General features: G+C 34.7%; 2 protein-coding genes across 2 annotated transcripts; one reads left to right on the top strand and one right to left on the bottom strand.

The window, feature by feature from the left end:
- Window positions 1–12,116: 12,116 nt before the first annotated feature.
- On the bottom strand, window positions 12,117–91,555 carry MICU3 (mitochondrial calcium uptake family member 3). Its single transcript, XM_033104675.1, has 15 exons — window positions 90,933–91,555; window positions 63,870–64,023; window positions 60,904–60,935; window positions 55,462–55,540; window positions 51,905–51,952; window positions 49,215–49,297; window positions 46,518–46,589; window positions 45,151–45,189; window positions 35,454–35,549; window positions 30,302–30,402; window positions 29,641–29,812; window positions 18,142–18,250; window positions 15,968–16,125; window positions 14,830–14,898; window positions 12,117–13,109 (listed from the first exon to the last, which is right to left on the bottom strand). The coding sequence occupies exons 1-14, from the start codon at window positions 91,338–91,340 to the stop codon at window positions 14,830–14,832; spliced, it is 1,620 nt and encodes a 539-aa protein (XP_032960566.1). The 5' UTR covers window positions 91,341–91,555; the 3' UTR covers window positions 12,117–13,109.
- A 21,794-nt stretch (window positions 91,556–113,349) lies between these two features.
- FGF20 (fibroblast growth factor 20) lies at window positions 113,350–122,629 on the top strand. Its single transcript, XM_033104681.1, has 3 exons — window positions 113,350–114,325; window positions 119,683–119,786; window positions 121,502–122,629. Exons 1-3 carry the CDS (start codon window positions 114,040–114,042, stop codon window positions 121,745–121,747), a joined length of 636 nt encoding a protein of 211 aa, XP_032960572.1. The 5' UTR covers window positions 113,350–114,039; the 3' UTR covers window positions 121,748–122,629.
- The last annotated feature ends 10,121 nt before the right edge of the window (window positions 122,630–132,750 follow it).

Genomic DNA, 132,750 nt, shown 5'->3' with positions numbered 1-132,750 from the left:
ACTCAGCTGTTATCATTATCTCATCTTACGCATGAAAAAGCTGAGGCATGGACAATGTAAGAACCTTGCTTAATTATGAAGGTAGGGAGTGACACAGTGAGGGTTTGAACTCAGGAAGTGTGACTCGAGAGCCTATGCTTAACCATGCTATCTAAATGGATGGGACAAGTGTATTTCACCTGTTATGCGTATTTCCCAATTTGTCCTTTTAAAAATCGTTGTCTTCTTGGATTCTGCTTTTCGTCCTTGCCATTTTCTCAGTTCTATCCAAGGAACATTTAACTTTATAATTATGCACGTCCACACCTGTCTGAAGGATACACTCACTCATTTATGTAGTTGAAAGGTAGAAACCAAATTGATTTTTAAAAATACCATAGGAATCTAATTGAAAATTTTCATGAATTACTTTAATTAGAAATTGTATCAGGATCTCAAGTACAGAGAACCTCAGACAATTGCTTTTTCAAAAGTGCTAGTCAACTATATAGTCATCTTGAACAAAAATGCCTCTAGTAAGATATTGTATGACAGCAACAATCATTAAAGTTTAAGATATGAATACTATTGTAGTAGTTTTTAAAGAATTGTTCCTCATTCTTCTGTGTTTGATGATGATCTGTCTATTTATTACTGCAATATGAGGTGACCAGTATTCTTTCTAGCATTGGGTAAGTTAAAGACAAAATTGGTATCATTACTTGCTAATTCTTGCGTTTTTTCGTTGCAGTTGTTATTCGTCATTTCCTTGCCTAATCTGTCCCAAGACTGGGTTCTCTGTCACCGTCCTTTGCCCAACTTCCTCAGCTGTGCTGTAGCAGTTGAGGGTATGTTCTGTGTGTCCTTTAAATCCCCATTTTCGTCCAAATAGCTTCTCCCTCATGTAAAATAAAAAATGTTATAACATCTTGCTAGTATTCTTCATAAATTTACATTATACTGGAGTTCTGAGGTTAACTTTGTACCTTTTTTAAAGTGAATACATCTGGAATTTTTTAAGTAAAGCTCCTAAACCATACTGATGAAACTTCAGCAGTCAGTTTAGACAGTTCACCATAAATACTCTCCAGACATCATACTTTGGGTGGTATGAGCAGCATTCTTACCATCTTAATATTCTTTTCTCTTGGTTTTCTAATACAAAAACTATTTTCTCCATTGTAATTTTGAGAAAATCCATATCCACTTCCAAATAGCTGGCCTAAATTTCCTTATCCCAGGGAAAGACTGGCGACATAATTTTTGGAACCTGGTGCAAAATGGAAACACAGGGCTCTTTGTTCAAAAAGAGCAGGAAAAAGTGCTAAGATATTAAAATATTAATTTTTTTCTTCTTTCCGTGGTCTCCTTCTCAACTTGCCTTGACGTTTTTTTCTATTTAATGTCATTTTAAATAAAAATTTTAAATTATTAGCATAACTTTTACCATTTGTTATATTGTGCGAACCAGTTTTAAATGCAAATATCAGACCCTTTAACTCCTATGTGGCATCACTAAAAATTACAAAATTCATATGTCATGGGCACAGCTTCTAAGAGTGCTTCCAGTTGGTCAGAAGACTCTACACAAGTCAGAATCCTGAACGTTGGGAGGAGGAAGAGAATTCATCCAGCACAAAGGAAGCCAGGTACATTCCTTTGGCCATGGGGATACTTGCAAGGTGAGTGTGGACCGTCCCAGGTGCCTCGGGACCCCATCCCGTGACAGGATGCATTTGCTCAGGCCAGACAGCTGCCAGGTTGCCTCTTGTGCCAGCTGCTGAAATGATGCGCCATGCTCCAGCTAGGGGAACACCCTGGGGAAGTCATCTCTGCTTTCCACAGGCCTGATACCCCAACTCACAGTGGATGGGCAACTCCTTAGGGTATTGCAACATCTGTGGTAGAAAGCCCTAAGTACTTGGATCAGGAGTGGGTGGAAGGCTCATCTCCACCAAGCTGTGGCCTCTGGCTGGCTGCCAGCTGATGCAGCATAGCATTGCCAGTCTAGGGCAAGATGACCTCCCCTACGCTCTGCCTCAAAACTCTGTGGGTTGTGGGTACTCGGCCCCATTCCTATCAATAACTGCACCCAGGCCCCTGTAAGGGGTTGGTGTGTGGAGGTGGTCGCTGTGCAGGGGTGGGGAAGGTGAGACCGGGCAAGGCAAAAGGTAGCCAAGAACTCGTCCAAGGGAATGGCAAGAACTGCGTGTGAGTAGAGACTCCAAGCCCTCATACAAGCTCCATTGTCCCACTGACTTCATTTACAATACTTCAAAGATAATATTATTAAGAATTTCAAGATGGCGACTGCAGAACACACGTGGGGACCTTCTGTTGTGGGACTTTGTGCAACTGTACTGGTCAGATAACCACGAAGCCAGCCCTTCCCAGTAATGTTTTGAGGGAGTTAGTATTTGACCTTGAAGGGGGTAGGTGTAAACACACAACATGGTTTTAAAATGAGAGAATAACTATTTTTATTGTTCCTTCCCATGATTCATACATAAAAGTTTTAAAATGCTTATTTTCTTTCTTAAAGAAAATATTTTCTTTAATATTGCACTCATGAATACAAAAAAATCCTAAGAGAAATACAACCTTCCCCATTCAACCATATTCAAGTCTCTTGGTTAATAACAATAATGGTACTGTTTGCTGAAATACCCTGTAGGCCAGACATTGTGCTAGGCACTTGATTCATATATAAATGTACTTTATGTGAATCATCTGATCCCTATAACATGGTAAAGATACAATTTTTTAGCCCCAATTTAGAGATAAGGAACCTGAAGTAAAGAAGACAACTTGTCTAAAACTAGGAAATGAAAAGAATGTGCTGCCATGATCAGCCTTTATTATAATAATGTAGAGTCATTTAATATTGGGAAGTCTATAAAAAAGATATATCACATCTGGGGGTCAAATTGGAAAAATGGTATAATCATGTCAGTGGAAGCTGAAAAGGCATTTGAGATGATTCAACACTCATTTCGTTTTCCAGACTTCCAAATGCAGGAAACAAAGGAATCTCTCTTAACAAGATAAAATATTTATCTCAAATCAACAGCAAAATAGTAAGATTAATTTGAAACATTACAGATAATCCTATTACAACAGGAAACCAAAATATTCCTGCTTTTGGTATTAATATTTCACATTGTTCTGGAAGCTATGATTAATGCAATAATACAGGCAATAGAAATAAGAGCAATAATGTAGGAATGGCACGGACACATTTACCATCATTTGCATGTAATATAATTGTCCACCAGAAAACTCAAGAAAATCAATTGAAAAAATATTAGAACAACTAAGAGTTCAGTTAAGTGGCTGAATATACCAACTGCTCTTCTATATACCAATGGTAATCAGATAGAAAATCTAATGGGAAAAATTCTGACTCTTAAAAGCAACGATATGCACGTAGGATCTAGAAAAGGCCTTATGAGAAGTAGTATGACCTCGATGATGACAGCCATAAGTCTTGAGAATAACTGGAATAATTGTTCCTGGATAGGATGAAAATATCACAAAGGTAATAATGATGGTTAATTTTTGTGTTATCTTGACTGGACCATGGAGTACCCAGATATTTGGTCAAGCATTACTCTGGGTGTTTCTGTGAGGGTGTTTTGGATGAGATTAACATTTAAATCAGTAGACTGAGTAAAGCAAATTGCTCTCTCTAATGTGGGTGGGCCTCATCCAATCAGTTGAAGGCCTGAATAGAACAATAAGGCTGATTCTTCCCTAAGTTAAAAAAAAAAAGAAAAAAAGCACACAAAAATAAATGTTCCTCCTGCCTGACTGCCTTTGAACTGAAACATCAGTTCTTCCCGGTGTTGAGCCTGCCAGCCTTCAGACTGGAAGTACACCATTGGTTCTCCTGAGTCTCCAGCTTGCTGACTCCCCCTGCAGATCTTGGGACTTGTCAGCCTCTATAATCTTGTGAGCCAATTAATGATAATCAATCTCTTTCTCTCTATGTATACATCCTATTGATTTTGTTTCTGTGGCTAGCCCTAACATGTGTCACTTCTTTCCAGATTAATTCACACTTTTAAAGTGGTTCTAATAAAAACCCTATTTGGAGGAGCTATGATAAAACAATTCTAGAGTTCATCAGGAAGGATAAATAAGAAGAGTTAAGAAAAAGTCTAAAAACAAGAGGAATCTAAGTGTGACTATTGAGGAGGGAGACAGACTATAATGAAATATGAACACATATTATAAAGCTAAAATAATTAAAACAATGTGGTTACAAGGATAACCAGAAAGTCCAAGGGAAGAGAATAATATCTTAAAAACAGATTAAAGTTTGTAAAATATTTAAAATACAATTTGCATTATATTAGGTAGCAAAAAGGAAGAATTATTCTGTAAATAGTGCTGGATAAATTGGTTAGAAATGTGCAGGGAAATTTAGAATTAGGCCCTCATTTTTCTTTTCTTTTTTTTACCATGTAACAAATGTAACAAAATTAATTCTAGGTGAGTTTTTTTTTTTCATTTAAATGCAAAGAAAACATAAACTATAAAAACATATGATAGACTATCAAATTGAGAGAAGAATTTCTAAGTGTAAAAGCAATGGAGAAAATGGCACATAAAAAATCATTTAAATACATTAAAATTAAAACCGTTGATATATAGATATATACATATCCTATATAACTCAAACAACACATTGAAAGAATATTTGACATTTATATGACAGTCAAATGACCCATATATTTAATATGCAAAGAGACTGGATGAATAGATTTTAAAAAGCTAAAGACCTTATTACATGTGACAAAGGATAGGAACAATCTACAAACGATGCATTGTTGCCCTTACTCTAGAGTAGCTTTATTAAGGCATGTCCTTAATTTAATTCTGGGACTGTTCAGGGAGGCCTTACACTCTGGCTGATCTGAATTCCGAATCTCCCAGCTCTGTGTCACCTCCAGTAGCTGTTTCCTGCCAGGCCTCCTGAAGCCTCACCCTGCTTATGTGCAGTTTAGTATTTAGCCAAAGACTTAAGAGTATTCTTATGCAGATTTCTGGTGCCCCTTTTCTGCATAGCTCCGTCTTCTCTGGTACTCTGTCCACAGATTCCAGCCACCGGAGCTATGCTTAACTCTTCTCTCATTTCTTCCGTCTCATGGAACTTTTTTTTTCCCCCCGTTTGGGCTTCACTTCCCTCTGCTGCAGTTTGCAAAGTGCTGCCAGGCAGAAAGCCAGACTGAATGTAGAGGTCACCACATCAATTTCCTTTCTCTCAAGGATCAAAGCCCTGAAGTGTTTGTTGTATAATGTAGTTGTTTATGATAAAAGGACAAGTCAGTTACTCAGACATGGCTGTGTCCCAAACTCTCCATTGAGGTTTTGATTTTAGCAATTACATTTTTTTTATTTCTAGAAATTCTGTCTGGTAAATGTATCTGTTCAGACTCTGTAATTTTTTTGAAGTTCATTTTTGTAATTTCATAGTTCATTTCATATGCATTCTGTATTCAGTTCCAACATCTTCATTCTTTGGGGTCTCAATTTATTGTCTCTGTTGATTCTCACTCACAGTGGCTGGCCTTAACTGGATTTGGTAGTCTTTATTTAAGAGGTTATGCTTGATTGTTACCTGAGTCTTGTGGGGTGATTTCTTCTGTTTCAGCCAGTCCTGTGTGTGTGTGTGTGTGTGTATGTACACACTTGTCTTAGCACCCTTCGGGATCTCCTTGAAGATTTTAGCTCAGAGGAGAGGGTCTTGGATTCAATGTACTAACATTTCTAACAGTAGAGAACTCTGGCCTCGGCCATCCTGCCCGTCCACACCCTGTAGGCTCCCTGTCCTTCTAATTTCAAGGACCTTTGAACTCTGGTGTTCTGGCCTGAGATCCTCACCTATGTTCCTTGTTATTTCCTGCAAGACCAATTCAGGTTCCAAGCTACCTAGTCTTCACCCCTGGCTACTTGGGGCTCAGCTCTTGGGTATTTTAAACTTGATTTTACCCTTTCTTCTTTCATTTTGATGGGAGAAATCCCTGGAGACTAGAAATGTTCCAATGCATGTTGTATTTGAGGGTCTAGCTGTTGTGGAGAAGTTAACCTCTGAGCTTTCAAAACCTCAAGTATCAAGGAGTGAAAGCACATATATTAATTGTATAATCAGAAAAATAACAAAAAAGGCAACAAATATCTGTATCTGAATTACTGATGCACATATTTATGTGGTCATTAATCACTATGAGAAACTGATTAGTATAATCTATTTAGCATTTTCATGTTGCTTAATTTATTTCTCAAGTCCAAATACTGTACTAGCTAAAGGATACTTTCCATAGACTTAATCTGTATAAATTTTAGAAAAATATTTAAGCTGACAAATGAAGGCTAACAACTGGTTATGCCTTAATAGGCTGAACACCAAGCAAATCCTAGTCTTTTATTTGTTCATTTTGTAATAAGTCTTGACATCATCTTCTCCTCTTTCTTAAATTTGCTTATTTAGCAGGGCACAATGCAGTTTTGATGTGCAATCTGGTTTCAAAAGACTCTTTGAGACAGCTAATCTTCTGTACACTCACTGTAATTAAATATTACAGCACAACGGGTATATAAGATATGCACTTTCTTGAGAACCTCTTAGCACTGAAGAGCAATGACATAAAAAAGTATAGATTTTCAGAGTGTTTTGCAGATTTTTCAGCTTGAACTTTTAACTCTTATAGCACCTAGAGCTTTCAGAAAGCAAAGCATTATATACCATAGACTGGAAATATCTTTATTAATTGTCTTTCATTCTGTCCTAAACTCTCGTTTCACTTCAGTTTAAAACCTGCTAGTAGACTTACCTTCACACTTGCTTCATCCTAGAAAATGCCGTATGCAGCAGGAAATGTTGTACTGCATTAGACTAATAGTCACGTTCAGTTCTTTGTGTCTTAGAGTAAATGCCACCAAAATATAAGAGAGTTTTGTAAGAGAGTATGACTGCTATCTTTGACTGTTAAATCTAGTAAGTGATTTCCACTGATGTTCCTTTATCAATTAATCCCCTTCCCATGATAGTTCCATAAATTCACAATCACCATTACACTTTTATTTTTCTTAAAACCATCGTTATCTGCTTCAAGAAGATGTGACCTAACTCTGGATTTGGTGAGTAAGTCCACCCAACACATGACCTTCAAGATTTAGTCCCACTTTTTCCAGACTGAGATCCTAAGTTTTAAAAACGTGCTTTTCTTAAAAAAGTAAACAAAGACGTGGGATAAACAGTCAAACAGTTCAATAATAGCTCATTAAATATATCAGCTTATAGCCCCCTTCATTAAATATACCTGTGGCCCCATCTTTAAAGGGCATTCTGAACAAAATCGCAGCTAGGCTTTGAATTACCAGGCAGGAGAAATCTGACCAAAGAGAAAAGTCCTATCAATACCGATAGTCAAGATCTCTCCTGTGAAATGGCCCAGCCAGAACAGGAATGAGTGAAACCCATCAGTCAAAAGCTCATTCCAGGCACATGGAGCTTCCACTTTTTTAAAGATATAAACATACAGTGAAAGATTACCAGACAGTTGAGAAAAGCCTCAACTAATGTGAGACACCCAAAATACAAATAGAAGAAAGGAATGAGGCAATGAAGGGAGCAGAAGAAAACTTTAAAGAAACTAAAATTAATAATCAGAGAGAGAATAAAAGCTGCTGAATACATGAAACAAAAACAGGAGACAACAAGAAAATAAAAATCAGAGAAAAATTCAGAAAAAAGAAACGTATGATGGAATAAATAAACTGAAGAGAATGGACAGAAGGTAAGAAAGTCCTCAACAAATTCATCAACATCTTTAAGAAAGGTACAATAAAAAGACAAAGAGATGAACACTAAGAAAGAAGAAAAGGAAAATTCCAGGATGAGTATAGAAGATTCGGTATCTGAATGCAGGTATCCCCACTTCTTGAGTTTGCATTTTGCTACTTCACTTTTACCAAAGACTTCTATTAGTACCATCACGGCTTTTGTCAAGAAAGCAAAAATCCTCTTTGGATTTATTTTGGTAACTGAAAACAGGTATTAATATAGGTCTTTCATAAAAGCGAAGTGATGTAATGTAAACTTTTGGAAAGCAGTGTGGGAAGGGGGGTACTCTTAGCAAAGCGGGAGAATCCTGTAATAGAAATTCGAGAAAAACAGGACTGAGTATACAAGAGGGAAGGAAGTTCTCAAAGAAATAATTACTTTTTTTTTTCTGGAACTAAATGCTGTAAGTTTTTAGATTGAAAGGACTATTGAATGCTTAGCAAAATCAATGAGTAAAAGATCTTTACCAAGTTATATTAATGTGAAATTTTAGAACAGTGGGGACTACAGAAGATTCTACTAAATTCCAGAAGGAGAAAAGAAAAACAGGTCAAGAATCAGACAACCGATTTCCTGAGAACAACATTAAAAGTTGGAAAACAGTGGTGCAATGCTTTCCAAGTTCTGAAGGAAAAGGTATCATTCTAAATTTGTACCCCTGGACAAATTGTTGCCCAAACATGAGGGAGAATAAAGGCATTTTTAGGCATACAAGATGAACATTTATTTACCACGTAGCCTTTCTCAGGAAACATGGAGGATTGTGCTCCACATGAAGAATGGAAAAGATAAGAAAGGGGAAGACCTGGGAGATGGAGAGGGTAAAATACAATCTTTGAGAGATGAAGAAGGGAGATAGATCCTATGACAGTTCTGCATCAGGACTAGGGAAGAAGCACTTTAGATGGGAAAGTAAGATTGAGAGCTCCAGGAGGCATTTCCAAAATTACAATAAAAATCGACATATTAGTTGATGTGTTAGAATGTATTAACAATATATGTTTAGTTCGGGAGATGAGTCTGGGGATGAATTAATGATAGGTAAATGAGTAGTACACAAAAATTAAGCTAACTGAAAGGGAGGAAATTGTTAATCTAGGGAAAGTAAGAGGATGTATAAGGAAGGAAACAATAATGATGTGATAACTGATTTAACAAATTATGTTCTAACTATACTGAAAGGATGGGAAAGTGTGTGTGTGTGTGTGTGTGTGTGTGTGTGTGTGTGTGTGTGTGTCTTGGAGGGGGTTTGTGTAATAGAGTCAAATCCTCATCTTCTATTATAGGAAGTCAACAGGTAATAATCTAAAAATTAAATTACTCAAGAAATATTGGTATAAGCATGTTTTCTTGAAACATGAAAGCAGGTACCAAAAGAAAGTGCTAAGAGATTTGAAAGGGATTGTCTCTGAGGAGCAGAAATGAGGCAAGAGGGATGCTGTATTTTATTTAAACCCTTTAGAGTTCTTTGACTTTTAACAAATTGTACACATAACTTTGATAAAGATATATTAAAATATAATTCTATGCAGTGAAAGTGTGTTTGGAACACAAACAGTAGCGTTTGATACACTCTTCTGTACCCTGCTGTGTTCTCATAAAAATACCTTGTAGATCGTCTCAGATCCTCATGATAAATGGACTTCATTCTTTTTCATAGTTACATACTGTTTCATTGATGACATAAACTTATAAATATATGGATTAGGGTATTACAATCCCAGAGGTAAAATCCTAGGTCAAAACTTTCTGTTTCCCTCCAAACACGTTACACCCAAATTTATAGCCTCCCCAGCAATTGCCTCATACATTTACCAACACCGTATACTACAGAACCATTCTATCTTTTCAATCTGGTATGTGAAAGGACGTACTGACAGTATTATCATTAAGAATTTAACTTACATTTCTTTAAATTTATTTTTTTAAAACTGTCTACTCAATCCCATTTTAAAAATGTCTTTATTCAGATCCTTTCTCCATTCTCTTCTTATTTTCTCTATTCTATTTCTGAAAAAACACTGCCTTCTCTTCCTTTACAATACTGCACAAAATTTATCTTTTTCAGAAAACTTTTATAATAATGGTTTTACTTCCTCTAAGCATCGTATATTTATATGAATACAGTTACAATTATAAACACGAGTATATTCCTTAGGTTAAGATGTGTGCCAAAAATACTGATTGTGATATAAAAAGAGAATTATAAATATATAAAGATGTAAAGAGAATTACATCTTTGCATTGATTTTCATCTTATGATATTTCACAGAATTTAAGATGTGATTGATTGCAAAATGTACCATTATTTCATGAGCTACTAAGAAAGTAAAAATACTGCCAATTAAAAGAAAAAAAACCTAATGCTTTTTTATCACTTAAAATTTTTATCTTATTTTATATTATATAATTCATATTTTCACATTCTTTGGAAGTAAAAGTAGCATGTAAAAATGTTAATTTATTGTATGGCTATAAAAAGTAGGATAATTACTGAATTTTGAAAACTGGTAAATTTCTAGCAGTTGCCATAGTAAGAGGATGCCTACAAAATAGCCAACATTAGTACAAAAGGGGCTGCTGTAGTGTTGGTTTAATTATTTTAAGCCATTTAAGCAATCAGTTCTGTAAAGCAAAACTGATATTCCATTAAGTCACATGTAAACTTTCTGAAAGCTTCCCAGTACCAACGACTATAATTGTACCAAGTATGAATTCCTATTATACACTGAGAGGCTTTATGGCTCTGTGATTTATTTACCTACAAAGGTGCTGATGAGATTAATTTCACTGGCATGTATTGTTATGGCATGTATAAAATCAATGGAGGTTTGGTAACCAAAAAACGAGTCCCAAAGTTTGGAGGTGACGTTTCAGAAAGACATTAGTCCACAGATATACATAAAAGCAAAGTTTCTTGATTCAGAGCAGGTATATTTATTTAAGATAATGTAAGAATGGTAGACAGGTTGCTTTATAATTATATTTTACAAAAAAGAACAATAAACTGGAATTTCGGTTAAACGAATTTCTTAATATGAAATGATTCTGAGAAGTATCACAAAACTTTTATCACGTAGACTCTGCAAAGAGTATGATACTAAAATTTTATGTATAGCTTTATCTTTCTAAAGAATAGCTTGTAGAAGAAAATACAAAGAGAATAATAGCATACATGTATATAGTACGTACATTATTATTTTAATGCATTTAACATTTTTTCAATTGATGTAAACACCAATCCAGTGCATTATTTTTACTTCTCACTTTATAGAGAGAAAGTTCAAGAGTGATAGTGTGTCGGGAATCATTGCAATTTAGTACTCTTTTCCATTTTTATTGACCACAATATTTTATTTATTACCATTTCAATATTATGCGCAGTCTTATAAACAGGTGACTATCCATTTATTCTGATAATAAGGAAAAAAGATTGCGCATGTAGTATTCCTTGAGAGAATAGCAGAATTATAAATAACTTGAATGAGCTAATTCAGTTTTTAATGTACATTTATAGGATTGTTCTAAATGGCAATTTTTCCATGTGTGCAAAATAATATAACTTATAGTCAAAGATAAAAGTACATTTCATTTTTTTCAAGTATTTTAGATAGCAAATAATATTGAGAACATTCAGTGTATGGTAAAATAGACCTGGGGTATGTTAAATGAGTTGGTGGGCATTTTCATTTAGTCAATCAATTGAATCAACCTTGAAAACAGGTGAAATTAAATTAGTATACTATGTGGGATCCCCAAATTATGAATCCTATATTCCTATATCAATGTAATAAATAATAATCAGATAAAGAATGTAAAAACATATAGTCAATGCTAATAAAAACATTTTCTTGGAAATAACATTACTTTTATAAATAGGCTGATGCACAGCCATCAATTTCACATTTAATAACTTACGAAAAACAAAGTCAGTATTTCCTATTTTCATATGCAAAAGCAAGGTAATAGTTGGAGTGTGTGCAATTTACATTAAATACATCTTGGAAAAGAAGATACATGAACATATCTTCCACATACAATACATTAATATGTTAAATTCACTGTTCTACTTTTGTACAGTATCCTTTTATACAGTAACTTTTTAAATTGAACAGACTTAACCATTAAGTACTAGTACATTATTTTCTCCATGTGAAAATCTAATTTTGTTTTTCAATAGAAAGTGTTTTTTTCCCTTTTTTAAGACATAATTATTTTGAAATACTAAATTATATTTAAATTATGATTACCGGCTGTTTGGCATCACTTTTGCATGTGGTCCTTTTGCAAGAAACAAAATATTAACTTCTACCTAATATTTACATCATTCTTATAAAGCATTTTCTATTAATCTGTTAGAGTACTCAGTTTGATGCTACAGACATTTACTAACAATATGAGTAAGGTACAGAGTGGTAAGATATTACTGTGACTAGTGTTATTAACATACACCACTTGCAATCAGGAGCAGCATCATGTTAAAACAAGGACGAGGACGACGACTACTGCTACAACCACCACTATTTTACTATCACTACGGGACCTTTTTTGAGAAAAACAAATCTATATTTTAAATTTCTTTGTTGTATACATAAAAGAATACCAGACATTCTGTTGACTTTGGTAAATGAACACAGACTTTTAAAAACCTTCATGTGATTCAAACAATGTATGTTAATTATGTATTTTTAAAAGTTAAAAGAATAATGTAAACCATCGTGTTGTATAGTAGCTTAATTCTATTTGTTTTTCAAAACAATTTCAATATAATTAAAAACCAGATAAGTAATAGAGATTTATCAACAATTCTAGGGCCCTAAGATAGATAAATCTTAGGGAATATTCATTTTCTTAAAGTAAGTTCACAGTCTAAAACCAAAGAAAATATGTTGTTCTTCATTTTTAAGTGATCTAGATTCCAGAAGCCATACATTAATTCGAAGTTAGGCAAATTTCTAATAAAATTTTTAAAATACTTAAAATACATTCTTATGTAGTCAGTGGAGGTATCTATATACTTCTGAAAGGAATGAAGAAGTGCAGAGTTCAGTAAATCAAGGCAAAAGCTCAAAGTGATAACACATAACTTTTGTAGTTAGTAAGAAGATGCATTTTATCTGTCTTACATTCAAGAATTCAGTTCAAGAAAAAAAATTTAGTGTTTCACCTTCTCCTTCATTTCTACAATTTCTGATCTCAAACCTGCTTCTGTTCTCTGAAATTTTTGCTTCTTGCATTTGTCATGTAGATAATAATCCTTTAAAGTTTGCTTTACAAGTACCTAGTCAAAAAAAATTTATATATAAAAAATATATACACACACACACACACACATACATACATACATACATATATGCAATATTTATTTAGGATGAAATACAGAGGTAATGGCACGTCAAATAATATTATGATAATAATATGAAACAGTAAGGTACATAATAGAAAAACCAACAGAAAATATAAGAATCAAAGACTTAATCATAAAACATTTCCTTTAAAGTTCAGTGTTTTGTTTGGTAACTTGGCTAATCCTTAGTCTTACAAAAGTTTAGAATAAATGTAGTCATTTTTATCTGTGGGTCTATGTACTACTACATAGAATCAAGTGTCAGTGTGACACCACTATATGACGAATTAGTTAGGAACACTACTTATATGGACATATTAAACAGTACGGTCCTACTTTTCAATGCTTAGTTTAAGTTCTTACAGGGTTGTATAAAGTTCTTTAAGAGATTAGGAAGACCTGACTTCTTTTGTTAGCTTAATCACAACTGTTACCACCTTAGATAAATAAATAAGCCTACTTGCTGCTGAACATTTTAGATCGACATTCCCCAAAATGGGTTCTGTAAAACATTCGGCCTCAAAGCTATTTTGGAAAATAATGAATACTACGCTTTTCTTTAAGAGAGACAAATAAATAGTGCCATATTAAGATCTCATAAGTTCTAAGAAACCTAATTTAACCACATTTATTATGATATTTTTCAAACTTATTTGACTAAGCAGTTTTGTTTTTTTGTTTTTAGAATAATATGCATTGATATCCATTGGGACTACTTTGGTAATACTGCTATAGACAGATATAAATGTTTCAAGCTTGAGAAAAACAGCAAGAAATATGTATTTGCAAACATGTATAAATGAATAAAACCTTCAAGTAGAGACTTATCTAATTGGAACCCATAATAAACCATAATTTCATAGTTCCAGTTGACTTTTTTTTAAATGAAAAGAGAAAAAATAAAACCCTCATTTTGGAGATCAGCAACAAGTTTGAGACATTTCTTTGGGTTGATACAAGTTGAATGGATCTCCTGTATCTTCCTCAACTACAGTGAGAGTTAATAAATAATATGGCTTTCCCATTAGACAGAATGAGGCTGGATCCTAGTTTGCGACTTACTAGCAAGCTATCTTGGGCAAATTATTCACTAAGCCTCTCTTTTCCCTGCTGTCAAATGGGATTTCTCTCTGTGAGGATTAAATGAGATACCGCATGTGGAAGAACACCTAATATAGTGCCAGGCACTTCAAATAACTGAAAAAATTAGCTGCTATTATTGTAGCAGATGTTTGGAATCATGATCCTAAAAAATAGTAGCAAATACTCCTTAGACATTAATAATCCTAGATTATAAAAATCCAATCTAGAGTCATTATTTTGTATCTGCTCAAGTACAAAGCTGCAAGTTAAACAAAAAAAAAAATTTTCAATCAAGGCACTCCAAGAGAATTTCAGTCGGATGACTATTTATTCCAGTTCATTTTTATATTACAACTTAATTACAACAAAGTAGTCCTTTGCTATAATGACTAATTCTTAAATTGAATTACTGGTCTAAAATAAAATCATTAAAAGAGTAATTCTTAAATCGAACTAGTGACCTAAAAATTAAAAATTAATTCTATTTCTTAAATGTCATAACAAAAAATAAATAAATTGTGACCCTTCCTTGACTGTTACTGAACAAATTTAGACAGCGAAGCTTACATACTTATCTGCTATGAAGTTCCTTCTTCAGACAGGATTTGAAAGTGGTATACTTCTGAATTGTTTTATAACCCTGTGGAACAGAGGATTAAAAATGCAAATGTAAATAAAATGTTATGGGGCCACAGGTATGCAATAAAGAAAGCAAAAATAGAAACACATAACACCCAAGAGAGAAATACAGTGTCAGAGGTTTATAGCATAGTTTATATTTTAATTTTATCTTGTTACTCTAGAATTTTGAGGAAGAATAAATGATTTTCAATATACGTATGCCCTTTCAGGTATTTGTGCCATCATCCCAAATGTTACCAATTAACCACTAGATGGCAGGTAAGTACACAGTATCTTATTCAGACAGCTTGGCTTTAAAAAAGTCATTACAAAATTCTTTAAAAACATTTTCTAACATGAATCTTGATTCTTTTGTATATGTAACTTTTTCTCTTTTTAAATGTACTATACTTAGGGGTATTCTTACCAAAGAGGGAAGATTGACTACTCCAGCTGTTATTAGCAATTTTTTTTCCTTTTTCCATTTGTGGTACCATCCACAAATGTTAGATGTGTAAACACTTACTGATTCATGTTATATTTCATTCTTTAAAATGTGCTTCTGAGGAAAAAAATCATTGAATTTCTCATAATTACTTTTCAGTGTAAGATGTTAACAGGAAAAACGGTTCAACATACGAAAAGTTTTTTATTTTATTTTCCATACAAAAAGTACTGAATATGCAGTGACTTAAGTGTCTCAAGTTGCCTTGTGGAAATCAGCATCATATAAAATGAGAAACAGTGATAGTTCTTTATATACTAACAAGTTTGGCACTCAGTGTGCAGACTGAATTAATCGAAAATATTTGGCATTTCCCCCCACAAATTGGGACGAAGACATTAAACTAATGGAGTATAAAAATAAGTTATTAAAATTCAAATTGATTTTATATTTTAAAAAAGCCTTATCTTTTATTACCTCAAATTGTTTTTGAAAGTATGTAGGGCCTTATATTTTTTCTTTTCAAATATAACATTTCATGTTTATAGCTGTAAAAATTTATATTATTTCTGAAACTTAGATGGATTTTTTTTCTTTCAGTTTTTGAAAAGGATAACAATAGGCTTGAAATTTATAGGTTTACCCGGAATCCTCTATGGAGTCTGTCTTTCATAATTCCAATAAATTCTTTATAACTTAATTGATCATCTTTGTCAACGTCAAAAATCTTGAAGACTGTGTTCACTAAATGTGGTGACAGTTTGAGGCCAGTAGCTACATAGACGGCACGCTTAAATTCATCTAGATAAATGTTACAGAAAAGGAGTAAACCATTAACATTATTTTTATAATATGTATTCATTACTAGCAAGGTTATAAAAGCTTTTTTCTAAACATGGGTCATTACCTTATGTAACATGACTTTCGATTAATCATGCTATCTTCTAGGGAACAAAATAATTTTGTAGTTTTAATTTAAAGGGCCAAGAATAACTGTATCTTAGTTTAACAATACATTCATATTCACTAAATGTTTAACAAGCACCTACTATCAAAGACAGATACTTTAGAGGTTATTAAGATGAGCAAGTTCTCAAGAAACCTGCAGTTCATATGGGAGATGAGACAACTGCCCAAATAACCCTTACACAGGACCATACAAAAAGTACCAACCAAGAGCTATGAGAATTTGGAAATGAGTGATGACTTCTCTGTAGTACGGACAAGGGAGGGAGAGGAGCAGTGATAGGAAAGGCTGTGACTTTGCATTTGAGCTGAGCTCTGAAGGTAGATGATGTCAGCTTGTAGAGATGAGAGAAATGGCAGATGACATGACATGAATGAACAAAGGCATGGAGGGAACAGGAAAGTATAAGGCACATTTTGAAAACAATGAGCCATCTGGACACATAGGAGCTGGGGCTCTGTACAGGGACTTTGAGGTGAGGAGCGTGTGTATTCTTCAACACGCAATTGGGGAACTGAAGAGTTTTCTGAAGCAGGTGTGTTGTAGATATTTAATCGGTGTTTTAGAAAGACTATCCTGTGAGTTTTCTAGGAAACATCGAAGAGGAAGGTGGGTACTGGCAGGAATACCACTGAGGTGGCTACTGCAATGGTCCTTTTGAGAGGTAATAGTAGTGGCAACAGAAAAGGAAGAGTTATATTCCTAGCATCTCCAAGAGTACACAACTGATTTTTTCAATTTCCCAGTTCCACAAAGTAAAAGAGCAACTGTCCATTCTGAACTAAGTAAACAGAGTAAACAGATATTGAGGGTTTTTTTCTTTTTCTTTTTTGTGGTTGATTAGATTTATCATAGTAGTAAACACTGGTCTGGGAAGGCAGGGTTCCCAAAGGTTCTAGTTTTAAAACACTAAAATGGGTTGAGTTGAGAAGATGGCTTATCTGGACACCTAGACTAGACAGAGGGTGAAATACGACACATTTTTGGGTTTCTCTTCCTCAATGAATGAATGAAGCCAGGAGGAAGTTGATCTCTATGTTTTTGGGAGAGATATAATTACTTAGATGCTGCAGATTGGCATCTCTTAGAATTTGGCAATAAAATAAAGACTGTCCTCTGAGATTATGTTTGGGAAATAACATGTAATAGATTATGACAGACACAGGTCAAATCACCTTAGAGACATGAACAGAAAGTCCTCATATGGCAAGAATACTTAAAAAGGACATGGCCACGAGGGAAGAAGGGATAGCAGTCATAGCCACAGAATCCTAAAAAAAGGACTTGACTTGTTAGTCTACCTACAGGGAAAGAAGGAGCTGGTCCTGAGGTCAACAGCATTCTGAGTTCTGTAACAGTTATACTGTTCTGTAAATTAAGCAAAATCGACACTCAGTTGTATTTATCGTTCCTAAAACTCAGTTAATGAAAGTCTATGGCTAAGAGGTCATTCTGTTGACACAATTCAGGTTGCTGAGCCAGCAGGGATTGTGGGTAAAATCAGTAATATAAATATCATTCTGTGATGATGTTTGAGGCATGACCAGCTGGTTCTTCTATAGGTAGACACACAGCCCTCAATGTTACCAAGAGGTTTCCTCCTCTTTGAACCTTTACAAACATCATTAGCTTTTACCCATAATATGAATGGAGATAATAAGTTTAATACAAAAATTTAGTATATTTCCCTAAACTTCCCTTAGGGAAAGCAGATTTCCCATTGAATTATATAACAAACTTTCAGGCCAGATGATGGCTAATATGCTATATCTAATTAATTTGCTGTCAAAGTCCCTAGAAACAATGTAGAATTATTTTTTGCTTTTAAGTTTTAAACGAGTATTACTTACCTTGCCCTATAGAACGACTCGCAAAGTTATACATATTCAAGGCTATTGCAAAGTCTTCTAGGTTGTTCAAAAACTGGAAAAATGACCTGAATTCATCAAATGTGATGCCCTATATTGGGAGAATATATGTAAATATATTTAGTAATGCCAAACTTATTAAAATAAGTATTTACACTTACTAGAAGTAAATAAATTAAGCATGTGTAATATATCTTGTAAGTAAACCTTTCAATGGTACATTCTGAAACCTTCTTTCTCCAAACGGAGTGTAAAATTCACTCACATTTTTTTCCACTGGGCAGTGTTGCTACCATTACAATGACAGGTGAAAATATTTTTAAAACACTCTCATATCAGCACAAAGTTTTTTAAAAAATGCTAAAATAAAAATGGACAAATAAGCTGCAATTTTATACTCTGTATTTCAGGCTGGAGTTTTTTAAATCTTGAAAGTAAATACAAGGATGAAGAAAAAAAAAAGATGAAAAACAAACAAAAACCCACCTAAAAAAATCATTCTCCTGTACATGTACTCCTTAAGTATAATTAAGCATTAGGTCATTAATGTCTTTATAATGACAACGTTAAATCACAATGTGGAATAAGGCAACACTAATGCATTTTCACTTATTTCTGCCATGATAACGTTGCTAGGACAGCAGGAGGAAGTACAATGACGGGGTGTGTCACTGTATTTCCAACACAGGGTCTGGTATGGAATCACTGGAAAGGACTCTGAAATGTCATTTACATAAACTGCAGTTATGATCACTGCTATTATTTTAGTTAAACAGGAAAGTTATTTAAACCAATAACAATTTAGCTCAGATAATACAAATTTGGATATGAAAAGCTGCATTTAATTACTGAGCTCTCCTCTGCAAAATAAATGTGATTGAAAAAAAAAGCAAACAGAAAAGAGCAGAGGGCCAAGAGCTTATGCTTAACAAGGCCCTAATGTAGTGTTAAAAAGGGAAAGGAAATTAACAAGGCAGCACTGGAAAGACAAGGAGAGAACCAAGAGTCTATTTTCATAAAAGTCAACTATTGATTGATTTATAATCAAAATAATATTAATTATCAATTTATTATCAAAGTAATAATATCCAATTTTGGTATACATTATTTCCACTTCAATTACAACCCTTCTTTCCTTGCAAGGAGAATCCTCACTGTCCTTTCTCGTCACATTTTTCTTTCTCTTTACTTTTATAGCTATTCCAACCCTGGATTCTGCTTTGGGACCCGATCCCACCTGCTATGGTATGTATCCTGGAGAGGACTGTTTGAATTAATTAGGGAGACCAAGCCAGAAGACAAACCTCTTCTGGTTTGTCTTGAGGTGAAGAGCTTGTTGCCAGGGAAACTGGTCACTGCTCTAGTTCTGTACCAGTTTATGCACGACCAGTTGCCACAGCAACAGTCTCTATCTTAGGGTGACAGGTTAATGCTGGTAAAAGTGAAAAACAGGAGGATGAGATATTTTTAAGCAAAGTGTAAACAAAATTGTCATTACTTTTACGGAGCATAAAGTTAAAAAGCAAATCAAAGAATGACAGGATACAATGTTCACCGACTGAACCTTTAGATTTTCAAAGCAGGGTTCTCATGTTTAGAAAGACAAATTAAAAACCATACAATAATTATCTTGTGTAGATTAAACTTTTTTGCGTCTGGAAATATAGAATTATAAGTTGAAAAACAGGACAAGCATATTGATGGAGATAATTTAAAGCAATCCATTCTTAACAGCAGTGAGGAAAAGGGTCTAGGGAAGTAGTGGAGAGAGGGAATATAGACATTTCTTCTTTTCACTCTCACCCCCAGATTCACTTCTGTAATGAACCACTGGGACTTGAATAAAATGTGTCCTAATTGTTAGAAGTGGAATGAAAAGAAGTAGGTTACATTTTAACAAAAATAAAATGATAATAACTGAAAATTTTAAAACATCAAAAATACATACATATTGAGAGTCCAGAAAGAAACCCAAATATCTATGGTCAACTGATATTTAGTAAGGGTGCCAAGATCATTTATTGGAGAAAGAAGAGTTTCTTTAACAAATGGTGCTGAGACAACTGGATATCCACATGTAAAAGAAAGAAGATTGACTCTTATTTCACTCCATATATAAAAATTAACTCAAAATGGCTCAAAGACCTAAGTTTAATAGCTAAAATTAAAAACCTGCATGCATTGAAGGATATTATCAAGAAAGTAAAAAGATAATTGACAGAATGGGATAAAATATTTACAAATTGTATATCTGATAAGAGTCTAGTATCTAGAATATATAAAGAACTTTTACAAATCAATAACAAAAAGACAACCCAATTAAATCATGGAGAAGGACTTGAATAGATATTTCTTCAAAGAAGATATACAAATGGCCAACAAACAAACACAGGAAAAGTATTCAACATTGCTATTCACTGGGGAAACGCAAATCGAAACCACAGTGATACCACTCCACATACACTAGGATGGCAACAATTAAAAAGGCAGACAATAGCAAGTGTTGGTGAGGATGCGGAGAAATTAGAAACAATACATTGTTAATGGGACTGCAAAATGCTGTAGCTACTTTGAAAAAGTTTGGCAGTTCTCCAAAATGTTAAACATTAAGGTAGCCATGTGACCGAGCTATATACTCTGAGGTATATATCTAATTCTTTGGAATTTAAAACGTGTTCACACAAAAAATTGTACACAAATATTATAAAAGCATTATTTAAATAGCCAAAATTGGAAACAACTCAATGTTCACCAACTAACAAATAGATAAAATGTGGTGTATCTATGAGGTGTTATCAAACAATATAGTGAATGTTTAAATTAAAAAACAATTAATATAGTAAAAGACACATTGCCATTAATCCCCCTCAAATTACTCCCTCTCACTTTGAACACACTTATCCCATCATTCTTGCCACTTTCTGAAGCAGTTCTGGAAGTCCTCTTTCATGAGTATCTTGAGTTGTGCTGTCCTGGCTGCCTCGATGTCCTGAATCATTTTGACTTTGGGGAAGAGCCAGAAGTCTCACAGTGCCAGATCTTATGAATAAGGTGGATGAGAACACCCCATAATGTTTTTATTTGACAGAAATTGCCATATACCAGGAGCAATGTGTGACAGGGAGCGTCGTCATGATGGAGGATGATTTACAGCATACTTTAAAACACACCTTCTCTCAACCGTAGCTCACACCCAACTGACTACACCAAACAAGTTGAAACTTGTCACATACTGTTACTAAGGTTTGAAGTGCTGCTTATCATATTGAAGATCCCTGCCTTTCTGTTGGATGGCACTTGGCAGCAGCATTCACAGTATTTTATGGTCATAACGGAAAGTCTCCATGTCACACATCGCTCTGGTATGGCAATTTTTGTCAAATAAAAACATTAAGGTGTGTACTCATCCACCTTATTCACTGGATCTGGCACCGTGCGACTTCTGAATCTTCCCCAAAGTCAAAATGAACATGAAAGGTAAAAGTTTTGAATTGATTCAGGACATCAAAGCAGCCAAGACAGTGCAACTAAAGACACTTGCGAAAGAAGACTTCCAGAACTGCTTTAGAAAGGAGCAAGAATGATGCGATAAGTGTGTTCGAAGTGAGGAGGAGTATTTTGAGGGGGATTAATGACAATGTGTCTTTACTGTAATAATTGTTTTTAAATTTAAACATTCACCATTTTTTGTGATCATATCTCATATATAATGCAGTATTATTGGCAATAAAAAGGAATGAAGTGGTGATATTTGTTACAACATGGATGAACCTTGAAAAAGTTATGTTTAGTTAAAGAAGCCAGACACAAAAAGTTACATATTATATAATTCCACTGATATAAAATGTCCAGAATAGACAAATCCACAGAGATAGAGGCAAACTAGTGGTTGCCAGGGGCTGAAGGGAGGGGAAATAGGGAGTGACTCTCTTTAATGTCTATGAGGTTTCTGTTTGGGATGATGAAAAAGTTCTGGAACTAGCTGTGCTGGTTACACAACACTGTGAAGAGGCTTAATGCCACCAAATTTTACTCTTTAAAATAGTTAAAATGGTAAACTATATGTTATGTGTATTTTACCACAATAAAAAAAATTACATATGCTTATTGAAATATGTCATTGAAGATGTGAACCTGCCTATATAGTTGCACTTGAATTGAACTGTGGCAAGACATAAATGGACAAAACTGAGATAGTTAATAAGACATAATTCAATAAAAAGACAAACCAGAAAATGTTGTGCATATCAACCTGCAACTATAATTACACTGGTTGTACGGGTTGGTAATGTGCTCCCTCTGTAGCCATGACAGTGCTCCCAATGTGTGCACTTGTTTAACTTTGGTTGAAGTACATAAGCCTGAAACAATTAGATTAGGAAGAGAATGTGGGAGTAATGTCATGGACAATGGTGGAGTAGGGTGCTTGAAAATTTAGTCCCTCCAGCAAAACAACTAAAAGCTGGGAAATACTGATAGAATCAACTTTGTGGAACTCTAGAATCTAATCCAAAGTTTACAGCAAGTAGGGACTGATTAATAAAGAGAAGCGTGCCTGAAATTCAGTGAGAGAGTATTGTGGTGTTTTAGTCTACTGAACTACCATTTTTATCTTTCAATGCTGTGGCAGCTTTTATGATGGTAGCTGGTGTTCCTGGTTTGGCTTCTTGGTGAAAGAGGGCTAATATGGGCCTATTCTTAAATGTTGTGGCGTGTGATTTGACTTGTCCAGGGGTTCCCTGAGGGATCAGCACAGAGGATGACTTTTGTTTCATGCCCTTCTCCTTGGACTGGAGTGGCTTTCCTGGTAACGGTGATATCTATCAAAAGATTGAAAGACATACACACTCTGTGCCAGTCTGAGGCAAGGAGTGACAGAAGGGACAAGCAGCAGACAAAATACAAAAGCCTGGCAGAGGCTAACAAGAATGGTTATTGAGAGAATAGGGGCTCAAAGGGTCACTACATATACCTGAGAAATTGGACATGCCCAGGAACTGAGGCATGCTTTGAAAAAACCTGAGAGGACACTAGCTCACCACCTCTGGCAGATCTATAGGCTCTGTGGAAGCAGGAGGTGAAAGCAAATGAAGAGGCTTAGGTAGCTTGGCTTAGTGTTAAAGGAGTGCTCCAGCAAGGAGCTGAGCTGCAAATACTGGGAGAGTACTGTATTTTTTTCTTTCTGGCTCTAGGCATTGAAGGAAATCTCTGTCAGTTATCTGTCTAACCACTAAGATAATGGAACAGAATATTTTGTGACTGTACACAACAAGGAATACAGTCTTTCCCATTTGTATAGTGACTTTTCCTAGCTACTTTGCAAACTAACAACTGTAGGGGAGAATCTGATTTCCAGAGTTACTACACTGTAATATTCAAAATGCTTAGTTTTTAGTAAAAAATTACAATGCTACAAAGAATTAGGAAAATATAGCCCATTCACTGGAAAAAATAAATCAACATAAACCATTCCTGAGGAAGCCTAGACACTGGACTAAAAAGACAAAGACTTTAAATCAACTGTCTTTATATATGCCCAAAGAACTAAAGGAAACCATGGATGAAAAACTAAAGGGAATCAGGAAAACTATGTGTGAATAAACTGAGAATATCAATAAAGAGACAGAAATTGTAAGAGGGAATAAAATACAAATTCTGGACCTGAAAAATATAATAACTGAAATGAAAAAACTAGCTAGAGTTTTCCTGGTTCAACAACAGATTTCAGCAGGTAGAACAAAGAAACAGTGAACTTAAAGATAAGATAATTGAAATTATTCAGTCTGAGGAGAAAGAAGAAAGAATGAAGAAAAGTGAACAGAGCCTAAGGGACCTGGGGACATCATAATGTGTATCAATATATACATTATAGGACTTCCGGAAATAAGAGAGAGAGAGAGAGAGAAATGAAGGAGCAGAGAGAAGTATTTAAAGAAATAATGATTGAACACCAACATCCCAAATTTGATGAGAGACATGAGACTATTCATCCAAGAAGCTCAATGAACTCCAAGTATGATAAACTGAAAAAGACCCACACCAACACGCATTATATTCAAACTGTCAAGAGACAAAGACAAAGATAATCTTGAAAGCAGCGGGAGAAAAGAAACTCTTCACATGAAAGATCCCCATAAAATTAACAGTTGATTTTTCATCAGAAACCATGGAGGCCAGAAATTAGTAGGATACAGTATTTCAAGTGCTGAGAGAAAAAAAATATCTGTCAACCAAGAATTCTATATGTGCAAAACTATCCTTGAAAAAGAAAGAAATTAAGACATTCTCAGATAAACAAAAGTTAAGTGAGTTTATTATTAGCAGATCTGTCCTACAAGAAATGCTAAAGAGAGTCCTTCAGGCTTAAAAGAAAGGAAACTAGACAGTAACTCAAAGCCATATGAAGAAATAAATAATTTTTGTTAAGGTAAAGGTAATTATAATGATACCACTTCACATTCACTATAATAGCTATAAAAAAGGGGTGGTGGTGGAATATATACACTATACATATCTCAGCAATTATACTCTAGGTATATACCCCAAAGGACTGAAAAATGGTACTGAAACAAATACATATACACACATATTCATAGAAGCACAATTCACAATAATCAAAGGGTGGAGAAAAGCTCAGATGTCCATGGCCAGATAAACAGATAAACAAATAGTGGTATATACATACAATGGAATGTTATGCAGCTATAACAAGGCATAATGTACTGATCCATGCTACGATGTAGATGAACCTCAAAAATATTATCAAAGAAGCTAAACATGAAAGGTCATATATTACATGACTATATTTATATAAAATAGCCATAATAGGTAAATCCACCAAGACAGAAAGCAGACTAATGGTTACCAGGGATTGTGAGGGCAGGGAACACTTATTAAGTATAGAGTTTACTTTGGTATAATGAAATGTTTTGGAAATAGGTAGAGATGGTGGTTTCACAACACTGAGTATATACTAAATGCCACAGATTTTTCAGTTTAAAATCGTTAATTTTATGTTACATGCATTTTACCTTAAAAAAATGATTAACTCAAAAAATCCAAATAAATCATTAGAACACATTATCATCCAAGTAAAAACAACCATTTGGAAACATGGTCTTATGAGCACCTCAAGTGTATAAACCATACTTGTTCTCAATTCAAAATTCATGCTCATCTCATAAATTAAGTATGTCACTATTTATACTGTTAAAGTTATATAGGTAACTGATCTAAATGGCAACTGTATATTAACTTTTAGAAATATAAACAACTTTAAAAGGCAGAGAGAAATGTACCATTCTGGAATAAACAGAAAATTCAAAGTGAAATTTACTGGCTGAATGAAGATAAGTCACTTAAATCTTTCTGAACATCAGTTTCCTCAAAGCTTAATAATGATAATTTTATTACTTTCTTGTTAATATTTACATTATGTGGTTACTCTGACAAGCCCTTTCCCTTCCCTTCTACAGTATCTATCTACATTCTCTCCTAGAAAAGTTCACCTGGTCCCATAGCCTTTAAAAAAATTAAATGATTTATTTTATATGGCAATGTATTCTACTCACCTGTTCAAGATTCAAAAGGCGCAAGAGTGGAAAACACAAATCTCCCTCTCTCCCCTCCTTGTTCCTTAGCCATGTAGTTCCCTTCTTTGGAGGAACCAATGTTTTTCTAGTTCTGTGGGTCCTTCCAGAACTAGCATAGGCTATCTTTGTAAATAAGTAGTAGTATACTATATACATAGTTCTAAATTGTGCTCTTTTTTACTTACTATATCTTAGAGGTTGTTGTATATTAGTACCTAAAGAATTTTCTTGGTCTTTTTTTCAGCTTCACCTTTTTCCATTCTATAGATATATTACAATTTATTTAACCAGTGACTTACTGAAAGACATTTAGTAGTTTACAACCTTTTGCTATTGCAAACAGCACTATTGATAACACATCACTTCGTAAATCTGCCATTTCATATAAGTGAATATATTTGTAGGTAAAATTCACAAAAACAGAAAAGCTTTAAGTTCTACATCTTTAAATAATATCTATCAATTCATTCAGTAGGGATTCCAGATACTGTGGATATAGCAGCAAGTAATAAAGATAAAAATACGAGTCTTCCTGGAGCTTTCATTATAGTTGGGGGAGACAGACAAAAAATAATAATAAAAATAAGTATATTCTATTGTTTACCGAGATAAAAAATAAAAATAAGCAAATTATATAGTGTGTTATAAGACGTAATGCTAAGGAAATAAAAATGGATTAAGGGAAGAAGGAATAGGGAATGCCAAGGGACAGGATTATAATTTACATAATAAGCTATTATATCATAGGTTATATATTATGTATATAATGGGTCATTATTTATATATTAGATTGGAAGGGTAGACATCATTGAGAAATTACAAAGTAAGCCATGTGATTATCTAAGAGAAGAGCATTCAGGGCAGAGAAAAGAACATATACTAAACCCCTGAGATTTAAGATTACCTGGTATTGAGAAACAGTAAAATGGCCTGTGTGCCTGGAGCAGAGTGAGCAAAAGGGAGAATGACAGGAAAAGAGGTCAAAGGTAAGGAGTGAACAGCCTCTGTAGGCCACTAGAAATGTTGGCTTTTACTTTGAGAAAAATGAGGAGATACTATGATAAAATCTGAATCATGGTATAAAGCATTTCCTTAAATGTGAAATGGAGAACAGGTTGTAAGAAAGCACAGTTGGAAGCAGAGAGATGATTTGGGAGGCAACTACAATGATCCAGGCAAGAGAGAATGATGACTTGGGTGGTAGCAATGGAGACGGCAAGAAGTGGTCAAATTCTGATAGAGACAGTGTCAAGAAGATTTGCTGATGGAGTGTATGTAGAATGTGAGGGGAAGGAGTCTGAAAATTTTGGTTAGAACAACTAGGAATATAGTTTCCAGTCATCGAAACAGGGAAGATGGTGTGTGGAGCAAGATTTGTTGGGATGATCAGGAGTTTAGTTTTGAAACTATTAAGCCTGAGGTTTCTATTACATACCCAAGTGGAGAGGCTCAGCAGGCTGTATGATGTAAAAGCTTGAAATTCAGGGGAGAAGTTTAAGCTGGAGACACAGCTTAAGCACTAATGATTACCAAAAGTAGTCCTGATTTGCACCCTTGATTGCGACAGTCAAACATCCGACTGCCTGCATAATTTCTTCACTTAGATACCTCACAGGAATCTCAAACTTAAACTTGTCCAAAATAGAAGTATTGATTCTTCCCTAACCCGAAACTTGTAGTCTTCTTAGCTCAGTAAATAGCACCACTCTTTTCACCTTGTGGTTCAGGCCAAAACCTAGGAGTTTTTGATTCCTCATTTTCCTTCATATTGAAGTCTAATCCAGCAACAAGTCCCATCAGCTCTAGTTTTTAAATGATCCAGTATCTGACCATGCATCTCTTTCCTGCTCTCCTATAACATCCAAATTTGTCCTTTTCTTTCAAATTGGGTCTAACTAAAGTCTATTCTGTACCAGCCAAGATGATCTTTTGAAATATGAATCAAATCATATCTGGCACATGAGTCAGATCACATTTGAACGTCACAGTGTACAGAAAACACTTGCTGAATAAATACTTGCTCAATGAACAAACATCACACCTATGCTCTAAAGCAAGGCTGGCAAACTTCGGTTTTTGCTGTCTGTTTGCTTTGCCTAGAATGCTCCTCATCCAGGTCTTTGCACAAGTCCCTCCTCACCGTCTTTCCTCAAAAGCTACTGCTTCAGAAAAGCTTTCCCTGATAGTGCATCTTCTTTCCCACTGCCCACAACTTTTGGTCCTCCTCAGAATATTTATCATTACCTGAAAATATGTCATTTATTTATCTTTTTGCTTACTTGTTTATTGTATCTCTCCACTAAGTAATTCAATGACAGGAATATTACTTATCTTGTCACTTGCTCCACAGTGGCTAGAATAAGGCCTAGTAAATAGTAGATGCTTAATATCTAGTAGACAAATGAGTGGAAATTAAAGTATTTTAGAAATGTAAAATGGAATCTATTGAAAGAGTAACAGTTGTTATTGTTTTGGAGAGAAGGGGATGAGAGGTGAAAGGAAGGGAAAGACATAAGCAGGGTGTGATAACAATATCACTGGCTTAGGGTCTTGGGTTTGAAACCCTGGGCAAGGGTCTAAGTATCTGAGAGCCTCAGCTTCCCCTTTTATAAAAGAAAGATGTCAATATCTGGAAGGTGTTTTAAGGATTGAAGAGACAGTGCAAAAAAAAAACAAAAAAAAAAACCAAAACACAAATCAATGAGAATCAATGCTGGTTCACTTGCTAAATTTTCACATTTTTTTTTATTGTAATAATTTGTAGTGCTTATGTTACTTCTATCAAGTTTTTAAAAGCTGAATTTAACTTAAAAGAAAACTTTCTATTTTGAAATTTTTGATGTGGAAAAAAGTTCCAAAAACAGTACAAAGAGATGCTCTTTACCCTGGAATTAAACTTTTTGAGTTACAGATTTCTATAAATTTCCATATGATGAAAGAATAAAAAAAAAAGATTCTTTAAGGCCCTAAAAATACCCAAGTAGTTTGACATAGTAAAATTATTATAACTAATATAATTTCCACTATTTTCCAATTTATGAATTGAAAAAATCCAGTTTAACATGTAAAACAGACAAAAACAGATTATGTAAACTAATGGCCAAATGCATCAAGTTCTTTTTTCTCATTCCATAGGGGATGTGGAAAATTGTTAGCACTGTCTGTGTATCCATCTTAAACAAAGTCAAACTATTTGCAAGTTTTTCTTGGATAGATTAACTTGATCCTTCTGCAAACACAAATAGAAGGCAATATATCCAAAACATCCCATGCCCGAAGGGGGTACTTTTAACACCAGTTCCATTTGGTTGCAATGATGCATTTAAATACCACTAGATAATGCACAACTGATCAGAATTGCTGACAAAACACTTAACTACTAAACAAACAGACAATCAGTTGTCCCAGGTTCTTAAACTCTCACACCATCCAAACTCAAAAAAAACTTCAACTGCTGATAAGATCACTCACTCATCAATTTGAAGGCCATCTTCAAATGACCTTTTATTAAGTATATTACAGAAATGAATAAAGTATAACTGAAATGATGTCAATATAAACTGCTTTATATCAGGTGATGCTAATATAGTAGTAAAAACACAGAGGTCAACAGAATTCTCTTGGAAAATGATATTCATAATCCAAGTAAAACAATTGCTCACAACCTTAACGTTTTTAGAATATCTCAGAAAAATATGGATATCTACCCAGAATATTAATCAATTTTAAAAATTTTGCCAGGGCACCTAGGATAGCTACATAGGAAAAAAGAATGAAATATATCCAAATATCTCTATTAATCCACAGAGCAAAAGAACTAACAAAACGACAAAATATTTTTTTGACCTACATAACATGTTAACAAAATAAATAATGGAGGATTAGATACCTTTTCTTCGGGTATACTGTAACGCACATTTTCCAAAAATACTGATGTATTTTCCACATTTGTATATCGTAAAAGAATATGAGCAAAATCTTCTTCACTGATAGTATTCATCCCATTCGAGTAGGAAAGGAATTCTATTTCTAGAACTTCTGTTTGGAGGTTATCCATGAATCTATGACAAAAATATATAAAGAATGAATAAGATAAATGAAGAGTGACGGTAACAGATGGTACTTAGCCTCTCAGGGTTTTGGCTTCCTCATCTGTAAAACGGGGATAATAAAAACACCCTAGTGATGAGATTTAAAGAAGTTAATGTGTAGTGTCTAGTGTTTCCTGTAGTAAATAGTATATACATGATTATTATTATTTATTACTTTGGCTTATTGAGGCTAAGAAATTGGTAATATACTTTCTTCTGAATGTATAGGAAATAACAATCCAGCTAGTCAGACATTTTATTTATCATTCAGTAATTTCCTATTACACTTATCAATATAAACACTGGTATACAGAACTGATAAAAATGAGTGTTATACATAGCACCTTCAGTTGAGATAAAAGCAGAAAAAGGTGTGTATCACCGCACTGGATAATTTTAAGGATATTTCTCACTTTAGCATGTTAACATTTTTCAATACAAATAAAAAAGTAAGCTCACCTATAAAAATCTTCAAAGTTGAGCTCAGCTTTTCCTTTTTTCCCAAAAAAGTGAACAAGAAGTGTAGTATCTGTTACTAAACTTGTAAAGTCATCAGCACGCTTAAAAAAAAAAGATCACAATTTAAGTTAGCAAGAAAACAAAATAGGGATACCCAATATCCCTCAAAGAATTTTATCAACACATAAATATCAAGAATGTAATATATTAACATTAGAATGAAAAGCATAAGGCTGTATTAATAAATGCCATTATAGTTAAAATGAAGTTCAAAATTAGAAAATAGAAATATGAATAAAATCTATCTTTATCTTCAAAAAACATTTAAAGATATTTTAGGAAGTTTTCAACCTCAAATTGTGCATTTAGAGTATCTATATTTAAATTATCTACAATAGTTGAACTCCTTTAGTAATCATGTAAATATTTTATTTTTATTTCAGTAATTTACAGTATACATTTTCCTAATCAACCTGAAAATTCCATTTTTTCAGGATGTTCAAAAGAGGTAAATTCTTCAGATGTATTGAACATATGGGGCTGACAAAGGAATGGTCTCAAGCTTTACAAAGTACCTTCTTTTAACCATGATACTTTTCTATTCTATTCCATATTTATGATACTTTAAATAGAAGATATTATATTTTGAAAGAGAAACTACAATGATATTACTTTGTAATTCACATCATCTAAACTTTTTTTCAAGGAAAAGTCTAACATTCTTTTTTGAATGGGTAAGAATTCATTCCAGAGGGTTTTTCCTTCCCCACTCAACTTGATAAACCAAGTTCCAACAAGTGTATTCTTAAAATAGCTTAATTATAGTCCTTTCAAAGTTCAACGACTATGGAAATCTTCCTTTCATGTAGCTTTAGAGATTTTTCCTGTCTTTCCCTCCCTCAATTCCCTTCATTTCCCTAATCTTTCTTTCCATCTTTTTTGAGTTGGCCATTAACTCATACCTATCTTATAAACTCGAGCACAATAACATTCACGTGATTATAATTCTCCCATATACTCCACAGAAAGCATCAGAAACAGAAAGCATATACTTCTCTACAAAGGATCAGTTGTCTTACCCCTCTTTTACACACTAAATTTTGGTAATCCTTTGATTCCTCATAGCCTCTTCCCAGTCTTTCATGAAGATAGCTATTTCATCCTTCCTAACTTTTATAGGATCTTTATGTCATTTTTTCCTAAACCAAATATTATTCTCTTCTAATGACTAATATGGGCTTATAGAGACTACGTCTTTTAATTGGTCTTTTTCCCTCCAACATGTGCTTTTTAAATTCATGACACTTTTTCTAAGGCAAGCTCTCTGCTACATTGACTAACTCATGTCTCTCTTAAGAACTCCAACGTGTAAGGTATCTTGTACTTTAAATATCTAAAACTGTTGAAATTCTTAGTTATCTTTAAATAGTCTATATTTAAGTAATTTAGCTTGGATTTTTCTAATAAACCTTTAGCATACAGCCTCCTTATAACTGGTTTAGAAGATCTCTACTATTTCTCAGTTTAGTTTGCTGACAAGTCCCAAGTATTCTCAGGAGTTGGAATAACCAAGAAGTTCTCTGTAATGTAACCAACTTCTTTGAAGATCTGATTGCTGGTCGGCGTGGGGGGTAATAACAGGGAGGAAGCCAGGTGTCATATTATCTTTTAAATATACCTTCTTGAACGAGCCTATTATGGATGTTGAGGAATATGGTGGTGCTAGCGTTTCATATGACAGTAGACTCATGTAATGTCAAGCCGTGCTCAAAAGGCACCACTACCTTTAGTAGTAGCTTAAGGTTGAGGAGGGAGGCTGCTGTAACAGAATCAGGGGAGGATTTAAAATCAGAAGACCTAAGTTCACTGACTTTTTTGACCTTCAGCTACCTTATCTGTAAAATGGGAATAACCCTATCTATAATAACAATTTTGAGGATAAGATTAGAATATGATGTAAATGAAGTATACAAATGTTCTTATTGGTAGTCATAAGATGCTTTGAAAAAAAGCATAAAACCTTTGGGGAGGGGTAAGATATTTCATTTTAATTACAGACATTCTTTTGTGATTGTATATAATTAAGTCTAATCAGTCTATCATGCATGGAACAGCTTCAATTAGTAGGGAAAGGAAATATTTGAGAAGGCGTGCCTAAATGGGGCATAAGGGTGGACACTCTAGACAATCAGAAGTCAGCATGAAGAACTGGGGTATCCATTTGGAAGCTCGAGGAATGGAATGTGCGGGAGGGACAAAATGGGTGAGAGGAGAGGGATGATGTTTCAGAAAAAGTTGCTTACTTTTTTAAGTAGTAGTGTGGTGAGCAAATAAGATGATGACCTTGATAGTCAGATTTCTGGCTTTGAATTCTAACTTTTTTCCTTATTAGTTAAGCGACTTTGGGGAAGTTAATTTCTCTGAGGATATTATTATCCTCAGGAATAACAACAGTACCTACTCTAAGTGGTTGTTGTAAGCATTAGGTAACACATTTGTAAATCACTTAGCACTATAACTGGCACATTTTAATGCCTAATAAATGTCACCTATTATTAGTTTTGCCGTATCAAAATATATCAGAAAGTTGAAAAAGGACCAGACAAGATAGAAAATAATGGTGAAGCTTATTGAAAAAAAAAAAAGATTTTTAAGTGGTACATTTTTACTTCTGTTTTGTTATTGAAACTACACATATGTTACCTGGATCTGAAAAAAAAAAAGCCTTAAAATGAGAGGTTACAGGACAACAAAATTTAGTGAACTCAGATACCGTAATTATGGCATGTTCTCTCTAATGCTGTGATGTCCTTTACCTCAAGACATACACGGAAATAAGATGCCTTTGTTTTACACAGGTTTTAAATAATGACCTCATTCAGCCAGTTTTTCTCATGCCCACTGAGCAGAGCAGATCTTCATTTAGTCTTTCATCATCAAAATCTTATTAGACTTAGGTTGCACTTATCCAGATAATCCAGACTCACAGAGGCATAAGCAACAGTTTGACATTAGAGAGAAAAAATTAGAAAATGGAAATGGTGAAAACTTCTCCCCCCATTCAGTGAAACACAGTACTGTTGGGAGTCATTGAAAACTATACCACTGTCCGTGGTATCCAAATAGTGTTATATAACTTAACTCACAGTACAATTGAGACAAAAATAGACTTTATCCCTTTGATTCTTACGCTCATTGTTAAAATAAAATGAATTCAGGTATTTTCATAACAAAGCCAGAAAAAGACACAAAAGAACCCCATGGGTCATTTACATGAAAGGCCATTATCTAACTTTGTTTTGATTAGAATTTACTTTAAATGATTTAATCAAAATTGAAATAAACAAATTAGTAAATTTGCACGAACTAAAAAGATGTCCAACTATTAAAATAAAAAGTTTTAAGGATATTATTTCAACATACTTTTATTGATTACTGTGTGGTAATTTTAGGAAGCTCTATTCAAGGGCTGGAGGAAATCTTCAAACTCTTGATTTGTTAGTGAAGGTTCTGAATAATTTATTGAAATTTAATAAGGACAGTAAAGTAGCAAGTAAAAAATTTTTAATTTGATCTATAAAACTCAAAACAGTTTCTATAATCTTATACTCAGACTGTATGCAACAGTTATATGAGAGGTTTATATTGTACTATGAATTTATTATCTATTATTTTAATTAGAAAGTGGTATCAGCTGTGGCATATTCAAATTTTCATTATAACATGGTTTTACCATAACTGAAAAAAAATCTATTGTTAGAAACAGCCTTGGAATAAGAATGAGAGGCTAATCTCAAGTTTACCTACAGTATTTAAACAGAAATGCTTTATCTCAATATTTACATTTTAAATGTATAAGAAACAAAGACATACAAATATATTTCCAAGCTTTCTTTCCTAACCAAGTTGAATCCTGAAATACTGATACTCTATAAACATTTCAGTTTTACACTGGCATCAGTAGTAACCTATAAGGAATTAGAATAAGTTGTAACTTAACTACAGTCAATTTTCCATTATTGAATTAAATTCCATTAATGAATTAATTCATTAATTAATTTAGCAGCTTATGATGATAGTGTGGATTGATTACAGCCAATGGTGTGCTAGTGAACTGGCAATCGGGGGTGGGAGGTGGGAGGGTGGGAGGGAGGGGAATAGCCTGATCTGTAGTGTTTGCCAATTTCTGTGGTATTAACACTCCTATCATAGCCACTTCCAAGGTACCAACGGGATGTTACAGAATGATGAGTTGAGAATAGATGTGCAGAACTAGCTCTGGGAAGCTATAAAAGCCAGCTCCAGCACACCTCCGACAGAGTGATAAACATGTTCAAAAGGTCTTATAATCATATGATATAAACTTTGAGTGTGAGAACTGACTTGTCTTCTGATATTAAACCTCCCAAGATTTAAATTAAATTCAACATCTAATTAGCAGATTGTGTCTTATTGTGAGAATTTCTAGCCGAGTTAAATGAGATTAAAGACAGGTTGGAGGCTAAAAAGTGGATGGGGAGAAACAAGTGACATGACTTAAATTGAAGCTAGGCCACGGTGGCTTACTGTGGAGACCTTAAAGGCCAGTGTCCTCAGTTATGCACTGGCAATTCTAAACAATGTCAAGATGAAATGTTCCTCCCTTCCTTGAAAAGGATACTGCTCCATACCCCACTCTTGGTAAGCGACTCACCATTAATATTAGGAAATGTAATGGTTTAAATCTACCATAACTGTAAAGCATTAGCTACCTTTTACCAAGTTAAAAGTTTCAGCATTTCATGTATCACTGAAAATTGTAAGGTTAAAAAAGTCAGTGAAACTGTATACTAAAACAGTATTTTCAAATTTTCTGAAAGTGATCTTTAAGTAAAAAATAACAATCTTTCCTTTTAATTAACTTGGAAAGGCGTGCTTTCTACAATAAGCAAGTTGATTTTATATAGACTATTATAGGTAACCCTGCAGCCCCTGCCAGCGCAGTTGACACATTCAAATACACCATTTATATATAGAAATTATTACTTTACTGGATTAAAAGGAAAACTATAAAATATATTTTTGGTTTCATCATTATGACTCTCAAATGAAATGAGGACTAGATTAACAATATGGCAAATAGTACAATGACCTGGTTGAGGTTTAATTATACCTCTGCGAGGTCTGAAAAGAGTGCTTGGCTTGTATTACGTCTCAGTGTATCCCAATAGCTTCTGGAGACAAGTTCCTCAGCATCTGTTTTAAGTACCTGTAGAAGTTTTAAGAAGCACAACTGAAATCTAAAGAATAGTCACAAAGAATGATAATTTATACACTTTAAATCTCTTCTAGCCAACCTTGAAAAGAAAACACATTAGCTTACCTTTTTTGTTTTCTGCCGCACACAACAGTATTATATTACATTGCTGGTAAACCCAGGGTATTTTCAAAGGTGTAATGGTATATAACCACTATTTCTAAGTACAATGTGGCTTTGTCAAAGAGAAGCATAGTCTTCACCCCCTCCCCCATGGCATTCTACTGAAACATGCGTAACTTCTAAGAATGTGTGAAATAAAAATTCTATTCACACCTTATGTGAATTCATTTGTAGAAGATTTTGGTGATTTTGTAGCAACCTAAAAAATCCTGCTTAATTTAAAAATGAATTATTGTTGGCTAGCATACATTGTGTTAGTGCATCCAAGAATCAAAATGATTATAGCCACACTAGAGAAAGAAAATTTAAATTAATCCAAAACTTGTCAAAAAGAAACATGCCAGTTTAAGTCACTCAAAACTACTCCTCGGGGATTCAACAGGTGTGTCCATTGTGAATAGATAAGGTATTTCTAATCTATTACCTGACAGCACACTAGTTTTAATCTCAGTATTGGCTAGTCTGAAAAATGTGGTATCAAGATTAAGAAGTGTAGTGTAATCTTGATATGAAAACATAGAACTACAAACTTAAGAGTTTATAGATAGTCTATAAACTTACAAGTTTATAAAGAGTTGGGTCTCTATAAACAAAAATAAGTAAATGCAGTTTCTGTCAGGATTTATCAGGGAAGATTTCATAGGTTCTCGGGCTTGGTGTTCTTATGGTTAACGTGAGAAGAAAACACTGCATAATATACTTAGCAATGAGTGGCTGATGATGAGAGAACTTTTATTTCTGTGTGTGTGTTAATTTTTTAAAAGTCCAATGCCACTAATAAAATTATAATGCATTTGAGAATTATTTTAAAGATTCTTAAATTCATTATTAATTAGAAAATTCTGCCTAATGCCCATATTTTAATAAAATCTTTTTAAAAAGTCAATAATATAGTAATTTAGCAGGAACCACTTGTATGACATAGACATATTTAATATCATAAATGTAAATGTAGCAATATGACAGAGAATCTGCTCATCACTTCCTTTAGTAATTAAGTAAGCTTTGACTAAACAGTTATAAACTAAATAAGTAAAATGAGCTGAGTATAGAATAAAGTTCATTTTCTTTTATACAGGAATGGTAGAACCTCAATAAATGGTAGCTAGATTATAAATACTTACTCTGCAAATATTATGTAAATATTTCGAATGTGGATATATTTTTAAATTATAATTTAGAAAGTTAGTATATGACAAGGAAAGGAATTATCAAACCTATCAAACTAGAAAATAAGGCTTACTATTCTAGTATTAGGAGGGTAACGACAATGATTTGTATGTGAAGCCATGCCTCCTGCCTACTTCCAAACACTGGTCACCATCTCTCTCTAATCTTTCTATTTCTCTCTCTCTCTCTCTCTCTCTCTCTCACACATACACACACACACACACACACACACACATTGATGACATTAGAAAAATATTTACAACATACTAAGGGATAAAATTAGTTTGACAAACTATATTGACATAGATCTCTACAGAAAAAATGTATTTTTTGAACATAGAAAAGAGGTAAGTATGCTCAAACATACTGATTATCTTTGAATGGTGGCATTAGAATGTTTTTTTTCTTCTTTTTACTCACCTATACTTGAAAATATTTTAAGAATGTATATTTATCACGATAATATACAACTTTTTAAATAAAAAAGTCTTATTTAGAACATAACAACTTACTAGTCCCCCCTAAAGAAAGTTATCCCACTCTTTATTTAGCTGCAAAGATGGAATTGTGATAGGATAAATAAATGAATTCCTGCAAGTGGCTATATTTGTTTTTGTTTTATCTTATACAGTCTTTTAAATTACAATTTTTCTGAGAGAAGGACATATCCTCACAGTAACTATGTCATGCCTTGTGTTAAATAAATACGTGATACATAATTAACAGGAAAAAATAGCCAATATATCAGAGATTTTCCTGGCAATGTCGTAGATTCCTATATGAGTAACTGCTAAGGAGCAAATATTTAATTTTTAATAATGACTTGGGATGATGAAATTAAGAGTAAATTTTCATAACATGCAAAGCTAGTAGAAAACTTTAACATCAGAAAAATAGGATATTTAAAATAAACGTAAGGTGGCCATAAAAATCAGAATAGACTGCAATAGCAAGAAATGCAAAGCAAATACAAAAACACAACATATGCATACAGGCTAAGGAAAGACTGATAGGGGAAAATGCCCAAATATAACTGAGCACTGTGATGGTTATGAAACAGGTATTAGAATGTTTTGTATATAAATAGTAAGAAAATTTGCGAAGACTTCTTGAATACTTCTTCGTGTCCTTGACTACCATATGAGCTTTAAGCCTCCTCATCAGAGTATAAATCAGGTGGAGACCTTCATTTAAAGAGGTAAAAGAAGAGATGGTCCAGAAGGACTTTAAAATAGGTGGCACAGGCAAAATGATGTCCCGAATGTACTGTCTCCTATAAGTCTGATATATTTTTAGCTTAAGTTTAGTCTGTTAATCTTAGAACTTCCCTAAACTTTGAAGTTTTGGTCAAGTATTCCCTATTGCACGTTTGGCTGACCCAAAGTAGAATCCTATTCAAGACATTCCATGATACTTACAATAGGAAGGAAGGAAGGAAGGCAGGAAGGGAGGAAGGAAGGGAGGAAGGAAGGAAGGAAGGAAGGGAGTGAGCTATGGTCTGAAAAATTCCTATGCAGATATTCTAACTGCCAAGGTGATGGTATTAGGAGGAGGTGGGGCCTTGGAGAGGTGATTATGTCATGAGTGCAGAGCTTTCAGGAATGGAATTAGTGCTCTTATAAAAGAGGCTCAAGAAAGCTCCCTTGCCCCCTTGTACCATGTGAGGACACAGCAAGAAGATGCCCTCTGTGAGCCAGGAGGTAGGCCCTCATCAGCCACCACACTGAATTTGCTGGCTCCATGATCTTGGACTTCCCAGCTTCCAGCACTGTGAGCAATATTTGTTCTTTCTAAGCTACCCAGCTTATGGTATTTTTGTTACAGCAGCCCAAATGGACAAAGACAGAAGGAAAGAAGGAAGAAAGGATGGAAATAAAAGAAGGGAGAAAGTAAAGATGGAAGGAAGGAAGAAAAAAGGAAGTTAGGAAAAAAGAGGACTGATTTAGAAATGGGAATATATTGCTGTGGTAAACAGAATAATAGCTCCCTAAAGTTGTCCATGTCCAGAAATGCACATGTCCTATACACAGTTAGGGTGTGAGAAATGTTATGCTTAGAGAGAAGGCAAACTATGGAGAAAAACAAAAACAAAAAACAACAGCAGTCCAGAGAATCAGATAGCAAACTGTCGTTACTGTTAGTGATATCTAAAAATACACAGAGAAAAATAAAAACAAAGAAATAAAAGAAAACTCTATCTTTATAATCTGTGACACTATGACAACTGTGGCCTGAAATATTATAATCTGAGAATATAATTTAAAATTTCATGGGACTGCAGTTCCTGCCAGTGTGTTACAGACACACACACACACACACACACACACACACACACACACACATTCCAGGAAAAACACACCCTTAAACCAGTTTTTAAATAATCCACACAGATGCATTGCAACCAATATATGCTCACAATATAAAATTACTAAACACAAAAGAACATAAACAACCATAGGTGAGAAGCAGCAAAAACAACAAACAATAGAACCAGACATGTAGACTTCAGATATTCAAATTATTAGATATGCAATACAAAAATAAGTTTGTTAAGTTTAAAGAATATGAAGCTGTATTTGAAAGAATTTTCAGGAAAAACGGACAACCAATAATTATTAGGCTGATTAGAAAAAAACAAACAAATAAAACTTCTAGAAATAAAAAAAATGGAACCACCAAAATTTCATATCATATTAAATATAGCTAGAGAGAGAGTTAGTGAATCAGACAATATGAATAAATTATACAGAATACAACGTGAAAAGATAAAAGTATGGCAAATTATTAAAGAGAAGTTTAGAGACATAGAAGAGAGCATGAATATTTATGAAAGTAATAATAGAGAAAATGGGAAGAAACAATATTCAGAGGTACTGGCAATAAATATTCAGGAATTAATGAAAGAAAATAATCATATTATTTGAGAAGCTAATAAATTTCATGATAAGAGCAAAAAAAGACATACTACAGTAAAACTGTAGAATACCAAAGGCAAACAGAATCTTAAAAGTAGCAGAAAGATTAGCTACAAAAGAATAATTAGACTCAGCTGACTTTTCAACTTCAGCAATGGAAACCAGAGGACTGGAATGATATAATTTGCTGAGAATAAATGTCAACATACAATAGTATATCTAATAAAACTATCTTTCAAAATAAGGACATATACGCATATATTGAATCACTATGTTGTACACTTGAAACTAGTATATGTCAATTATATCTCAATTCTTAAAAGTAATAAAAATTTAAAAACCCAAATTCATAGAATCATAACAGACTGGTGATTGTCAGAGGCAGGTGGGGGTGGTGCGGTGGTGGGAGTGGGGAAATGGGTAAAGATGGTTAAAAGGTACCAACTTCCAGTTATAAGATAAATAAGTCCTGGGGATGCAATGTACAGCATGGTGACTATTGTTAACGATACTGTGTTGTATATTAGAAGTCGCTAAGAGAGTAGATCTTAAAAGTTCTCATCACAAGAAAAAATATGTGTAACTATGTGAGGTGATGGATGTTAACTAAACTTACTGTGGTGATCATTTTACAATATATACATATATGAAGTTATGTTGTACACCTTAAACTAATACCATGTTATATGTCAATCACAGCTCAATAAAACTGGGGGGAAATAAGGGCAAAATAAAGACATTTCCAAAAAGAGGGTTTTTAAAAAGATTTACCAGCAGACACTCACTTGAGTATATACTTTGTGAGTATAACCTTATGAGATTTAGGAAAGGTTGAGACTAAAGAGGGAATTAGTGAGTAAAGAATGGCAAATATATAAGTAATTCTAAATAAACACTGATGGTATATATTTAAGAAGCCTAATTTGTGGATTAAAAAAAAGAAAAAGATAAACATTGTGCAATTTCAAGTACTCATGCCAGGAAGGGAATGAAAGATATTACGAGTAAAGCACTTTAAGACTCTATTTTTAAGAAAGAGAGTAAAGATATGGCCTAATTTAAGATTTTATTATTTTAAGTATACTTATTAAAATTTCCAAGAATAACTACATAGAGAATAGAAATATAATGAATGTCTTTTAAACTAATATAGAGGAAAATAAAGAGGAAAAATAATCTTCAGTTAATTCAGAAGAAGTAGGAAAGAAGCATATAGAATGGGTAAAATAAATCCAAGTAAATAAGTAATCGCATTCATGTAAATTGACTTAATTTTCCAATTAAAAAGCAATATTATCAACCCAGATAAATAGAAACAAAAACAAATATGCATAATATGCTTATAAAAAAGAGACACCTAAAGATATAAAGAAAAAGAGAGGTTGAAAAATATGTACTAGTCTTCTTTTAACAAAAGACTAGTAAATACCACCAATCTTCTCTTTTGGAATAACTAAAAAAAGCTGGATATAATATAAAACAGATATATCTTCTTAATAGCATCTTCAAGACATTAATTTGTCTTTGATACTGTGTTGCATAACGGAGCAAAAGCAATGGTGGGTAAAACTGCTGGAAGCCTTAGACCAAAGCCATTACGTTCTTTAGTTCCATATAATCATATTAAAAAAAAAAAAAAAGCTTCACTTCTTAAGAATGTACTAGCTGAAGAATAAACTTATAATTTTGTTATACTGACTTTTGAGCACGTATCTTTCTAATATTTGGTGGATGAAACTGGAAGTATGCACAAGGCACTTCTCCTGTCTACTGAAGTAATGTAGTTGTCTTTAAAAAAAAAGCATTTGTGTGATGGTTTGTATTGCAAAGTGAAGTAGCCACTTTTTTCATGAGCAATCATTTTTACTTGAAAGAACAACAAATAGAGAAACCATGGTTGTTCAGATTTTGGTATTTGGCAGACATTATTTTGAAAATGAGCCAAGTGTGCCTGTCACTCCAAGGGAAATGACTGATCGGATGTGTTGCCAAAATAACACACTGCAACAGATTGAATGCAGAAGCATCTATGAGGCACCTGCTGTGCATTATTACCCCAGACATTCAAGAGATTTGCAAAGAATGTAAAATACCACTCTCCTCACTACATTTTTAAGTTACTTTTTATAAAAAAATGTCTGTTAACATGTGAGTTTTTAACTTTAAAAATAAATATAAAAAATAAAAAATATAAAAAATAAATATTTTTTAATTTCTTGGTTTTCTTTTCTAATATGGTAAACATAAATAGGTAAAACCAACATAAGCAAAAGCTCTTTTGGGTCCTCAATAATTTTCAACAATGTAAAGGTGTCTGGAGACCAAAATGTGTGAGATCTGCTGCTTTACAGCAATAAAAGCAAATAAACTAGAATTAGATATAACAATGCAAACGGAATTAATAATCATAATGTTCAGCCAAAGAAGCAAGACACAGACAACCTCATAACATGATCTCATTTATCTGAAGTACCAAAATAAGGAAAAACTATGTTGCTTGTGATTCATAAGTAGGTGGTAAAATTGTAAAGCAAAGAAGTGATTTACATAAAAGTTATGCTTGTAGTTACCATTTAGGAGACAGGGAAGGATTATGATTGGAGAGACATAAGAAGAGGCTTCTTATGGTATGACAATGGTTATTTTTGATATATATGGTGGTTAAACTTTTATTACTTACTTTATTTACATTTTATCTGCAGTAAATTTCTGAACTAAAATATATATTTTAAAAATCAGGGACCACTTCATCATCAGTAGATGGAAAAAACAGAAAATAAAAAAACATAAAATAGAAAAATAACACAAAATTTTAGTAAAAATAAAGGTAATATATTTATTCTAACAACAAAATAAATTTTAAGGCAAGAACATTTCTAGAGATCTAGGGATAATATATAACAGAAGATTCAATGCATTAAAAATATAAGTATATTTTTATATAGCCAATGATGCTTCAAAATATACAAATTAAAAAAATAACAGAATTACAAGTAGAAATTGACAAGTCTATCACTGTAATGTATAATTTAACATACTAATTGACAGATCAAGCAGACAAAAACATTAGTAATGATAGATTTAAAACGTATAATTATCATGTTTGATCTAATATATATATATATATATATATATAGATAGATATGTATTCTCTATCTTAGAAATATAATCTATATCCCAAGTTGGAAAATAAACAACTTTTCAAACACAGATCATTTATGAATATTGACATTGTTTTAGTCCACAAAACAAGTCTCAACACATGTCAAAAAACAGTATAAAAATTAGTACATTTTCTGACTACAGTGGAAATAGGGTAACTAAGATAATCTTTATAAAACTTTAAAAAGTCACATAAGGCATGCCAGAGTCAAATATAATTGACTTTTACATTATTTATTCTTTTGAATTTTTTATATTTCTTTTCATTACTGTGGTAAGATAATCAAAGTTGGCTTTACGAAAAATATGGAAAAAATCAGAATTGCTTGTAACAGAAAAGGTTATCAGGTAACTATCTTCATGAATACTAAAGTAAGAAATGTAACAAGAAATAATTTGACAGAACACCGGCAGAACCTACTGTAGGAGTGATTAAATGTTGGAACAGGTTACTACAGAAGCCACAAAATCTCTCCAGTATAAGTCAGGAGGGGCTTGGCCTTTCCTGAGAACTTCTTCCTAAAGGCAGCATCTCAGGTTATATTCAGCTCCATGAACTGGACTCAAATTAGATACTTTTTCATTCCAGTTGATCTACAACTCTAGGAACTAGCAGATAATTGCCAGTTAATGCATATTATACTGATATGTTTGTGCAATAACATACATCAATGATATTTCATATAAATTTTCAGGTTGTCTGAATTGTTTTCTAATTTTAAATAAAATTTCCTTGTTTGCTTCATTTTTTTGGAAAATCATTTATGAGTTTAAAGGAAAAATATAAATTGCCACAGTTGGAAAATAGCTCATACAATGACATATTAAATTAGCAAAATTAATAATGAAGTCATAAGAATGAACATTTATTAAGTTTCACAGGGCATATGGCATTACAATTTATGAGATTTTTCATCTTGAACATTCTTATAAATTTCTGAAATGATTAACAGAGGAATCTTTTTAAAATTTGAAGAAAATGGTAGACTTTATTTAATGGGAAACAGTAGTAAATATTGTAGAAAAATTTAAAGTATCTCGTAAAGGATCAAAACGATTAGTCCATCCTATGGATCCCATGGACTTGGCTTGTTTTCCAACCCATTCCAGGTCCAGTCCTTGTGACTTGGGCAAGAAGATATCTTAGGTTTACTTAGGCTGAATCGACACCCAGCATGTGTTCAAATCTAGAACAGAATTAGGTTTTATAGTTTGGACTTCGGATTATCCAATACAGGAAGCTGTGCTGCTTCCTGTGCTGCTCCTGTATTGGATACAGGAAGTGTTCTGTACTGGAACACTTTCAGTAGGATAATACTGAATCAATCACCCTGAATTCAAGGGCTTTCCTTGAATTTCAAGGGCAGAATTTGTATAATTTGAGGGATCCTTCTAACCTTGGAGAAATTAAATGAACTGTGCATGTTTACGAGTACATTCCAATGGAGTCATGGCCTATTCTTAGTTGTTTAATAGCCGGGATAACGAACAAGCTCCAACTTTCCCGGAGAAAGCAAAGAAAAAGAAAGCTTTAGCATGAAGAGAGTACATTTGGAAGATTATTTGCAGGAACTCTCAACTTTTTCAGGAAAAGAAGAGTCTGCAAATCATAATCCTCTTTGAGAAATAACACGATACATTGATATATTAAACATACCAAATGTCATCTTACACCAGACTTTTGTATAGACCATAAGCAGTGCCAGGCATCAAGGTTTTAGAAAAAACTGGGTAGAAATACTGAAAACTAAGAAGACTATCCATTAATATACCTCTTCACTAGAATTGAGAAAAGAAAGTATCAGATGGGTAGATCTAGTTCTTAAAATATCTGAGTTCTGCAGGAGCATAGCCTGAAAATCTGCTCCATGATTTATATTTAACTTTTCCAATACTGCTGAAAATATAAAATTTCAATTGTTCTACAAGAGTGTTTGGTTGTTGTTCACTCATCTTTTCCTTATTTCAATCTGAATTTAAAGATATACAATTGCTCTGTAAATTTTAGTTGTCTCAAAAATCTAGGAAGGAAATACAAAATTCTGTCTTGTTGCACCTTATTATATTCAATAAATTCCTAACCATTTTCAATAGCAGATACAGCATTATATTACGAAGTAACATTATCAAGTACAACAGGGGAGGGTTATTTACATAAAGAACATTTAAAGTATTGTACATACACTATTAGTAGGTGAATGGTATCCATAAAGTTGAACACGCTGACATAGAGCACAAAGGGTCAAATGAAGTGTCACATTTCAGAATGAACCCAAGTATCGCAAAAGAAAAAAAAGAAAAAGAAGACAAAATCATCAATTAGGAAGGGCAAATCATTATGTTACATTCTATATAGAGCACACACACACAATACAAGTGGGATAAATGTTAAAGATAAGCTGCAAAGTTTTAAAAGTCTCATAATTAAACATTAAGTGAATCTGTGCTCATTTCAACCATTTTCATTATAACTTTCTGATAGAACTATTGCTTCAAATAATATGCTCCTCCGAAGTATGCCATTTTATTTAGAGATGCTTCAGCAATTCTATATGGGATAGGGGGAAAATCTACATGTAGCAGCATGGCAGTGGAAATGGTATGAGAGACCTGCGGGGGAATCTTGTTCTCCTATTATTAGTGCCATCACCACAGGCAAGTGAATGAATCTAAGATTTTCTCTTCTATAAATAGGTCTGATACTTACCTGGGAGAAACGTAATGAGGACTAAATGGGAGTAACATTTATAGTGGCTATAGCAGAGAGCTCAGCACATAAATGTTACAAGAAATGTTATGTTCATTTCCCTCTTTCCTTCTGAAGCACAGTTTTATTTTGGTATGTAAATTTTTAAAATTTAGTTTTGATTTAATTTTGATGTAAATATTCAATTCAAAGTAGCTATGTGGTTCTATTAATTGAAAAAGAACTTTAGGTTTTACAATTAGCTAAACTTTTTCAATGTTTATTATATTTCACGTACTGTTAAGTGACTACGTGTTTGGCTCATTTAAGCCCGTATCAATCACATGTGGTCATTACTCCTATTATTCCCATGTACAAATGAAGAAACTGAGGCACAACGAGGTTAGATGAAAACATCACTATCCCAGAAGAAGACTCTATAATCTATATTTCTAAGAATGCAAAAATACATATTATTTCCTTGTTTTTGCTTCAACATTCATATTGTTACAGTACTATTAAATTCACTCACACGTGTAATTACAATTCACCTTTAAATTTTTACATGCATAATGATCTGCATCAATCTATTATATGACATACCCTTCAAATCTCATGGGTAACAACAATATGAATAAAAATGATTTAATGAATGTAATATGGACACAGATGTTTAATATCAATATTTGATATAAATATTGATATTGATGCATATAAATACTGAAGCAATTTTTCTACATAAGAACTTTAGAAAGCTTTCAAGGGACAGCTCCAAAGTTACAGACTTTGTTCACTGTTTTTCAACATGAATAAAGTAATTCTTACCTAGAAAACCCACCTGAAACTACTATAAATTATTCTTACCAGCATTGCACGCTTTTCTTCATCTCCTTTAGTTTCCCTCTTTTCATTCTTTTTCCTGAATATCTCTTGAAGCTGAAAATGAAACCAATCAAGAATCAAATATCAAACATGAATTTCTGGGTACATATCTACTGCGCTATGCTAGCCTACGTATGTTCAAAAAACAAAGAAAACAGCGTCATCCATGAATGACATTAAAACTACTGTAGATATATTTTCTGATACCAATTTTCTTTCTGAGAAAAAGAAAATACATCCTTTGTTATTAGCAACCCCTGGTTAAGTTAAATGTGCAAAATTACAGTTTTACTTTATCTCTAAGACACAAAGCCATGGACCCGATGACACACACATAGAAAGGGATGAAGCCCACTGAGGAATAAAGTCACTGGAATAGAATTCAGGGTCTCTGGGTTCGAGCCCATCTTTAGTCACAAATGAATTTTATGGTGGTGAAGTGGTCACTCAACCCTCTCTTGGCTCCAATTTGCTCATAAATGAAATGAGGATGGGCCAGATGACCTCTAAGGTCTTTTTCAGGTAACTGAGCATTGTGGTGGGAACATGAATTCTGCACATATAGCCCCTTGAGCAAGTTACTCCAATTATTTAAGGCTTGTTTTCCATATCAGGAACATGGAGATAATGCCTTACCTTATAGGAAATTTTTTTTTCTTCCAGCTTTATTGAGGCATAATAGACAGGTCTTATAAGAATGTTGTGCAGAGTAAATATTACAAGTAATTATGTAACATACTGTCTGTTATATAGTAACTTCTCAGTAAATGTTAGCTATTATTATAAATGGTATTATTCCTTCTTTAAAATCCTACTTTACAAATAGAAACCTAATTCTACCTCTATTAAGTTTTCTGGCGAGGTCATTGTGTAATATGAACAGCTATGTCAACTCTTCATTTCGTTTTGTATGGCAATAATTGAAAGTCAAATAAAATGCTATTACCTCCCAAAATGAGCAATAACAATTAAAAATACAGTATAAAATATAAATGATTTATTAACACATAAATTTATTTCCAATTTTTCTTAGTGAACAGAGTTTTTTTTAGCAAAGGTTTTTAATAATCACTTATAAACAGGCATGAGAAGCATAGATTTTAGAACTCTACAAATAACTCAGCAGAACTCCTCCTTTTGCTTTCAGGAACTCTTTGCTATTTACAAACAAACAACAAACAAACAAAAAACATCACATGAGGCAGCAGTACAGCCACCGCAAAGAGTAAACCACTGCTTTAAAGCAAGGGCAGCTTTTATAACAGTGTCCGAGCTCCACAAATGGACAGTATTCCAAAAGACATCTTTACAGGCAACTTCCAAAAGTTGAGTGAGTTCCTTCCGAAAGTCAGTCTTTAAACCAGTGGGGTGGAACTTGGCAGTGTTGCCATAGAAAGTTTACTGAAAATCATTTATCTTACTAGGACCATTATGAGAGTCGTAAAATACAGGAGAGGAGTGCACTACCAAAACAAAACTGTTAAATTACATCTGTCCACTTTAGGACGTGAGGAACATACTTCTGTCATTCCAGTGAACTGAAAACTCTCACCCTCTACCATTCTGAAAGTCACTAGAATGAGGGGTCCTTCATTGTTCCAGCTCCAATGGCTTGGCCCAGGTACCGTACGCAGCTAAGGGCTACATGGGTATGAGATTAGGCCTTTCAATAGATACCAGTAATTACTCTGCTTGCTTCCTTTTGAATGACTACTAATTAGCTTTTGACAAGGATTTTTATCTCTTCTCTTTCATACCATGGAAAATAATGATTTCATAGTTTCTCTTCCATGTTCTAGTCTCTGAAAAAAATACTCAATTGTTGAAGAGGTTTTCTGAGGGATTTTTAATGGCTTGCTACAAAGGAAAAATAGAAAACAAAATGGCTACTTAGGTCATCTTTCCTTTCTCTCTTTACTAGGAGAGTATACATGAATAAAGAGTTGAACATAAATGCTAAGATTAGATCTTGTTAATAGAAGAAATAAACTAATGTTAATCTCTATTTTGGAGGAAAAAAACAGAATAGGTCTTTTGCTTCAGAAGTAGATGCAGGTTACACGGGTAAAAAGAAATAGAAACATTCTGAAAGGTGGGCTCATGGTATGATGAATGATCAGCTGATGAAGTGGCCAGACCAGTACCAACACTGGACCAGTCAGGTGAAAAAGATGGAAAGGCAAATACCTAAGAGCAGTCTTACTACTCCCACTTTAGATCAGCCTTTGGTCAAAGACAGATGGGAATAGAAAAATGGGAACAAGACTGGAATACAAGGCAGTAATGAGTGAAAGAAAAAAGTTGGAACAAAAATCATAAATTCTATAATGAGAAGGAAGGGAAGTTCCTGTGGCTGAGTTGTGATTAGGTGGCTGAAATGATGGAGACGGACTATTAACGGGGCAGGATTGCATGTTATCCACCCAATATAAAATTTGTGACACGTTAAACTTCCAGAAAATGTGCAAATGACTAAAATCATCTTTATATACTGAATATAATTTATATTCTTACAATGTAAAGATTATTCAAAGTATGTAAGAATATACTTATTTATTAAATTAAGGTGAAAGCGTAAAATTTTCAGTTTCTTCTACAAAAATACTCAAAATATGTAAAAATATAAAAATATATGCAATATTTAATTATTGATAAAAATGCAGCATAGAATATACATACCACCAAAAACTCCTTTTTATCCACCATCTCATTGCCATCCGTGTCAAACATGTTGAAAGCTATTCTAAAGCCTGCATGTGGCTCTGCCAGAAAAAAAAGAAAAGTATTTGTGCAGTGTGAAAATGTTTTTAAAGAACAAAATCCGTATTAGCTATAAACAGTTATTCATAGTCTATACAGAAATGCTTTCTTTAACAAAGAAATTAAAAGGAATATGTTACTATTAGTTAAATGTAATAAAAGTTGTATATAAGTACACATATTGCTGCTTCATATATTAGCTCACTTAGAAACAGAATTGATAATACACTTCAAAAGTACTTGTGTGATACTTGTTGCATAGCACTGAAGGTAAAATTTCACTACCTTCCTTCCAAAAATAAATATTTCTTTTCCTTATCCAAAGTCTGTCAGTTTCTTTAAAAGGAACGTATCAGCTCATCACATATGAAATATTTTCAGTATGTTCAACTACTAAGAACAGAAGGAAAAAAAAATACGACACAATGGACCAGTCCAAATTTTTGAGAAAATTATAATGGAAATGACCTATGAAAATAAATGTCAAGCATGAGAGATTACATATTTGAGTTTAAACTTCTAGAGGCTTCAAAAACAGAAATATAAAATAAAAGCTTGAATAATTAATTCCCAATTTCCCCCAGAATACAAGAAAGTATTGCTTTTCTGAGAAAGACAAACTTTCAAACCCTATGAACTGCTTTAATTTATGAACTCCAGAATGAGGTTCAATCCCTTTCCTCTTTTCACTTCTAAAGCATAAAAAAGAAAATCTGGAGAGAAGAAAACTTGAACGTGTCCTTCAAAGAGGAGCTCAGTGTACATGATTTTTTTTCCCCCAAAACATTTGACCTACTCTTTTGAGATGACTGACAAAACATTAAAAATGGGACCTCCCACAGATACACTTGCTACTAACTGGAAGTCTTAACCTTGCAAAAGAGAAGCATACAGACATACTTTATTAACCAGTAACAGCTGTCTCTGAAAATAGAGGAAACAGAAGCCAGTCTTTTATGCAAGTTCATCTCTTGTGTGTATTTTAGGAATCTAAACTTACTATCATTATTATTCACTTGAGAAAGAAACAAAAAATTATACCATTTTTGATAATCAAGTTTTAAGCTTTAAAAAGATCTTGAAAATACACATAGAAAGGAAGTCCTTACAAGCCTCGTTTGGAAGGAAAAATAAAGTTAAAATAATAAAAAGTAAAGAGAAACCCATAGACAGGTAACAGATTATCTAACTCACTTCCTGTCAGCCCTCTATTCACATTTTTCTTGGTTTTAATCTAAACACATACATAATTTTAAAATTCAAGCTCACAGAAGTTTCTAAGATGGTTCCAAAAGAAGATTCACAGCATCCAAAGATTCTAACTTTTCCATAGCAAGCAAAACCCACTATATGTGTTTTTTCCAACACCCTTAAATCATACCCTGTCCTGTCTGAACAAGTGGCTTTCTTAACCAGTTCTATTTTACTCTAACCTATCACTCTGCTGGTTTAGATACTTATAACTTGTAATTTTGCATCCAAAGTTGTTCTAACTAACACGGTAACTAACACGGTAACTTTTAACAAGTCTCTGAGGCACTCTTTGGCAACCACTCCACTGATTTTCATGGTAGCGTTTATCATTGATTGGACTCAAATCATCACAGTTTTTGTTTCCCTACATCTCCACAAATCTCCACAAATGGAAATTCCACTAAGGGTATTTTCATCCATTCCTTTTTTCATTCATTCACCAACTATGTTTGGAGAGGCTACCATGTGTCAGAGACCATTCTTAATACAGAAATGGACAAAAAAGATAAAATCTTTACCATCATGGGCCTTGCATTCAAGTGTGGTGAGACAGACAAGAACACGTAAACCAATAAACCAATACTTTCAAATAATTTAAGTGCTATGAAGAAAATAAAACATTGTGGAGAGATGAAGAGAGAGAGATGGGAGAGGGAGCTAAATTAGGGAGGATGATCACGTAATGATTCTCTAAGAATTCTCATTTCAAAGGAAAGCTGAATGATGTTTATTATCATGAGGCTGTTGATGCAGAGGGAGCAGAAAGTACAATTTCCTGAGGTGGGAATAAAGGCACAGAAAGGTCAGGTGGCTGGAGTGCAGTGAACTACAGCATGCAAGTTCCACCATTACGCGCAATGCAATTTAATTGAAAACCTTAGTAAACTCTTTATATAGTTCATAAAAACTACTACATATGAAAGGAAGAGAATCACAAAGCTGTTTTAGGATGCATGATCCTAAAGTCTAGGTATTCTCATAGACTCACTAGTTAAAAGCCTCCTTCTTTCACACTAGTCTTATTGAGAATGTGATTTGAATGAATAGAGCAGGAAATTAACAAATCATTCCATTTCCTGAACTTTAGCCTCTCATGTAGATTAAACCACAGGGATTGATAAATGACATTAAATTGACAATTTATGAGCATTTTACTACTATACTATACTGTAAGCCATAATATTTACAGTTTTAACTCTTGTTATGCCATGCTTAGCATTTTCCGTGGGCATTTAGACAAAACTGCATAGATTGATCTAAAGTGATTTTCAATAGTAAGAGAATTTAAGAATGACTTGTTTTCCAAGATTAAAAAAGAAACTTGCATCCAGAATATATTTATTGAGAACACTTACTTGTTAAAATACATAAAAGAAAAAGATATTCTGTGTAAGAAATCACACCTAGAAGAAAAAAATGTGTTAGTTATGCCATATATATTACTTTTTCTTCTTATCAAGTAAAATATTATTCTTATAACAGTAATAAGTAATATTAATAAAGGACTTAGTTTTAAAGAATATGTTAAGTATTGTTTTAAATGACACTAAACTGTTATCATAAATGATAGCAAAAGAAGCAACAAAATTAATTTTACTTTGTTTCACGTTTTTGTAGAAACCCATATAAAATTTCCGTTAATGATTCCAGAGATAGTGGCAAAAAAATATCAACATTATAATGTTTACTTATGGCTGTAACTTTTAAACTTGTTGCTAGTTTTCAGTACACAAATCTAACAAAATAAAAAAGTTGGAAATGGTTAACACTGTAAAGTACTTAATTACCTCTTAGTAATACTTGAATAAAACATTTAGATATTCGTGCTTAGAATTTTAATTTTTGTATTACATTAAAAAAACAAAATTCTACAGTTATCCCTTTTCTGCTTTCAAGTCATTATTATTATGATGAATTTAATGCTTCTTAAATGTAATCTAAGAAGATTTTATTTTAATTGGATTGAATGGCTTATACTTTCTGTATATTGCAACCTGAGATTTCTGTCACCCCAGAATTACAAACTTTAAAAGGAGTTTGAAGTAAATAAAAATATACATTCTGTCATTCAAATTCTTGTTTTGGGGCTATAATATACCAAATTAGAATTAATACTGTAATTGACTTGCCAAGTGGATCCTGAGAAAACTAAAATCAGAAATAAGCCAATAACAATTATCCAGACATCAGATAGTCCTGATATTTGGGACGAGGGCATAAAAAATCCTTACATAATCAGATTGTGAACTTTAAACCTCCATTTTACCTGATGCTCTTTGAGGCTACCCTCTTTGTTACAGAACAAAGAGGAGTCACTGTCAGGCAGTTTGTCAGAAGGGAACAAGGTAGGAGGCCCTGAAAGCATTCCCTTCTTTTGTTTATACTAGAATATTGTGACCTATAGACATAGTTCTGGTTGATTGCCATGAATGTTATGGGAGAAAGATTCTGGAACGGTCAATGTATATAAAGATACAATACTTAGATTCCATAGGGATCCCTCAAAAAAAAAAAAAAGAAAAAAGAAAAAAAAAAAGAAAGCATAAATGCAGGAAGAAAAAAGGGAAATTGGATGAGGAATAGGCTCTCTGTTTCCACAACCCCATTTTACTGACTGTTGTTCTAATTGATTTGGTGGAATACACCTAAGAGATGTTGGTTGGTAGAAAAAAGTTTAATAACTGCTACACATCTTTTATTTGATAATTAACTCAAGATTTTGTTCACTGAAGGATTACTTAACATAATTACTTAACATGATCATAATTATCATGGTAGGCACTTGTCTGTAGGACTAAATGGTTTTTGAAGTTGTGTAATTCACAGGGAAGGAGACAAAGTAACACATGATATAATCAGTAAAAATGGTTAAGGAAAAGAGAAAATACTATACTAAATATACACACACTGTGGATTCTTAAAGCTTTCCAAAAAAATATGTAAAACTATTAAACTAACTCTTTAATTTCTGTTAAGGCCACTTGGGGTTAAAAATAAAACAACAATAAATGCTAAGCATAGAGTTATGTTGCAATCTTTAGAAAAAAAGGATGCCAAGATGCTAACTAGGTTTCTTTTGAAAATTCAATTTTAAAAAATTCTAAGCGCAGTCCTTTAAAAGCATTACACTACTTAGTTCCTATATTATGATATGCTACAGTTGGCTGTTATAACTAAGACAATGTTTTCATAAATGTTGCATACCAATTAATTTTTTGTAAAATTAAATAACATTTTCTTGCTAGGTAATATTTTAAGCAGATAAAATTCATCTGTAAATTAATCTTCAATAGCTGAAAAGATTTAGCTTTAAAATTCCTCTGCCACCGAATCCGTTATAAAAAAAGCAAGGGCTCTCTGCAACTCTCTACTTTACCTAACGTAGTGGTTCTAAAACTTTTTGGGTACATGGATTACCTAGATAAGCCAATCACAATGACAGATCTGCACTGTCTTACAGGGTAGCCATTGGCTATACGTGGCTATTTAAATTTAAAATAATTAAAATTAAATAAAATTTAAAAATTAGTTCCCCAGTTATAGTTTCAATATTTCAGGTCCTGAACTTAATAGCCACATTAGGCTACTGGTTACCATATGAGACAATACAGAAATACAACATGTCCGTTACTGCAGATAGTTCTGAATAACACTGAAAAGATCATCTCCCTCGGGAAAAAAACATGTATATAATTTAAGGAGGATTGGGAGAAACCTAAACCCAAGGCTTCCAGATTTAACCCTCCCTTTAACTAAAAAGAATTTCCTTCTGCCATACATTTCTTTTTCTCAGATTATATTTGATCTAATTTGCATTTCCCATGAGAGGTATTAAGGAAATATTTTTTTAAATTGACCAATTTACCTAATCTGTCTGAGCTTTAAATTTTCCTGATCTTATCATCCCACTCTAAAATTTGAATGGCAATCTTTAAGACAACTTCCAAGAAAAAATTTCTAAGAGCTTTAAAGATACCGTTGGCCCAGATTTCACAAAGATTTTAAAACCCTAGTTATGAAAAGCCTACAACAAAAGATAAGGTGTTTCTTCCTTTCAGATTCCACGAGAACCAGGTGGAAGCAATTTGAATTTCTAATTCTTCTTAGATAAGATGTATGGATTATAACTACTCCTTGAAAGTATTTGTCTTCATGCCAAATGTATTTTCAAACCAATGTCAGTTAAAATGGATGAAAAAGAAAAAGGTAACTTTATGTAATTCAGTATTTTTATTCTGTCTATTCTCATACTTGAGAATATAAAAAAGTATACTTCAAAGAAACATTCCTTTTTAAGATTAAATGAATCTTAAAGATTTTATTAATTAGTTTTTGCTATAAATATGTACAAAAAGTACACTCTAAAAGAAAATTGCAGTAAGAGTCATATAATTTGATTGCAAGGAAATTATGAATTAATGAAATAAGTTAGGTATATAGATATGGATACTAGAGTAAGTTGAAAGAGGTGAATTTTGCAGTGAACATTATTTTTAAAAGATACATGTTCAAATTGAGCAGCCAAAGACATATTCGATAAGTTTTCATATTGATTAAATTAAAGCTGGAATTCTCTAGAAATAAAATGGACATTTGAGATCAATGTTTTTGAAAAATGTTTTCTGTGGGTAAATATAGCCTATGGTTATCAATATGGTTAAAAATGTTTTTATGTATAAAAGTTCACTTTGTTGTAAAAAATTTGGAATATACAAATAATATATATAAAAAGTAAAATAACAACCACCCTTAATCCCATTACCTAGAAACTATCAATATTTTGGTGTTTTTCTCTATGCACACATACACACCATTGTAAAATTATTTTTAAGTATGAGGAAAATATGTATATATGAATAGTACAAGTAATTTGCGTCAATATTAAAATGCGTAAGTATTCATGTTAACTTACCTCTTTCTTTAAGATTTCGAAAGAGCTTTGATGATCCTTTCCAAACTGGTGGTGTTTCTGAGAGTATTTGATTTAACTCCTATGACATAAGATACCAAGATACTGATTGATAGGTAAACCGGTGCTTATAAAATAGATCAAAAATATTTAAATGCTTACGCAAAAAAAATTCTCCACTCAGAGGACCAGAGACATGGCTATTTTTATCCTATTCTATACCTGTGGTTCATTCAACCACAAAATCCAATATTTGCTCATAGTCCAAACATAAAATAAGTGATAAAGATGCTACATGAAATTCAATTAGACTACCAAAAATTTCAGATAAATTTTATAATTGGAATAACATATATATGATGTTTAAATTAAGATAAAACTGAATTTAAGTTCTGGAGTCAGTTAGAAAAGGACAGTTTCATGAAAGATTTCCTAATTAAGGTCGGAGATGATTACCTCGCTTCACACACTGTCCATTCTCTGTAACCCTCTTGGATTTAGGGGCCTTTGTGGTAGAAGAAGTAAATGGACAAAAGATTGTATTGGGAAGGAATGAAAAGTATTTTAATAGTGACTCAAAGAATGATGACATGAGATGAAGTGGGAGGACAGGGGTATGGAGTTATTGTGGACACTGTTTCAATGTTTTTTTTCTTTTTTCCTAATTTCAACTTGAACATTTAGTAAAGAACACAGACTTCAATTACTGATTAGTCAGTTTCTTTTTTAATCAAAGTATCACAGTTGGGAGGGGGGAACTATTTTGGATAATTTTAAATATTTGAATCACTGCTCGGATACTATAACAATTTTGAATGTATTGTGCATGCTGTGTTAAAAATAAGTGAAAATTATGATTTGGTTAAATGTGAAGGAAATTATTAAAGGATTTGGTGAGATAACTTGAAATAATTTGAAATTTAAAAATCAGTCTACTAGACTGGATTAAGAAACTGGTACATTTATACAATGGAGTATTACTCGGCCATAAAGAATGAAATCTTACCATTTGCAATGATATGGATGGACCTAGAGAACATTATGCTAAGTGAAGTAAGTCAGTCGGAGAAAGACAAATACCATATGATCTCACTTATATGTGGAATCTAAAGATCTGAATAAATAGGCAAAGTAAACAGAAATAGTTTCAGAAATATAGAGGAAAAACTGATGGTTGCTAGATGGGAGGGGGGTAGGGATGAAGAAGAAGGGAAACGGATTAGACAGCATAAATTGGTAACCACAATATTGCCATGGGGCTATGAAAGACAGTTTGGGGAATATAATCAATAATGTTGTAAAGATTTTGTAAGGTGTCACATGTCTTATTAGGGAGACCACTTCATAGACGATGTAGATGCTTGACCACTGGGCTGTACACCTGAAGCTGAAGCTAAATAATATTGTATGTCAACTATAATGTAATGTGTATGTATATATATATATATATATATATATATATATATATATATATATATGTGTGTGTGTATATATATAATAAAATATATATATACATAGTCACGGGATATGGAGTACAGCATAGGGAATAGAGTCAATGGAATGTAATAGATACTATGTTTCCCCAAAAATAAGACCTAGCCGGACACTCATTCGGCTAATGTGTCTTTTGGAGCAAAAATTAATGTAAGACCTGGTATTATATATTATATTATGTACCATATCATATCATATGATATCATACGACCCGGTCTTATATTATAGTAAAATAAGACAGGGTCACATATTAATTTTTGCTCCAAAAGACGCAGTAGAGCTGATTGTCTGGCTAGGTCTTATTTTCGGGGAAACACAGTATATACAATGTCAGAAGGGTAGGTAGTAGCTTGGGGGAAGGGGTTATCACTTTGTGAGGGGTGAAATGTTAACTATTATTTGTTTTGTACACTTGAAACTAATAATAAAAAATTAAAATTAAAATTAAAAAAATTAGTCTACTAAATAACACACTGTAAAAAAACTAGAAACCACTTCTATTTAGTGGTTTGCTTCTTGCTACTCAAAGTGTGGTTCCCCAATAGCCCAGGCATCATTACTAAGGAGCTTGTTAAAAATGCAGAATCTCCATTCACATCCCAGACCTGCTGAATCAGAATCTGTATTTTTAACAAGATCTGTGGGTGATTTTTATGCACATTCAAGTTTGAGAAATATTTTAGACAAACCCTTCCTGATGCAGCTGTCCCTAAAAATGTTCTGTGACATTTATAAACTATCTTTTTCATTATAAGGCAGAATTGCCATGCAAATAAGGAATCCTTGGATGCCAAAGGCAAGAGAGGTATTTTTAGGGGATTTATGGACTCCCTGAGTCCCATCTGTGAATCCTGGCTTTCATTTCTTTCACAGTGTTATCTCTGCACTGCAGGTAACAGATGCCACCAGGCAATGGGTAGCAATGGCACAGACGTAAAAATTCACGTATGAATAATGAGAAGCTGGGATATTTATTGTCTAAACAACAGTAAACTCATAAACATTTTTGTTAGAGCAACAGATTAAATAAAACATTTTGAATGCATTTCATATACTTTATATCATCTCTATTATGCACATATTAACAGAGATGTTAATATTTTAAATGTTTCCATGTATTCGACTTAAACTCAGTTACAGTTTACGACCAAAGTCATAGCTACCTTTTATTAAATGCCCTTTATGTGGTTGGCAGTGGGCTAATTAATAACAATATCTCATTTCATTTTAATAGACCATCATTATTATGTATATTTCACTGTCATAAAGAGGATAAGTAACTCACCCACAGTCACACAACTAGTGAATGACTGGCCAGATTCTTACTGATTCTAAGCACTTTATTTTAGTAATAATTTAGTTTCCTCTGGTCTAGATCATCCAACTGACACACTGATTTCCTCTGTCTTCTGTTAACTTTAAGGACTTTTACACTGTATTAAAATCTGTATTTCCCCTCACGCTGGGAATCTCTCCCCACCGCCAGTGCCTATCTTTGTCTCTCATACACATACATATACTGGCCAATCTATTAATAACTATGTTTGTCCATTTTTTTCTTATTGAGCTGATTAACTTTTCTATATTGATTTACCAGAGTTTTATATAACTACAAGATACTGAAGCTTTTCTGTTAATATCTTGCAATTCTCCCATCTGTCATACATTTTTTAACATTGTTGATACTGTCTTTTGGTGTGCCAAAGGTTTTGATATTTAACTTAGTAAAATTTGCCACTAATTTCCTTTGAGTTTTGCATTATGTGTCCTGTCTAACGAAACCTCCCAGGCCCCTCATTTTGCTTGTAATATCTCAGAATTTTTGTTTGCCAAAAATCAGAACTTAATCCATCTGAAATTTGCTTTTGTATATGGTGGTCAGTTTGAGATCTAATTTTACCTGCCCCCATGTTGGAAAGACTATTGTTCCAGTACCTAAAGGCCAATCCTTTCTCCAGTGATTTATAGATCTTCTCATACATGCCTGGATCTGTTTCTGGACTCTGAGTCTGTTACTTTTAACTAATTAAGAAAAATTCTTATACTGATACAATACTATTTTAATTATTATAGTACTATTATTAATCTTATACGGAACAAGCCCAATTGTTTTCATCCCAATTTCTCCCCACTTCTTCCTTTTCAGAGTTGTTCTGAAAATTCTGGGCCCTTACTCCTCTAAATGAATATTTATAAACATGATATATTTCTGTGTTTACTCATGTCTTTTTAAAAATATAATAACATTTTTTACCTTTGTTAGGAATCTAAGTATCTAATAATTTTTGTTGCTATTGTAAAATGTATCTTATTTGATAGTAGTTTCAAATTGCTATTGCTGGTACAGAAACATTTTATTAACTTTGGTTCACAGATGTTACATCCAGAAGCAACCTTGCTAAACTTTTACTAAATTTGAATAAATTTGAAATCTATGTATTTTTACATTTTTCTCGCAATCATATTGTTTGCTACTGTTCCAGTCCTTTCTTTTTTTTTCCGTCATACTACAAGGTATAGGCTGAATTGTGTCTGCCTCAACTTCACACTTGAAGTCATAACTCTCAGTACAGTAGAACGCGACCGTACTTGGAGATAGGGCCTTTAAAGAGATAATTCAGATTATTAAATGAGGCCATTATGGTGGGCCCTAATCCAATGACTGGTCTCTATAGTAAGAAGAGATTAAGAAACAGACATGCACAGAGGAAAGATGTGAAGATGGCAGTGGGAGAAAATGGCCATCTACACGCCAAGGAGCGAGGCCTCAGAAGAAACCAACCCTACAACACCTTGTTCTTAGACTTCCAACCTCCTGCACTATGAAAAAATAAATTTGTGCTGCTTAAGCCACTCAGACTGTTGTAGTTGTTATGGCAGCCCTAGCAAATTAACGCACTACATTGGCTTACACCTGTAGGAAAAGAGTTGAGTAGTAGTTATGAGAGCTGACTATATGGATTATATCTAATTTTATAGAGTAACTCTAAAGTTTCACAAGTAAATTGGATGTTTGCTATAGGCTTTTGGAGGATTCTTTTTAACTGGTTAAGGAAGTTCCTTAGGTTACCAGGCTAAGACTGCTTCCTCTTTTTATATTGAAGTTTATAATACATATAAAAGTACAAAAAAGAATATATGTAAAATTTAAAGTTAGAAATTGTTAAGAAATAGAAAATAACCAGTACTTTAGAAGCCTCTTTGCACCCCTCACTGATGATGTTCCCTTCCATCTCCCCAGAGGTAAATACTATCTTGAGTTTTATATTTATCATTCTTTAGTTTTCCTACCTATGAATGTATCCTTAATAATATGGTTTCATATCCTCAGTTTTGGACTTTATATAAGTGGAATTATACTTTATATATTTTTGAATTGCTTACTTTGTCACTATATTTCTAAGATTCATCTAGTTAAAGCATTGCTATAATTCATTTCTTTTCACTGTTCATAGTATTCACTGTACAAATATATCAAAACTTATTTTTCAATTCTACTATTGCTAATGTATCATAGTCTTACACTGTATTAGTTCTTTTTGACCATCATGAACAATCTATGGGCATTCCTGTGAATCTCTCCTGCATATAAGAAAGTTTCTCTGGGTATATACACTGGTGTGAAACTAGTCGATTATAGGGCATATTCAAATTTAACTTTACTAGGTGCATATGCATGCACTGCTGTACAATTTAAACCCAAGAGTAGACCTGCTAGATATAGCGTATGTGTATTTTTAATTTTAGTAGATATTGCCAAATTGTTTTCCAAAGCAGATTTACCAATTTACCTTTGCACATGAGAGTTACCATTGATCCACACATTCAAATGGCACTTTGATGTGATTTAATTTGCAGGAAAATTACATATATCACATTATATATATATATATATGTATACAGAGAGAGAGAGAGAGGGAATTTATCTGTTCACCAAGAGCTTTATCTTACCTGTTTGGAAAGTGACTTCCATATTTTAACAACTATAATAAAAAAACATAAAAGAATCAGACAAGAAATATTTCACGTAATATATATCCAAATTCAGTAACTATCTATAACCATTATTCATAACACCAAGCTTTTATATCTAAAAGGCAAAGTTTCTTTAACCTTAAGATTTGGATCTATGATATGATTTTATTTACGTTATGCATTTTGTTCATGTACTATACACTATTTATAATATATAAGTGGAATAAGGAACACATTTTCCATAATCATTATCTTATTTTGGGGATTTCTGGATGTTAGTTAACTTACTGCATGTCAAATATCCTGTGGCCTTAAGACACAAATAATGATATGTATTAAATATTCATACTAGGATATACAATACTAACAATTACAATTTTACTTTATTGCAATAAATTACAATAATTACAATTTTAAGGTGTTACTAATGATCTCTGCTGTATCAGTTACTCATGATCTCTGATTATAATTCAAAGGTCAGCTCTCTGTAGGGTAAATGGAAAGGATGGGAGCAAAGGGAAAAAAAGATGAAGGAGAAAGCAAGTAATGTGAGATGGAGAGTCTCATCTTGTTTTCCATTCTTTTCCTCTAAGAATGTTACAGTTGAATAAAATACCAGGGATCAGTTTATTTTTCTGATTCCTCTTCACATCCCTGTAGATCTCAAAAACTATAAATCTTGTAATATTAAAATAAATGTGAGTCATATTGCTGTTTACTTTGCTCAGGTTTGAACACTGTGAATATCTAATGACTGCCCAAGAATTATCTCCAGGTTTATATGTGATTAAGTTCTATAAGACATCTGCATTAAAGAACTGGTAAATTATTTCATCTACATTACAATGACAACCAATAATATTTCTACATGGCAATGTGGTTATTTCTGTATAATTAACCACAGTTAAGGTAAACAACAAATCAAATTGAAGATTTTAAGATAGGCATTTTTTGCTATATAACTCTCTTTTTAAAGCAGTATGTCATTTTAAGATCAAAAGAAGTATGTTCTAATAAAAATCTAGCAAACTGATTTTTATGCAGATAGATTTCTTTACCAGGTAGCAACAATATCTTTACTTTACCCAAGATAGTTTATACAAATGTGTAATCAGTGATTAAAATCACAGGTCTATAAGGCAGAATTTAGCATTTAACTTTAATTATGATAACTGTATACATTCATTTTTAAAGACATCCTCCTTCCTAATGAACAGAACAATGCAAATAATATTTATATTCTGTTGCTTTTGAAAGATAGCAGTAAGAAGAAAAATAAATGGTACAAAAGTACATGCACGTGTTCTTATGCAATGTTCAGAGGCTATTTATCAAAAGAGGAAGTTAGACACGCTCTTGAGTTTTGTAGGGTTTACGAGATTTCCAGGGTAAATTATTCACAAAAGACATATTCATTCTTCCGGATATGTCTCCATGTTCAATATTATTAGCTTTTTTTTTTATAAAGACTAAAGAGCCATTAAGATTGTTCTTCAAAGGATTTTCTGATTTTCTAAATTCCTTATTTCATATGAAGTTACTCCATATATAAATATAACTTGGGTCAAGAGGGACTTCAATTCTATTGGATATATTTTATTTCTTAAGCTATAGGTTAATGTTCATTATGTTTTTAATATTTCTATGTAGATCTGAAATTTTTTAATACATTTCTGAAACTAAAATTAAAATAATATTTGAAGCTATATGAGAATAATCAGTTATTATTTTAGTTCTGTAAGGGAAATTCACCTTTTAGGTTCTATTTAAGTAGGTAACATAAGAAATTTTTTTGATTTCAAACACAAAGTTATAATCAACACTGAGACGTATATCTCAATTAACATTTATTTAAACTACATATAATTATTAAGCAAATGTTTACACAGCATACCATTTTTGTTTTCTGTTGAGGTCACCATAAAATTATATCAAAGACTGTTTAAAACCTTGGTTATGAATTCAAGTGATAATGATGATGATGACAGCTAGCCACATTTATTAAGTGATTATTGTGTGTCAGGTACTACGCTAAACAGGCAATCCTCAACTGATATATTCAATCCTTAAAAAACGTCATGAGGCCGTTACTACTTTTTTATAAATGTGGAAACAAAAAATTAAATAAATTAACCAAGTTCTCAATGCTACTAACTGAATTCCAAGGTTTTAACACAAGTCTGTCTAATTTTAATATACTTTTCCTACTTTTCTACCTGTGAGGCATATTTTGTTCATATACTTCATGAAAAACAACATATTACAAGAGATTGAAAACAAAAGCAGATATGAGAATCCAACCGTCTTCTATTAAGTGAGACATTAAAGAGATTTGCAAGAATGTACATAATGCCCAAAAGTTTGAGAACCACTGCTCTAACATACGGGAAGGTGAGAAACAATTAGCCTATATTTACACGGCAGGGGCCATGAGAAACAGAGGAGAGATACAGGCAGAACGTTGCCCAGGTCTAACGTCAAAGCCGGCCCTCTGAATTACTCTGTTCAAGATGGATATAAGAATGGAGTAGGCAGGATATGAGTCTATTATAAAGAATATCAAGCATAAGGTGGTGTTTAAGTTTAATGTACTGAGAAGCGGGACAACAGGAAGTTTCTGAAAAGAAAAGAGATACTAGTAGGAGTTTATAAGCAATATTAATCTGGTAACACTGTATAGCATAATGTCTTCCAAAATACTGTATTACTTGTTTAGTTGTTCTGAAAAACTTAAACAGCTCCACACTGTTACAAACTAGAGATAAAGAAAACAATCTTATAAAATTATTAAGAGAACTGACTCTGGGTAGTGAACACACAATGTGACATATAGATGATATATTACAGAATTGTACACCTGAAATCTATGTAACTTTGCTAACAATTGTTACCCCACTAACATTAATTTAAAAAAAATAAGATAATTTAAAAAATATACTTACATTTGGGCTCATCCGTTGTAACAGCCAAAATAAAATCATAGGGAGTCATGAATAACTGCCCTTCACATTCTACAGAAGCAAACAAACGAAATCGCCTTTCCCGAGACGTAGCATAGAGGTCTAAGTCTTCAACATCTGTTCTGCCAATAGCAACCTAAAGTTAAGAAAGCAAATAAATTTGAACTGTGTGAAATAACATCTCCTTTTAGGATATAAATGCTTTTAATTACGTTAAAAGTGAATTAACAAAGTAAATGAAAATTTGAAAATATTGTCTTCTAAAGAACTCAATCATTTTATAAATTATCCAGATGAAATACCATGAATCAAGATTTGAAAGATCCTACAATGAATATTATTAAGGGCCTGAAGATTTTAATCTGATATTTTGAAGTACTTGTAATCTATTTCTTCAGTTTTAGCCTTGGAGAACATAAAATTTCTGAGCTAGTAGTTTCTCTAAAAGGAACACTAACACTTGCTAAATGCCTGCTATGCACCCTCTATAGAGGCTTATTTATTTAATTACAAGTCTATTCACTATAGTTTATTAATTTTCTAAAGGAAGAAGTGAAACCACGATAGGCTGTTCATGGCTACCACTGAGGAACCCGTTTAGTGGCAGTGTCAGGACTAAAGTTGCTAACTCTCTATCAGTATATAGCTCCCACCAGTGGTTTTTCTGACTTTTACCTAAGGTTACGATGAACAGAATAAGGAGAGTGTATATGAAGAGAAGCAAGTCTCTTTTGCTTTCCTTAGTTTCAAGAACTTTCTGTATAAACAATTTTTCACTATTATTTTTTCTCTCTAAATTATTACAAATTTATCTTTTAATATAATGATTTTTTCTGAATACAAAAGTGAGTTCTTGTATATAATTTAAAAGACAAAAATCTTTAAAATTTAGATATAATTTTTAAGTTTTTTGGAGGCAAAAAATGGGGTTTATACAATACTGTTCAGAAATCTCATCCTTTTTACTTATTAATATATCACGGCCATTTCCCCAATCCACTAAATAGTCCAGTAGGCCATTTTTAATAACTGTGTAGTATTTCATGGTTAATGTTTACAGCATGACATAATAAAAATTCCAAATGGTTGAATATCTAGGTGATTCATAGTATTTTACCATTATAAAACAATGTTACAATGATCAACCTTGAAAATATTCAGGAAGAAGAAAATATGAATTTCAATGTCAGGGAGAGGTATGAACATTCTAGGTTTACACAGCGTATCTAAAAGATGAATAATCTTCCTGGAGCAGAGGATTTGCATTCATGGAAAAGGGTAAATTGATAATTTTTGAATGCCAAACTAAAGCACTGGAATTTAATCTGAAAGAACACAAATGTAAGATTTAGGGTGATTCTTAAGTGGTGCAATGAAACAAGGAAAATGGTGCTTTACAAAGATAAAGGTACCAGAGACCAGCTAGGTCAGCAGTATATTAATAACAATACTCAGGTAATCCATAGGTATTAGGAAATTGTTTCGGCTCTGCCATGGGTGATAAGTGAGACAATGAACAACTTAATGTCAATAATGGGCAATAATCTCCCCGAATATTCCTCAGGGATCAGTCTACCCTTTTATGTCCCCTGCTACACATATTCCCAGGGGTTTCTTCTTCCTCCCAGGCAGGGAAACCAATCCTGCCCCCTGGCCACAGTTTACTTTCCTGCTTTCTTCTTGCTAGGCCATTTCCTTGGGCCTAGGTGGCCCCCTATCAACCATGACTCTTCTCCAGGAAATTTCCTGGAGGACCACTCGCTATGAAGCTGTTTTTGCACCACAGTCTGAAGTCATGCCTCCGGCTAACATCCTGAACTACAATTTCTACTTTTAACATCTGTTTGCTAGGACCTAATATGGACTCGATCTGGGACTTCTACTACGTGTACTGCCATTACTGCTCATGAGGTGCTGGTGTTTTCTCATCCAACTTTCCTTCCTTAAGCACAGTCTATCATTTGTCCCAGCATGACAAACCTGCTAGACCACTGCAGCTGGGAATTGGATCCATCTTCTATGAGCTAATGCTCACAACTCCTCCTTCTCCTTAACTTCTACTAACAATCAATTAACAAAGCCTGTTGTTCTCCCTCTAAGTTTCTCACATCCACCCACTGCCACAAAGCTTTCTTCAAGTACTCACTACTTCCCTAAAATTTTGCAATAATGACCCAACTGTGATTTCTGCCTCTAATCCATCCCATACTGACAGAAAGAAAAAACAGGCAGCACTGTAGAACAATTTGTATTCTTTAACTATCTTGAGAATGCGTATCAGAAGAAATCTCCCAAGTAAAGGTTTTCATTAAAATTCCACTGCAGGAATTAATACTCATCTTTTCTGATTAATAGCATTAGATGGTGCCCACAGGTCTATTTAGCACCACCTCAAAATAAAGTCTGGGGAGGTATTTGGAAATGGTTTGTTCCCCAGGGAAAAAAATTATATAGCCTAAAAAGGAGGAATATGATTTATGTATGACAGAGATAACCAGAATCTGGGTGCTTAAAAGGACTTTGTGCTACTGCAGACTAATTTGTCCACTGCCTCTGCTCGCTTTAGTGTAATATATCACACTGGCAATGCTGAAATGAAACATGGACTGGTAAAAAGTGAAAACCAATCTTACCATGATATCCCATTAAACTGGCCTGATCCTAGAACAGTCTAATTATCATCAACTAGGAGAATTTGGCTCTTCTAGTTGGAGAATGGGAATGGGATGGAGAGCATAACAGGAAATCAATACTTGGGTAGGTTTTTATATTCTCTATTCTCTTCCACTGACTAATTTGTCTCTTCCTACTGAAATGTCAGTGTTTTAATTACTACAGCTCTTGGTTATGTTTTTTATTTTTATTTTATTCAAGTTTATGTTTTTGACATTAGGTAAAACAGGACTCCATCTTATTGTCAATGCTTTAAAAATATTCACGGTGATTGATATGCAATTTTCTCTTCAAAGTAAACTTTGAAATCAATGTATATTATTCTATTTTAAAAATCTTACTGATACTTTCTTTGGGATGACACTGAATTTTGGCGTGATTTAGGAAGACTTGCTTTTTCCCAACTGGGAACATGAATGTCTCTTCAAATCTTCCTCTACGTCTTTCAGTAAAATTTTACAGTTTTCTTCATATAAATTTTAGATACTTTTGGTAGATTTACAAATTTTATAGTTTCTATATAATTGTGAATTGAGAATGAAACCTTTTATTCCTATTACATTTTCAATTGGTTAATTCTTGTATTCGAATGGGAAAGCTACTGACTTTAGTATATTTGCTTTGTATCCAACTAACCTTATTAAATTCCTTCATTAATTGTAATAAGTTTTCTTGGATTTTCAAAGTAGATGATCACAAGTTCTTTTACCATAGTGACAGTTGTTTAGCTTATCCTTTTTAGTATTTATATCTTGTTTTCATTGCCTCAATTACTAAAAGTCTAGGTCTCTCAAAATGATGTTGAATAGTGTCAGTAATATTAAGCATTCTTGTCTTGTTCAATGTTTTGAAGAGAATGCTTCCAATGAATTGCCATTAAACGCAATGTTTGCAATTGGTTTTGATAATTATCTTCTACCTTAAATCAGGACCGGGTTGTTTACCTAGTCTTCTTTGTTCGCTGAAAATAAATGAGTTTAGAGTTAGAATTGTCCTTAGAGATCACTTGGTCCTCTTGTTTCTTTACCTTTTTAACCACAACAAAAACATAAATGTGAGTCCCTGAACAAAAGTTAAAATGCGTTGGGCAATTAGAAGCATAAATAAAAATCCCCCCCCCCAAAACTCAAGAGGTATTGGACAAAACTCTATTATTTACATATCTTTAAACTATTTTCAGTTTCTAAGATGAATATTTAACATCAACTAATGAACTAATGTAAATTACTCATTTATTCAACAGATACTTGGTGTGTGTTTACTATATACAAATTAATCAACTATAAAACTATCAATAGGGAGATGACTTACTTTATCAAAAACTGTTTCAGGGAAAAATATGAATAAGCAAGCTTGGTTTAATCATGTCTAACTACTTTCAAACCTTTCCACAGTCCACATGCTTCTTTCTCTGCAGCTTATGAACTATTTTCTTAACCATTTATATGTATTTTTAACTGTGGTACAGTTCTAACCAAGTTAAACTTTACAGTGTTTGAGAGGTTGACAGGGAGCAGCTGTCTATGAAGTTCAGCTGAGGATACCTAACCTGACCTACTAGACTCTCTGAGGAAACGGGTGGCATCAGGACAGTAGATGACCAAATGTTAAAAGGAACTCAGATCTTTAAAAGATTCAGCTTTGCTTCTGAATTTTCCAAAGTTTGGAAAATCTAAACCTTCTGAAGTTTTAACAGCACTGTTATGAACATTCAGAAACAATCAATAAAAGTAGAAAATGATATTCAAACCAGTTTACTAATCCTCTTGGCAGTCTTGCTTACCTAAACTTGACAATGATCTTGTATCGTTTTAATGATCTGGGACTTCAGGAAAAAACCAAATACGCACAGCCATTTCCCTCGAGCACACTGGCATGCATTTGTATGTATAATCCCTATATTACAAGGAGCAGGTTAAGTACACCTATATTCACTGGCTGATCTACTTTATTTAACCTTTTACGCTCACCTAAATCCAATCTATCTTTTAATTTCTAAAGCCTAGAATTAACCGGAACATCTTTTAATAATATATACTGTCTCAGTACATGACTTTTTGTATTACAAAATTGCCACGATAATGTGTAACACATCTACAGCTAATGGGAAAGCTAACCTGAAACCCCAAAATCCTGAATTATATCCATGTAGTTGTTAAAAATTGATAAAATAAAAATCTTTACTATCAATCCAACATAATGTACTTATAAAATAATCCTTTCAAAAGTGATAAAGTATAACTAGACCATTTCTGAATTGCAGGGAAGAGACTGACTGACAGGAGTTACAGAAGTCATGTTCATTTAAGAAAAATTCTTAGTATCTTGGGTTGACAAATTTAAAAAAACAAAACACTTATTTGGGAAGTTGAGGAAGTGACAGCCTTTAAATTGTTAAGAAATATTAGAGAGAAAACCCTTGAGCTTATAATGGCTACAAAGACAAATAGCCTCTCTAAGAAGCTGGCGGGTAGTAGAAGCACAGATGGAGCGGAAGGCTGGCTTAGCTTTTAAGAAACGCTCTCTCCAAAGTAAACACAACACAGAGTTTCCACTTCCATCTTTTCTGGAGCTGCCTCTTTAAAATGGACTATTATAAGGTGAAATTCTTTTTCTGCATGTACTCCTGTCTTTCCTTTTTTGTTTTGTTTTTGTTATTTGATATCTGATAATCCACCGAGGAAGCTCTTAAATGCAGGAAGACTGAAGCGCGATTTTTGTTAGGCAATAAAAAAATCAAACCAGAGTATGGCTTATTAATTATCGATGTTATAAAATTGCTCTAATTAAAAATACTTAGAGAGTAAGTATAATTAACATTACCTGTACCTTGAATTCATATTTTCCATTTTTTATAAGAACCAGAGTTCTTATTGTGAGAACTCTAATATTAAAATAGTGTCCTTGACTTCCTCTTCCTATTAGCGTCTGAGGTTGAAGCTACTTAGGTATTATTTGTGGTATTTGCTTCACATCTGTCTCTGGAACCAATCCTGTCCCAAGCTGGAGGTAACCAAAAACTTCCAGGCTAAAGATTTGGGTGGTGATGTAGGTCCCGTTCTGGGACCACGTACTGAGTTACTGATTTTGCTCCTATCATCAGAACCCATCCTTTATTTCCCAATTTCAGTACTTGGGTTCCTACCTGTCAGACTATGCCTGAGAACTTTTCCTGATATGCCAGTAGTTCCCCTGAACTACAAGTGCATGCTTACCTTCCCCTCCCATGCTTGGTGTTAAGGTGCTATTTACCAGGTCTCCTTGATGCTTCATTCGAGACTCTCTGCTATAGAGATCTGAGAGTTATCACCAATTCAATGGCTGTCTTCTGCTAGAACTTCACGAAACCAACTGAGCTAGTCCTAACCTGTTGTTAAAAACAAGAATGAGTCTAATTTCACTCTATGCCTGGGGTGAGCTCTGGGAACTGTAATGGTCTCTGAGCTATGGCCAGCTCCAGCAATATTTTAGATCACCTTCAGTTTTCTGCTTAGCTTTTCAATTTCTCTAGAGGTGAACCCTAATACCTTTGCAGCTATTTGCCAAGGAGATGAATCTTTGCTCCATATCAAATTGTCTTTGTGATTCTTCCACTCAGACTCTTAGGACGGCGACCTGCCAGAAAAATTCTGCTGCCGTGCCCTCTCTACTGAGTAAAATATTGCTCCAAATCAATCCTAATTAATCACATCTCTTGTAATAACATATCTTAGACTGTGACAACACACCTTCCCTGAAAGTCAACACTGTACCTTGGATGCGTCCTAGTTATTTCCTTTATCCCTATTAGATCACTTTTTCTCCTTTCCCCCATTCACATTGGGTTGCACTTACCTGTTTATATACTGGTCTCTGCCATTTAACCAGGGGTCTCTGCTCCTCCTTGAGAGGGGCAATATTTCTTACTTCTTGCTTTCTTACAATATTCTTACTTTTAAGAACTTAACCAGTGATTGACACAGTGACTGGCATATCTAAGAGGATTGGTAAAAGTCTACTGCATGAATAAATGAATGCTTATGGATGAAAAGATAACTGGCAACTGAGCCAAAGGGATACTAAGTCTGGGTGAGGGGGCAGCTAAGGGGAAGAGAGCAGAGAGGCTTCTGATTATAAGCTGGTAATTTAGACTGAGATAATCAAAGATAATCTACAACTTTAGAGAGAAAGATACCACATTATAACTTATGTGTCTCTCTTTTAAAAGTTGCTGCAACATATCATCTTCAAGACTAATGTTGGTGATTTTTTAAGTTTAGCTGTTATAATAAGGCTTATGGGTTTTATTTTTCAGTTTAACTGTTATTTTAATGGAGTAAAAATTCTGGTAAAATTAATTTCTTCTTAAGCAGGGATGTAGGCAAAAATAACGTGTGGCTTAAGTCTTGAAATTTGGAGCACTCAGTTTTCAGGAACTCCTCCCAAGTGACTACAACATAAAAAAACTGGGTATTTTCGTATTTATATTTTAAGAGTTCTACGTACTTCAAATTTTAAGTAATTATAATGTTACTAGCTCCGTATTACTTCAGTTGGCTACTTTCAATTCTACAGTACCATTTTTTTTTACAATAAAGAGTAATTTTTGCTTCTATAATATCTTTCCAAAAAAGATTAATGAAATTCACTAATTCTTCTAACCTTTGACTATAGGAATAACAAGAACAAATGGACAGTATACCTGGTGAGAAGTCTATCAGTATATGAATTAGGGAAGGTCTGAAAATGAAGAATACAACTTTTCAAATGAAGACTGGGAGTTAATATACAAGAAGGTCCTCGGTTATTATTGGAGAAAAAGACAAACAGAAATATGATCTGAAAGAGGCCCCCAATTTGGTAGATTACCCTTTTGTCTACATGGAAGACTGCAGGAAGAGGCAGTAGTGGAGGGGACAAGAAGCCAGAACAGGAAAGGCATAAGAGATGTACCATAGGATTTATTTGACACAATCCTAAACCAAGTACAAGACACAGACTCTAGATTTCAGCCAGGAATAGAGGTGATACACAGAGGTTCAAACGGCAGGCCAACTGGCTGAAGACCATTATTCAAAGTAGAGATGAGCAGACCAAGTCAAAAGAGCCTCGGTTCATGAAGAAGGAATTAGTCCATTGGCATAAGTCACTGGGATGTAAGATAGGCATCCATAAGACTGGGGCTAAATCACAGGGATCAGTTACATTAACAATGTCAAAAGTGGCCAATTCACCATTAATCTGAAGCTCCTTATATTCTCCTGTTGGTCTTAGTGTCTATGGTGAGGTTGAACCTACAGGTGGGTGGTTAGCTGAACTCTCAGTCCAGGAGAATATAGGAGATTAGTACAGCTGGCAAAGTTAATTCACCCTCATCAAAAAACAATCATTTCCTTCTGTCATTAGATGAATGGATAAAGAAGATGGATGTGTGTGTGTGTGTGTGTGTGTGTGTGTGTGTGTGTAGATACAGATACAGATATAGATACAGATATAGATATAATTACCCTCTAGGTCCATCCATGTTGTCACAAATGGCAGGATTTCATTCTTTTTTATTGCTGAGTAATATTCCATTGTGTACATTATGCTAAGTGAAATAAGTCAGACAGAAAGACAAATACTGCATGATTTCAAACAAAATGAAGAAACAAAACAAAAACAGACTCACAGAGAACAAACTGGTGATTGCCAAAGGGAAAGAGAATGGGGATATGGGTGAAAAAGATGAAGGGGAATACAGTCAATAATATTGTAATAACTTTGCATGGTGACAAATGGTTACTAGAATTAGTTTGGTGATCACATCATAAGGTACGTAATAATTTCGAATCACTAGGCTATACATCTGAAATATAATATTGTATGGTGACTATACTTTAATAGAAAATCTAAAAAGAAACAAAAACATTTTTCCCTTCATTATAATCAAGGCCTTTACCAATTAACCCTTTCTCTACTATATTAGATAGGATAGGCTAAATTCCTCAAATGTAATGGCTCAAACATAACAGAAATGTGTTCATTTCTCTCTCATAAGAGTCCAGAGAGGACATGCTAGGCCTGGAGTTAGGGATGGGATTAGGGAGCTCTTTTCAACACAGTCATTCAGACCGCAGGTGATGATGAGAGCTGTTATCCACCAAGGGGGCAGCATGGAGGAAGTTCACGTGAGAAGCTTTTATAGGTCAGGCCTAGAAGGAGTATATATCACTTCTGCTCACATTCAATTGACGAGAAGTGAGTCACATGTCCATACTTAAGTGCAAGGGATGATGCAAAATGAAGAACTGGACATCTGCAGTCCTGTTATTGGGGAAGAGAACTGTTATGGGGGAAGAGAAGAGATGACGGTCAACAGTTTGCAGTATCTGTCACATTAACTTCTGGTGACATCATCAAGGACTCAGGGAATATAAAGGACTAGCAGAAAAACATTAGAATCATATATAGCACGTTTAACAAAGACATGGAGAGACTCACTTCCAAAACAAACCACATCTGTAGTCTCATGGGAGGTTAGACTTCTAAATCACCTTCATCAATTTTTAGGAAATACTAAACTACTGTGATTTACTTAGAGTGACAGTTCCACACATTTTATCCGCTGCATATTGTATTTCGCTTTCCATTCGCTTGAAATTTAATGTTGTTTGCACTTGCACTCTCCCAGCTTTGTTTTCCCAAATTTGGCAAAATACTTCTGTAACTCTGACCTTTACACAAAACACTGCAGTGAGATTAAGAAAACACTGGGTCTGGTCCTCTATCCTTGAATATTGAGAGATGTAGAGTGTAAACAGATGTTTTGTGCTCCACTTCACAGACCTACCCATGGTATACCCGTGAGAGGTTGAACAGTAATTACTATCCAATAGCTTAATTTACAAAAACTGAACTGAACCATGTATAGGTAAAAAGATGATGGTCTTCAAATTTTTGATCTGTGATTATAAAACTGAGTTATTCCTAAACTAAATTTGGTGACAGATTGTTATACTCAAAATATCCAGAAAAAATAACTAAAAACTCTAAAATTTAAGTAACAGAAACAAATAATATATAAAATTACTCCCAAATTCATATATATATATATATATAAAGTTAAGTTTTAAATTCTAACAACTTCATTTCTTTCATTTATATAGTGAAATTCATTCTGAAAATAAAGCATCATTAAACATCACAATAATGAAACTACAGATCGTGTGATTTTGACAAATAGTACCTTATTAAATCTAAAACAATTATGATTTCATGGCTTCATGTGGGCATATTCTAACTAGATATGTTAAAATTTTTCACAGAATGGGAAAATATAGACATCCTAAGTTTAAGGAAAAGTATCACCGCAGTATAATATTTTTAGACGTGGCAAATTTTTTTGAGAAAATGGAATTCTTCATATCAAAAATGATCTTGCAAAACTACTGTTGAAAGAAAACTACCCAAGCCTGGGTCTCAGAGGTTGGCACATAAATTATCTTAATTGTAAGTGCATGGCCACACACCAGGAAAATTAAATCGTTGAAATCTAGCGGTAGAAGAAAATTTAAATTTGCCTTTTTCACTCCTCATTTCACTCCTTCTAGGAAATTATGTTTTACACTTTCTAGGAAATTATGGGAATTATTTTCACGTTTGCTAAAAAATGTTTAGGGAATCTTCTTTCTAGCCATTTGTATTAGCCAGAAAGCTCCATCTTTTCTGTTTTACTGAGAAATTGAGAGCTACATTCTAGTTTTTAAATTTCAGTTTCCCTACTTATGAAAATGGAGAATTTCATGGAAACAAAAATTTCAAACACACACCTGTAAAATTATATACTTTATTCATAAAAATAAGTAATGATAATTTTCAGGTAACTGTGAACCCTGTAAGTCATGATGACATGAGTAAGATGCGTGTCTTAAGACGCGGTAGAAATGACAAAATTTACATTTTTTTAAATTACCTCATCTTTACAAAAGAAATAAAAATATGTGTCAATGCAATTATATTCTCTGGAATTTCCAAACTCAGACCTTTGTAACTAGTACTTAGATGTTACTTCTTAAGGTAGTGAAACTAGGGCCTTCAGGCAACAGAGTACATCATTATCCTTCCTAAGAATAACAGAAAGCAAAGGTTCACTGCCAAGGCACAGTCTCACGTTACTTCAGGTCAGCAATTTGAAAATTTACTCTGTGGTAAGGTCTGGTTTTCCCAGGGAGGCAAGATTAAATGCCAGATAAAGGATTCACTACTTGACAATTAGAGAAACTGATGCCTACAAGCTGATAATATCCTAAAGAGGTAACTTGAAACAAATATATCAATTATCTAAACACTGTATAATGCATTACCTTTTAGCAGCTGAGAAACAGAGACATGAGAATAAAGAATGGAAGAAAGAAAAATAAAAACCATTTGTATTAGCCAAAATTACTTAGATTACTCATCCTTATTAGTTTCGTTTTTTTAAAAAATGTTTTATATTAAAACAAATACTAATTTTTTAAAATAAAGAATGATTAGAAAATTTACTTGACTACATGTAGGAAATTGCGAATTTCGTATTATACTCTTCCTGATATTGGCAACTGTGCCAACATTTTATAAAACATTAAAGAGCACATATCTTTTAAATGTGAGTTTTAATTTTATATTTTTCTGGGCAAGAATCTAACGAGATGTATATGAGATTTTATTCACATCTATTTTTATTCTAGCTAAAAACATGTTCGTGGAAGTATTACACTTGGCTTTCTCAAATGGCTTCAGGCTTACTTAAAAGCTTCTAAGAAGATAAAAGGGGTAACATTTTCTTTGCTTGTTGGGTGGTCGAAAGGTTAAACATCAAATTCCCAGTGTGGGAAAATCCCAAAGTACTCTAGGTGAAATGTTTTGATGCTTAGTAAATGTATCCATGTGGAAATACACACAGCTGCAGACCAGCCAATAGTATTTCCCTGCCTGAGATGAAATAGTAAAAGAAAGTTGTAAATAGGAAAAAAAAAAAAAAAAAAGTAACTGACCATTTATGATTTTAAAGTCTCCAGTTGTGTTGTTATAGTAGCTTACATTGTAGGGTTCTTCACACCATTTCTCTTCTGCTCTTTACAAGGCTACTGGAAAGAGCTCCCGATGCTTCCTGTCTCTGATTTCCTCTACTTCAGCAGGTTCTCCCCTCTACCACTCCACTAACTCTAAAACTGCTTGTCAAGGTCATAGATGACCTTGTTTCTAAATCCTAAGGTCAATTCTCAGTTTTCATCTTACAGCATCTGACACAGTTGATAACTCTCTTTTCCTTGAAAATTTTTTTCTTGGATTCCAAGACCACACTGTCCTGATTTTCCTACTCCTCTGGCAGTTCCTTCTTCATACATGTGCTGGTACTTCTCATCTATGAAGTGCCCTATGCCGAGGAATTCCTCTCTTTTTTTAATCTATAATTACTTCTTCGATGATCTAATCTATGCTTTACATATTATAAATTTACTACCAAATCCAAAATGGAGGTCATTTGCTTGAGACAGTGCAGGTACAGTGGAACACAACATTTTGGAATAGCTTATGTGAGGATGAGAAATGGAGGTATCAGGGACATCTAAAAGGATTGTTGAACATGTCTCCTTGAGCACATGTTTCAGTTTCTCAAGTGTGTATACACCTAGATAGAATTTCTGAGTTAAGAGGCATACGAAACTTCAATTTAACACATAATGTCAACCTATTTTCCAGAAGTTTATACCTCTACCATCAGAGTATAAGAATGTTTGTTGTTCCACATCATTGCCAACAGTATTGTCAGTATTTTTAATTTTATCAATCTAACAGGTAAGAAATGGTGCTTTATTCTGGTTATAATAGCATTTACCTGGTTTATTCTGGTTATAATAGTATTTCCCTACAATTAGTAATGCGGAACATCTTTTCATGTCTTTATTGGTTTTTTGAATATATTTATCTTGAATTTCCTATTCAGACCCTTTGTCCACTTTTCTATTATGTTGTCCTTTTTCTTACTGATTTGTGGATCATTGCTATATTATATTCTTGATGTTAAGTCCTTGCAAATGTTATGTAATGTAAGTATCTTCCTACATTCCAAGACTCCTTTGTATTTTATTAGATATTTTTGTTTTAATGAAGTGAAATGTAGCAGTATTTTCCATTCTAAATTGTGCTTTTTGTCTTGTTTTGAAAATCCTCATTCCTTAATTATAATTTACCTAGGTACAGAAATCTATGTTGGCAGTTATTTTCTCTCAGCACTTTGAAGATATTAATATATTCCATTGTCTTCTTGTTTCTATCCATTGCCACAGATTAGCCTTCAGTCAGGCCAACAGCTATCCCTTTGTGGAAATCTGCCCTGTCTATCTTTGATTTTATAGTTTCACTATAATCTGACTAAATATATATTTATTTTTATTTATCTTGCTCAGGACTGTTTGTATTTCCCAAATTTGAGGATTAATGTCTTTGCTACTTTCTGAGAACTGTTCAGCCATTATTGTCTCTTAGAATACTGCCTCTCTCATTCTCTCAACTCTCCTAGTCTGTAACCCCAATAGATGAATTTTCAACCTTCTCAGTCTATTTTCCATGTTTCGTAAACTCTCAATATTTGCCATTTCTTTAAAAGTGTATTACATTCTCTGTAGTTTCCTCAAAATTATCTTTCAGATTACTGACTCTTCAGTTATATTTTATATGTCTTATTTTACTATACGACTGGGTATAACATAATATAATAATATAATATAATATAATATAATATAATATAATATAATATAAAATCGGGTCTTATGTTCGTTTTTGCTCCAAAAGACACATTAGAGCTGATTGTCCGTCTGGCTAGGTCTTATTTTCGGGGAAACAGGATAGATCTTATCTGTGGCCAGTGTTCAGGGCTTTTCCTCCAAAGAACTTTTGCATTTTGTTCTGCCAGCTACATCAGCTATTTTTCTCTGCTTGGGTAGTATTAATACAAGTTCTAACTTTGAATCCATATTAGGTTGTATGGGACCATGTTTATACATTTTCAGGAGAGTCCTTTTTCCTACTTAGAGCCCGGACAGACATCTTCAGGATTCCTTGTCATCAACTTGTACTGGGGGGAATGAGTTTTTTCTAATCCATCCTTTTGCTAAGCGCTCTAGCTTTAGGAAGGTTTTGTCTCCTGTACCCATATAGGCATTAATTCAAGTCCTTCGAATTCCATGAATAATGACCCATAACTCCCCCAAGCAAAGCACAGCTCCTACTGTTCTATTATTAGTTCCCACTTTATTTCTGCCCTTGGCAGTTTTCCTTAATTTATTACAAGTACAGCATGGTATTTAAAAGGATGTTTAAAATATTTTAATGACAGATTATGTAGTACACTGTATTGCTAAAATCAGAAATCTAAACCATTTATTTTATTAAATAGGCATTCCATAATTTCTAAGCATTTTCGTTTCATTTAAAAGCTATTTTCCAACACAATACACTTCAAAACTAACAAAGACTGATAACCTATTACTTGTTCTCTAATTTTTTTCCTAGAAAGAGAACTCTGATTTTCAGCAAGGCATAATACTACACAGAATAAAAGTTACATTTCTCAGGCTTTGTTGCAGTTAGATTAAGTCAATTAAGTTCTGGCCAGTGAAATGTAAATTAAAGTGTTTTTTATGAGACTTCCTGGAAGGCCAATTAAAAGGTACTGACTCAGCTATACAGGGCACAGGTAAGTAAAGGCAAAGGCATTATCTTGACTCATTTCTCCTGACCCCAAGCCAACTGCTCTTTATTACACCCTGCTTCACTTATTTCAACCTGTTATTTCTATAATCACTTTAATCTCTGAACCTAAAGCTGTTAGTCAAACAGAGGTTAGAACCTAGAGGTTAGTCAAAAGTAGATATGGAAAAACGTCTCTTCATGTCCTCTGCCATTTTTAATTTGTTTTTTTGGAGTTGAGTTTTTTATAAATTTTGGATATTAACCCCTTATCGGATATATCATTGGCAAATGTCTTCTCCCATTAGGTAGGATCCCTTTTTGTTTTATTGATGGTTTCCTTTGTTGTGTAAAAACTTTTTAGTTTGATGTAATCTCACGTTTATTTTTTCTCTTACTTCCCTTGCCCGAGGAGATGTATCAGTAAAAATCTTATTCTGGGTAATGTCTGTAAATTTTCTTCCTATATTTTCTTCCAGGAGTTTTATGGTTTCAGATCTTACATTTAAGGTCTTTAATCCATTTTGAATTTATTCTTGTGTATGGTGTAAGAAAGTGGCCCAGCTTAATTTTTTCGCATGTTTCAGGTCTCCCAGCACCATTTATTGAATAGACTGTATTTACTCCCCCGTAAATTCTTTCTTCCATTGTCGTAGACTAAATGGCCATATAGGCATGGATTTATTTCTGGGCTCTCTACTCTGTTCCATTGATCTATGTGTCTGTTTTTATGTCAGTACCATGCTGTTTTGATTACTGTAGCCTTGTAGTATAATTTGATGTCAGATATCATACCTCCCACTTTGTTCTTATATCTAAGGTCTTTTATGGTTCCAGATAAATTTTAGGATTATATGTTCTATTTCCGTGAAAAATGTCCTTGGTAGTTTGATAGGAATTGCGTTGAATCTGTATATTGCCTTAGGCGGTATGGACATTTTAATGATATTAATTCTTCCTATCCATGAACATGGTATGTGTTTCCATCTATTTGTAGCTTCTTTAATTTCTCTCTTCAGTGTCTTAAAATTTTCTGAGTACAGATCTTTTACTTCTTTGGTTAAATTTCTTCCTAGATATTTTATAGTCTGGAGAAAGACAAATACCATATGATCTCACTCATATGTGGAATCTAAAGAAAAGAATAAATGAATGACCTAATCAGAAACAATCTTAGAGACATAGAGGAAAAATTGAGGGTTGCTAGATGGGGAGTGGGGATAAGGGTATTACAACGGTATTACAAAGCACAATCCATAGCCACAAGATTGCCACGGGGATATGAAAGTCAATTTGGGGAATGTAATCAATAATGTTGTAAAGATTTTTGTACGGTATCCGATGGACACTTGTCTCATTAGGGAGACCACCTCAGGGATGATGTAGATGCCTGACCACTGCACTGTACACCTGAAGATGAACAATAATGAATATCAACTATAATTTTATATATATATATATATTCATATATAAATATATATAGTTACAAGAAGTATAAATATATATATAAACTATGTATATACATAGCTTACATATATATGTATATATATAGTTACAAGAAATGGAGTACAGAATCAGGAATAGAGACAATGGAAATATAATGGCTGTATGCGATGTCAGAGGGGTAGTAGATGGGGGGAGGGGTGTTATCACTGTGTGAGGGATATAAATGATAAATGTTTAACTATTACATTGTTTTGTGCACCTGAAACTAATAAAAACATTTTAAAAAGAAAGAAAAGAAATATCTTTACTTTCTCTTAAAAAAAAAAAAGTAGATATGGACAAGGAGATCACTGTAGAGGGAGGACATAAGGGAAAAGAAAGGGAAGGGGATCTATATTTTCCCAAGCATAAGCTAAACAACGACAAGAAGATCAAAACTGCTTTTGAACTAGAACGTAGTGCTGTAAGTGAATCAGTACGTATACCACCAGTGTCTTCACCAATTTTTCTAGGTGAGGTACCTCTGAGCCCTCTGCCCTCCAAAGGAATTAAACTCCCTAGGGGGCCACTCTGCAGATACTTGTATTATACAGTACATTTAAGAATGCCACTTTCTCTGTAGATTCTAAGAGAACACTTCCTAAATAAAACATATCACCAAAATATGACAGAAACGTGTTTCCAGAACTTCTCTATCAGCCTGTAATCAAACAATACACCTCTACTGCTGAGTAACTTCTCTTACATAACTGATATTCAGATAATCCCTTTCTCGTTCACTTCTACATATCCATCCAACTTTCATCATTCTACGGAAGACTAATGTTCAACCCAATTTATGACTTTAGCCATGTTCCAAATTCTGTTGGGTAAGGGTGTGGATAGAAGACCTAAGACACAAAGTGCTACTCTCCTATAATTTGCCAACAAATGGCAGGAACCTTGAGAAGTCCTTCTGCTTGCCTACAGTTTTATAAAAATTAAAACATACCTATAATAATAATTCAGGATAAGTTCTAGAGTTTAATTATTTGGTGATATATATGCATAATATTTTTGATAAATACAAGCATTTAGTTCAAAATAGCACCCAGTATTTGTACTTTTGACTAATAAAATTTAGAATATTAAATAAAAGTATGAAGTGTAGATTTTAACCTTACTTCTTACATAAGATGTCTTGACTTTGACTAAATCATGTGTCATAAAAGACTTGAATCAAAACATTTACTCGACTTTTATGATGATCATCAGCTACTCACCAGGGCTGACAGATCAGAGAACACGGCAGACATGTGTGATAGCATGTCTGCACAGTGCTGGGCCAAAAGGTTGCTAAGACTGTATTGCTTACTATGAGGACATAAAATCTTGCTGTGACCCATTTACATGGACAGGAAGCAGTCTGGAGGAAGCCATGTGACAACAAAGATCGAATGGTGAAAGGAGGGAAAGTTTAAATCACATTGATCTCCTTTTCACCACAAACCCTAGTCCAAAAATTGCCTATTATTGTCCTTAGGATTCCATCATTGAGCTTGATGGTAGTAATATCTCAAAACCTTTGGTTAATCTCCTGGGGACAATGATTGAATGTACTTGTATGTACATGGAGAATTATAAATCATACCCCATCTTTAGATTAGTAAGAATAAATTTAAAGTGGTTGGAAGAAGTTTAGACAATCCTATTTAAATAGAACTAATTTAATGGGTTGGAGCTAGCTTAAGCTGGACTTAACCTATGAGAACCTTTCTGACATGATATGAATGAAGCCTTTTAGAAAAAGTTCTCTTTGATTGTTGCAAGCAGTTTGAATAAGCCATTATAAACCTTCCAGGGAGAGAGGTAATCTAAATAGCTCACCTAGACAATACGTACAATATCAATTGGATTGATATCATCTTTATGAGAAAGCAGGAAAAAAAATAGAATTATTTGAAATCCTTTTATATACACTTCCTGTATTCTAAATTCTGGACCTTGAGTTGAGTATTAAAATGGTTAAAAGGCAATTTACTGAATGGAGGAAAAAAGCAGAAAACATGGATTGTACTTTTCCAATTTGCAAAAGAAAAAATTCTTTAATGAGTAAACACTCACTATGCTAGTCAATTAAATGATACAGGACTTGAAGTTCCACATTTTACTTAGGTTATATAATCTATCAATACATCAGAGACTAAAAGAGTAAGGGTTACATTACAGAAAGAGGAAGGTGAAGAAAGCAATTTATTTATAAAATCCTGTTTAGTACACAATCGAGTAGGCATTTTCTTTAATGCTAGATAAATAATGCCATAAATAGAAGTTGTTTATTTTTTTAAATACATTCTTTCCCAACACAAGAGTATTTACACTACACAAAATAAAGTTACTCAAGTTCTCAGTGTTTGGCACAACAATAACAGAAGATAAGTGAGAACTAATATTCTCCAGTTTAAATTTGCCTATCAAGTTTAAACAAAAGAATAAAATAAGTTTGGTGTATTTTCTATGTAAGTTAAACATTATATCATGGTTAAAAAAGTACTAATTAGCTCTTATTATTAAGATTTCTACATCTCAAAAATACGGATAACATAAACAAGAAACAATAGCAAAAGTTGTATCCATGTAAAAATATTCATTGAAAAACTTCTACATTTTATAAGCAAGTTAAAAAATTGATTTTATCATTTAAAAACTCATATTTAATCTTGCAAATACAAAACAGGAACAAATTAAAAGACTTTGTGGCTTTCTAGTTTTTTTAAAATGGCTATTTAAATTCTCCACTCTCCCCCAAATCTCTATGCTACTCCACAAATGTCTATTTTCTTGCTCTCAGAAGATGATATCACCTTCTATTTCACAGAGAAAATAAAAGCCATCAGGGAAGAACTCCTCCAGCTACTCGCCAATAAACACGTATACTGTCTGTTTCCTTCCATCCCTCCCTCCTATTACACTAAAATTGGCATCATTCCTATTAGCTAAGATTAAACTCTTTTCTTGTGCTTCAACTTTCATCTCCCATCTCCACCTGGGTCTTTGGCAAATCAGTTATCCTCTCTTTCCTTTAGGTTTAGTGTTTCTCTTCATTCTTTCATCATTTAAACATATTTAAGGGTTTTTCATCTTCAAAACAAAACAAAAAAAACCAGTTCTATGTCCTTTAAGCTACTGCCTTCTCTCCTCTCCTTCACAGCCAAAACCATGAAAGGTTGTCACTTACCTCATTTTGTCTGCCTCACCTTTTCTTTACCTTTACTCTCAACATATCCAAATACGTACGAGAGTATAATCTGATTTTCACTTCCGAGATCTCACCAAGATCACCATGACCTCCTTATTGCTAAATCCAATGAACACTTTCTATTTCTCATCTTAGTTGATTTCCTTTGGTAGTTAGTGTTCACTGTAACTCACTACTTTGTGTTTGAAGTACTAATTTTTGTTGGCTTCCATGACTTTCCTGGCTTTCTTTTATCTCTTTGGACCTTACTTCTAAGCTTTTTAGAGTTCCATTTCTCTGTCAGTCTTTTTAAATCACTGATGCTGGCCAGGGCTCTCTTCTTGTTCTACATATTCTGAACAATGTCATTCACTCTTACGACTTTTAGCACTTGATGATTCCCAAAACTATTTCTATAGTACAGATTTCTCTCCTGAGCTTCTGACCTATGAATCCACTTGGAAATTTCCCTTCAGCTGCCCAAAAGACACCTTGATCCACTGTGCAAATTAAAAACTCATCATCAATACCCACTACCTCCAACCTTTTCTTTCTCCTGAGGACCCAGTCAGTCTCAGTGAACTGCTGCACAATCCACCTAGTTACCCAAGATGAAAATCTGAATATCATCCTAGACAATTCCATCTCCCTCATCCCGAAATCTAATCAATACAAACCTGTTGATCATAGCTCCTTAATCTTTCTCCATTTCTCACTTCTTCATTGCCATTTACCTGGAAAAGCCAAAACTATCTCTTGTCCAAAGAAATATTACAGTTAAAAACTGTTTGACATGTCCCTTTATTAATTAAAAGAATATGAGAATCTAACATTCTCATCTAAGAAACAACATTATCTCCCCTGATCTCTTACTTTTCAGCATTGCATCCTTCCACTTCCCATCCAATCAAAACGATATTCCTAAAATGCAAATTTGATGGTACAGCATCCTCATGCCTACAAATCTGTCAATGCCTATTATTCTTAAAATAAAGTTCAAATTCCTTAATAGGCCTTAGAATGTCCTATACTCATACATGCCTTCTGATTACTTTCTGAAGGCAGATCTCTCTAGCCTCAAATTTTCTGCTATACATCCATACTGACCTCCTTTCAGTTCTGGGAACACACTGTGTTTGTTCTCCTATACGAGGTGTGATCAAACAATATGGTGAATGTTTAAATAAAAAAACATTTATTACAGTAAAAAACACACTGCCATTAAGCCTCCTCAAAATATTCCCCCTCGCTTCAAACACACTTATACCATCATTCTTGCCACTTTCTGAAGCAGTTCTGGAAGTCCTCTTTTGGGTCTTTAGTTGTGCTGTCGTGGCTGCCTGGATGTCCTGAATCGATTCAAAATGTTTACCTTTTGTGGTCATTTTGACTTTGGGGAAAAAGAAGTCGCATGGTGCCAGATCTGGTGAATAAGGTGGATGAGGACACAATGCAATATTTTTATTTGACAGAAATTGTCCTATCAGAAGCGATGTGTGACAGGGAGCCTTTCCGTGGTGATCACAAAATAAGGCAAATGCTGCTGCCAAGCACCATCCAACAGAAAGGCAGGGATCTTCAATATAGGAAGCGGTGCATCAAACCTTAGTAACTGTGATAACTTCAACTTGTTCGGTGCAGTCAGTCAGGTGTGAGCTACGGTTGAGAGGTGTGTTTTAAAGTGTGCTGTAAATCATCCTCCATCATGACAATGCCCCGAGTCACACATCGCTTCTGGTATACAGAAACTTCTGTCAAATAAAAACATTACTGTGTGTCCTCATTCACCTTATTAATCAGATCTGGCACCGTGCGACTTCTGGGTCTTCCCCAAAGTCAAAATGATTCAAGAAATTGAGGCAGCCACAAAAGCACAACTAAAGACACTCAATGAAAGAAGACTCCCAGAACTGCTTCAGAAAGTGGCAAGAATGATGGGATAAGTGTATTCAAAGAAAGAGGTAGTATTTTGAGGGGGATTAATGACAATGTGTCTTTTACTGTAATAAACTTTTTTTATTTTAAACATTCACCATATATTTTAATCACGTCTCAGTATGTTTTATCCTCTACCTAGAATACATTTTTTCACCCCTTTAACTACTTCTACCTAATAATTTCTACTCATCCTTCAATTCTCAGCTTAGATGTGGCTTCCTTCAGCAAGTCACATTTAAGGTCCAAAGTCTGGATTCTATATTCTTCCTGCACGATTCCATGGTATACTCTATTTTTCCCATCATATCACTTTACCATATTACATTATAATTATTCTGTATCCTCATTAGATTGTAAACTACAAAAGAACATGGATTTTATTTCACCCACCACTACATCCCTAGTACCTGCTATACTTCAATAAATATTCCTTGAATAAAGTATTTGAATGAATAAATGGATCAATGAGTGGACAAATACATTTACTGTTTCCAAATGGGATACGGTATGGAAATCTTGATTTTATGGCTATTAAATTGAAAGAAACTACTTAACACATAAGTCTTAAAACATATTAATCCTTTAGAAAGTCTCATGTACTCTAACATATATGATTTTCCCTAATTCTTTCCAGGACCAGAAAATACAATATTCTTCAGAATATTAAGGACCACTAAAATAATGTATATTATTTAATAATAAAGTGGAGGGGGAAGGGGTTAAAGGAACCATTTGTTGACAAAACTGCTATCTTGACAGCAACTAAGCAACTTTTGAAAACTGATATGGGAACTGGGTGGTCAACAGTTCAGATGTGTAATTTTACATGTGTAACCATCTCAAAATAAGAAAAACATCAAAGCATTTAATACTAAAAGACTAAGAACTCCGAAGAGAATAAATTTGTTATCTTCTCATATGCTTAGAGGGACAAAAACAAAAATGCATGCACTATGCATCTCCTATATCATAAAATTGTTATTAGTTACTAAATTCACATTTACTACTACTGCTATGACGAGTGTCCTATCATTAGTCTTCACAGATAACACAATGAGGTAATACTTCCCTTATTCTGCCTTGTGTTAAGGTGTTTAGATGATCTCCTAATCTCTAAAATCAAATGCAAATTTGCATGGATGACTTTGTAAAAGCAAGAATTCTAAAGAACTGTATACATAAAAATATTATAATTTATTTCTGGATTTAGAATTCAATCATTTAGTCATTAAATAAAAATTTATTAAAATCTTATGTGATACAAGGCTTATGTGCTATAAGGGGGATGAATGAAACTTTCCTCAAAGAAGCTTCAAAAATTTAGGGTTAATGTAATTGTTTTAATAATCCTAAATGTCTTCTTTAATCTTTAGGTAGAAAATGGTATTCATTTCTCAAAAATTATTAAAGATATATTATATATTCAATCAATAAGAGAGTGGCAACATTTCACATTATTAATATTCATAAACAGTCCAACCCAAAATTATATAAATAGAATTATATGCAAGAATCAATTAGCAAGTCACATTAAACCTATATACTATTTCCTGAATTCCAATTCAAAATATAATTCAGTGTTTTTATTTATTTTTTTAATGTGGAGATTATATAGACCAAGAAAAAAGAAACCTGTTATACATTTTAATGAAACTGATTACTATGCATTATTGGGCAACTTCTAAGACTTGGAAGAGAATTACAGATAAAATTTTTTTTATATTTAAATTCAAGGTCATGACAGTTTCATTTCATAATTCCCTATGTGAATATGAATAAAAGGATATCCATAAAATGCTGTAACTATCTTTCACTGCAACCCAGACAAGAGATGCATGCAATTCTGTAACTCCTGGTTTTTGTATAACCAGAGAGGAATTTCCAAATTCACCCAAATTTTATTCTGTGATTTACTAAGGAAAAAAATCTGCACTCAAATTATTGTATGTGAACCAACAAGATGGTCGGGCCACTAGAAGGGATGCAGGTAGAACCTGGTGGATTTGCCACAGAGAGATTCAGAAAACCATTAGGGATCATCTAGTTTAGTCTTCCTATTCAACGTTATTCTACACAGAATTAACCTACCTTCAGTTTCACATCTATGTGACTTCCATCACTCCATAAAAAATTAGGACTTCTCTATATTTACACATCTGGAAAATTCTTCAATATATTGGAAAGAATAAGCATAACCTCATGTCTCAAGATGTGCTGCCCTAAAAAGAGGCTGGAAAAGATACGAGGTGAAAGAAACTTAAAAATGTATGCTTACTGGCAATTAATATAGAAATATACAAATGAGATACAAATATTGTTCTCTTTTCACTTAAAACTAACTTGCTTAAAGCTTAAGATGAACAAATCATAAAATAGGTCATGTGTTCTGTATAATAAGTAAAATATTGGATTACAGTGTGTTGAGCAATCTAGTATGTTTTTTTATCTAGACCTGAAACAAAAAGGCAGTTACAGAACAAAAATTTTTTCCACTAATAAAAATAATGCTGTAAGGCTAAAACTGTAACGTTCTGAACAGAATCTTGTCAACATCTCTTTATAATATTAATAAAGTTCAAGGCCATGTTTACTGAAAAATTTTGGCAAACCAAACTTACACAATTAAAATAAATACAGTGTCACGTGATTCAGTTTCCCAAAGCCTGGAATTTTGACCTTGACTGAAGTCTTCCCCATTCTAATGCTATAAATAACTACTTTAGCCGAACAAAATATTAAACTATTAATTCTCACAGAATGTGGTTTTGTCTTTTCAACATGTATACCCCATTCAAATATTTAGTATGGGCTTACTCATTCAACAAATATGTATTGCACATCTACCAAGGTTAGGTCCCATATCAGGCAGTAATGATATAAAAGTGATCAAGACCAACATTGGAAGGGCTAAGACAAGGAGAAGGCCTTCCAAAGGAAGTTAGAGGCAATGTCTTTACACAAAAATCTTCAAGGCTATGGTAATAGAACAGTATGTGTGTAGGTGATTGCTGTTCACTGCCATCAGTTAAATAATTCTCATAACATATACAGGTAATTTATACGCTAGGCTATGTTCAATAGAATATGCTTTTTAATTAAAAGAGGCTTTATAAATTAAAGGCTCTTAGCTATAGTTTAAAACATCAAAAGTGATCATTTCTACCATTTCAGGAAAATGAAATAAGCATAGTAAATGAAATGTCAACACAGGTTTAAAATATTTCTGAAAAATGGCAGATTGACCTTATGAGTTTCTTTCAATCTCTTCCTCCCAAAACCACATTAAAATCACAATAAAGGAATTCTTTTAAAGGTGTAAACATAAAGGAACCAAGAAAGAGAAAAGGAGAGAAGACAAAACACTCAACAGAATTCATCAAATATTTAGAAACTTGAAAAAATGAAGGAGTGATAATTGACCCAGTGGAGCAGAGGCAAAACCTGGGTGCTGCGGAGGAGGAGACCAAATGGAAGTAAGCTAATTTCTTGTATAGATCCCAGAAAGGTTAAGGCCTTGGAACACAAGGAGCTGTGGAGGCAGAGCAAGTGGTGGGGCTCTAAACAGAGGATTACATGACAATATGTAAGTACACCATTGGATACTCCCCCAACAGACATGTTCTCACACAGATGTGCACGTTCACCTACAGTCAGAAGATCACTGCTCCTCCCACCTCTCCTATTCTTTGGAGAAGCTCAATGACACCAGAAAAAAAGATTTATAAGATACTGAAATCTGAATGTCACGTTAATAAAAAACCCAAATAACCAAACGAAAAGCTATGCTCACGTACAAAGAGCTTCTGGGTGGCTCTCAAAGATACATAGGCAACAACCACAGATATGTGGGGAAAACCTCCAAAATCAAAGTGGGAGCTTAGAAAATCAAACATAATAAAAAAGAACATGGGAAAAAAACAACACAATTTATGGAGCAGAAGACCGAAAACAAAACTATGATTAATATCCTGATAGTAAAAAGAGAAATTTAGCAGCCATAAAACAAAATAGAATGCTATAACACATGAACATCAGAGAACAGAGAATAGTCCTTTGAATTAAAAAATTAGAATAGCTGAGATAAAATGTTGAATCTAAGAAAGATTAGAATTAGAATTAGATCAGGATCTGTCAGACTAACAGGTTTCAGAAAAAGAAAACAAAATGGAGAAAATAGTTAAAGAAATACTACAAGAAAAGTACACAGACCTTTCAGACATGAATTTTCATATTGAAAGGGTCCTCAAGTTCCTAGCACAATAAATGAAAAAAATGCCCACAGCAATGTTCGTTATTGTGAAATTTTCAGACACCAGGTATTAAGACAAGATTACAAAAATTTTCGTAGGGAAGGAGGGAAGGTCAAATACAAAAGGAATAATGACCAGAATGTACAACTGGAGACTTGGGAAGGGTAAGTCACAGGACTTTAATGTTATCAGACTTCTAAAACAATGTACAGGTATTTTTATAAGTAATAAGCAATAATAATGTAAGTGAATAATGGGTACATAATTAAATAAATAAAACAAATAATAAAACAGGTTGATTGAATGCAGATTACATGCTAGAGACACCATTCTTTTTTAATATCTCATTTAACTCTCATAACTCTATGAGGAAGACACAACCACATTTTACAAATGAAGAAACAGGCAGTGAGAGGTTAAGCAATCATAGAACTAGAAAGTGGTGGAGCCAGAGACCCAGCTTTCTGAGCGTGGTCTTTTAAAAACTGCATGATACTGTCTCTCAACTTTAAAAGTAAAATTAATTTCAGAAAAGAAGAAAATACTATTTGAATGTTTCCTACATTCCCAATCTGATCCCAGATCAACTATGGTTGATTAAAAGTTCTGTCAATCGGCACAATTTTAATGTATGTTAGTGTGTGTCTGTCAGGGGGTGAAGGTTTAGGGTATTTGCGAGTATTTTAAGTATTTGTTGTATAAAAGTACTGTATACTATGTATTTGTGGTTTGATGCCAAAAGGTCCTTAAATTCCCTGACCTAAATGCATCAACAACATCCACTACAAGAAATGATGCACCTACATCAGATCACCACTGTGTATTTGAGCAAAGAATAAAGAGTATATAAATTTCATTATTTAAAAACAGAATTAACTGCCTCTTTTTTCCCTAAATTATTGTCATCTAAGCCCTTCACATTCTCCTTGTCTTGCAAGGAAAATTTCCCTAGATGATTTTCCTAGTTATTTACATGACCACTTAGTAAATATACTGATGTAACACAAACATGGTTCCCCTGTACTCTCTCTTGCCTTACACTCATCTTTACCCTCATAGTAAGTACAGAATGATACTTGAACATTTTCATTTAAAATTCCTCTGTAGGAGTTAGCCTCATTCAGTTTTGCTGTCCTGTCGATCTCACTTATTGTCCCTACTTCAAAGGTTCTAGCTTTGGGGGTGATGGGGTGGGTGGGATATCTTATTCTGAATAACAGTTTTTGTTTCTTTTCCAATCTTATGACATCTTCTTTCTGATCTATGATCAGAAAGGACGCTACACAGTTTTGGAATTTTCGTGTCGCGGGACTGATAAAACTTCCACGCAGTAATGCAGTGGCTTTTGACACCTCAGACCACTGCACTGCACTGCACCTGCTGATCACTTGCTGTTGCCCTGCTCAGCCTGGTAGTCCCTTTCTCTAACATATGCAACCCTCCATTTTCTGCCTGTCATGCCCCCGAGTCGGTTATTTGTTTTGTTCTGGTTTCGGGTTTTCGTTGATAAGTGGCAGCTGCAGCAACGTTTAAGGTTATCCTGCATCAATGACAGCATAATCTATGTCTTCCCGACATCTGGGTGACCAGACCCTGGGCTGCCTGGCCTAGAAGGTCTCCGTCTTGGACACAGGAGGTTCCGGAACATCCGCGATCGCAGCGCTCACACTGCGACAATCTCCGATGTCACTATATCCCACAGTCTCAGGCGCACCCTGCACGGACATTACACCGTCCCTCCCCGAACTCAGGTAGAACACCTGGCGGCCCTACCCTCGGGCGTCACCTGCGGGCCGGCCCGGCGCGCGCACGCGCTCGCGCACATACCGTCTCCTTGGCAGCAGCGACCGGGATGGGAAGCAGCCCCCGGCCGCGGGGCGGATCCTCCGGCTCTACGTCCGCACTCTCGGAGAGGCGCCCGAGGGTGGGCACCTGCGTGGAGTCGGCCCTGGGGTCCCCATATAGCTGGTAGCACACTAGGCCCACCAGACCCCCGCCGGCAGCCGCTGCGATGCTCAGCTCCCCCCAGCGCCGCCGCCGCCTCCAAGCCGCCTCAGCCACAGCCCCGTCCTCCTCCTCCCGGCAGGAGAAGGGCCGGCCAGGAGGGCCCGGGGCTGTACACACAGGCCGCCCCCACGGCCCAGGGACGCGATGGTGATGGGAGGGTGGAGGCGGGAGCCGAGGCGGCGGCCACAGGAGCCTCCGCAGCGCAGCCATAGCGGGAGCCGCCTGCATCAGAGCTACCAGGGGGCGGGCGAGGAGGTTGGGGGTGGGGGCAGGCGAAACCTCGCGAGAGGTCGGTGCGCGGAGGTTCGCTACCGTGCGAGAGCGACCCCTAGAAACGCGCGGCCTGGGGTACCCTCCGAGCCGCTCGTCAGCTGCGGTGGCCAGGGGTCCCGAGTCGGGGAGAGCCTGGAGGCGGCGGCTGCAGCTTCTCGGCCGCGCACTGCCAGCCCAACCCCGCAGTCATAAAGAACCGCTCCTGCCCCTGGCGGCACCTGCCTGCGCAAGCACCCGGCGCCGCGGGCTACACACAGCCAGGTCCGCGGAGTGCGGAGGACCCCGCCGGCGCTCCTCCGCCGACTGGGCCCTTCGCCTCTGCTTTACCGGGTGGGTCTTGGATCATTGGTAGCGCCCCTCGAAGAAAGTCACCTACCCTAACGGTATCTTGACCGTCTGACACAAGATCAATTACATCTTCAGGTGTACAACAAAAATAAAGGATAACAATTTGGCTCAAGTCGTAAAGATGGCAAATTAAGTTGAAGGATGTTTTGACTACAATGAAAGCTGCTGGATCTCGGATGGGGGAAAGCTAATGGTTTTTTCCCGTTATTGCTGTGTTTAAATAATTTTTTTTTTTAAAAAAAAACATTACCATACCTGGGGTCACTTAATTCAACAGATCGGAACTGTCTTGAAATCAGAACTGTTCCCCCTTACTGCTGGGGGAAACCTGTTGGTATAAATATGAAAGAATTGATAAGTGTATTGTATCGTCTTCATTATTTTTATTGTTGTACTTGTGTGTTGCTACACTGACAGTATCACTGACATTCTTGTCAGTTTCCCATTCCTGACCCCAGTCTTGGCAACTGAGTTATGCTAGCTGTGTTCTTTATATTCTAGAATGGTGCTGGGAGCCCCTAAAATATTTTGGGTGTAGACAACTAAATCCAGGATTAGCAGTCACAGGAGATTAGATCAGTTGATTCTGGCTATTCTCATGAAGACTAAGGGTTTGCCAGGCAAACAAAATGAGGTTTTCTGGGCCAGATCCTGCTATTCCCATTCTTCACTCACCAGTTGCCTATCAGATACACCTCAGACTCGTTTTAATATAGGTTAATGGAACTTTCCTTTGTTTAAGACACTAAAAGTGATAAAAAGAATTCTCAATAACGTATGAACAAAACGTGTCTATTTTAGGATGCCATCTCTATTTCTTTCACTTTAGCCTGTTGCTTTTATATAACCAATGCCATAAGGAAGACTCAGTGGTAGCTCCTTGCTTTATCACTCAGATTCCTTCCATTTCTGTCTTCTCTGAATTACGGACAATTTTAGGACTCCCAAGGAAGCACTCTCTGAATATATAACACAGTTCTTCTGACATGGTTTATTTTGAACTGAACACGATTTCCAGATTTTCTCATAAATTTCCAACATGAACTAACTAATGGCAGAAATTGTGAACAGACTGATGAATTTTTATTAGTTGCATATTAAAAGCTGAGTAGCTCTAAAGAGAATTAGGGAAGTAATAAATAACATCACGTTACAGATAATGACAGCAATTCTCCATCTAAGTGACTACGAATATGTATATAATTTCTCTCTAGTCTTAACAAATTTAATACAGCTACTGGAAGTCATTTTTCTGACTAAAAATACAAGTTCTGCTGTGAGAGATGCTGGGTTAGGTTTGTTGAGTACTCAGAGAGCTTTGGATAAAGGGTCTCTGCGTGGGGAAAAGTTATTCTAATTATAACTTTTCACAGTACCTTTCCTCTAAACGTCAAATTTCCTTAAGAATAGTTATGTTACCTTTTTATATTTGATGCTTTGTAACTATAGCTACATAAAAATAACCAGATTTCTTTATTATCTGTATGGTTTTCTGAGTTTAATTCTCAAGGGGAAAAATTATAAGGAAACCAAGAATGATACCAAGAATTTGGAAACTTTTCTGAAATTACAGACAATATTGTTAGATCAATATAAGTTTATCCCAGTTTTCTTCATCTTTCCTGTCATTTCTGAGCATTAATAATATCCATAAAATGTCCCTACGACACAGTGAGAGCCCACATCTTCAAAAAAAAATATTTTCATATGTTCACTAATGGTCTAAGTAAAAAGAAATGCTCTGAAACATTTAAAATGTTTACAACAGCAGGAATTAAGCCAAAGAGGGTTTTCAGAAAAGCATATATATCAGTGGATAGAGTGATAAACTAAAAGGCAAAAGGTCTGGAATCTTGGTTTTGCTACATCTTAAATGTATAAACTCAAAATGCTTTGGAGGCCACAATTTCCCATAAAGCAGTGGAATTAAATAGGTCATCACCTTCTGAACCCATAGTCCTAATGCACCAAAATTCTCCAAGTTTATCAGTTAACCATATATAGACACTTCAAAGTATTTTTCATATGTCATTTCCCTTCTCAAAACCTACATTTCTCTATTCTTTCCAATTCCATCATGGGAACTCATTATTTTAATCTTTTCACACCTTTTAAAATTGAAAATAAATGCATGACTTGTACATTTTGAAAATGTGAAATGTAAGTGTAGTACGTGTTATGCCTAGGCATAAATGTCTTGTTTAACAAAACTTATATTAAAATATGCCCCTTACCTTATTTTACTCTTTTAGCACCAGAATCTCAACTAGTTGAAAGACGAGGATCTATATGTAAGACCCTAGATCTAGATCTGGGCACATGAGCCCCGCATCTCAGGTCCACTTAATTCTGATAGAGTGAGACAGCCAGAGAGCAAGTCTGCAGCAAGCCCCTTCTCTCTTGGGAAAGTGTCAAACATTGTCCCCATCTTCAATGCTGTTTTCCATAGGGAACAATTGGCAAAATCAAAGGAGAAAGTGGTGGGGAAGGCGTTCTCTGTGGGGTCGCAGCCTTTTCTTGGTTTTTCATCTTCAGTGCTAGACACGGAGTCGGGACCTCAATTCCCAACATCCCGGGCTATGGAGATCAAATTACCCAAGGCCCTGAAGATCTGTTTTCTGTTTTGACTGTGTCCCATTCCCAAAGACAGATTGGCAATGGTTTGTATCCTGCCCTTTCCCCTTAGTCAAACTAGGCTGTGTCTAAGCTCCAAGAAGTCAGCACATATTTAGCCCAGTTCCTAGCACATAGTAGAACCCCAGGAAATTTTTATTAAATGAAGAATGTAATTTATTATTATGGGGGGCAGTAAGAGGCCAAGATCAAGATCGGAAGGCAAATTAGGAGATAAAGTTGCTCATCAGACACTAAAGAAGATGATAAACCAAGCAGCACATCTGGAAATGCAACTAATGCAAATGGAAGGTCAAAAGGAGAAAGCAAGGGGTTGGTTAGGAAGGATTCAGAGACAGAGTGTGGTCATGGAGAAGGGTTGATTCAGGAACAAATTTTATGATTTTGTTATCTGAAGACATCCTCTTACATATTATAACTTGGCATAATCTTGCTGGATTGAGAGCCTTAAAGCAATAGGTTTCCACCAGATTTTTATGGTTCTCTGAGGAATTCCAGCATGATCCATGGCCAAAGGTCAGTGACTTGACCTTGACACCTCCCTTTTTTTCTTACATATCTCACTGGTGACAACAATCAAGCAGCCAGTTGTACACATTTAACTACCTGACTTCAAGACCCGTAATAATTTCTTTGACCATTACATCTGTCCAGTCCGATTTATATAATTTCTGACTTTATATAATTTCTACAGTATTCAGGAACTTTATGTAATTGGGAAACAAGGAATAGCAGCTCAGACTTGCTACTAGCCAAGCCTCCTGCCTAAAAGCATGTGAGCCTTTCTCAATTGTCATGTCCTTTTTTTCATGCCTGATAGTGATTCAAGCTTCTTTGACCATCACAAGCTGTCTTCTGGTGGAGAATAATAGCCTCAGAGCAATATGATGATCATCCATTGCAAGCGTGATACCACGGTAGCAAAACAAATAATCGTTCTGAAACTGTTGGCAGTAGTTACTAGGGTTGAACATATGCATACCCTACAACCAACCAATTCCACTCCTAGGTGAAATCCATCAGAAATGGAGACTTATTGTAGGGCGGATGTTGGGAAAATTTGCCTTCGTTGGTTGATGTGAGCTTTTGTCTATCAGCTTTTATCTGCTCCTGCATGTGAGGAGATTTCTGTACTGTGATCAAGGATTGAGTAAATTCCCTCTTTGGTCTCATTCTCCCGAGTAGGGGAGATACCAGATGATGTTGCTTTCTGGGTCTCATTCTCCCGAGCAGGGAAGATATGGGATGAAATTGCTTTTCTGTCCCCCTTTGGTCTTACTCTCTAGAGTAGGGGAGATCTGAGATGATGTTTGTTGTTCTGTCCGTAATGTGAGGTGATGGTTCGCTTAGGGTTAAAGAAATTCTTGAGCAGGGGTTGAGAGAATTCCCTCTTTGTTCTGTCTGTTTCCCCTACATCAGCAGATGAAGTGAAGAAGTAGCTAAGTTATATCAGGACAACGTGACAGACACAGTGCCAGGCCTTGTTGCTTATCTGGATGAATTGGCCCTTCGGCCTGATGGACAACATTCGTATCAGTAACTACCGGACCCTCCCGGAACTGGCCGTTCCCAGAGGGGGAGGCAGGAATAAGAAACTTGGCTCTGAGGTACATCTGAGGAAATATATAAGACAAACTTCAGTTGGCAGTAGTATAATAATTATTGTTTCATCATTTGGTCATTTGTCCTTGGTGATTTTTCATCATTCTAACATTTTGAAGACTTCCAGCAACATGCAGCTTACAACAGCAGGGGATGTCCTGACTTCCAGCCGCGAACCTGGTGAGGTCTGGCTGTTTCCCGACCTCTCCAGTGTTGTTCCCCATGGTTAGCCTTCTTGAGAACTTGTTAGCATCTAGAAAACTTGTATGCAGCCTTACAGCTTACATCAGAAGACATCCTAACTTCTAACAATAGCGACAGCAACGACAACAACAGCAACATTCTTCTGTTAACAGCAACATTCAGACTGTTAACAACCTTGAAAACTTATATGCAGCCTGTAGCTTAAAGCATCAGAAGATACCTTGGCTTCTAACAACAACAGCAGCAGCAGCATTCTGGGGAACTAGCAAGCAGCGGTGTGGGAGACGCCTGATTTATGACTTTTCCAGTGCCGTTCTCCCCCAGTTTGGTGAGTTTTTGACATCTACTGTAATAGCTACTATCCTATAGAGCGTATTACTGCTTTTGGATACTCCTTACTGATGTTATTTGTGTATTTAGCCAAGTAAGTTTTGATCAATAGTAAACAAATGTTGGGATTCCTTGAACTTATATGTATGTATACTCCTTTGACGTGACTTCGGTATCAATGTATATAGTTTAGTCCTAACCACCTTTACTTTCTGTCATTAGCACATTCTATTAATTGCCTTTGTCTTTTGCTATTGCATGCTGCTAAAAAAACTGATTAGATATTGCTAAATAAATTCATTAGCCCCAATTTAGCTCCTTCTTTCCCCCACTCGTCATTACACTTATGTGCACCAAAAGACATACAGAAAAATATTTGTAATTGGTCCCAAACTAGAAAGTATTCTCAGGCCATCAATAGTAGCCTGGATTTTTTTTTTTTAAGTGTAGTACATTCACATAGTTGAATGCTACATAGCAATGAAAATTACTGAAGTGCAACTATAGGCAATCATGTGGATAAATTTCACAAGAGGAAAATTGAGTCAAAGAAGGCAGACACAAAAGAACCAACTGAACTATTCTATTTATAATGTCAAAACCATATACATTTATATTCAGAAATGTGGTGCTTCCTTTGAGTTGAGGGTAGTGACTAAAGGAGGGACAAAAGAGAGAAGGAGAGACTTGGAGTTCGTGTTCTGTTTCTTGATCTGGGTGCTAATTACCCAAGTGTATTCACTCTGGGAAAATTCATAGAGCTGTTTGCTTACAATATGCATATACTTTTAATGTATGTTATACTTCAATAAAAAGTTTACATAAAATAAAAAATAGATTTTCTTTTTAATGCTCTTATACTAATGTGTTATTTACTAGAGGATTTGTTCAGTTATGAACTGTACAACTGAGAAGGCATGTATAGAGCTTGTAAAGAGTCAAGATAGGAGCAAAAAATTGGTGTTGGAAACTAATGAGAAAGGTAGATAATCTTGGTATAGCCTAAAGAGATTTAACCAAGAAGTTTCTTAATAAAAGTCTTTGGTACCTGAAAACCCTTAAGAAAATGCTCATTAGGTATTTTCCTTATTTACTAGGGAAAGGCCAAAGGAAATGGTGTTTTAAGCAACCACCTTAAAACACAAAGTGTTTTATCTTCTTTGACGTGTAGCATTTTCTCTTGCAAAATGTCCATATGGATAGACGCAGTAGGTATCTGATAATAAGGCCTAGTACAACCAGTGTATACCCTTGTCTCTGGCTCTAACCCCAGACTGTCAGGTGTTGGATGGGAAATTGCTTTAAGGGCAGATAACCAAACAGAAGGGCAGCCTTCAGAACAGATGGAAAGCTCAGCACTAAGAGGGAGCCGTTAGAGAAATCAAGCATAGCATAAGGTAAGTCAGTGCATATACATGCAGAATCTTAGCAGGATGGCAAGCCAGTTTCCTTTCTTGCCAATTCCAATCGATTGGTATTGATTACCCAGAACACTGCTGAGCCAATTTTCAGACCGGGTCCAGAATTTACAGGAAAAACTGCCTTGGTAAATGAACGTGTCTGCTAAAAGTGCCTATCAGACTGGGCTAAGCTGCATTACAGAAATCGGAAAACGTTTAAGTGTTTCTGTAATATGCATGTGAACGTTTTGTATTTACCCTGTAAAGATGGAGCAGTCTGAAAATAATTTAGAGATAGCTTAGCCTGGAAATTTTTTAACCTTTTAAAGTTATTTTGGTAGGATGGGAGTCCTTAGTGGAAACTGTCAAAAGAAATCTTATACAGAAGCCACAAAATACAAAGTAAGTAACAGCAGAATGTCTCTAGTTGAAAGCAGGAAGGGATCTGGACCACATCCACTTAAAGTCTCCCTTTAAATTCCCATAGCCAGGCTGAAGCAACTCTATAGAATCTTAGGGCTTAAAAACCACTAAAATGCACTAACCTTTAATTTTTTCTGATGATGAAATTGAGAGGCTGTCACGTTAAAGAATTTTCTCTGGGTCACACAGTCAGGACTTGAGCCTCGATATTCTGCCCTACATCTACATAGATTCTATCCTGGAATCAGAAACTGAGAGAATTTCAAACAGCTTTTTTTTTTTTAAGGCCCATTAATTTGCAAGAAATAGAATGAGCTGAAATAAAAGACATATTTTAAGGACAAAATCATATCGAATCAGGGAAAAGTGGTACTATGAGGTCTTAGGCGGTGTGGTAACCAGATTAGCTCTAGAGACCTAAGTAGTAAGAGTTCAAGGACTTTTATTCTAGCATACTGCTGTGAACATGACTTGTTCCATCAGTCTCTGTGAATCTTAGTTCAGATTCTAAAGAGAAAGCATTGGCTTGGTCTGGCCTATGGATGCTTTCTACCTTCCTTAATTTTTATTCTTAGGGCAATCAGGTATGCCTGGGATGAAAGGGGTGAAGTCATATGGAGGAGCAGTTTCTGGGAAATGGGGAGAACAGTTTCTCTTAAAAGGCCTATGGGCAGATACCACTGGTGCGCTGGTAAATGTTTAACAACCTGTTATCCTGGGGTAGAAGAGCAGGATTTGCAGTGATTTGCAGTGTTTGCAGATTTCCATGGTATGAATACTCCCACCATGGCTGATACCAAGCTACCAGCATGACATTAATGATTGCAGAGTTGTGAAAAAATGCACAGTACCACATTATTATACAGAATTGCTACTATAAACATACAAAGGACAAGTAGGTATAGGAAAATAATTCAGAAGTGATGTGGTTTTAGTACTTAAAGATCTTCAATTTAAATATAATTTATCTAACTATAAGCTTATATAACTTAATTTTTAATAATGTCTCTATTTGACAACTGGCTCGCTGAATTCCTAAAGATTTAACAATCAGCTTTATTGAGCTAGTTCAAGCTGGCTCCAGCACACTACTAGCAGGTACTTAAAGATTACCGTATGCATTAGAGAATTTGGGAGCTCTTGAAGACAGGTGTTTGACACGAGAAGGAAACAGTATGAGTGGAACATAAGACTAAAGCAAAAAAAAAAGCTCAGGATTAAGAATTTATCTTTAGCTACAAATGGCAAAAACTTGCCTGTTTTTATTTATTTATTTATTTTTACTATTATTTTTTTTTTTAGTCAGGAACATGGTTAACAACCTCCCCTCTCTTCCTGGGGTTGTTCATTGGTTTTAATGAACCTCTATACAGATATTACTATGGAATTATTTTTACTCTCTCCAATTAATTATATTTGTTTTTCTAAAGACTTGGAGTTAAAGAATCATCTGAGGCCTTGATGGGGACAACCGACTACCCAGAGCCCAGTGGAGACTGTTAAAAAAACTGTGCGTTTACCAGCTGATATCCAGGAGGGCCCACTTCTCATTTGATATGGCCAGATCTGGTTTTATGTTAATGTTGATTTTTAGGTTTGATTAAAATATATTATTCAAATTTACAATTCAATAACATAATACAGCTAGCGACACTTAAATTTGTTTCATTTCAAATTTATATTTTGTCCACAGGAAGATAGACATTCTTAGCCAAAGTAAATAATCAAGTGATTTAGGTCACCATGCAATATCTTTTTCTGTTAAAATAAATCAATTTGTTTCAATACCTGATCTAAAAGCAAAGTCTTAAAGACATGGGTGTTCATAAATTCCTTGGCAACTGAAGTATATCCAAAGTCATGCATTTTGGAAATGATTGCAATTTTTTCAGGGTTGTCTCAAATCTTATGTTCAGGGACTTGTAAACCTCAGACCACCACATCAAGGGAAATAAAGAGAACCTTTCACTTGATGATAAGACTTTATAAAAACCACTAAATGAGCTACTCTAACATCGCCATGCAGGTGCATGGATCTCCTTGAACAAAATATTCTAGGATAAGCAGGTCTACTCCTCCATTCTTTCAGTGTTATACAAGAAAACCATGTTTGATCAGGATTTTATTGTGTTCCAGGGCATATGCTGTGATTGAAATCTATGGAATGGAAGCCTGTGTTCTGTGATATCTAGAATTAATCATTGAAATCTTGGCCATAGCTAAATATACTTACACAGACTTACTTATTAAATACCTATGTGCCTGTGAAGAGTGTGTACCTAAAGTAAATTTTAAATAAAGAGGAACATCAAACAATGATGAAACTAATATATAAAACTTAAGATCATTATTCAAACCAAGTGCTTTCTCAAACTGGAAATAAACTGAACGAAAAAAGACGAGCTAACTGTTGAATAGAGGAATTCATCATTTTAAGTCTTTTAAAAGTAGAAACAAATGAGAAATGAACTTCACAACACAGTGTGACTGTGCCTTTGTTCTTATTTCCAGTCTGTAGATTAAAATTAAATTTTCTTCTAATCTTTCTCTGATAATTATGAAGGACTAATATGACATTCAACTGGAAGAAGTCACTAGGCAGTTAGAGATGTGAAACTAGAGCTTTGGAAGAGAAGTCTTACCCTGTTTCCACGAAAATAAGACCTAGCCGGACAATCAACTCTAATGTGTCTTTTGGAGCAAAAATTAACATGAGACCCGGTATTATATTATGTCATATTATATAATATTATATTATATTATGTTATATTATAGCATATTATATTATATTATATTATATTATATTATATTATATTATATTATATTATATTATATTATACCCAGTCTTACAGTAAAATAAGATCGGTTCTTATATTAAGTTTTGCTACAAAAGATGCATTAGAGCTGATTGTCCGGCTAGGTCTTATTTTCAGGGAAACACAGTAAATGTGGTAACTGCCTGCTACACAGCTTTGTACTGAAATTTAGTGGGACTTTAAATATGATGCTTGTAAAAAACACCATACTATGAAAGACAGTTTGCCTATACTATAAGTGGATTATGCTGGAGTCAAAAATTATAAATTATATAGCATTTACATAATAATGGGAACTTGCAGGTAAACCTACAGAAATATATATTTAAGAGAACTTCAGAAGTTAGAAGTTCATGTACATATAAAAATATCTTTATTTACATATTTGTTTTGATAAAAGATCAATATTTGAGTGTCACAAATAGAACCTTCCATGTTTTCATTGAAGATGATTTTAAGAGAAGGAGAATTTAATTTGAAGAGAGTAGTTTGTAGTATCAGTCCATGAAGCAAAGTTACTGAATTCCACTTTCCAATTAAATTGTACCTTGAAATTTGAATGGAATATCATAAAATGTTAGGATGAATGGGACCATGGACATAATCTAGTCTGTGGCTTGTGTTTAGAGAAGAGGAAACTGAATGGGTCATGCCTTACCAGGAGATATTTCATGATATCCTGGCTTCTGTCTGCTTTCCCTCCTGTCACTGGCACTCCCTAACAGGACTCTGGCTAGATGTAACTTCTTCCAAAATGCTTCCCCCATTCCAAGGCTAATTCAGTCTACTCTGCTACCTGCTTTCAATGGACTACTTTGAACTTCCTCACCAGAGGACCACCACTATAGTGTTCTCCTTTATTCGTTTGTATTCGCCAACTAGACTGGAAGCAACAGGAAGATCAAGATTGTGTTTTGCCATTTGACAAACACAGACAGTACCTGTTAAGTAGTAAGAACTTATGTGTTTTTTGAATGAAAGACAAAATATTTGTTTTTATGAAATGACCAAAAATCCATGCGAATTTAACATGGACAGAAATTCTTTCTTCAGAATAATAAAGGTATGAACTGAATTATTGTTCAAATTTTTGAAACCCAAGCCAAAAAACTACTAGATGAAAATGATTGCCCTGAAATATACATTTCAATAGTTTTAGCTCATTAGAAATATTTATAATTTATTATATTGATAACTTTGAGGAAATAATAGTGGATCTGAGTTTTAATCATAAAAGGCGGCTGTCTAAAACTTTCTCCTCTTATTTAAAAAATCCATAGAGAGGTTATTTGCTGTTGTGATCATGTCTTTTGTTGCAGGTTCTGGTACATGCAGTTTTATGTGTGATGCAATTCTCAAAGAGCTGCTCTTTTTATTTGTGTTGTATGACTACAAACTACTCCGAATCCAGTTTCTTGCCATTTCATTTACTCAACTCAGCTGCTTGTCCTTGAACTCATTTCACAATTTCATTGCCAGCTAGAAACTTATAGCCTTGTTCACAGGAATAGCTGCGAGTCAAATATTTTCAGCGTCAACACTTTCACGGTGTCCTGACAGCTGTACAATATCTGCTGAGCTGCCTTTTATTCCTTATAAGATTATTGACATTTTCAGTTCTTCTTTGATTTTTATCTTTGCCGATGACCTACTCATTATCATTGTGCTGTTATTCTGTTTTAATTTTTGGAAATGAGACTTGCAGGAGGAATTTACCAATGACTAGAAGCTGGAGAAGTGAAACTTGGCAACATTCATTCCTGTCTATCAAGGGCCCTGTTGGCTTCATCAAAGGTTTGGCAGCGTATGTGTCCACACCGTCCTCTAGTGGCTGACACCCTTGAGAGGCCGGCAGCCACTTGGCCATGGTGGTAAAGATTGTCCTTTTTCTCAGTGCATGGCTTTTATGCTCAGGGGTTACTATTTTTTAAGATGAAGGATATTTTTCCTAGTGGTCACATGTTTTCTAACAGTCCAATTAAATTCATGTCTTTGAATATACCTCTATGACTTAGAACCATTCTTATTTAGGGGAAATATAAAAATAAATTCAAGAATCAAAACAGGTACTTCAGGTTTCTGAAAAAATCTTTAAGTGTCTATCTATCAACCAACAGATATTTATTAAGTATAAAAAATATGCCAGGCACTGTTGTCGGTGCTTGATATACATTAATGAACAAAATAGACTGAGATTCCTGCCCTCATGGGAGCATACATTCTAGTGTAAGGGCTATAGCAATGAACTTGTTTCTCCTTAGGATAACATTCAAACTAGGCTACTTGCCCATTCGTATTTCAATACGATTGTGTACGATTATGAAGTGTATTCTTGACATTCATTCCTAACATCTACAATTAAATATAGGTGATGTTTGTCTTCCCTTCTCTAACTTATCTTCAGGGCAAGTTGCAGGTGACCTGCAACATGTCACTTATTTAACTGGTACTAGCCCCAAGCTGTACTTGCCATACAGATGCATTACTCAGCTTCTTTGTAGTAATGTTTCTCACTCCAGAGTAGCCATTATAGAGAGCTATTTATGTCTTCATAAATTGTGTGCCACAATGTAAGAAGTATCCTTCTAGTCTCTCCACATCCATTCTCCCTGTTCTCCTCCCTACAGGGGTGAAGGCTCATTCTACACCAGTGGACTAAACTGAGAAGGTTTTGCCTGGGTCTAAGTTCCAGTTCCCCATAAACCAGGCAGTGATCTCAGGCCTCCAATTAGGAGAGAAAAATGGGTCAATAAGGCTTTAGTTACTCTTATCCCATGACTTTGCTTAAAAGGTATGAGATTTCAAGGTAAATTACTTTTCCATTTTTTGAGTTTTAAAGGGAATGTAATTCATCCATATTATTGATGTTATGATAGATTAAACATTTGTATCTCCACTCTTGTAATGGTGGGTTTTTTTTTCTAACTATATCAACGGAGAGACAATCAAAAAATTCATCAATTGTTTAAATCCAGTATTGATGTCCTAAATTTTATAGATTTGGAAAAGTGTCATTTAAAAAAAATCAGAATGTTGATGGTGCTTCTCTGCCCTCAGAAAATGCATTTACTTGAATATTGACGATTTGTTTTTATTTATTATAATAAAAATACTCTTTTAGTGTTCATATGATATTATGTTCCTATAGAATGAAGCACATTTAATTTAATATCTTGTTTCTTTATTTTGAAAATGGAGAAATGAAAAACAAAGAGGCTTAGTGTCATCTGTGTAAACATTCATAGCAAGGAGGCAAAACAGCAATGAAAAAACACTAAGCATAACAATTTTTCTTCATCTACTGTTCAATTGCTGATTCTGGGAGCAACCACTTAAGGTAATGAGTATGAGCAATGATGTTGATTTGAACTACCTTTTTTTTTAAAGGTATACTTCAGTTGCTCTACAGAATCAAATTTTATTACTATTTGGATATTTGCAGCATTATTTGGTGGGAACATCATTGAAAATGGATGTGAAATATTTTAATTTAAATTATGGTTTTTCCATTAGCTATGTAGCATTTTTCTGAAAGTCAGCTTCCTCATATGCAAAATGAAGGTGTTTGGTTGAGGTGACCTGGCAAATTCCTTCCATGAGATACAAAATATAAAATATATAACATACCTACACACTATAATTCTATGATATATTCAAATTGTGACAGAAGAGCATATAAAATACAAATTAAAGATGTGTATTAGCCAGATGCTGTGAAATAGGCTGCTTCTCAAAGAACTTGTTCATTTTGGAATTATATTTCTTTGAGGCCTATCTCAAAATACTATTTGTTAAACATTTCATTGCAAGAAGCATAAAAATAATTTGTTCTATGCTCCAAATAAGGACCACCATTAGTTTTGATGACGCTGTAAATCCCACAAACCATCTTTATCTTCTTGCAATTTGGAGCAGAACACAGAATTTTAAGTGGTCTAACACTCAGGGAAAATCACTAATGATTATTATCACTAAAATAATAGCTTAGATGCTGTAGCAGTAATTGATTTTCACATACATTTACCAATATGATTCCTACAACACTTCAGAAAGTTGGATACAGCATACTTTGCTATCCTGAATTTACACAGGAAAAACTGAGCTCCAGGGAGGTAATATCCTTTCCCAAGGTCTCATAACTATTGTGTGGCAATACCTTGCTTGTATCTAGTAAGATGAATAAGGAAAGAAGAAAAATACAAGGCAAAGATCAAACAATGTGTTGTTTATTACTCTTCTTGCTCTTTGTGGTGGGTAAAGTGAGGAGTGGGGCTGGATTAGAGTAGTTGACATTCCTGAAATAAGTAGGCAGTAACAATGAAGTTCAATTTGTGCCAAATTTACATTCTGGCTGAATTTGGTCCCCCCAAATTGTATGACTTCATAGTCAATTATTATTCATTTTTTCATGTGTTCAATATTGTCCACAGAATAGCCAACCGGTTCTGGTCAAGGTTTGAGATGTTGTGCAGACTGAAACTTTCCTATGCAAATACATAGTTCAGGTTCAGGAATTCTGATTTATCTCAATTACCTTACATAATAGCTGTTGAATTTTGATTTTCTCTCCTGTAACTAAAGTGGTTCAAATATCTAAGTTGTGACCTTTAAAATTTTACATTAAAAACTTTTGTTTTGATATAATTTCAGACTTACAGAAAAGTTACAAGAATAGTACAAAGAGCTCTTCAACTGTTAACATTTCACTCCATCTGCTTTATCATCAATCCTTTCTTTTTCTGCATGTGGTTGTATAAAATTTTTTTCTGAACCATTTGAGAATAATTTTGCAGATATCGTGCCTCTTTATCCACAAAGTTTTATTTTGTATTTCCTAAGATTTTTCCTTATATATTTATGGTAAAATTACCAAAATTAGGAAATTTAACATAGATACAATACTATCATTCACAGTCCATATTGAAATTTTTCTACTTATTTGAACAATGTTCTTTATAACTTTATTTCATTTTTCTGGTTTAGGCTTGACACCAAGATCACATATTAACATCACACTTAGCATTCATGTTTCTTTAGTTTCCTTGAATCTGGAATAGTTCCTTAATCTTTTTTTGTCTTTCTTGATTTTTACATTTTGGAGGAGTTTAAGAAAGTTGTTTTGAAGAATGCCCCTCAAGTGGGGTTTTGCTGATGTTTTCTTATGATTAGATTCAAATTACGCATTTTTGACAAGAACATGAAATAAATGACATTGCATCCCTTCTAAGGTATCAAGAGGTACATGGTTTGTCCCATTATTGTTGTTTACTTTTATTATTTGATTAAGATAGTATTCACTAGATTACTTCACTGTAAAGTTACTATTTTCTCTTAGTGATTAAGAAACAGTTCATGAGGGGATATTTGAGACTTTGTAAATAGCCTCTTCTTCATCAAACTTTTACCCATTAGTTTTAGCATGCATTGAGAATTTTTTTGGATTAGCAATGATTTTATCATGGATGCAAAATGGTCATTTCCTAATTCCATCATTCTTTTAGTATTTAATAGTCAGTATTCTACCATAAGGAAAAATTTTCCCTCCTCCCTCATTTATTTGGTTGATCGGTCATTTATTTGTTTGAACATTTGCACTCATAGAGTACTATTTTATTCTATAAACACCTTACTCTTATCATTATTTATTTTGATGCTCAAGTTGTCCAGGATATAGTCTATAGCCTTTTGACATGTCCTCATTACCTTCTGAGTACTTCTTTGCCATATGGCACAAAAAGATGCCTCAGTCCAGGAGGGGTACTTCCTCAATTTTATCAACAATATTTATTATAAAAACCCTACAGCTAACATTATACTTAGTGGTGATAAACTTGAAGCTTTCTCACTAAGATCAGACACAAGGCAACATGTATCCTTTCATCATGTCTTTTCAACATTGTGCTGGAAATACTAGATAATATAATAAGACAAGAAAAGGAAACAAAAGCTATGTAGATTGAAAAGGAAGAAATGAAATTGTCTTTCTTTGCACATGACATGATCATCTATGTAGAAAACACAAATCAACAACAACAACAGCAACAACAAAACCCTCTGGAACTAATAAGAGAACAGCAACTTGCAGGGTAGAAAGGGTTAATATACAAAAATTGCTTTCCTATATACCAGCAATGAACAAGTGGAATTTGAAATTAGAAACACAATATTATATATATTAGCAACCTCAAAATGAAATATTTACGTGTAAATCTAACAAAATATGTACAACATCTATATGAGGAAAACTACAAAACTAATGAAAGAAATGAAAGAAGAACTAAATAAGTTTCTATTTATTTAGTGCTTTCATTTCTTTCATCAGTTTTGAAGAAACAAAAAACTCATAGACACAGACAATAGTTTAGTGGTTAGCAGAGGGTAAGGGGGGAGGGTGGTGATAGAAGAGGGTAAAAGGGATAAAATATATGGTGCTGGAAGGAGGACTGACTTCGGGTGGTGAAAGCACAACATGATATATAGATGAAGTATTACAGAATCGCACAATTGAAACCTGTGTAACTTTACTAACAATTGTCACCCCAATAAAATTTAATGAAAAAAGTAAGAAAGAAAGAAAGAAAGAACTAAATAAATGGAGAGACTAACTGTGTTAATGGTTAGGAAGATTCAATAATGTCAAGACGTCAATTCTTCGCAACTTCATCTATAGATTCAATGCAATCACAATAAAATCTCAAGTTATTTTGTGGGTTTTGACAGATTGAGTCTAAAGTTTATACGGAGAGGCAAAAGACCCAGACTAGCTAACACAACACTGAAGGAGAGGAACAAAGTTAGAGGACAGAGAATATTTGACATTAATATTAAGACTTACCATAAAGCTACATCAAAGCAAGACACTGTGGTATTGGTGAAAGAACAGACAAATTAGGTCAATGGAATAGAATAGAGATCCTAGAAATTGTCCACATAAATATAGTCAACTGATATTTGACAAAGGATCAAAGGCAATACAATGGAGCAAAGATAGGATGTTTCTTAAATAAATGAAACTGGAAAAACACGAAATCCACATGAAAATAAATGAATCTAGACAAAGATCTTACATCTTTCATAAAAATTAACACAAACTGGATCATATACCTAAACATGAGATGCAAAACTACAAAACTCCTAGAAGATAAGATGGAAGAAACCTTAGATGACTTTAGATATAGTAATGGCTTTTTAGATACCAAAGGCACTATTCATAAAATCTATAATTTGATAAGCTGGAATTGATTAAAATCAAAACCTTATGCTCTGACAAAGACAATATTGGGAGAATGAGAAGACAGAGCTCAGAATGGAAAAAAATATTTTCAAAAGATGCATCTGATAAAGGACTGTTATCCAAAATATACAAAAAATTCTTAAAAATTCAACAAGAAGAAAGCCAACAACCTAATTTAAAAATTGGGCCAAAGACTTTCATAGACACCTCACCAAAAGAAGATATAGAGATGGCAAATAAACATTTTGAAAGATGCACCACATCATTTGTCATTAGGAAAAAAATCACAAATTAAAACAACAATGAGCTACTACTACCCACCTAGTAGCATGGCCAAAATTCAAAACACTGAGAACACCAAATGCTGGTGAGGATGTGGAGCTATGGAAACTCTCGTATATTGCTGGTGGGAATGCAAAATGGTACAGCTACTTTGTAAGACAATTTGGCAGTTTCTTACACAACTACACATACTTTTATCATACAATCCATCAATCACATTCCTTGGAATTTACTCAAAGGAGTTGAAAACTATGTCCACACAAAAATCTGCATATGGATGTGTATAGCAGCTTTATTCACAATTATTAAAACTTGGAAGTAACCAATATGTTCTTCAGTAGGTGAATAAATAAACTGCGGTACATCTGGAATATTATTCAGTGATAAAAATAATGAGATATAAAGTCATGAAGAAACATGGAGAAAACTTAAATGTGTATTACTAAGTGAAAGAAAGCTAACTGAAAAGGCAATGTAATGTATGATTACAACTATGTGACATTCTGGAAAAGACAAAATTATGGAGACAATAAAAAGATCAATGGTGCCAGGAGTTGGGTTGGGGGGAAGGATAAATAGGAAGAACACAGGACTTTTAGGGCAGTGAAAATACTCTGTATGATATTATGATGATGGTTACATGCAATTATATATTTATCAAAACCCCTAGAATGTGCCACACTAAGAGTGAACTGTAAAGTAAACTATGAACTTTGGGCGATGATATATCAACATAGATTCATTAATTGTGACAAATGTAGCCCTCTGGTGGGGGCTGTTGATAATGGGGGAGGCTGTACAAGTTGGTATCCTCTTATGTACTGTGAACCTAAAACTGCTGCTAAAAAAATAGTCTTAAAAATAAAAAGATGTTCCAGTCCTGGAACCAGATATTTTCCAGGAATCGTGGGTTATTTTACTGGTAGACTGAATTGAGAAACTAAAGATCTAGGCACTAGGTGTGCTCAGTTGCCCCTGGTGTGTGTTTGCTTCTAGGCTCCTTTATTGTACAGAGCTAAGATACACACACATACACGCATTCCATACGGTAATTCTGATAACTGCAATTGCAATTCAGTACTAAAGGATTCATTGTAATCTACTCTGTTTTCATGTTTGTAACTCCATTCTCTAACAATGAAACACCTAGCTGTCATTATTGACTGCATACTCATTTGCTCAGTCTTACAATGCACCAGTCTAACTCCTACCACTGAGAAAAACAATCTTTGTAACTGAAATTCAACATCTGTTTATGTAGGTTTTTGGTCTTTAGACCTTGATTATGTAGCCAAAAAACTGTATTCGAAAGTTAGTTGTTTGTTTGTTTGTTTATTATTCCCTTCTGTGTGGTCATGTTATTCACTTGAATTCAGTTAGGTTCATTTGTTCCTGGTTTTATTCCATTTCCTTCTCATTCTTGTTTATTTTACTTACAAAAATCTAAAACATTAACATTTCTCCAAAAGTCAAAACTCTATAAAAAGTTGTTCTGAAAGAAGCATCACTCCCACTTCTCTTCCACTCCACTTTCATCTATCCTAGGTTGTCAATTAGCCAAGTGACAAATTTCATTAGTTTTTGGTTTATCCATCCTGTTTATTCTTGAAAAACAAAATACCATACAAGTGTAGAAGTTTCTTATTTTTTTTCTTTCTTACGGAAATGGGAACACACTATACATAAAGAATGCTAAAGCTTTGCTCTTTTCACTTAATAATATATTCCATATTAGTTCCTAGAGACCTTTGTCATTCTTTTTTTTCCAGCTGTATAATGCTCCACTGTGTGAATATACCATAATTTATTCAATCAGTTTCCTATGTGTGGAAATGTATATTGTTGCCAATATTTTGTAATTACAAGTAAAAATAATGTGGTCAAATGTACTTTTATTTTATTGGTGGTGTCAGTCATGACTTTTAAATCAGCTCTTTTTCTTTTTTCTCAAGTTAAATGCATGTAGAAGTATCAAAAGGCATTAACTCTTTTTCATGTGTACAAAGATTCATGACAATATGCCTGCTGAAAAGTTATATAGAAATTATATGGTCTTGAAAACTGTAACTACATTTTGTGGAAGTAGAAATTGTACCACATATTTGTATAACAGCAAGGCAAGTGTGGTCTCTAGGAAGCACAGGTAAAGTTGATTAGATTGCAGTGTATACTTAAAAGTTGAATAATGCACTCTTGTAAAACACTCTTCAAAATTATTTAACTTCCCATGATATCATCACAGCATGTGCAAAAAATCTTTAGTGTTATCTTTTCCTGTCACATGACTAGTGCAAACAAAAGAAATCCTTATCTTTTTGTTTCTATTCTGGCCCTTTATAATATGGCACTAAGCACCATTCAAAACTTACACATTAAAGGTTTGGTTTGGGGAAAAAAAAAGATTTATTTTGTATTTCAAATGAATTATATTTGCTAAATTATAAAGCAAAAAAAAATTCCAACTGAAGGTGTCTAACATCTTTCATGCATGGAAAACTTCATAGTTTTAAAACCATTTTCCTAAATATTTTCACATTTAAGTCTCATAGCAACCCGACCCACTGTGCACTAGGCAGGAGTTATATTGAACTTATTTTACAAAAGAGGCAACAGAGGCATTTATAGAGTTTAAGGAAATTGCACTGGGATGTAGGGCCCTAAACTGGAATGCAGGACATTTTTTCCCCCTTATAAAGTGGGATGTGCCTATCTCATAACGTTATTGTGGTTATCAAATAAGGCAATGCATTTGAAAATGTAAAGTTGTACATAAAGAAGGTAGTTCTATTATTAAAGTATTTAGGCTTTGGTAACTATGTATAAAGTTTCCCGATATTTTGGTACATATACATATGCGATACAAGAGACTTAAACAGTTTAAGAGCTATAAATCACACAGCAGGACTTAAAGTGTTCATGTGGGGAAATATTTTATAGAGTTAAAATATTTGATTTAGTACCAAACTAGTACCTCATGGAGCAGGTGACAATGCTGTAAGTCCATTGTGCAATTATTAACAGCATTATATGTCGTACAGAACTTAGACCTTGAAACAAACCTCATTAAAAGGTATTTGATCTTTATTTTAAACCTTTAAATATCTCTTCTTTAAAAGTGATCAATGTATGTACTGGCTATTTCAGTTATCCCACTATGAGATTCACACAACTTTGATCTAACTTTCTTTGATTTAACACTGCAATTAAGAAGATTTTGTTCAAAGTAAAAGCTCATTGGTTGATGTTTTACACTGATGTGATAATGTTTACACAGATGTGCTTTGAAATCTTGATTATGGTGGATTTGGGGGTCCCACCACAAGACAGACTGCTGTTATTTGAAAGGTGAAATAATATGACATTTACCTGGTACAATCTTTAGACAAGACTTAGCAATATACATTTCTAAAGTGATTTATCTGTTTATTGTTTTTAGCCAGTATTTTTGTTTTATTTCATATCTATCAACAGTAAATCACTCATTTTAAGGACTCTTTTATAATTTGGTTATACAAGGGTCAGTACTTAGGGCCATAGTGATGAAAAGGTGTAACTTTACCTGCTTTAAAGCACCTGCCAATTAATTAGCAAAAAAAAAAAAAACAACATAAAAAACCAAAAACCCTTCAGAACAAATAAAATAAAGCGGTCACATCCATTTGCACTCCCAGGTTTAGGCTTTTATTGAACAGACCATGAAACAGGACTGAAAAACTAATCTTTAGTGATTCCCTAAAACTTTTTGTTCAGGGGAAGCATAAATATGCCAAGTGATTGATTCTCAACTATTCTACAACTGAAAAAAAATTTAACAGTAACACCTTGAATTTAACTAGTGGTACAAAGCCAAAGTTTTAAGGTTCAAATGGACATGTATCCAACTCCTTCACTTCAATGACTTCTATTTTACAAATATGCACAGACACTCTTACATTTTTACCAGTAACTGTTCATGTCTCAAAAATACATCAATTTCCCATTTAGTTGTTTTTATAATTGAAATGTGAAGCAAAAAAAACCCCCCTAACCTTAAAGAAAATGCAACCAAGAAAGGGAAATGCTCTTAGATTGGATAAGGGACAGAGAAGACACTCAACATTTTTGACACTATTACAGATATTCATTTTCTATTCGTGGCAACTATAAGAACGACAATCATCTCTTTTCGTCCTATTTGGATTTACTCTTAATCCCTAGACTCATGATTATATTATGTTATGTTGATTAAAAGTCCATGACCTTAGCACACAATTTAAAACTTCCATATAGATATACGGCAATCTTGGTTATATCATGTGCTGAGTAAAGATAAACATTAAAGAGAACCTGGCGAAGGAGGTATGTGTGTTTCTAACCTAACCTTGATTATGTAAAGAAAATCCCCCATCTAAATGATAAAAGAAAAGAGTAATGCTTGTACATTTTATTAGTGTTTTAAAATTAGCGAGTTAAACTGTCAAAGCTTTGATTTTCCTTTCATGTGTGTCTGGGCAGGTCTAAGCCTCAGGTAACGCCCTTTTTCCTTTTCCCTCTCTTACCTTTCTTTGCACCTGTCCATTGCAGGCTCCCAGCAGCTCCCAAGCAGTCCAATTCGCCTCCTCTTCTCTCCTTTTCCTCTCCTACCCATCCCCCCACCCCCAGTCTTGCCTCCCTCCCCACTTCCCCTTCTTCTATATACCTGCCAAGCCGGGCTCCTTTTAGCAGCCATCTATCACTGCAAAGGAGCTCACATCAAAGGCGGTTGCACAGCAGCAGCCGAACAGCATCACGGTTGTTCCAAAGACAACCCCAAAGAGGGGCCTTGACTGCGCCTCCCCGAAGTAGCCGGCCAGCTTTGGCCAAGTGTGGGAATGATTTTTGCGACTGCACGGATAGCGAACCGTCAAGGGCCCCTTTTGGTCACTTCCGAAGAGCAAAAACGTGTTGAGAGGAGGCCGGTTTAAGATTTCAAACAGAACCTCCCCAGAGCGCATGAAAGGACTTGATTAGCATATGTCAAGAGGACCCGCATATATACTCGGTGTGTATGTACACAGGACTCTGATCTGATCAGTTTGCGGTGTTGGAGCCCCAGCCCCCAGGCCCAGCCCCAGTATTGGCAGCAACAGCTATAGATGTTTCAGCAAAGCCAGCAGCCAGCTCCCACCTACCCAAGGAGAGAAGATCGCTCCACGACAGGGAAAGCCTCCCTGCTATCTCAGTACAAAGTCCATTCAGCGACCTCACAGGAGTAACCGGGTCTTAACTTTTTGCGCTTGTTTTGCTATAATTTTTCTCCATTCACCTCCCCATCCCCGCTACACTTTTTTTTTTTTTTTTTTTTTTGGTGGTGGTGGGGTCTTTTGTTTTCCGGATCCTCCGCCTCTCCCTCTGGCCCTTCCATGGCTCCCTTAGCTGAAGTAGGAGGCTTCCTGGGAGGCCTGGAGGGCTTGGGCCAGCAGGTGGGCTCGCACTTCCTGCTGCCTCCTGCGGGGGAGCGACCACCTCTGCTGGGCGAGCGCAGGGGCGCGACGGAGCGGGGCGCCCGCGGCGGGCCCGGGGTTGCAGAGCTGGCGCACCTGCACGGCATCCTGCGCCGCCGGCAGCTCTACTGCCGCACTGGCTTCCACCTGCAGATCCTCCCCGACGGCAGCGTGCAGGGCACCCGACAGGACCACAGCCTCTTCGGTACGTATCGGCCCTCCAGCACTCTCCCTCCCTCCAACCCCTGGCTCCGTTTCTTCACCCCGTGCGCCACCCTCCCCGCCTGCGCAGCGAGACAGGGCTGTGCGAAGCCCGAGCCCCTGGGACGCTTCCAGTGCGACGTGCGGGCTGGACTGAAGGGCGGGCCAGCGCGGGGACCGGGAGGACTTTCCTCCTGTAACCTCGTCTAGGCCTGCTGCTCGGGACGCGGGGCCAGGAGAAAGGGTAGGGGCTCCCACGCACCTTGCTGTCCTGCCCTTCCTGCTGCCTGGGCTCTTTCTCGCACTCCTTATCTCGCGGGCGGGGTTTTTTTTTTTTTTTTTTGTATTTGTTTCTTTTTTAAATCCCTATATTATTTCCTCCTACTTCCTCTCCCTTTTCCTCAGTACCGTCCACCGTTTTGTTATTAACAAAAATTAAACAGGAAGCATTTCGCCCTACAGTTACGCAGTTGATTATGTATTCAGGGCTACTGCTCAGAGGCTAGCTCTTGTATAGGACAGGATGCGAGCATTTACGTGTCCTCGCAGAAAACTAAATGTTTACCTGAAGAGCTAACAGATTAACTTTTCGTGGGCACCGTCGCTACTGTCAGGTCACCTGGTTGCAGTTCTAGGCACTCTTAAAGTTCTATTTGGGTGAGAAAAGAAGAGGAAAAAAATGAAAAAAAAAAAAAAAAAAGGAGCCTGGTTACTGAGCATGCCCAGTCCTTCACCTAAGCTCCTCTTTAGAAATTGTGAAACCCGAAAGCCTGGATCTTGGTATTGACCGCACGTAAGAGGAAATGGGGAAGCGAAAGAAGATATGGGTGGGAACACATAAGGACAGGTTTCAGAATACCTCCAGTACTGCCTGGGAGCAGAAGGGGTTAAAGAAAAGAAACAAGCGAATGATTGTTAGGCAGATTAAGGCACTAGATTGGGAAATCATAGGGTCTCTGCTGTTAATTACTCCCTAACTACCTATGGGACTAGCAAGTGCTCTCACCAGTCTGAGCCATAGTTTTCTTGTCGGTACAATGATGGAGTTAAATTAGGTGGCCTCTTTAAGATGCTTTCCGGTTCTGACATCCCAGGATCTTTCCCGCATTGTCAAAGTTTTCATCATGTTAGAGTTAATTGCCTAGCACTCTCAAAGGATTTTGATCATCAAACTTGGGGCATCATTGGAGAGATGCATTGTACTTTTAAAAAAGATACTATTTACTTGTCAGCAGCAATGTGAAAGGACCTCATACAGTGTCAGGTTTCCTTTTCCTTCTTCAGCACTGAGGGATTCTTTGAAAATCTCATCTCTGAATGGCCCTCTCTTCCCTTGTCCTCATCCCCTTGTTCTACTCCCATTCCTTTTTAAAAAAACTTTGGAGAAGTGTAAATCTTGGGTTGAGGGGCATTTGTCACTCTAGATGTAGAAACGAGCATGTGGTGGTCATTTGGTAGCACTCAAAGGATTAGAAAATTAACTTTTTAAAACCCATCTGTTTGAAGCTTCCACTGATCTCTTCCAAATTCCTGTTGACTATGAGTCAAGAGTGTCATGACCTAGTGGGCAACCTTGGGGTCACTTTTGGCAAGTGGTTTCTCAATTGAAGAGGCTGAGATTCTGATTCTAAAGAACTTTGCTGACACCAGGTGGCTCAGTTCTCTTGCCTTTGAGAATCACTGCACTTTATTCATGACAGAAAAAAACCTCCAGCTAGCAGAAAGATTTAGAAATGGACACAAGTGAGATAAGACCTAAAAGTAGAGCAGGTAGACGTCAAGCTTAGGTACTAGTTAGACTTCCCCTTGCAATATATAATGTAGCATTGGAAATTCTGCTTTTTTAAAAAAAAATAATTCAACGTAATCTCCCCAAGGATAAGAGTTGCTTCTTCCACATTGTGTCACTTCATAAGACAGACCCTATGAGAAGAGATTAGTAAATATTTGGAGACTTGATAACATTTGTTGAACTGGTATTTAAATCCATTTCTTAAGAAATGAATGTTGCATATTGGAATTACCATCTTACGAGAACCTTTTTTTTTTTGCTAAAGTTTTGTATAATTATTTAGCAATTATAAAAATATGACTTAGACTAATTTTGTGATGGTTTGTCACTCTATGGTGGGAGGCTACATATCAGCACAAAATATTTACTGTCACACTAAGGGGAGATAATGCAGATTAGCCTGGTATCCTAAAGGAGTGAACAGACTACACAACGCATTACAGTGCACCCTAGTGGTCTTTGATAGCTAAGACATCATCATTTACTACAAAGAAGTGTAGGTGAGAAGAAAAGTCACGTTTAGCATGTATAACATTATATGCTTTTCTATTTTCCTTTTCTTAGTATGTCAATTATTAATTATGAAATTATTTTGCTATTTTTCTTTTGCACTCATTTCTGTGTGATCAAAATAAGAGTTTTGAAAAAGCTTAAGATTGGCTCCTTTAGATGTTAAAGTAAATAACATGTTGATAATTTGTACTAATCAGAATCTGGATTTTAAAATTTCAAAACCACATCAATAGACAAAAAGGTTCCAGTGAGGTTAACATAATTTCCTATCTGAGTTAGCTCGATTTTTATAATAGAGTTTCTCTGCACAGTAGTACAGTAGGAAGACTTGATCTAATACATAAACATGGAATCATTACTTAAAAAAAAAAAGTTTAGCCTGAGATCAAACATATTTCTTTAAAGGCTTTTCCTTTATTCTCTCCTATTCTCCATAGATTTGTCTGATGTGGTTGCATTGTGGGTTGACTCACCTGTTTATTATGATTTTTAAAAAGGCTGGCTTTGAAAATGATACCAGAAAGACAAAGTACCTCCACGTCTTTTTATGGGACACTGGGCATTAGAAAATCTATCTAAAATCTGTGATTACCTCTCAAGGAAAGTTTTTCATGTCTACTCTTTGTGAAGGAATTAGCTTAGTTGCCACCTCATATTATAAATAAGAAAGACTTGTCAAACCTCATTTAAGAATCAAATGATTACAAATTACTATGTGGTATACTATTTCCTTGAGGAGAAAAAGGATCAGAATTAAAAAGTGTGGCTAAAATCTTTAAGAGGAAAAGAAAAAATACATAAACTTTTTCCCATAAACCTTATGAGCTATGGCAAAATTATTTCTGCCTGGTTATGTATAAAGTTTTAGATGTTGTTTTAAAAAGTTGAAACTTGAATATAATTATTCTAAGAATATATGTAATTTTTTGTCTTTCTACAACTACATATTTTTTTGACAAGGTAGCATTATCCTAAGATGAGAATTAAAGTATAGGTGGTTCTAGTTTTGCTAGAAAAATGGATACCTGTGTGGAAATGAAACATATTTTATTTGAAAACTGATTCTATTATACATCCTAATCAGATAATCAGTTCCTGTTTTTTGAAAGACAAGAGCATCTTAATGTAAATCAGATACTTAAAAAGAATTAAGTTACATGTGAACCATAGTACACTTTTCGATTCGAATTTAACATTCAATACAACGTGAAGTAATTATACATTTGTAAGTATATCTTGGATAAAATTCCATTACTATATCTACTTCTACCAATCATATTTTGGCATGTTTTTTTTTTTTAAATTACTAACAGGAGTCACTCACTAATGAGCTTGGCAGTAAATTTAATTGACGTTTACTCCCTACCTCTATATTTGTTATTGTAATGGCTATCCTATGGAGTTCCTGTCTTCCTGCTACATCTTATCTTCTCTTTGCCTTAGGCTCTCAATTAGGGATACTGATTCTTTCAAGCCACTTATAGACTATGTAGCAGTGTATTGGTGCTGTAAGATCCTTGATAGTTCTAGTGTTCTACATGATTTTCTAACAGTTTGAAAGAGCTCATTTGAGTTGTTAAGCACCTACATTTACAGCTTAAGAATCTATATTTCTGCCAAAGAATGAATTAGGCTCTGGACAGAATAGAGCCCTCTGTATGGCAAGTAGCCAGATTTTATACTTTCCCTTGGCCTTGGGAAATCACGTGTCCAAACAGGAACTTGCACAATAAATCAAGAAATGACTTAAAAGCAAGAGTCAGGCTAAATGGTGCACATTTATACTGTTTGTAGAGCTTAAGAGGGGGTGAAGGGGGTGAAGGTAGAAAGCTATTGAGGAAGGAAGTTACAAGTATAGAAAGTATGTCTATATACTTTTTCAGCAGAGTCTAAAGGGAAGAACAAGACAAAGACATTAGTCCAAAGGTTAGTGTATACAGAGAAAACAAGTGATGTAGAGGTAAGCATGAAGGTTCTATTTATTTATTTATTTATTTATTTTTTAACTACAGTATTTTAGTGTATTAAGTAGAGAGTTTTCAGTACTAGTTTACCTACTGATAAATGAAAATAATTTTAGAAAGTAATTCATAGAAAAATTGACTTTCTTGGTATTTGGCTATCACATTTAATGAGTTATAAAGTTCTTTTGTTTCTTTGAACTATAAGATTTATTTTTTTGAATCATGTGACAAAAAACAGAATATTATGTAATCTATAAAGTTTTGAAGCTACTGTATTGTCTTCAAGAAAGTATTCTGAAGTAGATACATTGGATTAGGCCTCAGGAGATGAGTTCAAGTTTCAGTTCTATTAATTACAAGCATCATGTCCTTAGGCAAGTCAATAAACCTCAGTTTCTTTATATGTAAATTGAGGGTAATAATATCTTCCATACCTATATTAGGGGATTGTTTTTGAGGACCAGATAGAAAATATAAATAGAAGCCTTTTATAAATTATAAAATACTAATGTACATATATAAGATATATTTGGCTGCTTCTAGAAGAAGATTGACTTGATTCAGAGTATGCAAAAAAAACAAAAAGCAAAACAAAACTATAATTACTAGAACGTGGTTATGCTTAACTAACAGAACATTAGCAAACTAAGAACACTTTTATAGTAATTTATGATAACAATGGCTTCCACTTGTTCAATGCCTAAATGTGTTAGTCCTTACCTCTCTTCTGAAGGGAGGTATTTTACCCATTTTGCATACGAGGAAATTGAAGTTCAAAGAAGACAAATGACTTTCAGAGTCCGAATAGCCAGTAAGTTACTGAACTAGAATTCAAACCCAGGTTAGCCTGGTTTAAGGTTTTACAACCTTTACGTTATATCATGATGAGTATTTTTTTTTGTTTTTAGTTTTTTTTTAAATCTGTAAAATGGGAGGATCATTATAATAAGACAGTTATACAGCACTTTTTAGTTTACCAAAGGACTTTCACGTACATCACTATATTTAGCAATATTGGTCTACTATTTGGAAGATTTTCATTAGTCATATGTTCATTATTAAATACAATCATTATTTTGTTTGTAAATTTAGGTATCCTGGAATTCATCAGTGTGGCAGTTGGACTGGTCAGTATTAGAGGTGTGGACAGTGGTCTTTACCTTGGAATGAATGACAAAGGAGAACTCTATGGTTCAGTACGTATTTTTTAAAAATTATATAATTCGTAAAACAATGATTATCCATTTTGTAGGTAAAATATCTACTAATAATTCATGTCAGAAGAAATATATAAAAATACACTCATGTGCAAATTAAAAACTTATATCCTGGTAAGTTTCTATGTGTCTGGTGAATAATATAGTAACTCAGTTTTATTTTTAAACCCAAACCCTTATTGCTTTCAGCTCGCTAGTTCTTCCTGTCTGTTATCTTGGGTCTTTCTACTTTTCTCCATAATTTGATCATTTCCACCACAGACAGAGAAAAAAGAAAGTACTTTCTCCCTGCCATGTTAGACTCTTTTCACCTTTACATTCTTTCAACGTAAATGTTCTCTACCCATTATTATCTTCTATAGCTAAGTATGTATCACTTATTTGCTAATCTTTGGACATAGGAAACGAAGGAATGAAATCTTAGGATACTGTAAGATACAACAGATAATGGTAGCCACACGAGTTGGACCGTATCTGTAGTTGTGATAATTACAATAGCCATGAGCTCAATCATATTGGACAGTTTTTACCTCGCCACTGAGTATAGAAGCACATTTGTGGGTCTACCGTAAATGTCTTAAATATGGGGCTTGAAGTAAACTTTTCAGGTTAATAGTTCATCAAAATGAGAAGTATTTATTTATTTATTTCAGAACAACTCAAGGATTAGAGTAACAGGATAATATGAAACTCAATCTGGAATAGAGTATAGATTTTTCACTTTCACTGGTAGCATCTTTCATTTGTTCACAATTGCTTATATAATCTTAAGAAAATTGTAAAGTGTAAATGTGTGCTACTCTTCCACCCATCCTCTCATATGAAATCCCTTCTTAAAGTCAAAGTCTCTGTAACTATTTACAAAGAGAATTTATTTATGAAGATTTATCGGATGGCACTGTGTGGTATCTTCTTTTTCTTAAAATTTCAGCTGAGAATACAATATACAGTTGGGATCTCAATATATACTGAGAAACACTGGCATTAATATTTTAGTAAGTGGTATTCCACTTCATAGCTGTCCTTTGTAAGGGCAAACCGTGCCCTCTCCAGGCTTTCTATCAGCTCATAACAAAGAGAAACAATGCATGTGTAATAATCATAAGACTAGAATTACGGTTGAAAGAGAAAAACGTGCACATAATCTTCCTTCTTCGTCCATGTGTTGGATTAAAAAAATCAGCTGTGGTCTAGCCCTTACGATAATATATAGTCGATCTTGAAAAGATAGGAAATCACTGGGCTTTTACTACATTTACTTAATAGTAACATCCAGATCAAAGTTAGTCATAGGGAATGTATCATCAAATAATTAATAAATTCATAAAGTTTAAGATATATGATTTGGAGTGATGATCTTGAGTTAGGAATTTGGATGTTAACGAAATCTTGAAATATTTCAAGATGTAGTAGAGATTTGCAATGTAGAACTTTGGCATCTAACAATGGAAGATAAACTAGAGGCCTGTTTGATGGTGATGGTGGTAGGAGGGAGATAAAATGGAGCATGACATAGTTCAGAATAGTTTTTAAGTATTTGAAAATAAAATTGAGAACTGACATTAAGCAAAGTGTTTATATCCTTGACAAGGATATAATTATAGACAAAGAAATAAAAACATAAAGTTGAAATTTTTCTAAGGAAATTCTCTGAAAGGTATTTTTTTTAATGGTAGTTATCTTCTCTCTTTTAGGAGAAACTGACATCCGAATGCATCTTTAGGGAGCAATTTGAAGAGAACTGGTATAATACCTATTCATCCAACATATATAAACATGGAGACACTGGCCGCAGGTATTTTGTGGCACTTAACAAAGATGGAACTCCAAGAGATGGTGCCAGGTCTAAAAGACATCAGAAATTTACACATTTCCTGCCTAGACCAGTGGATCCCGAAAGAGTTCCTGAATTGTATAAGGACATACTGATATACAGTTGAAGTGTCATAGTGTCTTTACTGAAGAACCAAACTGCAACTATTCTTTCTTATTACAGTTCCCATCATAAATAATAACCCAGGAAGACATTCAGAATGTTATGGAGTCTATTTTCCACTGGGAGACTGAATTTGGAAAGAATACTGAGAACAAACAAACAAAAAATTTTGCCTTGCTGTAGATCAAGATTTCTCTTTATACGTGGATTAAGTTCCCTTAGGTACACTGGCTTGGTCCTTACTAGTAGATTGAAGCTGAATATCTGTTAAACTGTGGATGATGGGAACCCCACCTAGTTTGCTGCTGGTGCCTCTCTGGATTATGTTTACTTTACAAGTTACATTAAAAATAGATACTTCATGTTGAAGTAATGGATTGACACAGTTGGTCAAGATTATTGCTACATAAATTTTGAGGACCTTGAAGAATTTTGCAGGTTATGGCATTATATGTAAAAAACCTGGGTGAAATGTGGACTATGAAACATGCCACACCAAAACAGAACATTTTTTTAAAGGATGGACCTATTTATACATTTTTCAATTTGCAAATATTTATTATATATATTTATTTATTAAAGAGTTTATTTTTTACTGGTATATGAAGATATGACAAAGAGAAAAAAACAACAACAAAAATTCCTTTATTGTGCCATTATTACTTTGCTGTGGTGTCTTGGGCTGTAAAGAAGACATCATTATTGCAACACATTAAACATAGAATAAGATCTTGAATTTCTTTTTAAAAATAAAGTATAGCATAGACTATTTCTTTTGCAGTCAATTGCCTTCTAAATGTAACATTGGTTCCTTTGACCTAGAAAAATGCTTTATCAATTTGTATGGAATTCAACACACCTTCAAAAGGGAATTAAACATTTTTATTTTATGTTTTGGTTTCCTTCCTTTTCAGGTGACAGTTATTCTACTTATATAATGTAATTTTTAAAATAACAAAAATTTAAGTGCCCTAGAGAAAATCTGGTATTCAGAGAACTTCTAATTTTGAAAATTAACAAACATTCTAGGCAACTTATGCTTACTTATTTTCTTGATTCAGCGTGTAAAGACCATTTCTTTCACCCACTACGATCACAGGAAGAATTAGTCTTTGTGGCACCACCACTAATATTAATAAGACTCCATTTACCCATTTACCTATCTGACTCTAGCATCTTTTCCATTATATCTCCTACTTAGTCATTTATTCAATAAGTATTAATTAAAGCCTGCGATACAGAAGATACTATTAGTTACGAAGAACAATGTGGTGATCAAGACAGAGGTGGGCCCTGCATTGTGGGGCTTAATATCTAGCAAAGGAAACAGATGGTAAACAAATAAACGAACAAATACTATCATTGTGAATTGTGACATTGCGCTCTAAGAGGAAAACAAGGTTCTGATTCAGAAAAAAAAAAGAATAAATTTCGATAGGATGAATCTGAGAAGGCTTCTTAAAAGAGGTGACATTTTTGATGGACTCTAAAGGGTAAAAGAGACCCAGGCAGGCTAAGAGGAGAATAAAAGCCTTACAGGAAGAGGAAACTGAGTCTGGAGTCCCTAAAATGAGAAAGAGCTTTGGGGCTGGAGCTTAGTTATCATTTCGGAGAGTGACACAAACGAGTTTAGAATGCTATGCAGATACAAACCCTGTAGGTTCTTTAAACACCTTTCTGAGGTTTATTTATTTTTTTTATTTATTTATTTTTATTTATTTATTTTTTTTCTGTCCAGCAGCTGTCAATGTCACAACTGTTAAATGTAGAAATCATCATTGGGGGGTGTGGTAATATGAAGAGTAGTAGCTCCCACCAGGTCCCAACCAGGAAGGCCTGGTAAAATAGAATGCTGGCCCCAACCCCAGGGTTTCTGAGGTGCAGGTCTGGGGTGGTGCCTAAAAGTTTGTATTTTTAACAGGTTCCTAGGTAATAATGATGCAGTGGGTCTGGAGACCCCGTTTTGATAAACACTAGTCTAGAGTATTGTTTCTGGAACTTTAAAGTACCCATAAAATCACCTGGGGTGCGGGGCTGGTTAAAGGATGGGTCTGTTAAACTCTAGGTTGGAGGGATGTCGGGGAGATGAGATTTTTGCCTTTCTAACGATGTCCTGGATGGTGCTTGATGCAGCCACACCATGGACCACACTCGAATGGCAAGACTGGTGCTTTAATACTGTCTGTCATTATTCCTGTTTGTTCATTCTCATTGCTTAAGTTCATTCTCATTGCTTAAGTGAATTAATGATGATAGGTGGGAAGAGGGTAGGGAGTTCAACATATAACTTTAATAAAGTTGCATGAGAATGTGTGTGTTTACTGTGTTAGCTCCAGACATCTTGGTTTTATGAATGTAGAAACCATAGTAAAAATGGTTTAATAGGTTTCAGTGTAAAATAATTCCTATTTTTACTAGTGCTAGAGAATCGTAGGGCAGTAAAGGTATAATTCTGGCCAAACGAAAGCAAATCACATTCGTGACCAAAATTAACAGGGATCTAAAGACATACATTTGCTACATTAGTGAACACAGATTACCAAAAGATTGATTTAATGTTCATCTCTATTTTGGACTAATCAAACCAGGGAATTAAAGGGGTAAGTGGTGTATGAGGTTATTCCCTGTTTCTTCAATACCCCTATTATATAATTTGGTAGATTCCTACTGTATCTTGGTACTAGTTCATATTTATAATTGTGGTGACACAGGGTTGTTCTAGAAGTTCCCCTTTGGCATGCCCAGTTGTTGGGGTCCTACCCTTTAACCCTTTGAAGACTCTTTCCATCCCTAGAACTGCAGTAAGTCCCTTGCAATTACAAGCTCAGGGAAAGGAGATACCACCCAGGAGAACTTCTTTGGTCTCCTATGTCTAACAATGATCACAACCCAGCAACCTCAGCTACTTTCTCCTCCATATCCTTCAATAGTCAAAATAGTTTTTCTCCTTATATTCAAGTGTCTCAAAATTAAGGTTTTATATGATCCTGTATCTAAAAGCCTCTGAAACTCTTGAATATTATTCTTTGTGCGAAACAGGTCACAGTGTTTAGAGTCTCTCCAGGCGGATCTAATGTTTTAACGGACCTGTAAGTTAAGGACTTGGAGGCAATTTCTCTTTCCCTTTAAAAATCGAGCCTGATCTGCAGACGTTAGGGCCAGGCTTCTTAAATTAAGAGAGATCAGAAGAAATCAAAAGAAATGCTTTGGAAGTTGTTCTTTGTTTTTCATGTGCAGGGAGTTTATCCTTAAGATTTATGAAGTCCTTGTCTCAGTGTTCCCTCTGTTGGCTCAGCTCCCAGGGATTTTGAAGTGGCTTGTTGCTATCTGTGTGGAAGGTTTGCCAAGGTTGTTGCTATGGCTGCAGTGCCTGCAAGTTTAGCTGATTCTTGTGTCCTATTGATCTGCTCTGAATCTTAGCAATTTGCCAGTGTTCCTCTTATGAACTGGGGGATGTTATCCCAAATCTAATGACCCTTTGCCTTAGCCCACAGGGAAATTGCTGTGCAAACAACAGGCCCAATCCATTCCCAATCTTTCCATTAGTCAGTTCTCCATCAATTTCCCATGAAATTCATGCTTCCATGAAGAGATTTTCAGAGTTAGAAACATAACCCTTCGGGAGAGACCTAAGATGTCCATTTGTTTGCATTTTAGCACAAAGGCAATCATCTGGGCCGTTGGGTTCACTTACCCTGTTGGTCAGGATGGAAGCTATGGGAAGTTCTTCCTTTCTAACTTCCTTGATCCCTTGCTTATCAGTTTTCCATGGCCAGTGTTGTTCCACTATTCCTTGCAAATCAGCTCGTGATGGTTTCCATGACTTCCCTACCCATAGAAATTAAGTGTTAATTTCAAAGAGGTTTCTACTTTTTCTTCTCACATATTATATTCACTTCCTCTCTTTTTTATTATGGTAAAATATGCATTACATAAAATTTACCTTTTCAAAACATTTAAAAATGTACAGTTCTATGGCATTAAGTACATTTATGTTGTGATGCAACTATCACCATCATTTCTCTCCAAAACCTTTTCTTCTTTCCCAGCTGAAACTCTGACCTGTTAAACATATTCTCCTCTCCTCCCAGCCCCTGGCAACTACCATTCTACTTTCTCTGTTTATGAATTTGACTACTCTAGGAACCTCATATAAATGGAGCTTAAAGAATATATGTTTATTAGGCAGTGACCTTGGGATCAACAACTGTGGAAGGAAAGGTGAGGGGAGGAGAAGCTGAGCTGTGATGTCAGACTTGGCCATCTTGATTAAGCTCTAGAGCTAAAATGGCCCTAACTCACTGGGATGAGTTGGCTGAAACTTTTGAGTTATGTTTGGATCAGTTGCTGAATGTGGCCCTCCATAGGAAATGGGGTTCTCTGCAGCTGAGGCAATTCCTGAAGGGGTTCCTAAGTACCTGGGCATTTAGGGCAATAAATCCTTCCTTGCAGAGCCATGTAGACAATGAATCTCCATGTCTATAATTGTCTACCTGTTGTTACTCAGATTCACATTTTCACGAACGTCTTATAACTGCTGTATCCCTTTGTGATGGGCTTACTCTGCTGTATTGGGATTCTGTGCAGGTAAAACAAGCCCTTGGATAGTGATGCTATAGGCAGGAAAAGCAATGTGTGCGCAGAAGATCTATTCCTATCTGAATCCATCACAAGATTTTTCAGGGTGGTTGGGGCCCAGGGAAAATAACACGCCATTAAGTGGACACATAGTCTCCTTGAGGCAATGTGCCAAATCATAGGCTCAGCATTGGTCTTTGTTGCTGGCAGGTTGCGCATTCAGAGGAAGTAGGAGCTAGATTCATAAGGAAAGTAGTAGCCTATGCTGGTGGGCTGATGTCTAACCTCTATCATGGCCGGTTTTTAATATGCCCATTATTCCAGCACTGAAATGACGAATGACAGCTGGCTGTCATCAACTGGCTGAACCATTCTATCTACTTGGTTGTTTAGTGCCTCTTTCATGGGGGAGCTCTTAGATTCCTGTTAATTTTTAATACAAAGATCTTCACTCTTTATACTCACTCCCATATATATATTCCTTTCTGCCAGACATCTTTGTCTCTCATCTTCCAATCTTTTTTCTTCTAAGATCTGGTCAACTAGCCAGACTATCCATGAGTCCTTATATGTCCTAATTTCAGGCCTCTCCTTTTATCACACAAAGTAGATGACCAGACGCATGGTCCCAAACTCTGACAATTGGGAGATTTTCCCTGAGTTAGGCTGTGGTGGTTTGCCTCCACATACTGAGCTGACCCATCTGTAAACCAAGCTTGGGAATTTTCATGCTTCATCAGCTAGTCCTCAGAGATGCCCCCTATGGGCCATGCAAGTAAACTGAGGAAGAGGTGTTAGTGCAGCTATGATGGATTACAGGAGTCTGGGTTATCTGATTTGGTTGGTCAGGCAGAATTCAGCTCATGATGGGAAATTTTAGCCATATGGTTACTTGGTGTCCCATAGTCAAGCTTTCAATTTGTACCATGGCTCAAAACCATGCCAAGAGTTGCCTTTCAAAAGTCATGCGTTCTTTCTTGCAGATTGTGTTACCTTGATGTAGTACCCCAGGGGCATATATTGTGATTTTCCCACTGGGACTTCCCGTAAATTCCACACAGTGTCCTTTCCCACCACGGATATCTCTAACATAAGAGGGTCTGTTGGCTCAAGTGGCAGGCTACACCTTGGACCCAACAATAGGCAGTACTGGAATATCTTGTTTGCTTAGGGGCATCTTTGCTTTGATTTGATTTGAACTCTTTTACTGTTTAGCACCATTTCCAAGCCTGTGAACAAGGATCTGAGAAAAATGCCTTCACAGAGCAACAGCTCTAGCTGTGCTGTCAGGAGAGACACCTGAAATGGATTCTAGGAAAGTATTTTTCTACTCTGTGGTTCCTGAGGGTGCTCTCTGCTGTTTTTAACAGATTAGAAAGGTTATATCCATAATGGACATCCTGGTGGTGGTGGTGGTGGTGGTTTGTGTGTGGGTGTTTAACAGAAGAGGGGGATATAGAAAGAGAGAGTGGAGGAATGGCAGAAAGTTCTCCAAAGTAGCTGTTTATTCAAGCTAAGAAGTGGTAATGAGCTACTTTTTTGTACTTCTACTTCTCAGAGAGGTAAGACGGAGCCCAGCTCTCCAGTATACAAGTTCAGTACACTACACATGAATAAACACAAAGTAAAAATATAGAAATGGTTAAATATAGTTACTATTAACTTTCCTTATGAGAAGAGTATGTACTATATTTAGTCTAAGACCAAAAAAATTGGAAGTTTTAGCGTTTGGAGTTATCTGTCATCTAGTTCAATGTCCCCATTTTATACATGAGGAAAATCTTTTATGTTATTGACTCTGTTCAATAAAGCCATGAAACATTTTGTTGTTTTTAAGTTAGTAAATGTATCTGTACACTTTTATGAGTTTTTTTTGGGGGGGCAGCGATGATGAAATTAGTATGTTTTGATCTTTGTGCAAGTCGTTCAGAAAGAACTTAAAAGAAGTATTTAGGAAAATCCAACTGCTGAAACATTTAAGATATGCTTTGTGGTCTCAATTTTGTGTGATTGTCAGCCAGGAAGTTTTCTGATTAAGATGGCTTGCCAATTCCCTGACAAATACATTATTTATTATACTAATGGGGATTTCCTATTTGAGACGTTAAAGACAAAATGTTACTGATATTTCCCTTAAAATAACTGACATACAGCAATTGATGCATTCTAATAAATTAAAATCAAGGACAAGACAGTGGTCCATAAACACATACAGATATTTTATTGGCAACTGTTTATCAAAATAAATTATATTTCACTGGATTAGAGATTTTCTCATTCATTATTGAGAGTTGAAGCTGAATGTTATTGAATTTATATTTCGTTTTTTTGCATCTGATATTGCGCAAGAATGAAATAACTTTTAACAAGGACTGAATTTTGTCAGATTAAAAAGGTAGTTAGAATCCCATAGTTATGTGCACACATTTTAGAATTTCATTAGTTTCTACGACTTATAAAGAAATTTCTGCATACTTGTGCGTGTGTGTGTGTGTGTATTTGTATTTCCACATAGTAGTCCCTACATTGGGAGATGTGTTCTAAGTGTCTGGTAAAAAGTATATACTTGCAGGTAAATTAACAAATACTCTAAATTACACCTAATTTCTATCAGGCAGCAAAAGCTTGAAACAAATTTTAATAATTGCACATTTATAATTTGTTTGTAAAATTAAAATAAAATTTAAAATACAGATTGTGTTATGTGCCATGAAGAAAAAGAATAAGGTCCTATAAGAGAGAACATGGGCATTTCCCTTGGTTGGGACAATCATAAAAAGCCTTTCTGAAGAATAAATAGGAGTGAGACAAAGAATTGGTGTGGGTTGCATGTGGGAGGCAGGATATATGCGGCAGTATAAAAAAAGGCCTTGCAATTGGGAAAGAGTTTCATGTGTTCAAGAAACTAGAAGGCCAAGATGGTGAGAATACAGTTAGTAATGACAAGCAGAGCCTGAGATGAGATTGAGGATGTTGGCACGGATGGACCACAACCACATCCACGTGGCAGGGCCATGTGGGCCATACTGAGTTGTTTGAGTCTGATTTTAGTGCAATCACAGAAGGATTTTAAGAAGGAGAGTGACACCATTTCACCTATATTTTTTAAAGACCTCATGGTTGCATTATGGACATTGCATTGGATTGGGTTAAGAGTGGAAGAAGAGATGATGTTAGGAGATAATTGTTGTTATCTTGGTGTTAGTCTTGGTGAGAGTTGGAATAGCTTGGACTGGGATGTCGGATGTACATAGAGAGTAATGGATACATTCAGGATACTTAGAGAGTAGAATCAGTGACTCTTAGGATAAGATAGAGATATGTCAAGATGTGCCCAGATTTTTTTCACTTCAGTAAATGGGTGTGTGGGTGTGTGTGGGGGTGATAGGATCATTTATTGAAATAATGTGATACTGGAGGAGAAACAATCTTGGGAGAAAATCAAAACTTTAGTTCTGGAAATGTTAATTTTGTGATGGCAGTGAGATTATCAAGTGAATAGGCTGAATAGGTCAGTAACAACTCAACGTATAGGACTAGAAGTGTGGGCTAGAGATATAATTTAGGAGTTATTGGCATACAGATGATAGTGATAACAAAATGAAAGCTCTCAGTTACATCATGTCAAGTGGAAGAGAAAAGATCATCTACAGAGCAGGAGGGAGATGTTAGATAAGAACATCAGGAAAGTTTCGCATCACACACCAAGAAAAGTGCATTTCCAGGCGGAAGCAATTAGCTGTGTTATGTGTTACTGAGAGGTCAAATAAGATGAAAGTTAAAAAAATAAAGATTAGATTTTTGGGAATGTGGGAGTCAATGGTCACTTCAGAATGTGACTTTAAAAACAAGAGGGACAGATGTTATATTGGAGTTGACTGAAGAGAGAAAGGGAGATGTGGAAGTTGAGAAGAAAGGTAGAGACAACTGCAGTAGACATCATTAGTTGGCTACCTCACAGCTGTTTTCCCACTGCTAATAGAATCCCAGTTTGTTTTCTACGGTATCTGAGTGGTCAAGTTCCTTAACGCAGTGAATTGATATTTTCCAAATCAACCATAGTCGTCTCATTCACCTTGCCATGTGATTGGGTTAGCCATGAGCTCTTTACACATTCTGGCCAATATGTTCCTAGTGTTAACTTATGATTAACACTAACATTTTAAATAAAATATTATCACAGTTAACAAAATAGCTTCAATTTTTGGATATTTCAACACTCCTGTACTGATCATGAGCAATTACTCTATTTAACTAAAAACATTTTTGTTATCTAACATAACAGTTATAATCATTACAATTTATTGCTCTCTTGCTATATGCCAAACATTGTGCAATGTGCTCTACATATATTATTCATATTTCAGCTAAGCCTTCAATAGCCTTGTGCGGGATAATTACTCTTATTTTTCAGATTAATTACTCAAGACTGAGAAATTAAGATTGTGTCCAAAGTTACAGTCAGGTAATTGGGAGAAGCAATCAGAGACTTATGCAGCCTATCAGAATTGTTCATTCCCTACAGAATAGCACACACTTTCTACTGCATCTATTGAAGGGGTGTTTTACCCTTGTGCTCGTCTACACTTGCCTATTTTCTCCCTTGCTCAGACCTGCCCTTTTGATTCTATTGGCACCCAGCCAACCATTACACATGAAGATTAAATATGTTGATTTTACCAGGCAGACCCTAGTGGAATCATAAGCTTTCTCTGAAGATACTGGCAGAGGGGATTGGGCTACTTAAAAGCTGACCATAATAGGGAACATTAATTAATTATTTTTTGCCATACAACTTGACATTAGATTAAAAGAAAGAAATTCGCTATGTATTTATAGCATGGAATCAAAGAAATATTATAAAAAATTATACAGCACTGACAGAGAGCCTGATTTTGGTAGAATATTTAAATTTTCTTTTTGAAAATATGCAAATATATGGTGATTTGAAGAAGTAGAGTGGTTGGTTAATTAGGGCAAAGTGTGCTCTGCTAGGAACCAGATAACTACAGTTTTATTCAAGGCTCTAGTACTCTGCAACCTGAGCAGGGCTCATAACTTTTTTGAACCTGTTCCATCATCAGTAAAATAAACATAGAATGGCCTTGTTTTCAAGACTGAAGTTCGAATGAAAGAAAATAAAACAAGGTTTTCTGATCATGGTAAGTCATTCATACAACAAGCAGTAATTTAATGTCTATCTTGTTTCAGGTACCATGGTCACCTATGGTTACTACGAATGATGAAATAAATGCTTAAATACATAAGTATCGTGTCTACAGGTGATAAGTGCTATAATATAAACATGTGCAATATCCTACAGGAGTACACGAAGGTGGATGTGGTGAGCAAAGGCTGGAATAGGATGTTGGATAGAGAGCGTGAAAGACATTAAAGATACTAAAGAATTTGGCTGCCATTCATAGCAATGCACTTTTTGTAAGATTCTAAACATAGGAATGATATGATTATATGTGAATGCAGTAAAGATGGTGGTTTGGGATACATTGGAAGAGGAAATATAGGAATTAGGGAGATTGGTTATCTTTTTACTTCTAAAATCCAGAAGAGATTTAGTGAGCTTCCGGTAGTGCCGTCAACGCAGAGAAGGAAGGATGGTGTTTCTATTAACTATTGTTGCCTAACGAACCACTTCAAACTGAGTGTCTGCAACAAATAATGATTTATTATTTCTCATAACTATATGGGTTGCCTGGAAGGTTCCATTGCTGCTCTTGCTGGGGCATATGCCTGTGACTGGAAATCCTGTATGTTTCAAGAGGGACGCACACATACGTGCACTTACATGGTGGAAAGTTCGCGAACTTAATTGTCCAACCTTGTTTATCTGGCTGTTGGAGCTGACAGTGGCCTAAGGAATCTCTCCTCCATGTGACTTCTCATCCTTGAGGCAAGACTGACTTTTTTACATCATGGTTGTCTCAGGGCAGAATTCCAAGAAAACAAGCCCCAAGGTACAAATGTTTATTAAGCCCCTAATTTGTGTCACATTTGCTAATATTCAATTGGCCCTATCAAATCACACAGCCAAATCCGGTTATGGTGAGAGGAGTGGCAAATAATTTGTGTCCATTTTTAATGACAAATGGTTTGAAGAATTTTGGAGGCAACATTGATTGTACTGGGGAGGGGATGAAATGAGATGTGGGAAATCGGAAGAGGAATGATCAAGGATGACTCGTGTGTGGAGTAAATAGCAGTACGTTAATTCAAGCAATGGGTAATATTTTTTGGGAAGTGTCCAGGGGGATTGGATTCGAATATTTTGGGGAGATGTTGAATTGAAGCCTATGGGGCATGCAAATGGACTACACAATAAGAATGTGGAAATAAAGATTGGAACAGAGAAGAGTTTTTCAGGAAAGGAATAGAGATTTAGGAATCATTGGCTTATAGGTCTGTAATACC

Source organism: Rhinolophus ferrumequinum, chromosome 4 (genome assembly GCF_004115265.2).
Source record: "Rhinolophus ferrumequinum isolate MPI-CBG mRhiFer1 chromosome 4, mRhiFer1_v1.p, whole genome shotgun sequence".
Classification (NCBI taxonomy): Eukaryota; Metazoa; Chordata; class Mammalia; order Chiroptera; family Rhinolophidae; genus Rhinolophus; species Rhinolophus ferrumequinum.
This window is presented reverse-complemented; position numbering and strand designations above follow the sequence as displayed.

What these genes read in the sequence shown, in the direction of transcription:
- MICU3 (XM_033104675.1), bottom strand. Translation starts at nt 91,340, where the DNA reads ATGCAGGCGGCTCCCGCTATGGCTGCGCTGCGGAGGCTCCTGTGGCCG. An exon ending in TACAACGGATGAGCCCAAAT is followed by an intron (nt 60,936 to 63,869) that starts GTAAGTATATTT and finishes TTTTTATTATAG; the next exon opens with TTGTTAAAATATGGAAGTCA. An exon ending in ACCATTCACCTACTAATAGT is followed by an intron (nt 35,550 to 45,150) that starts GTATGTACAATA and finishes AAACTTCTACAG; the next exon opens with GTACTTAAAACAGATGCTGA.
- FGF20 (XM_033104681.1), top strand. Translation starts at nt 114,040, where the DNA reads ATGGCTCCCTTAGCTGAAGTAGGAGGCTTCCTGGGAGGCCTGGAGGGC. An exon ending in ACAGGACCACAGCCTCTTCG is followed by an intron (nt 114,326 to 119,682) that starts GTACGTATCGGC and finishes TTGTAAATTTAG; the next exon opens with GTATCCTGGAATTCATCAGT. An exon ending in AAGGAGAACTCTATGGTTCA is followed by an intron (nt 119,787 to 121,501) that starts GTACGTATTTTT and finishes TCTCTCTTTTAG; the next exon opens with GAGAAACTGACATCCGAATG.